General features: G+C 37.9%; 1 protein-coding gene across 2 annotated transcripts; it reads right to left on the minus strand.

Moving 5' to 3' along the window:
- Window positions 1–7,210: 7,210 nt before the first annotated feature.
- Window positions 7,211–111,638, minus strand: ALG14 (ALG14 UDP-N-acetylglucosaminyltransferase subunit). 2 transcript variants are annotated; one of them, XM_063106822.1, is made up of 5 exons: window positions 111,503–111,638; window positions 100,227–100,378; window position 99,033; window positions 74,779–74,814; window positions 67,105–67,244 (listed from the first exon to the last, which is right to left on the minus strand). In XM_063106822.1, the coding sequence occupies exons 1-5, from the start codon at window positions 111,636–111,638 to the stop codon at window positions 67,105–67,107; spliced, it is 465 nt and encodes a 154-aa protein (XP_062962892.1). The 2 variants fall into 2 exon arrangements, with proteins under 2 accessions (XP_062962890.1, XP_062962892.1); XM_063106820.1 differs by lacking the exons at window positions 74,779–74,814; window position 99,033 and adding an exon at window positions 7,211–7,719 and having other exon boundaries at window positions 67,113–67,244.
- Window positions 111,639–142,838: the final 31,200 nt, after the last annotated feature.

A 142,838-nucleotide genomic window follows, 5' to 3' on the forward strand; every position in this document is an offset into this window, starting at 1 on the left:
GGAGCATGATGGGTTTATTTAGTGCAGTGATTCCCCATACACCCTTTTCCTTCCCAGCCTCCACATGCGTGGCTAATCCTGCTCCATCTATAAACTCTCCCTCCTTCCCCACCATGGCGATGGATCTCGGACCAAATCTCAGACTTTTTATCCTCTCATCCATAAATACTTTGTTTTCTCTGAGATTCTGATGAAAACATTTAAGCTCTCTCTCCAACTGGCCGCTGTAGACTCAGTTTGTTTGACTAGGTTGTCAATGGACCAAAACACAGGCCTTTCTAGATACCTTGCATGGTTTTTGGTCCAGATAATTCAGGGCAAATCAGTTTGAAAATTGAGCTTCTTTTAATTTGTTTGCCAGACTGGAACTGAATAAGGAAACATTTTGGATTCTTTTTATTCCTTGCTAAATTCCTGCCAATTCTGTATATGGTATTTCCATAGAAGTCCTGTTTTTCTTCCTTTTTCTTTGAAGAATGAAATTTCTTTTCCCTTTTTTTGAGAGGCAAGAAGAAACTGTCATTCCTTGACTGTCATTCCAGATTCCTTCATCCCTCCTTCCACGGCTCAACTTTTCTTCGGTTTGATTGCTGTGCTAGTCTCAGTCTGCATATTCTGGGAGTTGGAAATCCATAAGGGGACCCAGAGATGGGGAGGGTGGCTCTACTTGATGTCATAGAAAAATCATTGCAGTTCAATCACTGGAGCTCCACTGAAAACTTTAAAAAGTTTTCTTTATGGTTACTGAATTTTAAACTTTTATTCTAAAAAGACTGAGGGGGGGGAAAGGATTCCAAGTTAGACAGAAAAAAAATTTCAGATTTCTCTGCCAGAAACATTGTTCTTATTTTCAGTTGAATGGCTTGGGTGTTAGTTAAGGCTTCCTGCTCAGCAGCTATCTCATTTTCTACATTCTTGTTGCTAAGCGTCATATATGTGACACATGACTTCGTTTAAATGCTCAATTTTATTAGAGTGGAAAAAAACCCTCTCAGTTATACAGGAAAGGAAAAGAGATTAGGAATCAAGTCCAACCATTTGCTTATTCATCTGCATATGGTTAAAAGATTGAGAAGAATCCACTGGTTTCTGTTTCACTGCTACATGCAGGCCAAGGAGCAAGGAGAAAAAAAATTCTGTTCCTCTCTATGTGTAAGAAAATGTGGAAATACACCTTCTTACTTTTGCCTTGAGGGCGAGAAATTGCTTCCTCTTCTAATATTAAGCCAAAGTAACCAAACTTTGGAGAAACCAGCTCCTTCTGAAAGGTTATTTTTCTAATCACCTATTTATTGCTTTGTAACAAATTTCCCCAAAACTTAGTGGCGGAAAAGAACCACCATTTAATCGTGCCCATGGACTCTGTGGATCAGCAATTCACAGGGCACATAAGGGAGGGCTTTCTCTTCTCCATTGTGTCTGAGCCTTAGCTGGGAAGACTAGAAAGGCTGGGAGTGACTCAAATGGCAGGGCCAGAATCATGTGGAGGCTTCTCCCCTCACATGTCTGGCACCTGGACTGAGATGACTCAAAGTCTGTACTAAGATGTGACTGTCAACTAGAATGACTGCACATGGTCTCTCCACGTGGCTTGGGATTCTCACAGCATGGTGACTGAGTTCTGAGAGGGGCATCTGTCCAGAGAGTGAGAGTTTCAAGACACCAAGTCAGAATGTCACTTCAGCTGTGTTCTAGTGGTCAAGCAATTTCAGATTCAGGTCAAGTCATTTCTAGTTGAAGGGGAGAGGAATCAAACTCCCCCTAGCTGGAGAAATGGCAAGGTCATAATTGCATAAGAGCATGTAGTAGGCCAACTTTAAAAAATATAATTCACCTCTGTCATCTTGGTTCACAGAGGCAGGAGGGTCTTTGCTGGTGTGAGGCCCTTTAATGAGGCCTCTTTAGTGAAGTGGTGGAGGGAGTTCATGCTGAGACCGTCTTCTTTCAGGCCACACTCACTCAGTGCTTTCTTTCTAGTTCTACTCAGCCCTTCACCTAGAGTTATTCTTTGTCTCAAGCACCTCCACAGTCTTCATTTTGTCCTTGGTCGTGGGCAGAGATGAAATGGAATCATAATAAATAAAAACAGTCCTTCTAGTGCCTTCCTGGCTGCCATACTGGTTTTTGTTTTGTCTTTGTGCATCTATATACACACCCACAAATATATATGGATAGATTACTATTAATGATAGTTTTTTTCCACTGATATAATTTTCATACCATAAAATATACCCAGTGTACAATTCAGTGGTTGTTAGTATATTCAGAGTTGTACAGTTATCACCACTACCTAATTCCAGAACATTTTTATCACCCCAAAAAGAAACCCCATACCCATTAGGAGTTGCCCTTCATTCCCCCCTTTCACTGCCCCTGGCAACCCTAATCTTTCTGTCTATGGATGTGCCTGCTCTGGACATTTCATATGAATAGAGTCACATAATCTGTGGTCTTTTCACTTGGAACGTTTTCAAGGTTCATCCATATTATATCATGCATTAGTACTTCATTCCTTTTTCTGTGACTGAATAATATTCCATCGTATGGATATACCACATTGTTTAACCATTCATTAGTTGGTGGACATTTGGGTTGTTTCCATTTTGGGGTTATTATGAATAATGTTACAAGGACCTGAATTCTGCCAACAACTACCTGAGTAAGTTTGAAAGACGATCCAGAGTTCCAGATCACAAATGAGCCCTGTCTATCACCTTGATTTCAGCCTGTGAGACCCTGAGCAAAGAATCCCATCTGGATTTCTAACCTAAAGAACTGTGAGATAATATGTTGTTTTAAGACACCAAGTTTTTGGCAATTTGTTACAGAGCAATAGAAAACTAATACACAGATCATTGACTGACTAAAAGCTATTAGAGATAAAGTCATTGATGTGACACTACGTAGAGCAGCAGTTCTCAAAATGTGATCCAGGGGTCCCTTGGAGCCCTCAAGACCTTTTCAGAGGTCCATGAGGTCAAAACTATTTTCATAATAATAGTAATACTACGTTATTTGCCTTTTCCCTCTTATTCTCTCATGATTGTACAGTCATTTTCCAGATGCTGCATGTTTGATATCACTGCTCTAACAGCTAATGGAATATGTCCTGGTGTTTCTTGTGTTAAAAATTTCTCTAAAAACAAAAAAAGGAAAAAAAAATTTTAAAAAGAAACAAAAATAAATAAATAAAAATTTCTCTAATTTTGAATGTGGTAAATATTAACAAATATAGCTTATATACACAAAAGCTTGCTGGGGTCTTCACTAATTGTTGAGTGTAATGAGTTCCTGAGACCAAAAAGTTTGAGAACCAGTGGTCTAGATGAAGTATAACTAAAGCAGGGCTAGACAAAGTCTTAAAATGTAAGAATATATTTAGTTAATGCCTGTGTTTTGTCCAGAACTGTGTATCACTAAGAATGAAACAGGGATAGAAAACAAGCATGAGGTATAATCACTGACCTAAGACAAACATAAAGAAATAATTTGTAAAATCATTCATTTGTTCCTTCTAAGGTGTTTCTAAGTACAAGGCACTGCAATATGTAACTCAGTGTTAACCTTTGGTATGGGTGGCTATGTCACAGAGGTGTTTAGAGAAGGAGTTGCTCAAATTGGGCTGTGGGAGACAAGGAGGACTTTGTGGGGGAGGTGAAATCTAAGTTGGAAAGTGAAGTAGGAGGATGACAAATATTTAAGGCATTATCCTTCAGAACTCAGCTAAAATGTCCCCTTTCTTACAGAGGCCTTTCCTGATATCCCTATCTAGAGCACCTACCACCTTATATTCCATCATAACACTGTTTCTTTCCTCTCTAGCACTTTAAAACAAAAACAAAAACAAAAAAACCATAATATAGCCATTAGGGTAAGTCTGGCTGGAGCTAGAGTGCATTACTTCAAATGCCAACTCTGTTGCTTTCTAGTTATATAATCTCTGTGCCTAGGTTCCTCAATAAAATATGCTAATCAAACAAGGAATTTATGTTGAAGAGCTGGTGTAGGTTGTGACTATGGGACTGAAGGGAAGGGGTAACTATGAAGTAGGTCAAAGGCAGAATCACCTGTTGAGTTCAGATGACAATGGAAAGAAACAGTAAAGGCACTTCCAAGGACAGAAGAGTGAATAGGACGAAAAGACATGGGAAAATTCTGTGGATATTTGGGGGGGAAAAAAGGCAACGAGTGATATGTAGATAAGAAAGAGTGAAGAAAGAAAAATGATTCCAAAGTTTGTTGCTTGAGGAATACGACAGAGGTTAACATCAGTTAACTACTTGGGAGGAAAAAGGAGGAGCTACGTCAAATCCATGTTTAAGATGAGTTGGCAACAAAAACATAATTGTAGATAATTTGCTTTTAGAGTGCTTCGAGTGATGGGTCCTAAGAGAAGAACCTTCAGAGCAAATAAAATTTTGGTGTCTGCTCATCATACGTCAGAGCTGAAATCATGGGAAGAAACCTCATAAGGCCCCAACGCTGACCTGTATGGAGGGCAATCTTCTTTAACACTCATGATGACATTCTTATCATTGATAGAAAGTGCTTAATATGTTGCTTTCAGACTCCTTTTGGGGATGGGGATTTTCAGAAAAAATAAAGCACCGATTCCACCTAAGGAACTGCATAGTAAGGATGTGTGTTTCCCAGTTTTAACCTTCCATATATCTTTGGAAGGTAAAATAAGCAATGTGTTTCAAGCTGCTTTTATAAGGGGAAGCTTGGGCCATCTCCCTTCTATCAAGGACCTCTTGCTATTCAGTTCAAAATTATACAACATTCTTCTTGTTGACATGGTTTCATAGCACTCTTGGTTCCAGGCTAAAGCTTCCTGTCATGATTTGGGCGTCTTATCTGAAAGTTAGACCTTCTGACCTGGCAAGTTGCTGAGACCTTTCAGGATAGCTGAACTGTAGATAAAAATCTTCCAGGGAAGTAGGTGTGGGCAGGATGTGTGGTTTCCCTGCCTCTCATTTGAAGACTGATTCAGCTAATTTTTCATGAACAGTTTCCTACAGTAAAAGATGCATTCCAGAGTGTTTTAAGAGAAATTGGAAAGGACAAGGTACCTACTGATCTTTGGTTTCTCACTAGAGCACTACTTTTCTGAATGCCACAGAAATGCAAAGCAGGGCAACTGTGCCCTCTATTATGAGTATAATCTCAAGTCAGCCTCCTCTGCTAGTGTGACCTTGAGGACTCAAATTAGCCATAACAATAACACACAGCAGAGCATGTACTTGTTTACCAAATAATCTGGAACTGAGCAGGAAGACACCATAACATGTGCCTCAGCTTGGCTCTGAATGTGTGACAGCAGCCTGAACCTGGGGAAGATATTTCTAAACTTTAAGTGATATAACACACACAGATTCTTTCTCTGACATTCCAGGCTAACCACTGTCTAAGTTAAGAATCTGCAAAACATCTGGACTATGTTTCTAGAAAAAATTATGGCATATTTTCTACAACTCTCTCTGGCCTGAGCATTGTAAGCTCTGGCCTGACAGGAGCCTCTGCAGCAGGATTAGCTGTGGGGGCCCAGAGAAGCTGCTCTGCAGCACAGACAGGCATTAACTGAACTGAATGAAGCCCACTTTCCCTCAACAACCATTTACTTAGCAACACTTAGGAACAAGGCACAGAGCAGGGAAAGATCTGAACATAAATAAATGCAGATGCTGCTGTCCCTGACAAAATTACTTTCTCTCTAGAAAAGTAGAGGCTTATTTCATCTCAGCTCTGGTTGAACTGTACTAATATACTGTCTGATACTCCATGTCTACAGGTCAGTGGAAAACAGAGCCAGTGCCTGAGATTTGAGGATTAAAATCCAAGTACAATGAACTACCATTTGGCTGCCCCATGGCCACTGAATCCACATGGCCACTGAATCCACATGGCCACATGCCCATGAAACTGGCCCTGCTCTCAAGCCGGGCTGTCTGGATTTGACTCTTGGCTTTGCCACTTATTAGTCATGTGATCTTGGACAAGTCACTTCTAAAATAGGGATACAGTAGTTCCCCCTTATCCACTGGAGATATGTTCCAAGATCCCGGTGGATGCCTGAAACCACGAAAAGTTCCTAATCCTATGTTTTTTCCTATATGAGTAGATAGATACATACCTATGATAAAGTTTAATTTACAAATTAGGCATAGTAAGAGATTAACAACAATAGTAACAAAATAGAACAATTATTAACAATATACTGTAATAAAAGTTATGTGAATGTGGTTTCTCTCTGTCAAAATATCTTATAGTACTGTACGCACCCTTTTTCATCTTGTGATCTGTTGATCTGATAATTGAGACAGCTACTAAATGCCTAATGTGGTGGGGGTGGGTAGCGTAAATGGTGTGGATATGCCAGACAAAGGGATAATTCATGTCCTGGTTGAGATTTCATCTTGCTACTCAGAATGGCGCACAATTTAAAACATAAATTGCTGATTTCTGGAATTTTCTAGTTAATGTTTTCAAATCTTGGTTGATCACAGGTAACTGAAACCAAGGAAAAGCAAAACTGCAGATAAGAGGGCTAATGTAATAATAGTCCCTACCTAATCATTTTAGGATTAAATGAGATAATATTTGAAAAGTGCTTATAAGAATACCTGGCAGATAGCAAGCACCATATAAATATTTAGTAAATACATACTCTATTAAGCCTAAACATTTCAAAATGCCAGAGATAACTATAGTCATGACATTGTGAATTTACAAAAATATTATTTTTTTAATGTTTTGAGAGATTGGATCCTTAATAAATAGAATCATGTTTTTACTACTAAGACAATGGTCAGCTTTTATTTTAACAATTAAACAAGAGATTTTAAAAGATTTTCTGGATTGAGGCCCACTACTCATAAAGCAACACTGAAGAACAGAAGACGACACTGGTTTATGCTCAAGGTTCTGGAAGCCTGTGAAGTGCAAATTGTCATGAAGCCAATTTAATATAACTACTTCCTTTACGCTGGATGGATTCACAGGGGACCTTACTGCTTGCATACAGGAAATAAAGCCTGTTTGTATCTGAACAAAAACTAAGAAATACCTTTCTTTTTCTTTTCTTTTTACAATGCAGAATATTGTAAAAAAAAAAAAAAAAAAAAAAAAACAACTGTAGAACAGGAAATGTTACTAATTATACAAACTCTATATTTAGTTCTAAGAAAAAAATACTACTAAGACAGTCAGAAGATAACTTACACATAGTGATATTTACACTTTCATCTAGAAAATAAATTTGGTGTACTGAGGCATAAATACTTAATGGTTATTGTTATTAATGTTTACTTTATAACAGAAGACTCGGTTTTTCCACTGAGTTATTTGCACATTTTTTACTCCTGGTCATCAATAATTCTCAGGACTTTCAGAAGTCTTTACAATAAACACAAAGGTTTTTTTTTTTTTTTTTTTCAATTATAGTAAATATTGTTGACTACAAAATTATAAAGAAGTAATTTGCCAATGTTAAACAATTCTCCCGAGGTACACAGATTTAGGGTACTTCTCCTTAAGAGCTGGCCACTGAACAATAAAGTAATCTGAGAGATGAAACAGAATCTTTCCGGACAGGGATAAAGTTTCCACGCGGCAGATGCTTTCAACGTAGACAATGATCACCTTCTTTATTCCTAGTATCCCAAGGAGAAGGGCAGATACAACGATAGGAACACATGTTCCTGGTCCATTACACAACACCTTAAAAAAAAAAAAGAAAGTTGAAGGTAAAATTAAAACACAGAATACTAATCTAAAGGAGGCATTTTGCATTAAGAACAGTCTGATCTTAGAGATTTGTTTATTATTCTAATGAGTCTTTCCTTGTCAAGAACCAGGATACAGCAAACAGCAAATATTTAAGCCCATGCACTTAGGAGCCAGGCAGGGCTGTGTTGTCTTGGTTCTCTGGCTTACCAACTGTGTGACTTGGGGCAAATAACTTAACTTCTAACTTCTAATGCGGTGCCCAGTGTTCAGTCAGCACTCATTGGATGGGCATGTGTTGCTCTCTGACTACTTTGTGGATTTTGAATGTCACACAAATATATAAAAAATAGATAAAACGAACTAAGATCCATTCAGTTTTCTTTCACGTACCAATTTGTTATTGATGTAGGAGAAAATGTCTTTAACTGTTTAATTATGAAGAATATTTTTGTGGGATGTGGAATCACTTTAGGGGTTCAATCCAACAAATGGGATATTCAAGATAAGATTACCACATGAATGAGATTGTCCCTTGAGAGGTTTTAATCCACACTTGTAATGCATAAGAGTTTTAATGCTTTGGAATTCTGCTAATTTTTATAGAAAGCACTGGTTAGAAACAATTTAGTTGACTAACCTAACAAGAGAAATAAAAATTCAACTCATAGAGCAACTGCAAAGAATTTTTAAGTCCTTTAAGAAAATGAGAGAAACCTATTTCACAGAATTGTTGGTAAGGTAACTTATTACTATTTTCAGAGGAAAAAGCATTTTACACAACATCTTAATCATATGCTCATGTTGACTGAATTAGTAAAACCTAATAAACACTTTATTCCAGAAACCATAAAACATGAAGTTTGTGGTTATCTACACATGCCTATTGGCCATGATCTACAATATTACATGACCTTACCAGTTCAAGGTCCACAAAACTTAACAGACACCAGACAATCTTAGAGTTGGAAGGGTCCCAGATATATGGTAGAACCATTTGTCACTTCAGGGACTCTCCCTGACAGACAAACATCCTGCCTCCACGTGAACATGGTTAGGGCTGTATGGGTTTGATAATGGTCATCTGGTCTAGGCTCCATCTTTTCTGGAGATGTAATCACATGGAACACCATTCACAGATCTTTGGGAAGAGAGAGGGTAGTCTGTTTCAGGTGGGACCCATCTTTCTTATGTCTTCCTTGAAGCTCTCTACCTACAATCCAAACCCACTTTCTGTCTTTTATGGAAAACTTTCATTCAGACTTTCTTTTTGAATTACCAGAGACTAAGCTGCTCTCCATACTGGTCGTCTTTAATTTCCGTTAAGTTCCCCAATAAGCTTTCCTCATAGTTTCTTAAGGCAGTGTAATTGAAAGAAAATGGGACTGACAGTCAGGAGAACAGTGTTAGACAAGCTGCAAACTAGCTCTGTGACTCTGGGAAGTAGCAGTAATGATAATCACCACCTCAGCCCTCACCACTATCATTTATTGTATAATATTTTAGTTAATCCTCACAGCAATCGTTTGAGGCAAGTTTACTGTCCCTATTTGTAGATGAGGAAACTGAAGCACAGAGTTTGGGCAAGTTGCCTGATTACACGTTTAGGAGGTTAAGGAGTTATTTTGCTTCAAGTCACTTTTTTCCTATGTGACTTAGATCCCTTCTCTAGAAAATGGGGAGACTGGACTGTCAGCTCCAGGATTCTATAATTTTATGATGCTAATTTGCCTCTAGCTTTGTCATAAGATGAAATTACAAACTTTCTTTGAATCCTTTCAGGGTTTAGAATCCTTAAAATCCTACTAATGTAAGGCACTATTGATGTTTTGGAATGGATAACTTTTAATTGTGGGGATCTGTCCTGTGCATCATAGGATGTTTAGCAGCATCCCTGTCCTTTATCCGTAAGATTCCAGTAGTCGACTATCAAGAATGACTCCAAACATTGCCAAATGTCTCCAGTTGACAACCATTGTGTTAATGTACTCCCTAATCCTTGGATTATTTGTGTCGCTTTTCTCAACATTCTTTTCAATAGTACAGAACAAAATAAAAACAAAATAAAAAATAATGCAAGGATTGCTTGTTGGATTTTGAATGTCAAAACAATATTTTCACATTTGTTGCCTTTAAAAAAATGTACATATCGACATGTGTTCATTTCAACATCTGGTGGATACTCCATATAAAGGTTAAGTGTCCACTGATAGAGGTGTCTGTATATGGGAGGGGAAAAGACTGGCCACTGATGGGAGATGCATTAACAACCTGCCAGAGAACAGAAGTAGAGAGACTGTGAAGGTAAAATGGAAATTAAAGGTATTTTGTTTGTTTATCTCTGTTGTATCTCTATATTTTGAGGCACCTTACTACAAAGGTCCTAGGTACAATAAAACCACAAAACCATAAACCAAGGATTGTTTAAAAAAAAAAAAAACAACAACAAACCTAATCTGAACAACATCTAGGCTAAAGAAAGCTACTTTTAATTAGGCACAGGTTATAACTCAGTTTTGTAGCAGCATAGGCAAAATTTTTTTAAAAAAAGTTTGGATTATGGAGTTTTCATTATTCAAGGAAGTGTACCAGAGAGACTTATTCCAAGCACTGAACAAAAAACAGAATTCACTGAGACAGTCTGGGTAAACACGATGTTAAACAATATAAAGGTTGGAGCTATCTTACCCTGCACCTGGAACAAAGGAGGCACTCACTAAATTTAGCTGAAAGGCAGAAGGAAGGAAAGGAAGGAACAAGGGGGTAAGGGATGAGTGAATCCTTCTTTGCCCATCCCACTGGGAGTCAAATTTGCCAGATTTGACCATCACCAGATTTGACCATTTGTAACTCTACCATACACACTTATCACAAACACTTGTGTGGCTGGCTGTCATAGTGGCTGTACCTGACTTTCTTTTTTCTTTTTTTTTCCTTATCATCCCACATCCATTCATCTTTTTCTCAGGGGAACCACTGTATCCCTCACTCTCAATTTAAGTGCTTGAGTAGAGCTAACTCCACACCTAGCTGTAAGTAGAGGACATACGACTCCAGACTGACCAATCGGAACACTGAATTCTTCTGTGAAGGTCATGGTTCAGGAAGAGCACATAATTCAGTCAGAAACCACAAGACTTAGTGGGACACTTGTTGAAGGTGCTGAGAAAGCAGCACCTTCTCTACTATTCTGGAACCTAGCAAGATGTGGACCTGGCACGGTTAACACCTATCTTGCCACCACACAGAGAGCTTGAGAATGAAGCCATCACAAAACAGAGCTGAGAGATGAAGACAGGCCAGGTCCGCAAAGCAGGATTTAAGATCCAGCTATGCCTGAAGGAAACCAGATCTATTCTCAGACTTGCCAGGTATGTGAGAGAATACATTCCATTTTTGCCTAAGTCAGTTTGAATCAGGATTTCTGCCACTGGCAGTAAAAAGCACACTAATTGACATTGTCTAACTCCCTGATGGGTATCTGACCATCCCCACGGCCAACAAGTAGGTGTTCAATGTGTGTCTGTTGGATGAATTTACTAATCAACAAATAATCTTCTCCAAGAGCAGGAAGCCCAAGGGATGTGCTAAAGATTATATAACTTATAGTTCTAGAAAATGGAAAGACCCAGGGCTAATACAAATACTAAGTCATGAGGGTAGATGAGCCAGGTCAAGGGTTAATAATTACAACAGGATTGTTTTTCTGTAGATTTGGGTTATCACAGGTCAAGTCCTGTTGGCTGTGAAAAGATACATGAGGTTACTTCAAATAGTTCTTGGAAAAACAGAATTAAAAGATAATATGAATCTATGAACTTTTTGAAGTACCCTCATATTTAACTTGAGTAGTCTGAACTGTACTCCTAACCCAGTAGGAACTCCCCCCCCCCCCAATATGCACCAAGATCCTTGGAGTCCTGGGTTGGTTTGTAGGTCGGAGACCACAAAGTTGAGGGTGATCCAAGAGAGAACACATGACGGTAAGATTGAAAGCCAGATGGAGACTCCCTAAGGTTTCCACCTTAAGAGACTGCACAGAGAAGGAAAATCCAACTCTGAGACTCTGGTCTGAAAACCAGACTTTCTGACAGCCTCTTGCTGATGGAGTTGTAGGCTGGAGAGAGGACATGAACTGCAGGAACAGAGCTGAAGGTAAGGTATTACTGAGCTCCTCGGGCCATGGATGAAGCTAGAGAACTACAGCCCATTGTCAAAGCTGAGTGGGTAGCCTATATGGAAGTCACAGGTTCTGTCAAAATCAACACTTCCATTTACAGAATATTGGCTCCACTATGTAGATAGGTATATGGGGGAGATAAGGAAGGGAGCAAACTCTGACGTGTACAAATAGTTAGGAGACACAGGAAGAAGAGAAGCTTGTAAGGCTTACCAGACAGCCAAGTCAAGTAAGATGGTTTAAGAATGTTTAGAGAAGTAAGAGGAAAACCACAGGGTTACTTGCCTATCCCTAAAAATGAGTCAAAAATGATGAAATGACCAATAATGTTTCTCAAAGCCTGCAAAGGTACAAAGATAGAGATAGAGAAAAGATCTTCAGATATGGCCAAGAGAAGAGTAATGGAAATCTCAGAGATGGCTATTTTAATGAGTCATTGGGCTAAAATACAGGGCAGGGCAAAAGTGAGCACACTGTGGGAGAGGGAAGCTCAGGCAGGAGCTGGACAAGCTAATCAAGGCTGAGTAAAGGGTTTAGAGAATGGAATGAATGCTCTTTATGTGACCATAAAGATCAGTGGGAACAAACTGAGGTGGGAGGAACTGATTACAGAAAAGGGTGAGTACTTTTGACACCAGGAAGAAAGAGTAAGAATTCAAAGTATTTGATTCATGAGGTTGGTTTGGGAAAAATGTACGTTCTGAGAGCATGATAAAGGATAATAGTGGCACAGGAAGTCTGCCCTCAGTGGAATTTCTTTCAAATATTAATAAGTTTTCAGTTCAATGTGAAAAATACAGAGAAGCATAAAGAAGAAAGTAATCCTTCTAATCTCACCACTGTTGACATTTTGGTATATTCCCTTCTAATTTATATCTTTATACATATATTTAAATTCTAACATATATATTCATAAATATGCACATAATTGTGAGCTTACATATAAATGTTGTAAGTTTCTTTTTATATTTTTGTTTTAAAATACTTTCTAAAAATCCTTGATTTTTAATGACTATATATTTAATCCAACGAATATCCCATAATTCATCTAACCATTTCTTTGTTAAAGGAAATGGTTACTGTTGGAAATTTATTGTTGGAAATTTAGGCTGACTCCTGTTTTTTTATTCTAAATCATGCAGTTATATTATCTTTGTATATAAATCTATGACCCCTAAAGTTTTAATTTGGCACTGAACTATGTTCCAGAATCTTGCTGAGTGAGAGGTTAGAAGAAATAGCTTCAAATATTTAAGGAAGTTGTAGAAAGTTTAATAAAACAATTGTTTTGAATCAGGCCATGTGGTCTTTTGTTTTGTTTTGTACCTGACTAAAATCTGTTTGAGCAATTTCCCACTGTATGGTAGAAGGCAGAGCTCATCTCTTATGGCAGAAGCGAGATACTCCTTTCCATGCCCCCTTTGCAGCTAGTAGATGGACCAATGACTTGGCCAGATGCCTCTGCCTAGATCTGACCAGGAACTAGTGGTGCAGAGAGGCAGGGCTGGAGAAGCTGTTCTGGTGGCAAAGGTGCCACTGGTAGGGTGCAGCATCCTGTGCCAGTGATGTCAGCTGCAGCTTCCACTGTACAGCAGTGGTGGCAGCCATGTCCCCTGAAACCAGCTCTGTGTCCATGGAATTCTGGCCACGGTTCTAGCTGCTCAGTTCCCACTTTGCCTCTCAGTTTCTAAGCCTACTTCATTAGCATTCCTGGTAATTCTGATTTCTCAATAGCCTTTCACTAAATTCTTCTGTTTCAATCAGCCAGAGTGGATGGTTTGCTACCAAGAATCCTAACTAGTATGGGAGGAACAAAGATTCTGAAAGCAGCAAATGCAGAGTCAGAGGGAACGGACCACATCAGAACAGTCATAGGATGTCCTCAGGCAGGGCTAAAAGCACTGGACCATGAGCACAGGAAGCAGACAGGCTGAAACATGGATGAGGGTTACATAATGAAAAGAGACCAGTGAGTGCTCCAGGGTATGGAAAGAATAAGCAAAAGGCCTCTTGGAAGAGAGAAGGAGGGCAAGAGCAGTGGGCCAAAACCTCAGAAAACTCGACAGAGAAGCATCTGAGAGTAATCAAGGGAGTAACGAAGAAAATGTAGTTGGAGGGCCGGTGTTGTATAACACGTAGAGGTTACAATCAGAGGACAGGAAGGCTGGGGGTGAAGCCTGAAGAAGGGCAGTGCTGAATGTCACCGATCAGCGCATGTGGACAGCAGGGAGGAAGAGGATGTGTAGCAGATGGGAATGACGTATGCTCACATTAGAGCACATTGTATTTCTTCTTTCTTATGTATATTTAATCATGGGAGTAGTAACAGTTCAACAGAAACATCTAAATATAAAGACCAACATGAAATAACCAAATAAATCCTAAACGCTTGAACTGGCAACTATTTATGAACCTCAAGTTCTCTTACAATTCTATTGCTGACATAATTTTCAGAGTTGTCATTGTTGTGTATATAGCAGTTAAAAAAATTTACTTTTTAATTCACATGTATTGATTGGATATAGGGTACAGAGTTATATTTCAACACATGTATACAATGTGTGATGATCAAATCAGGGTAACTAGCATATTGATCATCACAAAAATTTATCATTTCTTTGTGATGAGAGTTTTTGAGCTCATTTCTTCTAGCTATTTGAGAACATACAATAAATTACTGTTCATTATAGATGCCTAGCACTGTGTATAGTACTTTGAGGTCTCCTTTTTCACTTATAAAACTATTTCTGCTCCACATTCCTACATAGGCATTAGTTGATCAGTCCATCTAGACACTTTCCTATTTCTCTTTACCAAGGTATAGCTTTCTTCTTCTTTTAAATTATATTGAAAAGGTAAGCTATGAATTGTTTTTATCTAGGCTTATGCACTAATGTTTTAAGGACACTAATTTATTTCTAGTTCCTCAAATATCAGTTACTTAAATTTTACATGGTGACAACTCAAACTTTTTCCAATTTAATCAAATAAATAACTGAGAAGAATAACAAACGTTGGTCCTGTAGAATCTTGCCCAATTGGTAAGTTCCTTATACTGACATCTTACCACTGATTATTTCAGTTAGGCCAGAATATTCCTGCTCGTTGTGCAATCACATCCAAGAGGTTGAATAACATGGTGCTTACGGGCCAGGGCTTTGCCATCATGCAGACTTGGGTTGGCTGCTTAACAGCAATGAGACCCACTCCGTATCTTAGTTTCCCCATTCATGGATGCATTTATTCAAGAAATATTTTATTGATCAAAGATAATATGCCAGATACTTTCTGGGAATTAGGATGTATTAGTAAACAAAAGTCTCTGCCTGCACAAAGTTTACGTCCCAGTGGTAGACAGAAAATAACAGATACATGTAAGAACATATAACATAAAGCAGGATAAGGGAACAGGGTGATACAGAGAACAAAGACCTTTCTGAGAAGGTGACTTCTGAGCTAACATCTGATGAAGTGGTATGGTGTTCTTGGTAGAATCAGATGATTAGAGCCAGAGTCAGGAAAGAGGTTGATACAGATTCTCTGGACTGACTGAGCTACTGAGGGCCAATGAAATGGCTTGGGGATTGGGGAGGAGTGGCAGCTTGAGACAGATTACAGTTAAGCAGAGCTGTTATGCTCAGGTGAAACTGTATCTCAGAGACTTGAACTTCTTATGGTGAAGAATGTAAACAAAGACATAGGGCTAGATGGGGTTGGACCTGCTGGTTCTTAGCGGGAGGGGGATAATCACTTCTGATGTTTTCTCTTCTTGGGAGTCTGCAGTGGTAAAGTAGAGAATGTTAGGCCTGAGGAATGGTAATCTAACCAGAAGCAAATACAACACCAGGAAAACAGTGTCTGCTTAATAATGTTGCTGTGGAGATTAAATAAAGTAAGATATGTAAAGCATTTAACACAGTGCTCGGCCCATGGTAAAGCGTCAATAAATGGTAGCTATTATTATTACCCATCTTAGAGTAAGGTAATGTGTTCGTGGCATTTTTCAAACTTTAAGAGTACTGTATGGAACAAAGGCCGGAGTCTTATGAAATAGAGAGATTACATGGGTTGAGCCAATGTTGTCCTCAAGACCTGCCACTCTGTCACAGGCACAGCACTGACCTGGCATGATTTATCCAACCCTTCAGAGGATACCTGATAACAGTAACCAACCATCCATTTTGGTCTCTTTATCCTTCCAGTCATATTTTTTCACTGCCCCATTCACTCCAAGTGACACTTATATGAAGAAATGATAGAAGGAGACTGATTACCAAGAGCAGTATTTTCTGGATTTCCACAGATGGTGGATGACTGAATGATTCCCGAGCTTTCTCTGCTCTGCCCTGGATCTGTGGTGTCCTTGTAGAGTATTTCTCAGCCTGTGGCCAAATGGCTTTGAAGGTCTGTAGCTATAACATAGTGAACAAACCTGATGATATGATAAATAAGCCTGATCTTGTTCATTTCAAAACAAGAGCTGGCTATTTTGCCCTTGTATGGGAAACTAGACTTCCCAATCTCTTTTTAGGGTTTGGGCTGAGCTACAGGGATGGTAGCTAAATAGGTGATGAAGACATGCAGACATTAGGCTCCAATGTCCCCTCCAGAACCTAGGAATACCCTACTGTGGTTTCCATACATGTTACATTCTACAGATCCAAAGCTTTACAGAGTTTGGAGACTTTAAGTGCAGAGTAGGCACAGGAGCACAGAGGTTGTCAGTGCCCACACTAGGTTGGTATTTCATTTCCTTGCCCTGATGTTCCATTATAAAAAATACATTAATAACAACTTAAAAATTTTTTTTGTCAGAATGGTCAGGCCATGCCTCCTCAGCACCATCACTAAAGATCATTGCCAGGCTAATCAGACATTGTTTTCCCAACCTTCCTGGATGTTCCTATGTTCAGTTAAGGAAACTGAATCTTTTAGTTTTCCTGTTCTCTGGACCAAATGGTCAACGTGACAATTTCCTGCCTTCCTGGTCTTTTTTTGTTTTCATTATATTTTCAACCTTCTGAAATGTTTTCACTGAGGTCTTTGAATGCTACTAATGCAGTATTTTTTCCTTTTGTTTTCCCCACACCCTGTATTATGCAGCTCTCCAAGAAGCACAAATAACTAGAACTAGATGCAGCCTCAGGGAGTCATTTTGTTCAATTCTTTCCCTTCAGCTTGAGGAGGAAGGGAAAGACACTGACATCTACTGGGCATCTACTACTTGCTGGGCATAGAGCTTAAGTGTGACCTTTTGCATAATTACCTCATTTAAACCTTGAAATAGCTGTGTGAAGTAGGTGTTGCTCTCCTTATTTTTTAGACAAGGAGACTAAGGTACAGAGAAGTCAAGTGGCCTATGCCAAGATCACACAGCTAGTTAGTAACTTAACTGAGACCCAAACTCAAGCTTTTTGAAGACTAGTCCAGGGTTCTCCTCTCTAATATACTGGCCCTGTCTTGGGCCTTGCAACCAGTTCCAGCATTAGTTGGAAGTGTGTTTAAGGCAAGGAGACTCCAGGGAAGATTATGACACAGGGAATTTAACTGAAGGTTAAATTCTGATAATTGCTATTAAAATTTTATAGCTTTTGTAGAGAAACCAGTGGCAGACTGTAACATGACATTGGATTAAGAGGGATTGGGGAGGCTATTTAACAGAACAGAGAAAATGGTGAAATGGCTAACATTTTCAAAAGAAAAGGGAGTAACCTTTCTAAACAGGAAAAACTGGCTTAAATTCAAATTATATAACTCCTGACTTCTGTTAAGGCACTCTAAGTACATAAATGATACTTTTCCCATGGCCCTTCCTCAATTTTTATACACGTACCTACATATTAAATTTCTACCTTGCCGAACTGAAAACCGGTTAGCAGTTTTCCTTAGATATTTTATGTGCAGACTATTTTTGTAGTATAAAAAAAAGCTTAAGAATTTTTATAGGGGGTTATCTGATTCCTCAATTCTGAGTCAAAAGGATGCATAAGAATACTTGTTTATGAGATTCTGGTTGTGCGTGCATGTGTGTGTGTGTGTGTGAGAGAGAGAGAGCGAGCACCAGACAGACATGAACATATACTCAAAGACAATGAACAGAGGCAAGAAGATAGAATTTGACAAACTGAGATGCATTAAGTAGTCATACTCTTGGTGTGGTTAAACAACATGGTACTTTGGAGGCAAGTTTGGATTCCACACCTTGAATAAGCTGTTAAGATCCTCCAAAGAAGATGTACTTCACTCTCTGTGCATTCAACCTTCTAAAGTTTGTTCTCCTTTAATTGCCTGTCCATCACACATTTTCCAAAATCATAGCAATGGTGTATATGACCCCATCAGTAACTTGCAGAAGCAGAATGACACTGTTTGTCAAAATCAGGAGTTTATTTTTTTTAAAAAAAATTTTTTTTATTGACTTCAAGTTTAGCTGAGCTATGTTATATATGCTTGGCTGCACTAATGACTCTCTACTACTACAGACTCAAAAGGCAGGAGCATTGGTAGAATCTGAGGGAAGCAATGAGCTTATCCCAGTCCTATTCAGAGAGGACCCTGTTAAAAGCACCAAGTAGAGAAGTGACTCTATGTTAGTGTTTCTCTGCGCCCACATCACAATCATCCAGGGGCACTTATCATAAATGTAAATTCTTTCTAAATCAGAATTCTTAGATCCAAGGCCAAAAAATATACATTTTTTTTTTTTTTTTTACTTATTTTAAATTTTACTTATTTATTTTTTGGTGGCTGGCTGGTATGGGGATCTAAACACTTGGCCTTGGCATTATAACACCACACTCTAACCAAACTGAGCTAATCAGCCAGCCCCCAGTAATATACATTTTAAACAAGCATGCAGGTGATTCTGGTGCACACTAGAGCTTGGAAACCTTTGCTCCATACCACAGGAAGGGGGCTGGTAATCTTCAAGCATGGCATCCCTACCTACATTTTTTCCTGCAAAAGGGGTCTGTCTGTGTAGCGAAAGCAACAGGGAGAAGGAGATGTATGTAGTGGTGATCCAGCAAAGGCCATTCTCTCTCTTATCCTGCTCAAAACCACTTTGGAAGCAAGCAGCCCAGCTAAACTCATCTGGAGGAGCTTTCCAGTGAGCCTGAGGTTACCAATAGCAGAGAGAACTGTCAGATATTGGGGAGCTCCGCCAGAAAATCTCTCCCTCTGTTGGTTAGACTTACACAGTCATCTAGAAAGCAAGTATCCCTGGGAAGATCCCTGAGTTCTATCTTAAGGACTAGAAGTTAGCTCCTTAATTATGTTAATGTTTTAAAAAGGACTAGTTGATAGCATTCTGAGAATAATGGGCAGGATACAGGGAAGGCACCTGAGGCATGGAAGGAAAGAAAGACATTCATAGGGAAGTGGCAGGTGGCAAGGCACAAAATCTCCTGCCACTCAAAGTCATCTTAGCTGCCAAGGTGTCCCATCCCTGCCAAAAGAGCACATGCCTGGCATTACAATCTGGATCTTAAGGGCGGGGACAGCAGGTTTTAATCCAAGAGGTAATCTGGAAACATCTTGCTTGACCAAAAACCAAATTTTATTAAGGAAGAGAGTCTCAGCCACTATGGTGAGAATACTAAATCTCCAGGTTTTCTAATTCATATATGGAGTCCCCTTCTTCTTGAAACAATTGCAAACAAGGTGGGGTATTTGAAGAGTTGAAAGTCCAGGGAAAAGATAGCAGAGATCATACAGCATGAGCTCCAGAGCTAGACTGCCTGGGATCGAATCCTGGATCTACCACTTCCTTTTTGTGTGAACTTAGGCTGGTTATTTTACCTCTCTGTAGCTTATTTTCCTCGTCTGTAAAATGAGGACTCAAATAGTGCTTCTCTCAAGGAGTTATAGTGAGGATTAACTGAAGTAAGGTCTGCAAAGTCTTAGATCATAGCAAGTCCTGTATGTATATTTGCTACTGTTATTATTTAAGAAGAAAAAGAAGACTTTCTCTGCCTAGGGCTGCCTCACAACAAATATCAAAAGATGGTTCTTGGAGCTGAAGAGGGAAGAGAATCTTACAGCATCTACGTGTATCTAATGTTCTTTCAAGATCGATAGTGGCTCCTTTGACTGAATCACAGTCTTCTCTCCTCCCCCAAATCCTGCTGAGGGGATTGCTGGGCCACAGTCCAGGCATCTTCTGTTGGGCAGGAGGTTCTCAGGTTCTCTTTTAAGAACATTTTAAGGGAAAAAGAGGTGGGGATGGCAGAAGAATAAAACCCTATTCTGTGTAGTTTAGTTAAAAAGGCAAATAACTTATACCATGTGATTTACTGGTAAGGCTTCTAAGGGTAAGATTTAAAATAAAATTCTATTAGAGAATTTAGACAATTCATTCTAGGGTGTAAAATGGCATTATCTTAACCAGGATTAAATCACACTTCCTGAGTCTGACAGAGTGTTTCCAGGGAGAGTAAGCACCATGCAGCCTTCAATGCCACTTGCTTATTGTTGTTCATGACTCTTACCTCCACCGGCTGTCTAACACCATTCAGCCTTCCCTGCCAGCCCACCATGGTGCGAGTCTTTGAAACAGAGAGCTGGGTCTGAAAACAAAACCAGGCTCCCTTTGGTTGGGGGAAGTGTTGGCAATGGAAAGCTATGAAAGGGAACTGGGGCAAGGTACTCGTTCCTATGGCATACAGTAACTTTAAATTTGATGTTAATTATAAGCAAGAGTGTTAAAGTCCGTGTTGTAATTCTAATAATTACCACCAGCCCATGGCTCTGGGTTGTCTTATCTACATAATTATATTAAGAAATTTGTTCATGAACTCAAAACTGAGTGGAAGGGCAGCGTAGTACAATGATTCGAGAATGGATGCTGCAGTCTCAGGCTATCTGGGTTGGAATCTTCTCTGTCACTTAGCTATCAGACTTTGGGCAAGTCAATTTTCTTTCTTATTCGTAAAATGGGGATAAAAACGGCAGGCAACTAACTCATAGGGTTGCTGTGAGGATGAAATGAGTTAATATGAGTAAGGTATTATAGAGGTACCTGGTGTTTTTCTTGGCACTGGGACCTAGGAAGATGAGTGAGCCATCAGGGAGCTTACAATCTAGAAATGTGGTACTGCATTCAGCTCCTATCATGTGCTTTACACAAAACAGGTGCACAACAAAGGTCTCAAGGAAGCCTGCAGAAATCGCTCATTCACTGTTGGGTGTCTACGGGTGCTGGCCAGTTTAACATCACAAAATGCATCAGAGAAAACAATGGTTGTATACATTGCCTCTATAAATATGGATAAAATATGTCCTTAGTTAAAAACTCCATGCTCCAATCCTGAGTCTTTAAAAACTATGAAATGGAGGGAAATGCTTTCATGTTTTATCCATATTTGTAGAGGCAATGTATAAAACAATTGTTTTAGGTAGTCACTCTTAAAACGTAAAGTGTATGCTCACTGTTGATATGCCCAATAATGCTCTGCTATGAGGGGCACAGCATGCTAAGTCCAATCAATACAAACTTTTAGATAATATATAGATAGAAAAAGTGAAAAAAGAACATCATGAACAATTCTAAAGCCATAAAATCTTTCCCCTTTTCCTTCCCTTTCCACACTGCAAGAAAGTATTCACCAGTCTTTTCTTATTCACTGTTTTTAGACCCTTGTTTTAAAATCTAAAAGTTCTTATAACATCCATCAAAACATTACAGAGAGTCCATCCCGGGGATCGAATTCTCTCCATCCCAAGCAATTTAAGGCAAAGGAAGAATACAATTTAAAAAACCCGAGGAAAATAAAGATATAGTCCACAATATAAAAAACCTCTAGTTAAATATCCAATTAAGTGCTTTGGTTAGGTCTGTTTTTTGGAATAATTGAAATGGTACTTTATTTGAATGGTTATTTTATTGAATGGTTAGGCATAATGATGCATGAGGCAGGAAAGTCTACAACATCCTGGCATTCCTGAAAGCACACAGCCCCCAGATGTCCCCAACACACTGACTTCTTTTTCTACCCCTCCTTTTTCCCCCTCTCTTTCTCTGTCTCCAGTCAGTGAAAGGTAAACCTCTGTGTTGTACCATACCCTGCAGGTGTAACTGCCATGGGATTCCTTCTCCAGCATCCTCCTGGGGACTGACCCAGCTCTTCTTTTTCTTTATATTTATTTATTTTTTATAAAATATTTTGTTTATTTTTATTTATTTATTCATTCATTCATTCATTCATTTATTTATTTATTTTTTATTTTGTCAGTATACAATGTGGTTGATTATTGTGGCCCATTACCGAAACCTCTCTCCCTCCTCCCTTTCCCCCCTCTCTCCCAACAAACTTCTTTCTGTTTGCTTGTTGTATCATCTTCAAGGAATTGTAATTGTTGTGTCTTCCCCCCACCTCCCTGGTTTTTTGTGTATTTATTTATTTATTTATTTTTAGCTCCCACCAATAAGTGAGAACATGTGATATTTCTCTTTCTGTGCCTGACTTGTTTCACTTAATATAATTCTCTCAAGGTCCATCCATGTTGTTGCAAATGGCAGTATTTCATTCTTTTTTATAGCAGAGTAGTATTCCATTGTGTAGATATACCATGTTTTCCGTATCCACTTATCTGATGATGGACATTTGGGCTGGTTCCAACTCTTGGCTATTGTAAAGAGTGCTGCAATGAACATTGGAGAACAGGTATACCTTCGACTTGATGATTTCCATTCCTCTGGGTATATTCCCAGCCGTGGGATAGCTGTGACCCAGCTCTTCTTACTGGCCAAGTCCATCTCTTCTTTGGTTCCAATTGTCTTTCCTAGGCTGGGTTCTCCATGGTAACCCTCTAATCCTGCTGGAGAAGGGCCTTTGGCAGCACGGTCATTTGAAATCTTATTAACTTTAATTTAGGAAACAGCCCTCCTATCTGACACATTTCTTTCTTTTCCCCTTCTCACCCAAACCCTAAATTCTACTCTGAAAGCCTCTTAAATCTGGTTCCCGCTTTTGATCTCCACTGCCCCTACCTGGTGTGGGCCGTCTCTCTCTCACCTGATTCACACAAGCCTCCTACCTGCTTTCCCACCCTCATCCTCTTCTCCTTCATTTCATTCTCCACAGTGCTGCTACATGACTGTTTTCATAAAATACAAAGCTAGTCATGTCATCATTTATCTTCAGTGCCTTTTTTTTTCTTTTTAATTTTCATTGACTCATAGTTGATTATACATATTTTGGGGGTTCAATGTCGACATATGTTGATCAAATCAATATTACTAGTATATATATTGTTACAAATCGAACTTATTTTTTATGCCCCTTGTCTAATCTCTCCCTAACCCCCTCTCTCCCCGCCCCCCTCTGATAACCCTAGATTTCTTCTCTCCTTTTGAAGAGTAACATTTACTCTGTCGATTTGTTGCCTAAATGATCTGTCCTATGCTGAGAGGTGTATTCAGGTCCCCCAATATTATCAAAGAGCAGATGCTTCTGTCACTCTGGACTGGGCTTTGTGGAGAGAGACATCCTCTTCTGTTCTATGGTCTCTGCTGGTGCCTCTCCTTGTGTCAATGCACTCCAGTGGCTGGCAGACCATTTGCATGGTGGTTGTGGTGTCTAGTCACTTTCGTGGCAGCCATGGTTATTGTGGTGTCTGTGGTGGGCCACCCACATGGAGGTAATGTTTTTGGCATGCTCCTTGGTGCTGGCAGCGTGCCTGGTTGTAGGAGGGGGGTCTGGTCCCCGGCTTGATGCCTCAGGACCCTGGTTGTGCCCCGAGGCGCTGGCAGTGTGCCTGGTTGTGGGAGGAGGGGTCCAGTCCCCGACTGCATACCTCAGATCCCCAGGTGGGCCCCAAGGCACTGATGGTGTGCCTGGTTGTGTGTGTGGGGGTATAGTCCCCGGTTCCATGCCTCAGGCCCCTGGGCAGCCCCGAGGCACTGGCAGTGTGCCTGGTTGTGGGAGGAGGGGGGGGGTCCGGTTGCTGGCTCCATGCCTCAGGCTCCCAGGCAGGACCCATGGCACTGGCGATGCACATAGTAGTGGACAGGATGTCAAGTCCCTGACTCCATGCCTCAGGTCCCTGGGCAGGCCCAAAGGTACTGGCGGTGCGCCTGGTTGTGGGTGGGTGGGTGGGGGGTCCAGACCCCAGCTCCTTACTTCAGGACCCCTAGCAGGCCCTGAGGGGCTGGTGGTGTGCCTGGGCCAAAACTAATTTTTTGTCCTTTGCTTACTTCTAAAACAGGGGGACTTCCTGTGGGAACCAGTACTTGAGCTGTGTGGTTGAGCTAAATTGCTGCTTTGCTGCTTTTTCCCTAGGGAAGGCTTTTTGTGCAGCTCAGGGTTTAATGGTTGACTTTATAGGTAATTCTGGCTCTCTAGAGACCTGGTGGATCTGGGTTGTATAGAAACTCTGATCTGGGCCTGAGTTTTTTCATCAAACTGCACCCCATGCAATTCTATAATTCCTGACCCGTCTCCTCTGAGTGGTCCTGCACTGATTGGGGGGCAGATCAGCTGTCCTTGCTGTGTCCCAGTGTTCCCCCGGTGGGCCTGTCTCCCCAGCCGCCCTTGCTCCAAACACTTCCCATGGGACAGGCCCTGCACTGGTCCCTTGCAATGACTCATCAGCCTCTGAATGGCTCACTTTTTTCAGTTGTTGTGATTCTTTGCTGAGTGGGTCCACAGGAACGCTATTAGTGGTCTTGTTGTCCTGGGAGCCACCAAAGCCCCCTTCTCGCCTGCTGCCTCCAAGCAACTCCATCTGAAGGTAATAGGTGCGGCTTCTGCCAGCTCCTGCTGGCTCCTGCTCCATGAGCTCAGCAGCTCCAGCCTTAAAGCAGCTGGCGCCCAAAATGTTCCAAGCAGTTTTTTCTTTCTCTCTTCATGACTTCTCCTGCCTTCGTGCACTCCATAGGACTCTCCTCCTCTTCCCCTGAGCTCTAGTGGCCCCAGCGTGGCTGTTGTTGCTTTTTTATAGTTGTAAATTGGTTGGTTTGTGGGAGAGAGTGATGCTGGGGACCATCTATTCCACCATCTTGACTGGAAGCCTCTTCAGTGGCTTCTTGATGTCTTCAATATAAAGTCCAAATATACTGGATTAAAATTTCTTTCTTAAAACTCACTATCTATACTGTTGTTCATCATTATTGTGGTTTCAAGGCTCACCTGAATTATTTTCTATAATAACTGAGAAACTGCGTAAGTATCTTCCAGTTAATACAACAAGAAATGTAAGGAATCAAAAAATATACTTCTCATGTAATAATACCCGTTTGTAGACATGTATTGTACTTTGGTGACCATTCAGGTACAACCAGTTTTGTAGTTCTAAAGCAGACTTAATTGTTCCAAATGCTTTCTTTGTCCAAATTAATGAGTTTTGTGATATCTAAGCCAGGATTAACAAAGATTTGGCCAGTGTGAGTTAATTCAACCCATGATTACTGGAAATCAAGATTTAGGACCAGTATTCCCACATTTTTTTAAAAACATGAGTGAGGGTGGGAAAAATGACCAAATTGAGGGTTCAGAAAAAGACGAAAAGAGGGCAACAAAGATATATTAGGCCTGCTGAATGACTAGTTTTACCTCAAGCCAGTCCTGATCAAAGAATGGCAGTTAATACGCAGTCATATTCTTTGTAAATCCTGTCTCATTCTGTATTAGTCTCCACAGCTACAATAGGAGGTAGCTATGATTATTCATATTTTAAGGAATCAGATTAGCAGTACTTATTTTGCTTATTATGGTAATCACTGGTTAAGTACAATGCTTATAGTGTTAGCTGGGAATTCTCAACCCTCCTGTTTCCATAGGGGGAAGGGAATTTCCAGGTTCCAGGAGGGAAGAGTAGTCTCTTCTTTTCAGCCTTCTCACTCTATCCTTCCCTAGGGAGAAAGACTGGGTTGCCTGATGTGAGTTTCGGAGAACAGATTGAGGATGCTCAGCTCAATCAACCCCCATGGGCTTGTTCACTCTTTTTTTTTTTCAGTTTGTCTGTCTTCAACATGCAACCATCCTCTACACCCTGACTGGTGTGCTAAATAGAGAAGAACAGAGGCAAGACTGAAATTTAACCTAGGAGAGTTGACATTAGTAAACCCATGATGGCTGCATATGTAAGTTGCATCCTCCAATCTGGCTATCAGTTGGTAAAGCTAATAATTTGATTTCTATGACTATTTCTCAGTTGGTTGTGAGTATAAGAGAGGATGACAGAGGACTACTAACTGGCTCCCTAAAAGCCAAATACAAGGCACAAATATAGCCATTCAATAAATATTTGTTAAATGAATGAACAAGGCCACGTGGATAATAAGCAACAGAGCAGAGTCTTGAATCCATGTCTGACAGAAAAGCCCACAGTTTTCTAAAATTGCACTTCAGTGCTTCTTGTACGACATTCTATTTCCAGGCTTCAATTGATACTTCAATATGTCTGCCAGCAAATTGGAAAGACTAGTTGGCACAGACATTAACTATCTTAAAAACATATGTATGCCTAAGAACTTTGCTGATAATCTATTTGTCTACAATAGTGATGATGGATGAGTTCAGCATGTCTAATTTTCGTCAGCTACATTATGGGCCAATACTGACTGAGCCCTCTGTGTACATGAGGAGGGACCTGGAAGATGTGGAGAAGAAGCGGAAGTGGCCCTGGCAGCAGCACGTACAGATGGGGGAGGAGAAAGGCAGTCAGCCAAGCACGTAGCTGGATGAGCACAAAAGGGGCAAGCAAGGGACTGAGGACCAAGGAAAGGAGACTGAGGGACCAACAGGGACTTGGGGGTTGGGGGGGTGAGGAGAAGGCAGGTGAAGGAAGAACGAACACAAAAATCTCAGGAGAACAAAAGGCTGAACAGAAAAATATGTCCAAACAAAGAAAATGAAGAGGAGACAGACAAAAGAACAGGAGTAAATCAATCACTATGAAAATAGCCACAAACTGATTTTCCATTTCATGTCAAAATGATAAAAAGCAAGGGCTGACCTGTGTGCCAGTAGCTTTCTGAAACTTAGAAATAAAACACCCTGGTTGAAAATAGTTTGGGGAGCCAGAAGATGCCAAGATTCCTCCTGCAAGCAGAAGTGAAATTAAAGTAATGATAGTATCTACTACCCCTTCCCCAACCCCAGTCACAAAACAGGGGGAAGCTGTTTGGCTGGTAACCAGGTATGAGCTCAGTGGGACCCTGTTCTGACTGGGCTAATACAGTTGCTTTTTAAGAGTATCTGGTAGAACTCAGGACTGTGTGTTCACAAACGCTATAAAAACAGGGTCTTCTTTGCCTTCCAAGCAGTTGTTTTCACTGTTTAAAGGCCGGGCTTAGCCTTTTTTTCCCCTCACTAGAGTGGCACACAAAGAATTCTCTGACACACTGCACTCACAGCAGATGAAACTGCTTAAGTGTAAGTGAAAGCAACAATGTTTAGAGTGACATTTACTAGCTGAAAACAGTGAAATCAGAGCGCTCTAGTTCACGGAGATTAAATGTCAGGCTTTAAACATTTAGCAGAATATTAACTATGGAAGTTTTTAAAATTTAGAATTCAGTTTTATATTGCAAACAGCAGTTAAGACATATAAAAGAAAGACTTTTTAAAGCAAGGAAACAATTGAGCCATTGGCTGAATAAGAATATATATTTTCAACAGAAAGTGACTAAACTGCAGGACTGTTACTGAGTTTAGCTCAACTATACCAGCGGTGCTGACTGTTCTTCACCACCCCAGATTAATAAGAGAAAGGTAACTTGCCTCATGCTTCACATTTTGAATGATACAAGTCAAAATCCAAAACACAGCAATTTCAGCAAGTAATTTTCCACAGTGGACCTGGACATTAAAGAACTAAAGGTTTTTACATTATTGTTTTATGCACCAAAAAAGTTAGAGGGGAAAACACATCATGTTTTTAAAAGAATATTTTCCATTTACTTATGACAAAATTGGCTATAATTTCCAAATATAACATCCATTTTTGTGACTAAATCATAAAATCTTAGAATTTGACAATATTAGCAGTCCTTCCTTTCTTCATTCAAAATCAGCTAGTAAGTACCTTCTCTACTATGCTTATAATGAGGTGTTGGACAGATACAAAGCCAATGACAATGGTTAAAATTTAAAGCTTTGTTTTAAACATCTTATAAGCATTGTATTTAAATCTAAATATTTTTATGAGGTAGTTATATTATTCCCACTTTGTAGATAAGAAAACTGGGGCTATGAGAGATTAAAAACATTGCCCAAGACCACGGGACTACTAAACTATGTGGTATTCAAACTCGGGCCATTGATTACAAAGCCTGAGTAATTAAATTCTTCTCAAGGAAATCCCAGTCTAGCAGAGACAACAGGCTCATGAACAGGCAAAGTTTTAACTCAAGAAATGCCACAACAAGGATATGAATAGAGACATATTGAGTAATTCAGGTCTGGGAGGACCACAGGGGAAGAGACATTTAAATCAGGTTTGATGCATGAAGAGGAGTTTTTCCAGGTGAAAAAGACATGGTTGCTCTAGACATAGGGAGCTAAATGTACCAAAGTTTGGAGACCTTGACCTGTCCATGAAACGTTCACAGTTCAGTGTGTCTTTGACGGGGTGGGGGGTATGCAGTAAAACAAGGCTGTTATGATAGCCCAGGTGAAGATGAACAGGGAGGTGGGAGCAGGGAAATGAAGGAGGCCAGAGTCAGGAAACGTTTCTAAGACAGAAGCAATATGGTCTGGTGATCTACTGGACGTGGGTGGTAAGGGAGGTGAATCCATAGTTGCTAACTTTTTAGATTATTGTTTAGTTTAAGACTGAGAATTAAGGAAGTAAAACAGATTGGGAGTAGGGGTAGGAAACAGGAAGATAATAAGTTTGATTTTGGAAAACTGAGTTTGAAATACTTGAGGGATATCTGGGCATCCTCTCTATGCATTCTGTACTTTAACAAACATTGAGTGCTTCTTGTACCAAACACTAAAGAAATTAAAAGAGGAGCAAAACTGGCCCCACCCTCCTGGAGTTCATATACTATACAGTCTGGTTCTCAATGGTGGCAACATATAGGGGAACTTATAGAAGCGTTTCTGGTTGTTATAGTGACCAAGAGGTGCTATTTGCACTTAGTGGACAGGTGCCAGGGATACTGATATTCTGCAATACTTGAGACTGTTGTTAAAAAGAAAAACCTCGGACCCTGTGTCACCAGAAACGGAGTCACACCAGTTGCTACCCCTAGAGGGAGCTATTCCAAAAATCATAGGCAAGGAGATAAACCAGGTCAAGATGGCGGAAGAGGAGAGCTGCCTGCTGCTTTTCCGCCACCAGTAGAAGCAGCCTGAGGCCCGTGCCAGATGCAGCTGTAGCAGAATTGGCGCAAAGGAACAACTTCGAAAGGGTGTCTTTACCCTGCTGAGAACCAGGAATCTTCCCCCAACCCGCGCGTGCGACCCGCCGGTGCGCCACGGCCCGCGTCCCAGCCGCAGCTGCAGACGAGGAAACATGGAGGCCTGAGCCAGCGTGTGTCACCCCGGGCTGCACTGGTGACCAAGGCTTCTGACCCTCCGCACCCACCCACCGTCCCTGGAGCTAGAAGCGAATCAACCAGCAGCCGAGACAGGGAGACATCCAGCGGGAGAGGCAGAAGCTCTGCAGAGACCACACGCCCTGCAGGCCGCCACTGCCTGATCCAACAGGTAGGCTTCACCCGCCGCCACCGGCTTCATTCCCAGGCCAGCCCAGTGCACACAGAGCGGGGAGACGGGAACTCCACAGAGTCCACGCTGCTGCCGCGCAATCCAGCAGCAGATAGGCTTCACCACGGCCACCCGGCTCCATCCCAAGACCGGCCTAGTGCGCACAGAGCAGGGAGACATCCTGCAGGGGAAGGGGAAGCTCTGCAGAGACCACACGCTCTGTGGTGCCTCGGTGCATCCCAGCAGCCCGGGCCAGAGCGCAGGGAACAGGGAGTCACTGAGGTAGCCATACCAAACTGGCAACCACAGCAACATCTTAGTCAGTCAATAGTGTCAAACCTGTGGACTATGAAACCCCCTGCCACAATGAATAAACATCAAAGAAAAGATACCAGAAATACGAAAAATCAAGAAAGTACACCACCAAAAGATAATAAATCTCAAACTCTAGATCCTATAGAACAAGAAGCCCTTGAAATGACTGACAAGGAATTTCGAGTGATAATTCTAAGGAAACTGAATGAGATACAAGAAAACTCAGCTAGACATCATGATGAAATGAGGAAAAGTATACAGGACCTGAAAGAGGAAATGTACAAGGAAATCAATGTCCTGAAAAAAAATGTAGCACAACTTGCCGAACTGAAGAAGTTATTCAGCGAAATAAAAAATACAACGGAGAGTTTAACCAGCAGGCTTGTCGAAGTTGAAGAGAGAACCTCTGAACTTGAAGATGGGCTGTTTGAAATAACACAAGCAGACAAAAAAAAAAAAAAAAAAAAAAGAATCAAAGGCATTGAAGAAAATCTGAGAGAGATATCAGATAACCTTAAGCGCTCAAATATCCGAGTCATGGGAATTCCAGAAGGGGAGGAAAACGGAGATTGCATTGAAAACATGTTCAACAAAATAGTGGCAGAAAACTTCCCAGGTATAGGAAAAATCACAGATCGTCAGATCCAGGAAGCTCAACGATCTCCAAACGTATTCAACCCAAAAAGGTCTTCTCCAAGACATGTTATAGTCAAATTGGCAAAACTCAGAGACAAAGAGAGAATCTTAAAAGCTGCAAGAGAGAAGCGTCAAATCACCTATAAGGGAGCCCAATCAGGCTAACATCAGACTTTTCATCACAAACCCTAAAAGCCAGAAAGGAATGGGATGATATATTCAAAATACTAAAAGACAGAGGTTGTCAGCCAAGAATACTCTACCCTGCAAGGCTGTCCTTCCGAAATGAAGGGCAAATAGTATATTTCTCAGACAAACAAAAACTGCAGGAGTTCACCACCACATGACCACCCCTACAAGAAATTCTCAAGGGAGTACTGGGTTTGGTTCCTGAAAAAGAACTACCACTGCCATAAAAACCCAAGAAAAATCTAAACCCACTAGTGTAATAAAAATGGCATTCATGAAGAGAAAACAAGCTAACAAAAAGGATATCTACAACCTAAGGAACCGACAAACACAGAAAACAAACAGTAAATCAGAAAGCAAGGAACAAAAGACACCTAAGACAATCAAACAACAATCAATAAAATGCTAGGAATAAATCAACACTTTTCAATAACAACTCTTAATGTAAAAGGCTTAAATTCCCCAATCAAAAGACACAGACTGGCTGACTGGATTAAAAAGGAGGACCCAACTATATGATGCCTTCAAGAGACCCACCTCACCCATAAAGACTCACATAGACTAAGAGTGAAAGGATGGAAAAAGATTTACCATGCAAACAGAAAAGAAAAACGAGCTGGAGTAGCTATTCTTATATCTGACAAAGTAGACTTTAAACTAAAAACCATAAAAAGAGACAACGAGGGACACTACTTAATGATAAAAGGACTAATCCATCAAGAAGACATAACAATCATAAATATGTACGCACCCAATGTTGGAGCAGCCAGATTTATAAAACAAACTCTATTAATCCTAAAGAAGGAAAGAGACACTAATACCATAATAGCAGGGGACCTGAACACCCCACTGTCAATATTGGATAGATCATCTAGACAAAGAATCAGCAGAGAAACACAAAATCTAAACAATACTCTAGACCAATTGGAATTGGCAGATATCTACAGAACATTCCATCCAACAACCTCAGAATATTCATTCTTCTCATCAGCACATGGATCATTCTCCAGGATAGATCACATATTAGGTCACAAATCAAGTCTCAACAAATTAAAAAAAATTGGAATTATCCCATGTATTTTCTCAGACTATAATGGATTAAAACTAGAAATCAATAACAAATGAAATTCTGGAAACTATACAAACACATGGAAATTAAACAGCATTCTACTTAATGACCTATGGGTCCAAGAAGAAATCAAGTAGGAAATCAAAAAATTTATTGAAACTAATGAAAATAATGATACATCATACCAAAACCTGTGGGATACTGCAAAAGCAGTATTAAGGGGGAAATTTATTGCATTATATGCTCACCTCAGAAGAATGGAAAGATGGCAAGTGAACAACCTAACACTTCACCTAAAAGAACTAGAAAAACAAGAGCGATCCAAACCTAAAGTCAGCAGACGGAAAGAAATCATTAATATCAGAGCAGAACTTAATGTAATTGAAACCCAAAAAACAATACAAAAGATCAATGAATCAAAAAGTTGGTTTTTTGAAAAGATAAATAAAATTGACAAACCATTAGCATGGCTAACAAAAAAAAGAAGAGAGAAGATTCAAATAACAAAAATTAGAAATGAAAAAGGTGATATTACAACTGATTCATCTGAATACAAGGAATCATTCGAGACTACTATAAACAACTATACACCAACAAGTTTGAAAATCTGGAGGAAATGGATAAATTTCTGGACACACACAAGCTCCCAAAACTGAGCCATGAAGACGTAGAAAATCTGAACAGACCAATAACAATAAGGGAGATTGAAGCTGTTATCAGAAAGCTCCCAACAAAGAAAAGCCCAGGACCAGATGGATTCACAGCAGAATTTTACCAAACATTCAAAGAGGAATTGACACCGATTCTTTACAAACTATTCCAAAAGATCGAAACGGACGCAAATCTCCCGAACTCTTTCTATGAAGCAAACATCATCCTGATACCAAAACAAGGTAAAGATATAACCAAAAAAGAAAATTACAGGCCGATATCCTTGATGAATATAGATGCAAAAATCCTTACTAAAATACTAGCAAACAATACAGCAACACATACGTAAAATTATTCACCATGATCAAGTGGGATTCATCCCAGGGATGCAAGGTTGGTTCAACATTCGCAAATCAATAAATGTGATACACCATATTAATAAAGTCAAACACAAGGACCATATGATCATCTCTATAGATGCTGAAAAAGCATTTGATAAAATTCAGCACTCATTCATGACAAAGACCCTCTATAAGTTAGGTATAGACGGAAAGTATCTCAACATAATTAAAGCCATATATGACAAACCCACTGCCAATATCATCCTGAATGGGGAAAAGCTGAAAGCTTTTCCTTTAAGAACAGGAACTAGACAAGGATGCCGACTCTCACCACTCCTATTCAACATAGTGTTGGAAGTACTAGCCAGAGCAATCAGAGAAGAGAAGGAAATAAAGGGCATCCAGATTGGAAAAGATGAAGTCAAACTGTCCGTGTTTGCAGATGACATGATCCTATATATCGAACAGCCTAAGGCCTCTACAAAAAAACTCTTGGAGGTGATAAATGACTTCTGCACAGTAGCAGGATACAAAATCAACACACAAAAATCAGTAGCATTTCTATTCTCCAATAGTGAACACGCAGAACGAGAAATCAAGACAGCCTGCCCATTTACAATAGCCACCAGAAAAATAAAATACTTAGGAATTGAGTTAACCAAGGATGTGAAAAATCTCTATAACGAGAACTACAAACCACTGCTGAGAGAAATTAGAGAGGATACAAGAAGATGGAAAGATATCCCATGCTCTTGGATTGGAAGAATCAACATAGTGAAAATGTCCATACTACCCAAAGTGATATACAAATTCAATGCAATCCCCATCAAAATTCCAATGTCATTTTTCTCAGAAATGGAAAGCACTATCCAGACATTTATATGGAATAACAAAAGACCAGGCATAGCCAAAGCAACGCTGAGCAAAAAAAAATAAAGCTGGAGGCATAACACTACCTGACCTTAAACTATACTACAAAGCTATAATAACCAAAACAGTATGGTACTGGCATAAAAACAGACACACTGATCAATGGAATAGAATAGAGAACCCAGAAATCAACCCACACACCTACAGCTATCTGATCTTTGACAAAGGCACTAAGCCCATACACTGGGGAAGAGACTGCCTCTTTAGCAAATGGTGCTGGGAGAACTGGATATCCATATGCAGGATAATGAATCTAGACCCACACCTTTCACCATACACTAAAGTCAACTCAAAATGGATTAAAGAATTAAATATACACCTTGAAACAATAAAACTTCTTAAAGAAAACATAGGAGAGACACTTCAGGAAATAGGACTGGACACAGACTTCATGAATACGACCCCCAAAGCACAGGCAACCAAAGGAAAAATAAACAAATGGGATTATATGAAACTAAAGAGCTTCTGCACAGCAAAAGAAACAATTAACAGAGTTAAAAGACAACCAACAGAGTGGGAGAAAATATTTGCAAAATACACATCTGACAAAGGATTAATATCCAGAATATACAAGGAACTCAAACAACTTTACAAGAAAAAAACAAGAAACCCAATTAAAAAAATGGGCAAAAGAGCTAAGTAGGCATTTCTCTAAGGAAGATATACAAATGGCCAACAGACTTATGAAAAAATGCTCAACATCACTTAGCATCCGGGAAATGCAAATCAAAACTACACTGAGATACCATCTCACCCCAGTTAAGATGGCTAAAACCCAAAAGACTCTGAACGGTAAATGCTGGCGAGGTCGCGGAGAAAAAGGAACTCTCATACATTGTTGGTGGGACTGCAAAATGGTGCAGCCTCTAAGGAAAATGGTATGGAGGTTCCTCAAACAATTGCAGATAGATCTGCCATATGACCCAGCTATCCCACTGCTGGGAATATACCCAGAGGAATGGAAATCATCAAGTCGAAGGTATACCTGTTCCCCAATGTTCATCACAGCACTCTTTACAATAGCCAAGAGTTGGAATCAGCCCAAACGTCCATCATCGGATGAGTGGATATGGAAAATATGGTATATCTACACAATGGAATACTACTCAGCTATAAAAACGAATGAAATACTGCCATTTGCAACAACATGGATGGACCTTGAGAGAATTATATTAAGTGAAACAAGTCAGGCACAGAAAGAGAAATATCACATGTTCTCACTTATTGGTGGGAGCTAAAAATAAATAAATCAACACACACACACACACACACACACACACACACACACACACACACACACACACACACACACACACACACACACACACACACACACACCGGGGGAGGGGGAAGAAGACATAACAACTACAATTCCTTGAAGTTGATACGACAAGGAAACAGAAAGGACATTGTCGGGAGGGAGGGGGGAGATGGAGGAGGGAGGGACATATCGGTAATGGGCCACAATAATCAACCACATTGTATATCGATAAAATAAAATTAAGAAAAAAAAAGATCACATGCAAGGTCAATAAAGTAAGTATGGGATTAAAAAAAAATCCTCGTTTATTTATTCAATAGAAATACAAGCTATGTTTGCATGTTGATCTTATATTTTGCAATTTTCCTGAACTTATTATCTCTGATTATTTTTTATGGATTCTTTAGGATTTTCTATATACAAGGATACTTCAAAAGATTCAAGGAAAAATACAATGAAAAGTATATGAATCTTTTCATGAAGTTTTTGAAGTACACTTATATATGTTCATGCCATCTGTGAACTGGGAAAGTTTACTTTTCTTTTTCCAATTTGGATTTTTAAAAAATTTCTTGTTCTTGCATAATTGCTCTGGATAGGTTTCCAGTACAATGTCTGAATAGAAGTGGCATAGCATATATCATTGTCTTGTTTCTGAGGTTAGGAGAAAGGTTTGGTCCTTCATCCTTAAGTGTATTAACTATGCGTTTATTATAAATGTCCTTATTAGGTTGAGGAAGTTTCCTACTATTCCTAGTAAAAAGAAAAACTTTAGACAAATTAAATTTAACAGAGTTTAACTGAGCAAAGAACAATTCACGAATTGGGCAGTAGCCAGGACTAGAATAGGTTCAGAATATCTCAGGGGATGCAGTATGGTTGGCTAAGACTTATAGACAGAAAAAGGAAAAGTGATGTACAGAAAATGTTAGTGAGGTAGAGAAACAACTGAACTGTTTACAGCTGGGTGTTTGCCTTATTTGAACACAATTTGAACAGTTGGCTGCCTGTAACTGGCTGAGACTTGGCTACTTGTTACAAGAGTAGGTTACAGTCTGTTTATACATCAAGTTAGGTTACAGTTCACTATTTCTGAAGAAACCTTTAGACCAAACAATTTAACATTGTCTAACACAACAAGGCATTGTCCTATATCTCTTGACTTTCAAATGTCACTGAACCTAAAAACTAACGGTTTCACACAGAAAGATAATTTTTTTTTCTAAATGTTTTTCATATACACTGAATTGTTCCAAATAGAACCTCTATGGAAACTTAAGGAAGACTGTACTTTGTTTTGTTTGGAACTTTACCAAGAGCTGTTCATTATTTAAGAAAATTACATCATGGGCAGCAAAGTTCCTCAGTTTTTGAGTTATCAATACAATTGCACCTGGATCACTCTGAATCACAGCGGTCTTACTCATGATGACTCTACATTCAGAATCTGTCTACTTGATTACGTCTCCTGGCATGGTCATGCCTGAGTATTTACATATTGCAAAACATGTAATTTGATTAAAAATTACTTTCCTTTTATTTCTCCTTTTTAATTAGTGCATTATATAGCACTTTTGGAATTATGCGCATAGGTAAATCACATTAACCATGAATTTCATTTCAGGATAGAAAAGGGCATGTTATAAAAAGAATACATTACGTTTAAAGGGTCTGTGAACCACCAGTGAGAGACAGATGGACAAAAACAGGACTGCAGAGCATGATGGATCCCTAACCTTTGTGGTGTCTCTTCCTGAATCTGAAAACTGTAGTTTCTATAATACTTTAATCTTTTCTTCTTTAGGCTAAATCTCCTTACTTCCTCCAACTGTTTCTCCTATAACTTGGTTTCATATTCCCTCACCATCTGGGTCATTTTCCTCTGAACATGCTACAATTTGTCAATGGCCCTTTAAAAGTGTTGTGCCCAGAATCGAATGTGGTTTCCAGAGCTGAAATATACAACTATATTTCCTAATATTTCCCAAAGGGAAAAATGTTTTCCTTCCACACAAATCAGGATGGAGGAGGATCTGTCTTAATAATCACTGTATCTCCAGTATTAAAAAATTCCTTTTTTTGTTTAAGCAAGTTCTATTTGAATTTTTAATTCTTGTAACTAGAGTTCTGACCTCAAGGAGTTTTTTTTTTTTTCCCCTTGCTTGTTTTTGTTTTGTAGATTAAATGAAAAAATGTAGGTATGGCTAACAAATACTAACAATTATTTTTATTTGTTGATAGCATTTGTCAACCAGTATCCTACAGTCATTTCCTGTCTGAAGACACTTTTCACTTAACAGACTCTGCCCTGCCAATGTCTTAAGTCAATTTAACCAAGACTGGCAAGAACACCACCTTCCCAGAGGCTTGGTCTATAACATGTTATTAGTATTTCTGCCTTAAGCTTGAATCTGGTATGTATGTGGAAAGTCCTTGCATTTCTATGTGTCTAGTGAACCTCAGCAAAATTGCATCAAGGCTCCTGATTTTTCACCCCGTTTTGGTCTGAGACTGAAATCCTACAGTAGCTTGACTGGCTCTTGCCAACATGTTGTCCACAGGGACGAAAACAGAACCAGTTCATCTCTTCATTCTACAATGTTAGGGGCCCCTTACACCACAGTGACACAATGCACTGGTCTGAGCCTTTGGAAGCTATAGCAGACCTCTGTATAAGAATGCCACTGTGTTGTGAACACTAGCTTGTTATTCACCTTGAATGCAATGACTTCAACAAGAAGGGGACAGGTCAGCCATGGAAATCTAAGCACGTTATATTATACCTGCTAGCTGCCTAAGTTTCAACATGCTTTCGGAGCTGAACAGATCAGCTCCACGGTAAACTACACGAGAGCAGGTATACTTGTCTGTTTTGTTAGCTGATGTGTCCTTGGCCCTTAGGATAGTGCCTAGCACATAGCAGGCACTCAACAAACATTCACTGAATGAATTAATAAAATTACCTGGTATAGGAGACATCTATCTTTGTTTTTCCCAGCATTCTCTTCTTTTGAGAATCACCTCTTTCCCATTCCATGTTATTCTGGTGGAGATGCCAATCATGAAGGAGAACAAGCTAAAAAATGGTATCATGAGTCTGGGGGCTCTAACCCTTGGTTTCCCTACAGTAAGCAGGTATCTGCACTCTATCCTACTTCTAGAGAATTTGAGGCATAAGTTCAGGAGCTTTGATAATGTGAACAGCATATTCTACAAGTAGATCATTCAGAGGCTAGACTTTATGTGAACATCCATCACACAACCCAAGAAAACAGGATAAAATGAAACTCTAATGAGAATAAGTTTGTTTCTATTACTGACTTTCATAATCAAATACCAGGATTAGAAATATCTTGTTCAAATAAATTAGAGATAAAACTTTTTCAAATTTCTGCTAGATGAAATACAATTTTTATAAAGTCAGCTTTAGTATGATTGATGCTATTTATGGGTTCTCAAAAAAATTTAATCTGTGGAATATGAAAAAAACTGTATCTTAGATTAAAATGATCCAATAAATGGGGTATAGGAGAGATATGGTTGTATAAGGCTTTTCTAAAATAATGGTAAAACATACATAAAATTTGCCCTTTTATCCACTTTTTACGTGTACAATTCAGCAGTGTTAAGTACATTTACAAACTTGCACAACCATCACCACTATCCATTTACAGAATTTTTTCATCATTCCAAAAAGATACTCTGTATGCATTAAACAATAACTTCCCATTCCCCTCCTTTCTCCAGCCCCTGATTACCTCTATTCTACTTTGTCTCTCTGTGAATTTGTCTATTCTGGGTACCTCAAATAAATGGAATCATACAATGTCCTTCTGTCTCTGGTCTATTTCATTTAGCATAATGTTTTCAGAGTTCATCCATGTTGTAGCATGTATCAGAATTTCATTTTTTATGGCTGTACAGTATCATATGGTACATATATACTGCATTTTGTTTATTCACTCATCTGTGGATGAACACTTGAGCTGTTTCCACCTTTTGACTATAGTGAATAATGATGCTATAAACATTGGCATACAAGTATCTCTTTGAGTCCTGCTTTCAATTCTTTTAGGTATATACTTAGAATTACCATGTGACCCAGCAATTTCACTATGTTTAACTTTTTTGAGGAACCTGCATAATGTTTTTAAAGATGACTTATAAGATAAAATTTATTAATTTAGGAGATATATACTGTGAAAATTGTTATTTCTCGCTTGACATTTCACTTATCATTACTAGAGATAGACTGCTATAGTAGGTAGAACAGAGAATATATCATTTTCTTGTGGTGAAGGAGGGAGAAATTTCCAAGTAATGACAGCTCCTCAAGAAAGAAGTCACAATAATTGGGCCCTGCTAAAGTGTAAACACAGGATTTTGACAAACATAAAATATAGACTTCTTTAGAAAACACAAAATTTCATTCAGAATCAAAGTAAGAATTAATCCATTGTTTGATCATACAATTGCAGTCTCTGTATGCAAAATAATTGATCAGCACGCTTCAAAAGTGTAAAAGTCATGAAAGACTGAGGAACTGGCACAGATTGGAAGAGACTAAAGAGACCTGATAGCTAAATGTAATATGGATCTTGGATTGGATACAGAACAGAAAAAGGATAATGGTAGAAAAACTGGAAAAATCTTAATAAAGTCTGTAATTATTATAGCAGCATTAATATCTTGGTTTTGATAACTGTACTATGGTTATACAAAATGGTTAACATTAGTGGAAGCTGGGTAATAGTATACAGAATTCTCTACTATTTTTGCAACTTTTGTGTAAGTTTAAAATCATTTTAAAAAAAGCTAAAAAGAATTACAGTCTCTAGACTTTAATGGGCATCTGAAATTATTAACTCAAATAATTAGAAATAGTAATAATAAATTTGAAGTTATAAGTCTGATCCCTGAATGAGCCTCCAACATTCATTCACTGAGGAAAAATATATGAGACTTTTACGGTTAGTACCCCTAATAATCAATTTCCTTCTGCATCCTCATTGTCACACTGGCCCTGTATTTCTTCCTCCTAGATCCATTCTCCCAACCCTTTCAACTTTATCTTCTAGAACAGACTTCACATAGGAAGGCTTCTCACCACATTTATATCTTCTCAAATAATTATCCTCTTCAACTATTGCCAAATCAATATGTATAGTCCAGATTGCTCTCTGAGTTCTGACAGTACATCTAACGGCCTAGTGGACATCCCTACTTCCAAAAGCAGCTAAAGTTTGACTCATTTACACAACTCAGAAATAAAGGACTCAGCTACACTTTTCCTCAACCACATCTATTCTCTGCTCCCAAGTAGTATCTTGGTCTACATTGTAGTATAAAATCCAATATATTCTATTCACTAAAGTATACAATAAATAAAATCCAATCTATTCCATTCATTAAAGTATAAAATAAAGTTGAAATTCAGCCATTTTTATCAGCAATAGACACAGTGAATATGTTTATCACTGATAAAGATAAAAATCTCATTATGACCTAAAATGCCAAAAGAGATTGTAGAAATTGGTTATAGGTGAATTCAGGACATTTTTAATGGTGAAAATGCCCTGTTTATTTTGTATTAAAAGAGAAACAACAAGCTACTGTATACTGATATTTCCATTAGCCATGTGACTACTTATTTGTGTATTATGAATTTAGAAAATAACACAAAGATGAGTTAGTTCTTTTTGCCATTCCTAAATTCTACAAAAAGAGAGTTCTTGACTGGAAGGAAAAAAATCAGTTATCATTCCATATTTAGTAAAAAGTTCTACAAATTTGAAAGATAAAATTCCAAATCCAAGAGGGCCTAGCAGAAATAAAAACAGGCAAAGGTCTTGATTATATAAACAAAGATATTAAATAAAGTCAGAAGGAATTGTTTAGAAAACTGTGTGTGATCTGGACACACTATGATCAGAAAGGCAACTCAGGAAATAAGGGTTGGAAGGCACCCAGATTAGCCTAGAAACCTGGAGATCCCAATTACTTCCTGCTATGAACTGAACATTTGTGTCCCCCCCAAATTCACGTGTTGAAATCCTAACCTCTGAAGTGATGGTATTAGGAGGTGGCACCTTCGGGAGGTGATTAGGTCATAAGGGCAGAGCCCTCATGAATGTGATTATAAAAGAGACCCCAGAAAGTTCCCCAGAAAGCCTTATAAAAGAGATCCCAAAAAGTTCCCTTGACTCTTACATCACATGAAGTTACAGTGAGAAGATAGTTGTCTATGAACCAGAAAGTGAGCCCTCACCAGACAACAAATCAGCTGGCACTTTGATCTTTAACTTCCAATACTCCAGGACCACGAAAAATACATTTCTGTTGTTTATAAGCATTGTTTATGGTATTTTGTTATAACAGCCTGAATAGACTAAGACACTTCCATTTAAAACAGGATTAACAATCTTGATTATTCTTTATTCTTGAAATCCAGAAACTAAATTTGATTAAGTGTTTTTGTCTACATTTTTTAAGTGAAAATCAAAATATTTAACCAAATTTAATTATAGTTTCATCAAATGAACTTCCATATAAAGATGATTTGGATCTTTTGGTAAATGTCATGGTAACTGGAAATCCCTAGTTTAAGGAAATAATACCATCCAACTCAGAGTTGAGTTGAAATTAATCTTTCTTGAATTATATTTTAGTAGTTTTGTCTTATTAGAGAAGGCTACTGTGTTACTGTAGTGGAACCCAATAAAATTTTGCTGCTCATTAAGTAATAATTAATTTTCCATATGTGCTACTGAGAAATACAAATGCCAGATTTGGTACTTGTGAAGGCTCTGTTACCAGAGTTACGGAAAGTTCTGAGGTACCCCCAATCAGACAACACACTGTAAATTAATAACATACTACATCATCATATGTGGGTCTTCTTTGAGAATATCTATGCTCTATGGTCAATGGGGTCTGTTCTAGGCAGCCCTGCTTTGATGGAATTTCCTAGTACATCACTTTAGATTAAGATCAGTCAAAGTACTTTTGGTGCTGAAAGGAACCTTAAAGATCAAAACCGGTATCACAGGAAAATGTATAATCTGATGACAAGTTATTCAAAAACCTTTCTTGCATTAGTTCTGTTGATGAATAAAATAAAACAAAAAATAAAATAAAATAAAACAAACCATCCAGGAGAATCTTTCCCTCTCATCACAAATATGAGGACTGCTATGTATGTCTAAAGATAGAATTGTCTCATTTTTCCAGAGCATGATAAATAATAGGTCATAACTGAACTTGACCAAAAGCTATTTGTTTATCTACAATTTATCCTAACCTCCCATCTCGTTTGTTGGAAGTAAGTTTACTGCTCTTTATAATAAAAATACAGCAAGCAGAACCTGGATATTTACAGTGTTTTGTCAACAAATAAAACAAACAACTCCAAAAATCTGCACTGGCTATGCAAACAAAAAAAGTCAAACAATTACTTCAGAGTCACAAAACTAATTTATTGGCCTAGTGAGGACTAGACTCCAACATGGATATTTTACTGTTCTTAGGTCCCCAGTAAGATAAAATCCTTCAGCATATAGTTTTAGTCATGCGTTATTTTTATTTTATTAGCACTGCCTTTAAATCACTCTTTCTTAAGGAAAACAAAAAACAAGAAAACCCTCTAGCATTTCCAAATTTATGATTCTCTAATTGAATTATGCAACTCCATTATAGCAATGGTTTATAGCTCACTTTACTTTTTACCCAACTTTTATCATTTTGTGTTTAGAACTATTCTCAGAAATACAAATTGGCTGATTACTGAACAAGTTCTAATTACCCTCCAGAGACTGTGGGAGCCTGGGCTTTCAGTATTGTTCACTGTTTGGCTGTGATACAGGCTTCCTCTTCTGGTGCCTGATCTGTTATTGATTTAAAAACTGACCTAAGGGCTATTTGTTCTGGGCCTTTTGAAGTGCATTTGCTGTTCCTGACTTCTAGAACTATTCTGTCAGACATCTTGAAGCCTCTATGCCATATTCTTTACTATGTAGTTAATGCAGCCTAGGACAATAGCTCATTAACCTTCTCTCACCTCAAAAGGGGGCCTATGATTTAAAGCACCTCCAAAGAATTGCACTAATGTTTCAGTTTGGAACCTTGAGGCAGGTTAGTTCTGTTCCCAGTCCACATCACCAGTGCTCAGCTCAGGTCTCAGCTCACAGCAATTCCTCAATGCAAAATAAAAACAAATTTATAAATATTCTTTATAATTTTTTGTAAACTTATTTATAAATAATTACAATTATTAGTACAAATCATTACTAGTACAAATCATTATTTTTAAATAATGAAAAGTTTATAAAATAGTAATTTCAGGAATAAATAACTTCAAAGGATAGCTTTGATATCTAGATCTTATGATCCTAGAGAAATGGCATCAGAAAGCAATTCTACATTGATAGTTTCTGGCTATCTTAAAGAAAATGTTATTCATTGAATTACTTTTTTTTTTTTTTCTCAGCACCACACTCTCCCGAGTGAGCCACGGGCCGGCCCACTTTTTTTTTTTTTTTTTTTTTTTTTTAAGAATTAAGTGGGCATTTTGGTGGAATGGCAGCTGTTTCATATCTGAGTTCCCAAGGCTTGGTTATGCTTCCTAATCCTTTTCAATCTGAAGAGAGATTTACACAGTTTTAAACTTGTCATGGCACTCAGAAAAGGGGAGGCCTGAGTCCCAACTCTTTGATAACAAAGAGGGCACACACACCTGGCTATGTGGAGGAAGTAAGAGTAATACAGGTGATCTAGGAGGCAGCTCAAGGGTCACCTGAACTCCATTCACCTCTCAGTGGAATCCAAGAGGGATCAGAGAGTGTTAGCTGGGGAGGAGATATTTAACTGCGAGAGAAGGAACGCTCTGGAGGGAGCTGGGACCATGCGCTGTTCATTTCTGTCAGGGCGTGGTCCAGTTCCTTACAATTCAGTTATTAATCAAAGACCTCTCTAAGCACCCAGCACACCACTAAGCTCCATAAGGGACAATAATAAAGCCAGAAGACTTGGTTTTTGGTCCTTAAAGTGCTCACAATCTAATTTGGGGAGGGAGAAAATTAACAGAAGTTAAATGACCAAGGAATAATTAAATGCTAAGCTATAAGTTCAAGAGGAGTTCACCAGAGGAAAAGATCTGGATGGAGTAGTGGTGCAAGACAAAGCCTCAAGAAAACGAGCCTGAATTGTGGAACTAAGGCTGATTGTGACTCAGGGGTCTGTCGATGAGCCTCTCTGAAGACAGGAAGGTTCAGAAGCATGTCCTTGAATGGTGGCTCAGCAGGAGACAGCTGGGATGCATTGGTAAATCCTGACACACTTCGTTTGGAAGGACTGGAGTCTGTGATGAAAACACAACACGAGGGCCAAAAAAGAAAGAACAGAGAAGCAAATAATCCTTGGTTGTTTTCATGCCTGAAGGGGCTCACTATGGCATGAAAATCAACATGAAAACAGTCAGACATACCACATCATTCAAGCTGGGCACTGTGCAGACATTCCTTGGTCTAAGTTTTAAAATATTTATTAACTCCTTGTTAGCCTCTCAATATATAACTTAATAACAAAGGGAGGGAAAAGACCCAGGAACCTACCAGGGAGTCTCCTTATGCACATAAAGTTATATTTATACAAGACTATGAAATGGATGTCATGATCCCCATTCTACAGATGAGGAAAAGGAAGTTTATGAAGATTAAACTTAGATTAAACAAGATAGCTCATCTAAGCTTGTCCAAATATTAGAATGGCAGACCTAGATTTTGAACCCTGGTATGCATGCTGCTGAAGCCCATTGCTTTGTTCTACATAGAGAGTGTGCACTTGATTACCCTTAGAGAGGAGAAGAACCTATGACACTTCACTTGTAGTGTGGTCTAGTGCTCAGCATGGAGCTAGGAGTGAAAAGTGGTTTTTCATCCATGTTTTGCTACTAGTTTTAAGACTCTAGACAAGGGTTTCCCTCTCTTGGTTCTATGATTTAAACCTCAAAAAGAAGGCACGGAATTAAATAACTGCTAAGTTATCATCTGTATAAGTTTATGATTTTATGGACAAATGGATTCTCCATCAGGGAATGATCTAATATGACTTCTAATAAAAAGAAGAAGGGGAATATGAGGATACACACAAATTTTATATCTAAAAATCCACCAAGATATAAATAACCTAATAAATATTAACCACTCTGCCACAACAACAGTGTCAGCTCCAGGACTTTAAAGAAGGGCTCAGTAACAGAGGTTTGTTGTGCAACTGTGTACAAGAAGCCTGCTGCCTTCACCTACATGGCATGCATTTAGTCCCCCATAACTTCTATCAGGTCTCCAAGCTATACCTTTGCACTGCTACCGCCCATTAAGGTCCTCAGAAAAAGGCTTGAGGCGGGACATAAACAAGGTCCAGTCAAGGAACTTACATAAATGAAACAACCAGAGGTAAGAGACCACAGAGAGAGTATATCCCAGACAGGACAGTCCCTACTCAGCTCTGGCTAATATCACCCTGCAGTCACCAGCCCTTCCAATTTTGCAAAAGAAGCCAGAAATATGAGTTTTTGTGTAGTGTGAAATACCTTCACCAATTATGTGGCCAAATACTGACTAACTATGTGAATCAGACAAAACATGTCTGGATGTCCACTGTGGCCCAAAGATCATCAGTTTGTTTCAGAACTGGCTGATAAAAAAGAGAAGGCAGAAGCCCTAATCAGTGCTGTCTTAGAAATAAAAAAGTGCTTACCGAAGACAAGGAAAAAGAATTGAGAAAAATCTTGTGCAATTCACACTTGAATAGTTTATCAATAATCCATAAGCTGCCTTACATCTAACTCTCATAATGATAACAATCTTTGTCAACACCTATCTGCTTCCTACAGCCTACAGTAAGAAAACCCTTAGAACAAAGAGTTGGTGTGCTAGAAAAACAAAAATGTAAAAGTAAGTTTATTTCCCAGCAGACCTAAGCGAAACAGAATTCCTGCAGTGGAAACTGATCAAGGCAGCTGGAAAGGGGTGGAGGTAAACAGGCCAAACACTAGGTCTTTTGAAGAAAACAGGTGGGAGAGGATGTCAAACAGATGAAAGCAGGGGCTGCAACATGAATCCCAATGGGAAGGCAGAGGTGAGAGCGCAGAGTGGAAGAAAGAGAAAGAATGGTCAAATATGAAGAGAGGCAGAAGAGAGAAGGCGGCCACGGAGCATGTGCAGGGCAGGGCAGCAGAAGGGCAACCAGCTCCCCAGTGCCACTTAGTATGGGTATGGGTGGTAAGTGCTCCTTAAGTAAACCATGAGGAACTCCAGAAGAACTCTGAGCTAAGTCACCATCATAATTCAAGCAAATATATATACACACACACACACACACACATATATATATATACATATATATTTTTTTTACATCTACAAATACCTAGCATACTCAAGATGAGGTGCAGGAGCTCCAAGGAGTGTAAATCATTCCGGCAAGAGGTGAGTGGAAATCAGCTGTTTTGAATATCAGGAAATCATCTTCCCAGATGAGAGTGTACCCTGTTTAAAAGCAAGTTGATCTGACATCTGTGCTCCTTCTACTGTAGCTTCTTATTATGGCCATTTGATGGAGAGAAGAAGCTAAGCTCAGATCAGCTAATTATTAGCAAAACTGAGAGTAAAAACCAAAACTTGATGATTCCCAGGATGGCATTTTTTTTCACCTGCATCACAGTTGAGGTATAATGTATGCAAACCAGAGAAAAAATTAGTTTGGAAATAATAAGAAAAAATATGAAGCAAATACTTGGGGTGAATTCTCAGTGATACCTATATAACAAAGATGGGGGATTCTTCTATGACCTGAAGACTAGAAGTTTGCCTTATATAGCCTTACCAGGTTCCCATATAGAGAAAAGGGAAATTCACCTACCTACTACCAATCCCCACCCTGTCCTAATTCTGTTCTTCAATAGGAGTGAGCAGTAAGGAATTTTTTTCTCCCTGTGTGACTTCACAGAGATGAATCATGGCTCCTTGAAAAACTGAAATAGGAAAGTTGGCTCAGGAATAATAAACAGCAACTCAGACCAAGTCCCCTGAGTTCTAGGTAGGGCCTCCATGAACAAGACTTATCTACAAAATACTGTATTGTGTAAGCAAATCTTTTGAAAAATAGCATCTGGGGCTTTGAAGATGTGGACACAACCAGCTTAAGCATGTGACACCTGTCTTTAGAGATAAGTGATTATTTAGTTCACAAAAGCAAAACTGTTTTCACAAAGTGTCAGCTGTAAACATATTTTAAAAATTGCTTGTGTCAAAGATTTGAATAAGTGGCTTAAATGTGAATTCAGGAAGACCAAGAATGCAAAATGGTATTTTGTTAACAAATGGAATTTGCTGCCCTTCGCAGTTCTACAGCTGATTCCACTGCAGGATTTCATTCTTGATGGCAGAATATGGAAATATGACTTATAAATCTGGTATCCACATTTATTAAAAGGAATGATCAGTCACAACATGTTCTTTCTGTAATTAAAACATCTTATCAGTAAGTCAGTTCTTGCTATTTTTAAGAGTGTGCAATACCAGTTCAAGATTTCTAATCTGTTTCTAATCAGACCTTTTTTCACCACTCTAAACAATAATGCTAACATTTCTTCTGCAAGCCACAACAATGTTTGAAATTGGTAAGGTGTTTACTCATTCTTCTTAATCTATGATAATCATACTTTTCTCATTTTTGATTTTATGATTTAAAAAAAAATATTTTTATAATTATTTACCCATGTATCTTAGGGAAAATCAGTTTACCCTTTTGACTATGTGGAAAAGGCTCCATGAAGGTGAGAAGCAGCTTGGCTTACATCTCCTATAAAATGCTGTCCTGGTATAAGTGGAATCTTGAATCTTGTGCTAACAGGTAGAGAAGTGACAAGCTTTCTGTAGATTTAACTTCATATACGTTTTATACCAGAAAAAGAAATCTATTACCAGCAGGCTTCACTGTATACATGCTACAAAAGATTAAACAATTATACCAGGAGGCCAGGAGAAAAAGAAGTCAACAAACAGCAAACTATCAAAGAATAAATGCTAACCTAAAATAGTATATTTTACCCAATGATTTGTGGGGAGGGAAACAGAAATTATAAAGAAAGGTTATGAAGAAGATGGCCTTTGATTTCCAGAGGCTGTTAGAAAACACTGTCTGGGTTTCAATCCCTTTTTTTTTTTTAATGAAGTAAAAAACCCTAAGTGGTTCTACCATACTAAGACATTAAACTAATGCAATTGTTGATGAAAATGTTTTGGTGGTTGTACAACATTGTGAATGTACTAAATACCACTAAATGGTACACTTTAAAATGGTTAATTTTACGTTATGTGAATTTCACCTCAATAAAAAAAGATGAAGCTACTCTACTCTGTTTAAGATGAATGAGAAACTTTTGCCATTTCCTTTGGATTGCTTTGACAAAGAGAATATTTAGCACTTCAGAAATGTGTTATCAAAAAAAATCCTTAGGTGACTTCCAGGGATTAATTCAGAGGTAACAAAAGTTAACCAAGGAGCAGTTATGCAATGATTTTTTTTTTCCCTATTCTATTATTTTCCACCCCACCTGAAAACTGTAAGCAGTCAACACTAAGTTTTAACAGCCTCTTTGACTCCTGCCTACCTATCTCCCTCCTACCCAACTTCTCTCCATTATTTACTGAACTTCTACATGCCGCAAGCACTTTCGTGGATGCTAGGGTTGCCAAGATGAGTAATAAACCTTACCTTTCCTTAAGGAGTTCACTGTCTGTACTCAAATTTTTAAAACTTCCCATGCTACTTCCATACCAACTTTAGTTATAACGACTCCAAATCTTTAACAATCCCATTTAACTTGGACTATAGCAGCCTTTCCCTAAACTCTCCCATTACATACTTATGCTGTTTGTGCCCTCTTTTCTTTATTCCTCAGATTGAAGGAAGATTTTAGAAATTTTAATTTAAAAAATCACTTTATTGATTTTCAAATGCTATACAAATAGAGTTACTGCTTCACATGAACTGAAAGTCTGAAAAGCTGGGACTGGTTTTAGGAATTACTTAGACATTAAAGGCGATTTCAAAGACTTCCTTTCTCTTTACCTCTTTCTCTGTTCTCACCTAGCCACCAGCACCTCCCACCACCCTCGTCCATAAGGCCAGGTCTCCACAATGTGCTGCCTCTGACCATACGTCAGCTGCTTCTTTGTTTCTGATGTGCCTCTCTATTCTTATCCTCTCAACCAAATTCCTTTTCCTTCAGCTTTCATTTTTGTTTTTGCTATAGCCACACTGCTATCCTTAGGAAAACACACTGGCTTTCAACTTGAAAGGAAGAGGCCCCACAAAGCCCAGATCTAATATTTGCCTGTGATGGGCTGTAACAGTGACCACTCAGAGAATGACGCAGGCAAAGTGAAATGAGAGAGCACAAATGGTAAGCAAAGCCACACTGCTTCTGCAGAGAGGAAAAACATAATGTTTGCCAAGTGGAAAGAGGAGCAACTTAGAAAGAAAAATCATTTTCAAGCTTCTGTGAGTACCCCCAATTGGAGAAGAATAAAAACAACTCAAAGCAATCTAACTGATAAAACCAGCCTAATTTTGACTCAGATTTTGTTCTGAGCTCACACAAAATGTGTAAGAGAAGCCATAACATTTAAATTAAATACCTCATTTGTGGATGGAAAGCAGCTACAGGTTGTCACCCAGCCAATGTGTCAGTGGCACAGCTGGTAACTTCACTGTGCAGCTGGGAAAAGCAGTTTGTCAATCATAAGAAACCAGACACTTGGGAGGATTTTCACATCAAATTACTTCTCACAGTAGACTCTGACCATCATCAGACTTGTTAAATGTACGTACAATACAGAGTCAGTTCTTCTGTATCTTTATGAAGGTCGCTAAATTTACGGTGCATTTAAGGAAGGAAAACAGCTGGGAAAGAGTAATACCGGCATTATTTTAATGCATTATGGAGACTAGGCAACAGAGGAACAGAGACTGAAGAAACCTACACAAATGGCTCCCAAGGATGATTTTATTAATCTTGGAAAACATGACGCAGTAGAAGCGAGGTCTAATTGTTTCTCATTTAGCTTGGCTTGAAAAACCTAATTCTCACTTAACTCCATTCATTTACAGATAGGCATCTTGGGACAGCTGGCATTTTGTTTGTCTAACTAAGCTTCCTTTGAACATGTTACAAAGGTTTTGATCACCAAAAAATATAATATCAGATGAAGGTCATTATACTTGAACAAAGAGAATCAAACCAACAACAGTTAAGGGGAAATACAAAGTTCCTGTAAAGGTTCTGGCATATGAACAAGAAGTTAATTTACTTTTCTTAATGTTTTGAACACATGTTACTTAGTAGGCCAATAAAAATTTTATATACTATGCAAACAGTGATAACCTCGGTGCCACCTAGTTTGTACCCACCATAGAAAACACCTAATTAAAAAAAAAAAAATCGCAGTATCCTACGTACGGACAATAACCCACTATCCATGTCATCAGCTTGCTACTGCTATGAACCTAGATATTTCATAGCTCAAACTGGATATGGAATATGAAAAAAAAATGACTAAGTAAAATAATGGCCTTCTTTCACACAAAGCCTAAGTGTAGATGTAATAAATACATCTAGACTTGTCATGGTGAATTAAATCAGCTTCAGCTTCAGGCAAAGAGGCAGAGTATTAGGCTGAAATGGTCCATTTCTCTCCAATTTGTTATACATGGAAAATATGAAATTTATCTTTTACTTGATTAAAAATTAAATTAGGTTTAATTTTTATATGCAGAGCTCTTTCCTTGAATATTTCATTTAACAATGGCCGGCCTGGAATGAAGCCAGTAATCAAACACTAAAGATTTTAGAAACCCTACTGGTTTCTCAGACTTTAATAAAGCGTAAGAAGAGCATCAGTTTAGGGAGTGGGTGTCTTTGTTTTTGTGATGACTCACACCATTCTTTATTCATTCATTTATTTTTAAGTCATTCCACAAATATGTGGAAGCACTTTTCTAGGAACAGACCATGGGAAATGCAAAAATCCCTGGCCTTTACCCTAAAGAACTTTACAGATCTTCCTTCCCCCACCCCCAAATAAGGAGTCCTCCTACTTTTGTTTAATGAATGGTAACCTTGCAGATTAAACTGTTTCTCCCTCTCCTTGAAACTAATTTTCCTTTAGGAGTATATTTTCAAGAGAATATCAGATCAGCCTACTCACTCAAAGACTTACTCAAAGATGCCTACTTATAGGAGAAACTAAAGAAGATGATAGTGAAGAAATTTTTGGGCTCTGAGATACAAAACAGTAGACTCATATGGAGTATTTAAAATCCATTTTGATGTGGGATCAATGTGTACATTACATTAAGGGAAAAAGAACACAGAAGGGATTCTGAAGGGCAGAGATCAATAAGACTATTTAAACTTGGTTTTAAAAGAGCTAACAGAATTTTCCATGCTTCTCTCAGCAATCAACAGAACTAAATCAGCAAAGATAAAGAATTTATAACATCATCAACCAACACTATCTAACAGACAATTATAGAACACTCCGCACAACAGCGGAGTACACATTCTTTTCAAATGCCCATGGAATATTCAAGAAGACAGACCATATCCTTCTCCTATGACGATCATAAAACAAACCTCTATACATTTAAAAACAGAATATGTTTCCTGATCATAATGGAATTGAACTAGAAATCAGTAACAGAAAGATAATAGGAAAAATCTCCCAACACTTGGAAATTAAACAAAACTTTCTAATCAATGGGTCAAAGATGAAGTCTCAAAAGACATAAAAAATATTTAGGACTGAATAAAAATTAAATACAACATATCAACATTTGTAGGATGAAGTTAAAACACTGCTGAGAGGAAAATTTACAGCAGTAAATGCTTACATTAGAGAGAGGAAAGATTTTTAATCAATAATCTAAGTTCCTATCTTAAGAAACTAGAAAAAGAGCAAAATAAACCCAAAGAACCAGAAAGAAGAAAATAATAAAAATAAGAGCAAAGAAAATCAATGAAATAAAAAGTGGATTCTTTAAACGATAAAATTGATGTCTTAGCAAGACTGACAAACACAAAAATGACAGAAATTGCCAACATCAGGAATAAAACAGAAGATATAACTACAGATCCTAAAATTGTAGAAAAGGATAATAACAGCATACTATAAACAACTCTATACAACTCTATAAATTTGACAATGTAAATTAAATGGAACAATTGCTCCAAAACAACAAACTATGAAAATTCACTATGAGACAGATAATCTGAATAATCCTATGACTATTAAAGAAACTTAATCCACAACTAAATAGCTTTTGAAAAAGATATCTCCAGAACCAGATGCTTTCACGGGAGAATTTTACCAAACATTTAAAGGAGAATTAACATCGATTATAAACAATCTCTTCCAGAAAATGAGAAGGAAAGAAACACTTCCCAACTCATTTTACAAGGCCAGTATTTTATCTCAATATCAAAACCAAACCAAAAAAGCTAAAGACCAACATCCCTCATAAATACTGTCATAAAAATCCTCAATAAATTACTAGTAAATCAAATCCATCAACATAAAAAAATAATTGTACACCATGACCAGGTGAGATTTATTCCAGGAATTCAAGGTTGTTTTAATATTTGAAAATCAATCACTGAAATACACAATAACAACATACTAAAGATGAAAAATAACATGATCATTAACAACTGATGCAAAAAATTATTTGACAAAATTCAACACTCCTTCATGATAAAAAATCTCAGCAAATTAGGAATAGAGGTGTGATGGTTAATTTTATGTGTCAATTTGACTGGGTAATGGGGTTCCCTGATATCTGGTCAAATATTATTCTGGATATGTAAGTAAGGATGTTTCTGGATGAGATTAACATCTAAATTGGTAGACTGAGTAAAACAGATTGCCCTTCCTAATGTGGGTGGGCCTTGTCCAATCAACTGAAGATCTAAATAGGACAAAAAAGCTGAGTAAAAAGGAATTTCTGTGCCTTACTAGTGAGCTGGGACATCAGTCTCTTCCTGCCTTTGTACTTGAACTGAAAAATTGGCTCCTCCTGGGTCTCAGGACCGCCAGCTTTTAGACTGGAACTTATACCATTGGCTCTCCTGAGTCTCCAGCTTGCTAAGTGCGGATCTTGGGACTTAGTCTCCATAGTCACATGAGCCAATTCCTTATAATAAACCACTCTCTCTCTCAATCTCTCTGTACATATATATATATATATATGTGTATATATATATATATATGTATATGTACATATATATGTATATGTATATATATCATATGTACATATATGTATCTATGTATGTATCTATCTATCCTATAATAAATATATACCCTATTGGTTCTGTTTCACTGGAGAACCCTGACTAATAAACAGGGTGAATCTACTTAACTTTACAAAGAACATCTATTGAAAACCTACAGCTAAGATCTTACTCAGTGGTGAAATAATAAATGCTTTTATCCTTGGAAACAAGCCAAAGATGTCTGCTCTCATCACTTTTATTCAACATAACACTAAAAGTCCTAGCTAGTGCAATAAGGCAAGAAAAGGAAGCAAATGATATATTGGTTAGAAAGAAATAAAACTCTATTTGCAGAGGACATGATTGGCTACTTAGAAAATCCCAAGGAATCTATTTACAAGGTTCATAGATTTAGTAAGTATGTACATATATATGTATGGGACTTTTAGACCAAGGAGGCTCAAAGATCCCCAGATTCAATTCAAACAGTTCTTCTCCAAGACACATTACAGTCAAACTGGAAAAGCTCAAAGACAAAGAGAGAATCCTAAAAACAGCAAGAGAAAAATGTCAGGTCAGACCAGAAGAAAATGGGATGATATATTCAAAATACTAAAAAGAAAAAAAGCAAAAAACAAAAAACTGCCAGCCAAGAATACTATACCTAGCAAAGCTATCCTTCAGAAATGAGGGAGAAATAGTGTACTTCCCAGACAAAAACTGTAGGAGTTCACCACCACATGACCAGCCCTGCAAGAAATTCTCAATGGAGTCCTGCATCTCACATCTGAAAAATGATAATCACTACCACGAATACATAAGAAAGAACAAAACGCACTGGTAGAACAAAAATGCAAAAGAGAAAGAGAAAGAAACTAGATCTTACCACCTCAAAAAACCAACATCAAAGACAAACAATAAAAGAGGAAGAAAGGAACAAAGATATTTAAAGCATCCAAACAAAACTCAATAAAATGTCAGGAGAAAGACAATACCTGTCAATAACAAACCTAAATTTAAATGGATTAAACACCCCATTCAAAAGACACAGACTGACTCACTGGATTAAAAAGCTAGACCCAACTACATACTGTCTTTCAAGAGGCTCACCTCACCTGTAAAGAAACACACAGACTAACAGTGAAGGGATGGAAAAAGATAGATAATGCAAATGGAAAGCAAAAGCAATCAGGAATAGCTATTCTTACATCCGATATAATAGACTTTAAACCAAAAACCATAAAAAGAGACGAAGAAGGCCACTATATAATGATAAAGGGATCTATCCAGCAAGAAGACAACTATCATAAATAAATATGGACCTAACACTGGAGCACCCAGATATATAAAGCAAATACTATTAGGCCTAAAGAAAGAGAGAGACCCCAACACAATAATAGAAGGGGAATTGGAACACCCATCTCTCAGCACTGGACAGATCACTTAGGCAACAAATCAACAGAGAAACAGAAGATTTAAACTACACATTAGACCAACTGCAGCTGGCAGATAGCTACAGAACATTTAATCCAACAAGTACAGAATATACAATGCTTATCATCAGCACATGGAATATTCTCCAGGATAGACCATGTTAGGTCACAAATCAAGTCACAACAAATTGTAAAAAATTTGAAATCATTTCGAGTATCTTTTCACACCTAACATATTAAAACTAGAAATCAGTAACAAGCAAAACTCTGGAAACTATACAAACACAAGGAACGATCTATGGGTCCAAAAAAAAATTAAACAGGAAATCAAAAAATTTATGGACTCTGCTCTCTCTGCTTCCACCATCTTGCAATGTGAGATGCCTGGGTCACTGTTTCCACCACCAGATGGACTTTGGACTTGCCAGCCTCAGAAACTGTCACTGTCACCACTACCAGATGGACTTTGGACTTCCCAGCCTCAGAAACTAATTGGCCGGAGATTGAGATGATAAGTAACCCACAATCTAAAAGGAGCCGAAAGCAACTGGGGGCCAGGAACCTCATCAGAGCAGATGGCGAAAGAGGAGAGCTGCCTGCCGCTTTTCCGCCAGAGGTAGAAGCAGCCTGAGGCCCGCGCCAGATGCAGCTGTAGCAGAATCGGCGCAAAGGAACGGCTTTGAAAGGGTGTCTTTACCCTGCTGAGAACCGGGAATCTTCCCCCAACCCGTGCGCGCGACCCGCCGGTGCACCGCAGCCCGCGTCGCAGCTGCAGCCTCAGAGGTGGAAACATGGAGGCCTGAGCTGGCGTGTGACACCCCGGGCTGCAGCGGTGACCACGGCTTCTGACCCCCGCCCCCACCCGCCCGTCCCTGGAGCTGGAAGCGAATCAACCCGTGGCCCAGACGGGGGGACGTCCAGCGGGAGAGGCAGAAGTCCCATGGAGACCACACACCCTGCGGGCCACCACTGTGTGATCCAACAGGTAGGCCTCGCTGCCACCACGCGGCTTCATTCCCAGCCCAGCCCAGTGCACACAGAGCGGGAAGACGTCCGGCAGGGGAGGCGGGAACTCCACAGAGTCCACGCTGCTGCCGCGCAATCCAGCAATAGGTAGGCTTCACCACCGCCACCGGGCTCCATCCCAAGCCCAGCCTAGCGCGCACAGAGCAGGGAGACATCCTGCAGGGGAAGGGGAAGCTCTGCAGAGACCACACGCTCTGTGGTGCCTCGGCGCATCACAGCAGCCTGGACCAGAGTGCACGGAACAGGGAGTCACTGAGGTAGCGATACCAAATTGGCAACCACAGCAACATCTTAGTCAGTCAATAGTATCAAAACTGTGGACTGTGAAAATCCCTGCCACAATGAATAAACATCAAAGAAAAGATACCAGAAATACGAAAAATCAAGAAAGTACACAACCAAAAGATAATAAATCTCAAGCTCTAGATCCTATGGAACAAGAAGCCCTTGAAATGACTGACAAGGAATTTCGAGTGATAATTCTAAGGAAACTGAATGAGATACAAGAAAACTCAGCTAGACATCATGATGAAACGAGGAAAAGTATACAGGATCTGAAAGAGGAAATGTACAAGGAAATCAATGCCCTGAAAAAAAATGTAGCAGAACTTGCTGAACTGAAGAAGTTATTCAGCGAAATAAAAAACACAACGGAGAGTTTAACCAGCAGGCTTGTCGAGCTTGTCGAAGTTGAAGAGAGAACCTCTGAACTTGAAGATGGGCTGTTTGAAATAACAGAAGCAGACAAAAAAAAAAAAAAAAGAAAGAAAAAAGAATCAAAGGCATTGAAGAAAAACTGAGAGAGATATCAGATAACCTTAAGCGCTCAAATATCCAAGTCATGGGTATTCCAGAAGGGGAGGAAAAAGGAGATTGCATTGAAAACATATTCAACAAAATAGTGGCAGAAAACTTCCCAGGTATAGGAAAAATCACAGATCATCAGATCCAGGAAGTGCAACGATCTCCAAATGTATTCAACCCAAAAAGGTCTTTTCCAAGACATGTTATACTCAAATTGGCAAAACTCAAAGATAAAGGGAGAATCTTAAAAGCTGCAAGAGAGAAGCGTCAAATCACCTATAAGGGAGCACAATACAGCAACACATACGTAAAATTATTCACCATGATCAAGTGGGATTCATCCCAGGGATGCAAGGTTGGTTCAACATTCGCAAATCAATAAATGTGATACACCATATTAATAAAGTCAAACACAAGGACCATATGATCATCTCTATAGATGCTGAAAAAGCATTTGATAAAATTCAGCACTCATTCATGACAAAGACCCTCTATAAGTTAGGTATAGACGGAAAGTATCTCAACATAATTAAAGCCATATATGACAAACCCACTGCCAATATCATCCTGAATGGGGAAAAGCTGAAAGCTTTTCCTTTAAGAACAGGAACTAGACAAGGATGCCCACTCTCACCACTCTTATTCAACATAGTGTTGGAAGTACTAGCCAGAGCAATCAGAGAAGAGAAGGAAATAAAGGGCATCCAGATTGGAAAAGATGAAGTCAAACTGTCCGTGTTTGCAGATGACATGATCCTATATATCGAACAGCCTAAGGCCTCTACAAAAAAACTCTCGGAGGTGATAAATGACTTCAGCACAGTAGCAGGATACAAAATCAACACACAAAAATCAGTAGCATTTCTTTTCTCCAATAGTGAACATGCAGAACGAGAAATCAAGAAAGCCTGCCCATTTACAATAGCCACCAGAAAAATAAAATACTTAGGAATTGAGTTAACCAAGGATGTGAAAAATCTCTATAACGAGAACTACAAACCACTGCTGAGAGAAATTAGAGAGGATACAAGAAGATGGAAAGATATCCCATGCTCTTGGATTGGAAGAATCAACATAGTGAAAAAGTCCATACTACCCAAAGTGATATACAAATTTAATGCAATCCCCATCAAAATTCCAATGACATTTTTCTCAGAAATGGAAAGAACTATCCAGACATTTATATGGAATAACAAAAGACCACGCATAGCCAAAGCAACGCTGAGCAAAAAAAATAAAGCTGGAGGCATAACACTACCTGACTTTAAACTATACTACAAAGCTATAATAACCAAAACAGTATGGTACTGGCATAAAAACAGACACACTGATCAATGGAATAGAATAGAGAATCCAGAAATCAACCCACACACCTACAGCTATCTGATCTTTGACAAAGGCACCAAGCCTATACACTGGGGAAGAGACTGCCTCTTTAGCAAATGGTGCTGGGAGAACTGGATATCAATATGTAGGAGAATGAAACTAGACCCATACCTTTCACCATACACTAAAGTCAACTCAAAATGGATTAAAGAATTAAATATACACCCTGAAACAATAAAACTTCTTAAAGAAAACATAGGAGAGACACTTCAGGAAATAGGACTGGACACAGACTTCATGAATACGACCCCAAAAGCACGGGCAACCAAAGGAAAAATAAACAATTGGGATTATATCAAACTAAAAAGCTTCTGCACAGCAAAAGAAACAATTAACAGAGTTAAAAGACAACCAACAGAGTGGGAGAAAATATTTGCAAAATATACATCTGACAAAGGATTAATATCCAGAATATACAAGGAACTCAAACAACTTTACAAGAAAAAAACAAGCAACCCAATTAAAAAAATGGGCAAAAGAGCTAAGTAGGCATTTCTCTAAGGAAGATATACAAATGGCTAACAGACATATGAAAAAATGCTCAACATCACTCAGCATCTGGGAAATGCAAATCAAAACTACACTGAGATACCATCTCACCCCAGTTAGGATGGCTAAAATCCAAAAGACTCTGAACGGTAAATGCTGGCGAGGTTGCGGAGAAAAAGGAACTCTCATACATTGTTGGTGGGACTGCAAAATGGTGCAGCCTCTATGGAAAATGGTATGGAGGTTCCTCAAACAATTGCAGATAGATCTGCCATATAACCCAGTATCCCACTGCTGGGAATATACGCAGAGGAATTGAAGTCATCAAATCGAAGGTATACCTGTTCCCCAATGTTCATCGCAGCACTCTTTACAATAGCCAAGAGTTGGAATCAGCCCAAATGTCCATCATCGGATGAGTGGATATGGAAAATGTGGTATATCTACACAATGGAATACTACTCAGCTATAAAAATGAATGAAATACTGCCATTTGCAACAACATGGATGGACCTTGAGAGAATTATATTAAGTGAAACAAGTCAGGCACGGAAAGAGAAATATCACATGTTCTCACTTATTGGTGGGAGCTAAAAATAAATAAATAAATTCACACACACACACACACAAAAAAACCAGGGAGGGGGGGGGGAAGAAGACATAGCAACCACAATTACTTGAAGTTGATACGACAAGCAAACAGAAAGGACATTGTTGGGAGGGAGGAGGTAGAGGGAGTAAGGAGTGAGGTTTCGGTAATGGGCCACAATAATCAACCACATTGTATATCGACAAAATGAAATTAAGAAAAAAAATAAAAATAAAAAACAAAAAACAAAAAATAAAAAATTAAAATTGAAAAAAAAATTTATGGACTAATGAAAATAAAGACACATTATACCAAAGCCTGTGGGACACTGCAAAAACAGTTCTAAGAGGCAAGTTTTTTTTGCAATAAACACCTACATCAACAGAACAGAAAGATTTCAAATAATCTAATGCTACAACTCAAAGAACTAGGAAAACAAGAAAAATCCAATCCCAAAATTAGTAGACAGAAATAATTAAGATCAGAGCAGAACTAAATGAAATAGAAACACCCCCCCCAAATGATATAAAAGATCAATGAAACAAAAAGTTGTTTTTTTTTTGAGAAGATAAACAAAATAGAAAAATTAATAGGTAGGCTAACTAAAAAAAGAAGTGAGAACATCCAAATAACAAAAATCAGAAATGAAAAAGGAGACATTACAGTCGATACACAGAAATACAAAGAATCATTAGAGACTATTATAACCAACACTGTGACAACAAATTTGAAAACTTAGAGGAAGTGGATAAATTTTTTGACACATACAAACCACCAAAACTGAACTAAGAAGAAATGGAAAACTGGAAAACACCAATAATAAGCAATGAGACTGAAGCAGTAATCAGTAGTCTCCCAATAACAACAAAAAAAGCCCAGGACTGGATGGCTTTACTGTTGAATTCTACAAAACATTTAAAGAGGAATTAATACCAATTCTCTTCAAATTATTCTAGGAAATTGAAACAGAGGCCACTCTCCCAAATTCATTCTATGAGGCCAGCATCATCCTGATACCAAAACCAGACAAAGATACAACAAAAAAAGAAGACTACAAGCCAATATCTTTGATGAACACAGATGTGAAAATCCTCAACAAAATATTAGCAAATGGAATACAGCAACACATCAAAACGTTATACACCACGATCAAGTGGGATTCATCCCAGAGACGCAAAATTGTTCAACACATGCAAGTCAATAAATGTGATACACCACATCAACAAAATTGAGGCAAAACCATATGATTATCTCAATAGATACAGAAAAAGCAATTGACAAAATTCAACATCCCTTCATGATACTCTCAGCAAATTAGGTATAGAAGGAAAGTATCTCAACACAATAAAAGCCATATATGATAAACCCACTGCCAATATCATCCTGAATGGGGAAAAGCTGAAAGTTTTCCCTTTAAGAATGGGAACAAGACAAGGATGCCCACTCTCATTAATCCTATTTAGCATAGTATTAGAAGAACTAGCCAGAGCAATCAGGCAAGGGAAAGAAATAAAGTGCATCCAGACTGGAAAAGACAAAGTCAAACTGTCCCTGTTTGCAGATGACATGATCCTATATGTAGAAAAACCTTACTATACCAAAAAACTCTTGTAGCTAATAAATGATTTTAGTAAAGTTGTAGAATACAAAATCAACGCACAAAAATCAGTAGCGTTTTTATATTGCAATTATGAACTAGCAGAAAATCAAGAAAGCAAGCCAATTTACAATAGTAACCCCCCCAAAAAACAACAACCTAGGAATCAATTTAACCAAGGAGGCAAAAAATCACTACAAAGAGAACTACAAATCACTGTTGAAAGAAATTAAACAGGACACAAAAAGACAGAAAGACATTCCATGCTCTTGGATTGGAAGAACTAACATTGTGAAAATGCCCATACTACCCAAAGCCATCTACTGAATCAATGCAAACCCCATCAAAATACTAATGACATTCTTCACAGAAAGAGAAAAAACATCCTAATATTCATATGGAAAACAAAGACCCCAAATAGCCAAAGCAATCCCGAACAATAACAACAAAAAATCCAGAGGCACTGCACTACCTGACTTCAAATTATATTGCAAAGCTGTAGTAACCAAAGCAGCATGGTACTGGCATAAAAACAGACACTTGGACCAATGGAACAGAATGGAGAATCTAGAAATCAATCCACATACTTACAGCCAACTGATACTTGACAAGGGCAACAGGAGCATACATTGGGGAAAGGAATGCCTGTTCAATAAGTAGTGCTGGGAAAAGTGGACATCCACACATAGAAGAATCAAACTAGACCTGTACCTGTTGCCATATACCAAAATCAACTCAAAGGGGATTAAAGAATTATATATAAGACCTGAAACCATAAAACTCCTAGAAGAAAACATAAGGGAAACACTTCATCAATTAGGACTGGGAAAAGACTTTATGAATAAGACCCCAAAAGCATAGGCAACAAAAGAAAAGAAATAAACAAATGGGATTATATCATACTAAAATGCTTTTGCACAGCAAAAGACATAGTTAACAGAGCAAAAAGACAATCTACAGAATGGGAGATAATATTCACAAGCTATGCATCTGTCAAGGGATTAATATCCAGAATATGCAAGGAACTCAAACAACTTAACAGTAAAAAAACAAGTAACTCAATTAAAAAATGGGCAAAGGAGCTGAATAGGCATTTCTCAAAGGAAGATATACAAATAGCCAACAGACACATGAAAAAATGTTCAACTTCACTAAGGAAATGCAAATTAAAACCACACTGAGATATCATTTCGTGCCAGTGAGACTGGCCATCATCAAAAAACTGGTGCAGGGCAGGCATAAGGGAGGGATTGGTAAAGGGCCACAAAAAATGATTACATTGTTTAACATTGAATATACAAATTATCCTGACTTAAGCATCACATATTGCATACAGGTAATCATATTCAACTCTGTACCCCACAGAAAGGTACAATAAACTATATTACAATAAAAAAAAAAAGACAATAACAAATGCTGGTGCAGATAGAGAAAAAGGGGAACCCTCCTATACTGTTGGTGGGAGTATAAATTGGTGCAGCCATTATGGAAAACAGTACGGAGGTTCCTCAAACAACTACAGGTAGAACTGCCATATGACCTAGCAATTCCACTGCTGGGATACCCAAGGAATGGAAATATACCCAAAGGAATGGAAACTGTTATGTTGAAGGGATACTTACACTCCCATGTTCACAGCAGCTCTATTTACTATAAGTAAGAGGTAGAACCAACCTAAATGTCCATCGATGGACAGCTAGATAAGGAAAATGTGGTATATATACTCAGTAGAATACTACTTTGCCATGAAAAGGGAAGAAATCCTGCCATTCGCAGCAACATGGATGAACTTAGAGAAAATTATGTTAAGTGAAATTAGCCAGGTACAGAAAGAGAAATATTGCATGTCTTCACTCACAGTGGGAGCTAAAAAAAACAAAAACAAAACAAAAAAAGAAAGAAAGATACAACAATCACAATAATTTGTTGAACTTTCAAAAAGAGAGAAAGGAACTGAGGCCGCCAGAGTTGGGAAGGGAAGGGTGGATTAGCAAGAAATTGGAAAAGGGCCACAAAAAATGATTACACTATGTAACGATAAATATAGTAATTTTCCTGATTTGAGGATCACGTATTGCACATAGGTGTGGAAATTCAATGCTGTACCCCACGAATATGTACAATCAATTATGTTTCAATTAAAAATACATAAAAAATTATAAATTAAAGAAAAAATAAATGCAAGGTAATATGATGGATTATTTTAGTCTAATTTGTAATATATTTAATGACAATTAGGGTTATGGAGGGAAGGGATAGAAAAAAATAAAATAAAATGGGAATAAAAGAAAAAAAAAAAAGAAATTCTCCAGATACACCAGTTTGATGTCAGTTTATTTTTCTACATTTTTATGTTATTCAAAATAAATAGTTTTCTAATGAGATTGCAATTTATAAGCAAAAATTAGTGCCTTAAAAAAAAAGAAATGACAAGATACCTCAGTTCATTTGATGAAATATGTCATTTTTAGCGGCTACTGATGTTCTCTGACCCAGATTTTTAATACAAAGATGCCGAATTTTATGTCAGTAATTTTAGACAAGTTCAGTTAATTTACTAAGTTACTTTCACTCAAAGATAGTTAAATGCCACATACAAGGCTACTGAGAGGCAAAAGCTTTGATGCTTTTGGCAATGATACACGTTTTAATCCACTTTATCTGTTTTTTATAATTATAAAATTATATAATTTTTTAAAAAGTTTATATTATATATAAAAAGTTGATTAAAATACAACTTACACAACACAAAAAATTTATCCTTTTCAGTGTACAGATCCAAGTTTTGACAACCACATACAATCAAGTAACCACTACCATAATCAAGATATAGAACAGTTTCTCACACCAAAAAATTCCTTCGTTTTGTAGTCAACCCCTCCTCACCCACCCCCAGACCCTGGCAACCAGTGATCTGTTTTTTGTCCCATTATCTTCTTAAACTGAAGCATAATCTTAAGGATTTATGACTTTTCTTCACAGATGCCTGGCAAAGCCCTATAAAAATAAAACTTTCTTGAAAAATATGATGTGTGAAATATTAGAACCACCTAAATAGTATTTAGTATCCTTGTAAAAGAAGAAATCATCCATTCCAATCATTGTTAAGGATTAGATTCAGGTCTCCAAAACAGGGCTCATAATTTTTCTCTAAGAAAAGTTCTTCATCTAGTAACTGGCTTGGACAAAATAAGCATGACTTTTAATATACAGATTTATATACTTTTTCCTCAAAATGACCTCAGGTTTTATGTTACCATCTCATCCAAAAAGTCAATTAAGACAAAAAACAACACATTTGCTCACAATGGTTTTTACATATGACTTTCTATAATAGGAAACTGGTAAACTTGAATTCAATTAATTTTCCAAGTCAATTTCATTTGTAGAATTTGATAATGATATTTCTTTAATAATTTTTTAATAATACTATTCTCTCACATTTTTATTATCCACTTTGAATTTTAAAAATATTTTATTTTGACAAATATACACGACATTTACTTTTGAAACCTGTACTATTATTATTCAAGTAAGTCAGTTTTGTTAAATCTATGATGAAAGCAAATACTTAACTTGAGTTGCTGGGATATATTTTCATTTTATACTATTATTTGCAAGCAGTTTACATTTTGGTTTAATTTATCAAAAAAGTAATTTATTGATTGATTCTGAATTGGTCTGAACAAATGAACACATCTTCCATGGGTTTTGGAATCAGAAAAACCTGGATTCTAGTTCCAGCTATGTTATTTATTGATTGATTGTGTAAACTCTGAGCAAGTAAATCCATGTCTTATAGCCTCAGTTCCCTCATGAATTAAATGTGAACAGCAGTACTGCCTATCTCTTACAGTGTGAATACAAAGTGCTTAGTACCAGATTTGGCACATATAAGTGCTCAATAAATGTTAGCTATTATGTACCAGATAGGATTTCCATTTCAAAACCATTAAAATGTTCTATTATTCAGCACTCACTCTGGAACAATAAGTGTCTTTATTTACATTTTATTGATGACAAAGTGAGGGACTGAGACAGTTGAATGGATCAGGTCTTATCAACTCAGGTGCACACAGTTAAAGAGAAGCAGAAAAGCACCTGGCTATTCAGATAACACCTATAATGTTTGATGTTGCTATCCTTTCTAAGAGTGGGTTTTTCTTTCACTTTTTTAAAGAAGTAAAGAAGAAATAGTGCCTTGTAATAAGACATTAAAAAAAAAGCCAAGGATGATATCTTAGTCCATTTGAGCTGCTATAACAAAATATCATAAACTGGGTGTGGCTTATAAACAACAAATATTTATTCCTCACAGTTCTGGAGCCTGGGAAGTTCAAGATCAAGGCACTCATCAATTTGGTTTTTGGTAAGGGCCTGCTTCCTCATAGACAAACTTCTTCTCACTGTATTACAAGGTAAAAAGGGAAAGGGAACTTTTTGGTGTATATTCTAAAAGGGCATTAATCCCATTCATGAGGGCGCTTCCCTTTATGACCTACTCACCTTCCAAAGGCCCACAGCTCCTGATACTTATCACCTTGGGGGTTAGAATTTCAACATATGAATTTTGGGGACACAGAAACATTCAGTCCACTGCAGATGAATACAAGAGAGATTTGAATTTTGTAGTTTCTCTTTCAGTGCAATAAAATAAAGCCTCCTAACCATCAACTTCTCTGTAAAAGGGGATTTCATTAAATGAGAGCTCATTTAGTGAAGCCAACCAAATCAAAGTAGTTGATCAGATAATGTTTAGGTTTGAAATATTTTAACTAACTCAGTTTAAAATGAAAATAAGTATTTTATATTTATCTTTCTTTCTCCTCTTATTCCATAGAAACATCATAATCTTTTTCTTTCCTTCCACTTTTTACAAGCAAACTTATGACGCTCATAAATTTTAGACAAGTTACAAGGAAACTGAAAGGATACCTAGTCCAATATTTTCGTTTTAAAGTAAAGAATGAGGCCCAGAAGGGAAATGACTAAAATAAAAGCCAAAGTATGCCTGGAACCAAGTGTCTGTGCCCCATGTGGTGTCCCAGTTGCATGAGATGTCCTACTACAAGGGTATTGAATACTTAGCCCAGGCAGCCACCAGAGCTCCTCTTCATCCACAGCAGACATCATTCATCAGGTCACCATTTCCTTCTGAGTCTTAACCCCTTAGGGTCCTAACATCACTGCACTCAAACAAACTGTTACCAGTGAGAGGGGCCATCCCTCTCTAGTGATTTAGTAAATATGAATCTAAAATTTTCAGTTTAAAATGCTAAGGTCATTTTCCCCTTCCCATTTGTCTTTTGAGTTTTAGAAATAAATGAAAACTTTCAGGGCAATAGTAATCTTTTAGGAAAACATTTGAATTCCACACAGTAAAAATGTGGTTGGAGACTGTAAGATAAACTGATTTCATCAAAAATTTAAAAAGAAATATAAGCGAAATTAATCTATGGTGACAGAAATCAGAACAGTGGTTGCTTGGGGGCAGGGACTGACTGGGAAAAGGCAAGACAAAACTTTCTGAGGTGATGAAAATGTTCTATATCTTGACAGGGATATGGTTAAACTATATACTTAAGATCTCTGCATTTCAATGTATATAAATTATATATTTTAAAAACAATTTCAATACTACTCACATAGAAAATTTAGATTTTAAAAAACTCTTGTCCAAAAGAGGGACTTGAACTGCAATCCAGCTGATGAAAGGCAATCACCAAACTGACAGAGACCTTTCAAAATCATTATAGCTAAACTCACTTGTTCAGCCACTCATGAGAATAATGTACACCATGCCAGAATACATGTACGTGGAAATCAAGTAAAGAGCTTCCTTTCAGACTATGCTATTTAATGAATTCTGCCTTCCATAGGAATGACAGTATTCCTTAAGAACAGTGTACACTACTGTGATAACATATCCACTGATCCGCATCATCCACTGAGGAACATTTGGAATTCTACGTAGAGAGAACTTAAGACTTTCATAGATAGGGAAGGTAAGGTTGAACACAGGGTATACTAATTACATTTTCATCCGTCTATTTTCTGTACTACTTTCCTGTAAAAACCTGAGTGTGTATGACATTCTGCCCACTGAATACCACATTTGATAACAGAGTCTTAACAAAAATAAAAAAGACTATTGAAGAGGTGTAAAAAATTGGCTCTTCTGTGGCTGACAATCACATGATGTCAGCCAGGAACTACCAGTGGATAGTGAGAAAACTGGCTAAAGATACTGCTTTCCTAGTGGTTATCACCATGAGACAAGGAGGCTAGAGTTCAAGTTACAGCTAGATAAGGAAGGCAAATTAATAAATAAGTGCAAAGTGCATTTAAATGATAAATTTTAGCATATATTAGTAAAGGGGCTTGTACACTACCTGACACACTGATAAATGGTAGCTGTTTAAGAAAACAATATATACTATTCCTAACGAAGGATTCACAGGAGAGTTATCTTCCCTCTCTTCAGTGATGGTCTTACATACCAAATCTGGTTTCACCCGGTGAATCAGGGGAAAGGAGAGCCACATGGAACGCAGGGTGGTAATCACTGTGGAGAGCCAGGACTGCTGAACCTCTCGGCTTCTTGGAATTTGGTGAATGTAGTATTTGGTATACTGGAAGGAAATAGTAGAAATCCACATCAACTGGGTCACTGATGCCAAAGTTAAACATAGAAACAGCTAACATTTGTAGAAATAGGAAATGCTTGTTTATTTTTAATTTTCATTCTAGCCATTTTAAAATTAGAGTTGTAAAGCCACTCACATCATTGAACTATGACAGAAAAGTTCCTAAATATGATTAAAAAAAAATGTTAAAGTCAGTTTTGACAATAAAGTTGGGGGAAATTTTCTATAAAATATGTTTTAGTTAAAGAGCTTAACATACTGATATACAAAGAGTTCTTACAAATTGATGTTTAAAAGAAATACCTAGTAACAAGATGGGTAAATAAGATGGATAGATAATTACAAACAATACATACAAATAACCGATAAATAACATGAAAAGATGGCTAACAATTAAGCACAAAAGAAAACAGTCATTTTTCACCTACCTGACTGGCAACAATTACAGATATCCAGTGTTGTTGAGGGTTTAGGGAAACAGACATATTCATAGCCTGGGAAAATACACTGGTGTAACTTTTTGGGAGGGCAGTCTGGAAATATCTATCAGAATTTTAAATATGTCTACATTTGATCCAGCATTTCCACTTCCAGAAGTATACCCCACAGAGTTACCAACATGTTCATCCATTACCACTGTTTTTACTTGTGGAAATTGGAAATAGAACAAATATCCTCCAAAAGGGAATAAAGAAGTTTATAAAATAAAATATATGGAGATACATTAACAAATGGCATAGATCCATAAGAAATTATATGGAAGAAATCCCAAGACACATTAAGTGAATCAACGCAAACTGTAGGACAATATGTTTAATATGTTTGGTGTCTATTAACAAAACACTCACACGCACGTGTTTGTATACACTTATGTACACACATTAGTATTTGCATGGAGAAAATCTGGAACTACATGCCACAAACTACAAACTGGATAATACTATAGGAAATTTTCATTTTCCAGGTCATAAATATCTATGTTTGAAATTCACAACAAGAATGTACTATTATTTTCTTAGAGATACCAATATACTTTCCTTGAATCAAAGTTCCAGGTATATTGGTTATCTATTACTGTGTAACAAATTATCCCAAAACTTAGCAGCTTAAAATAAGTACTTATTTGCTTCTCTCAGTTTCTGTGAATCACGAATCCAGCAGCAATTTAACTGGGTTATTCTAACTTGCAGTGCCTCATAAACCTGAAGTCAAGTTGTTGGCTGGGACTGCAGTCATCAGAAATCTTGACTGGGGCTGGGAATCTACTTCCAAGGAGGCTTGCTCACATGTCTGGCAATTTAGTGCTTGTTGCTGGCTGGTGGCCTTAGTTCCTTGCCAAATGCATCTTTACATAGGGCTACTTGAGTGTTCTCATTACACAACAGCTAGCTTCCCAGAAGTAAGTACTCCAAGAGAGGGCACAGCAAAACCGCGTCCTTTATGACCTAACCTCAGAAGTAAACTTTGTCACATCTGCAAAATCTCATTGGGTACACAGGTCAGTCAACCTTATTCCATATGGAAGGGACTACACAAGGGCATGACTACTAGGAGGTGAGAATCACTGGAGGCTTTCTTGGAGCCTGGCTACCACACAGTTAAATCAGAGTAAAGAACTAAATATTTAATATATTCTCCCTCCCCGACTTGGCCTTGAGGAACTATATGTTCCCTGGAAAAAGAACAGAAAGCCTTCTTCTAAATTAGTGGAAAACACATAACTACTAGTTATGTGTTATGCTTTTCTGCATTCAGGAAAAGGTATAAAAGTGTGTTCAGAAACTTCTGTATACTCCAAGAGGGCATGAATGCAGTTCTTACATACTTAGTACTATAGACTATACAGAAAACAGTAACCAAGTAAGGACAAACTTTTTTGAGGTCTGTGCTTGTCTAGTTTGTGGAGATTATTAATTGAAAACACGTAATAGGCCAAGAAATATCATAGAGCCAAAATCCCTTCTCAGAATTCTTTTGGGTCAGAAATGTCTGGACAGGTAATGTGGTGCAAATAACATAATATCCTCCACTGGAGTTTGGGGAAGTAATCAAACATATTAATATTTCTGCAGTAAAACATGAATATTCACAATAAATGCGATAAAGGCTATAAGCCTCACAGCAGTTCAAATTAGGTTTTGATGTTAAGCTTGTGGCAAACTTGGAATTTTTTTTTCTCTAGTTTTCAGAACTTTTTAGGATTTTAGATAAGGGACTATGGACCTGCACTACAAAATACATTTGAACCAAGAAGATGTCATGTCGTTGTTATTATTATAATAAAAATAACCTAGTAGCTTTCCAAGTATGTGATGTTATGAAAACAAACAAAAACCTAGTAGGGTCCTATTATATAAAAGTTGTTTTTGTGGTCTGATGTCAGTATCTGTAATATTTTCTTCAAAAAAGCATGTGTTTATTATGTTCCTTTAATTTTTAAAATCTGTGAGCACATAACTTTGTAAAGAAGCAATGAATAATATTTCTGGATTACAACTGAACAGCAGCATCCTGAGGGACTGGAAGGATGATAAATTTGATTCTGGCTCCTCTAATTCTATCTTAGCTGCTAGGAGGCAAAAATCCAAGCCTGGTAAGGCCTATGCAAGGGTTTCTAGAGCTGGAGATAGCTTTCCTAGATCTGAACATGGAAAGAGTCTACATCTTATCCCTAGCAGCAGTGTGAAAGAGGCAAGAAAATGGGGTAGGAAGTCCTGGTCCATGATCAGAAAAATGGAAACTACTGTAGGCATGTTCTGGGATGGGAACTGAGGGACCTCCAAGACATAAACTGGAAAAACAGGCCTGAGAATAAGACAACAAGACTAACTAAAGTTTGATGACTTCTCTTTTGATTTCTGGATGCACCATACAAGGAGTCAACCTTTCAGCCTCTAGACCAGATGCTTTGTTGGGGCGGGGAGTCTTGGTTCCACTTGTGTGCTGGAGCTAAGTGGGTCAATGACCACAGTCTACAGTGACCAATCATCCAGTTTGCAGAGGATGGTCCCAGTTTATACCTGTGTCTCAGCATACTTATTAACAGTGCCCTATTCTGCTCTCAGAAATATCCCAATTTAATCCAATGAGTAGCTTCTTCCAAGTCAGAGGGAAAGATATTTACTCAGAACAGCCTGCAGGGTCAATGTGATGAGGAAATCCTCATTAAAGTCAAGGATGAGAGTTTAAATGGTAGCTTGGAAGAGAGCCAAGCTAAAAGTCCTAACAGTGAGATAAACGTGACTGGCAAAAGACAGGAGAGTCCATATGGTGCCACTCTCTGGTTTACAGCTCTACTCTAGAGAAGCCTCCACCTACAAATCCCATCCAAATCTTCACATTATTAATTTTGATAATAAGTTCAGGTAACCGGAAATCCTACTAATAAGAGAGCGCTCTCTAACTTCATGTCTCTGCCCAAGTGTCCCCCACCATTATGGCATATCAGTTCCCCTCAGAGGCACCCTTCCTGACTAGCCTTTTTAAAACAATCCTCTTCTCCCCACTCCACCCCTCACCAACCACCCACATGTACACATACTCTTCCCGCCCTATCACCAAAAAAAAAAAAAATCATTTACTGTACTGGCATATTATATATTTATTTGTTTACTGTCTGTCTCTTCCATTAGAATGCAACTTAGGGGCCGGCCCCGTGGTGCACTTGGGAGAGTGCAGCACTTGGGAGCGCAGCGGCGCTCCTGCCGCGGGTTCGGATTCTATATAGGAATGGCTGGTGCGCTCACTGGCTGAGCACGGTGCGAGCGACACCAAGCCAAGGGTTGCAATCCCCTTACCGGTCACAAAAAGACAAAAAAAAAAAAAAAAAAAAAGAATGCAACTTAGCCAAGTGGACCAGGGAACTTCAATCACTGCAATCTCACTTCTTATAAGAGTATTTGGTTGTTGTTGGTGCTCAATAAATATTTACTAAATAAGTGATTCAATATACCATTGCACATTAATATAAATTCATTCAATCTTGCTATCATCTAGATGAGATGTACTTAGAGAATATAGAAAGGAAACATAGGAGTTTATTTGAGAGTGCATACTTAGGGCCTTATTTGCAAGGACCACTCAATAAATAGGCTGAACTGAATGGAATTCCTGGGGCTAGATAAAGAAGGCTCCAGCAGAGCAGGGAATTTGGAGTTTATAAATAGCCAGAGGTACCAAGCCCTAAGGGCCTGGAGGAAAGTAGGAAAGAGGGAGAGGAAGGGACCAAAGACAAATGCCCTCACTTCCCTAACAGTCTTGAACTCTCTGTAAAACTCAGCATTCACAAGGGCCTCAGGGAACTTCCCTCAGTCTTTGTGGGTCCTCTCTCCAGTGAGCTAACTGGCCAACCCTATATGGGATCCGAACCCATGGCCTTGATGTTATCAGCACCACACTCTCCCAAGTGAGCCACAGGCCGGCCCCCCAAAACTATCATTATCCCAACAGATGCAGAAAAAGCATTTGACAAAATTCAGCACTACTTCATGATAAGTACTCTCAACAAATTTGGTACAGAAGGAAAGTATCTTAACACAATAAAACCCATATATAACAAATCTACTGGCAACATCATCCTGAATGGGGAAAAGCTGAAAGCTTTCCCTTTAAGAAGAGGAACAAGACAAGGATGCCCATTCTCACCACTCCTACTCAACATAGTATTATAAGTGTTAGCTATGGCAACTAGGCAAGAAAAAGAAATAAAAGATCTAAATCAGAAAAGATGAAGTCAAATTGTCTCTGTTGACAGATGACATGATCCCATATATAGAAAAACATAAAAACTCTACTAAAAAACTCCTAGAGCTAATAAACAAATTCAGTAAAGTTGCAGGACTCAAAATCAATACACAAAAATCAGTGGTGTTTTTATACACCAACAATAAACAAGCAGACAAAGAAATCAAAAGCAAGCCCATATATAATATCTACCAAAAGAATAAAATACCTAGAAATAAATTTAACCCAGGAAATGAAAGATCTCTACAAAACACTACTGAAAGAAATTAAAGAAGACACCAAAATATGGAAAGACACTTCATGTTTATGGATTGGAAGAATTATTGTAAAAATATCCATGCTATACAAAGTGATCTACAGATTCAATGCAATCCCCATCAAAATACCAATGACATTCTTCACAGAAAGAGAAAAAACAATCCTAACATTTATATGGAACTACAAAAGACCCTGAATAGCCAAAGCAATCCTGATAAAAAATAATAAAGCTGGAGGCATTACACTACCTGACTTCAAATTATAATACAAAGCTATAGCAACCAAAACAGCATGGTACTGGCATAAAAACAGACACTCAGAAAAATGGAACAGAATAGAGAACACAGAACTCAACCCACATACTTACACCTAAGTGATCTTTGACAAAGGCACCAAGAACATGTATTGGGGAAAGGACAGCCTCTTCAGCAAATGATTCTGGGAAAACTGGATGTCCATGTGAGAAGAATGAAACTAGATCCACACATCTTGCCATATACCAAAATCAACTCAAAATGTATTAATGATCTGATACCACAAAATTCCTAGAAGAAAACACAGGGAAAGCACTTCAGGATGTAGGACTGGGCAGACTTTATGAATAAAACCTGAAAAGCATAGGCAACAAAAGGAAAAATAAACAGATGGGATTATATCAAACTAAAAAGCTCCTGCACAGCGAAGGAAACAATCAACAGAATGAAAAGACAACCTACAGAATGGGAGAAAATATGTGCAAACTATACATCCAACAAGGGACAAATTATACATCTGACAGAATATACAAGAACTCGAACAACTTAACAGTAAAGAAATGAACTATCCAATTAAAAAATTAGCAAGGAAACAAAATACAGTTCTCAAAAAAAGACATACAAATGGCCAACAAGTATGTGAAAAAATGCTCAACATCACTAATCATCAGAGAAATGCCAACCCAAACCACACTAAGATATCATCTCATCCCAATTAGACTGGCTATTATCAAAAAGACAGATAATAACAAATGTTTGTGAGGATACAGAGAAAGGGGAACTCTTTTACACTGTTGGTGGAACTGTGAATTAGTATAGTCATTATGGAAAATGGTATAGAGGTTTCTCAAACAACTACAGACAGAACTACCATACAATCCAGCAATCCAACTTCTGGGTATATACCCAAAGGAATGGAATTTATCATGTTGAAGGAATACATGCATTCTCGTGCTTACTGCAGCTCTACTTACAATAGCCAAGATATGGAACCAACCTAAATGTCCATCAATGGATGACTGGATTAGGAAAAAGTGATGTGTGTGTGTCACACACACACACACACACACACACACACACAAAATGGAATACTATTCAGCCATAAAAAAGAATGAAATTCTGCCATTTGCAGCTACATGGATGAGCTTGAGGAAAATTAAGTGAAACAAGCCAGGCACAGAAAGAGAAATATTGTTACGTCCTTACTCGTAAGTGAGAGACAAGAAAAGAAAGGAAGGAACGAAGGCAAAAAGGAAAGAAGGAAGGAAGGAAGAATCACAATAACATGTTTACTTTTCAGAAGGAGAGAACAGAACTGTGGTTACTAGAAGTGGGAGGGGAGGGGTTTATGGAGAAATTGGTTAATGGACACAAGGAATGTTTACATTTTGTAATGATGAACATGCTAATTATCCTGATTTGATCATCACACATTGTACACAGGTGCTGATATTCAACTGTGTACCCCACAAATATTTTATTCAATTATTTTTTAATTAAAAGAAAAAAAATCTTCAGACTTTTCTGTTGAACCTGAGGCCCCAAGTCTCTTCTGGCAAGTTCTGCTGTTTTCCTATTGCTGCTCCTACCTGGCAGCCAACTCGATTACATGTGCTCCTAGAAAAGATGTTTTAGTTGAGTCCTTTCTGTGTAGTTCAATGTGTATATCCTGCAACATGTACATATCTTACAGCATGATAGCTCCTTTCACATAATCATTCAAAAAAGTAATACTTTTTCTTTCTTGCTTTTTACCCACCATATAGAAAAAGAAATATCTCAGTGAAACATCCTTTCTGTCCGTCTAGATGAGTTTCCTAATTAAGGAGGGCAGGGGCCATACCCTACAGTACTCTGTACTCCCATGCTCCCTACAAATACTTGACTGATGTACAAACATATGGCGGGCAAGACAGACAGGGAAAGTAGAATGCTTAAGAGCAAAAAAATAAAGTGGAAGAAAAAAAAGTGGAGAAATTAATTTTTTTCAGGCTTCTAGTTTAAAATTACATGAAATACTGAGTTAAATACTAATAGTACATGACAACTTGTAACTTTCAAAGTGTGTTCCAGAATTACCTCACTGTTAAAAACCACAAACATATCTGTCTTTATATTTGTGAAAACTAAATAGAAGTTTACAGTGATTTAGATGGAAATAATTCCACCAAAGAATCCAGATGGCATCATAAACCACAACAGAGAAGATCAAGTGGTCTATGAAGTCATTCTTTGCTGTTACCACACACTGAAAAGTACAATACATTTATTATTTAATGAATGCCATATTATTGAAGAATCTTGGAAAAAAGACATAACTGAAATGGTAAAATTTCATTCAATCGAAAATGATTTCAGCTTCCTTTTTAACTTTTTAAAAATAATGCCTTATACATATATTTTAAAATATATGTTGGGTGGTTCAATCAATCATTCTGAGATCAAGAATCAAAATGACCATAATTTACCAAAAAAAAAGTTTTTATATGCATGTCTTTCAAGTAGCTGGAAAATGCCCACTTCACGGCCATGAAGTGACATACAAATGAGGGAGCTTTGGGTTCCAGACAGGATCCTGCTGATAACCAGCCCTTGGGAGAATCTACCTCTCTGAACTTGTCTCCCACTGTGAAACAGAAGGCCTGGCTGAGATCAGGACCCTCAGCTAGCCACGGTGATCCCACAACTGGCTCTCGAGTCTGACTTCTCAAAGACAATCGAAGCTGTCACTTCAGGTCTACTTCAAGGCTATAGCCACTCCTCACTTTACCTTGAGAAGCCCCTCCTTGTATGGTGGCCTCAGGCTCCAGGGAAATAAAGCAGTTTGTTTCTGAAACAATAATAGGATTCTGACCCAAAGGTTTTTACAGCCCTTCATAAGGAACATTTGTTGTCTTCTTCCCAGCCTTTATTGACACCTTCTTTTCAATACTCCTTTTTTCTTTTGGGTTACTCATTCCTCTCACATTCTCAGCCAGATAATTTTGGTGGTTTTCACCCTGTCTACTTCACCCCAACCCCAACTCCAAGAGCAGGCCTAGAACGGCTTAAGCAACACGGAATAACCCTCACTCCTAGAAAAAAGATAGGCTGAAAGGTGGGTATATAACTCAACTGGAGACCAAGACATTTGCTGGGGCTCTGAGAAAAAGAGGCTTCATCTCTCTTTCCCATAGGCTGTAGGAGACCCTCTCTTCTTCAGACAGTCTAGTAAAAAAGATATAAAGCCAGGAGGTGCTACACATTTTTGCTACCCTGACAGGAGAGCTTGGAGCTGCTGGAGGCAGAACTGTGGGGAGCCCAATGGAGCTGCCACTGTAGTAGACAGAGCAGATACACGGACTGTTGTTAATGATATCTTTGGGCTGCTGGACCAAGTCTTCCCAGAAACAAGACTGAATTTTTCCTGTTTCATAAACTGACAAATTCCCTTTATTGTTCAAGCCAGTTTTGAGTTTAGTTTTATGTCACTTGCAATTGAAACAGCTTTCCTCTGGCTTTAAAATGGTATGAATTTAAGACTGCTTTCTTTTTCTTAAAGAAGAAAATACAATAAATATCATTTGAAACAACTGTTTATGACACTGGATTTCAGAGCTGTACTCTTCATTATGAAGATGGACTCATTTGCTCATTCATTCATTCATTGAACACCCAATGAGCACCTATCAAGAGACAAGAACTGGGCTAGGAACACAAAGGTGAAGAGGGTATTCACAAGGAACCCACTGCAGCATGACACGGCAACACAGGAAAACTGATCATTGCAATCAAAGAGATGAAGACAATGAGAGACATACTTATTAAATATAATGTTAGCACCAAATACGAAATGATTAACTACACTTTGATAAGCTAAGTTGGGTTTCATGGATGAGACATCTGATCTGACTTGTGAGAGAGATGAAATTTACCAAATATAATGGGGGTAAGGGTAGGTGGGGTGGAGGAGGGTCTTCCAGGCAGAGGACGCAGCATGTTCAGAGCAGAGAGGCATGAAATAGCATGGATTATTCAGGGAACTATACTTTGGCATGCAATAAGTAAGGTAAAGAGCCATAGAAAAAGGAGTTGGAGAGGTTAGGCCTTCAAAGCATGCTAGAGAATGCACTTGAATGTAAAGGCAATGAGGAATCACTGATGAATGTTAAAAATGTGACCAGATCTGCATTCAAGAAATACCACTCTGGCAATTATGAGAAGAATGAACAGAAGGGGTCGGAATACGGCTAAAGAGAAATCATTTGGGAGGTCACTGAAATACATCAGGAGAATGCTGTTGAAGGCCAAAAAGACAGCTGCAGCACTAAGGTGGAGGAATGGAGAGGACAAATGGTGGGGAGGAGTGATTTAAGGAGGCTGGAGAATTTGGGGCAACTCTCAGGTTTCTAGCTGGGGTGAATGGTATTGTCATGCCCTAGGGAGAGAATGCAAAAGGGGAAACAGGCTGAGAGTATATCATTATGTATTGCGGTCTGGTTTTGAACGTAATTTTCTGAGTCAGTAAAACACTCTCTAAGTATAAAATATCTCAGTGTTCAAAAACATATACAGGTAATTTTCAGGTTGAAATGGGGCAGACAGGGGGTTGGTACCTGCAACTGAGTTGACCTGGCAGGTGGGTACACAGAGCAAGACAACTGGGAATCTAGGAAGACAGCATTCAGAAATCTGGGTTCTACGCAGATGCTGGCAGGCCCTGGAACGGCAGCTGCACTTACCTTCGACAAGTCAGACTTGAGAGCCAGTTGTGGCATCAGCGTGGCTAGATGAGGATCCCTATTCTCAGTCAGGCCTCCTTGTTTCACAGTGGGAGACTGAGGTCCAGAGAGGTTGATTTGCCCAAGGTAACAGGGCTGGTTATCAGCAGGACCCAGTCTGGAACCCAAAGCTCCCTCACTTGTATGTCACTTCATGGCACTTCATCAGCTGCCATGAAGAGGGCTTCTACCAGGTATCTGAAGGACAAGTGAGCATCTCTCTGCACCCATTGATTGTTTCTCTTTCACCTCCTTGCCATGCTCGGTTCCTTGGTCAATCCCGAATAAAAGTGGAAATGCACTATCAGTCATAGCCTCACCAGTTGTAGGGCTTAGAATTATTCTGTCCCTGGCATGACTGTAACTACCAGGCTCCATAATTATTTCCTGGGGCCTAACGGCTGCCAGAGACCAAAGAGCCTCCATCTGTGCAAAAGGAAGGACACAGAGAATTCTAAAACAGGCTACACTCTGATTTTATAACAACAAAGAAATTGTGTGTTTGTACCTGTAATATAAGTATCAATATTTTACAAAAATTGTGCTATATATATGTTTAAATCCAAACATTGGTTATTAGAATGTCATTAATTTGTTTTAAAATGGAGAAACAAGAGCACCATATTGTAAAATACTACTGCTCTGTGTGTTGTAAGAATCTCACTCAAATTTAACTGGCACAGGGAAATTGTTTAAATTACCAGAAGGTTGAAATAACTTCAATATGTTATTCAGTTATTTTAATTCCATAAATCCAGAATCTGATCAAAGAGTTTAACCTAAACTTGCCTTAGTTCTAGATATAGAGCATGGGATAACTAAGATTTAGGGAGGAATTTAAGAGATTAAGCTATTAAAATACTTTAGAGGCATGTATACATCTATCTGATACGCTATTTCAAAAATAACCATCTATTTACCGAAACAGCCACATCTGGATCTCTATTTGCAATAAATTACAAATATTTTCTTATTCAGGTATTTTACTCATTTAAGACTGGCCCTCTTCCAAATTGCAGGTATTTTTGCCTTTATCTATGACTGAATATAGTTAAGGTCCTTTAGAATGAGGAAAAGTGCATATATACACTAGTCACACTCTAAAAATGTAACTATGTTAAACTATGAGGTGTAACATATAGTCTACAAACTGAAATAAAACCCCACAATGGCAATTATGTAATTTACAAACATTACTTTTAGAACTGCTTCTTGGGAAACGTGAAAGACAGGCATCAAATGTATTAAATTTAGAAGTCTCAGCAAGTTGTACACAGTGTCAGCCCACTGTGTGAAGTTAGCACCCCACCTTGTGGAAAACAGTAGATTGGTGTTAAGTGGGAGTATGTCATTTTCATTTTAGAGGTGCCAATTAATAAATCCTGTAACCACCAAACTGCCACTGATTCATATACAAACATGCAAAAAAAAAAAAAAAAAAAAAAAAAGGCAAACCAAAAGAATCCTTATTTACTATAGTAATAGCAAAACTTTTGTGCTTCCATAATACAAGTATACTAGGCTCAAAATATTGGTGCTTATGGTATGTGTTTGGGTTATTTCTTTAGAAAATAAATATTTCATATCAATATGTTACTACTTCCATTGGGGCTTTTATCTTGTATTAGCTTTGTTTCTAAAAAATAGCTGTTTTCTCATTGTAACCTTGGAAAATACAGAAAAATGTTCAAAGACAAAAATGAAAATCAACAAATCCACAACTCAGAGATGATCAAATATCAGTCTACTTAAATTTTTCCTACAATTGAAAATATTCTAAGAAAATCTCAGGTTTCTAAAACTGAAATAATTTCTTCTCTTGTAATTTAACAACTTCTTTCCCAATTTCCTGTCATGATTCTCATCAAAACACACCGTCCATTTGTCTGAAAATGTCTCATACTTGTAGAATATACTAAAAAGCATATGTACTTCACAGGGCCCAGTTTTCCAAAGCCTTGCAGTTTCAAATATTGACTTTGCAAGGACAGGAAATTTTCCCTAGGCTAGTGAGTCTTTGTTGCAAGATAAGAATTGTGGCACAGCAGGTTGCTGGCTCAAAGAAAGACTAGTTACTGATTGTTATGTAAAGACACTGAGAAACTGCTAGAGGGAGAAGGAATGTTTGCTAAGATCAAGCTTGTGTTGATAAGACCACTTAATTGCCTTACTGGAATGTCATCTGGCTTGTTTCACTGAAAGTTACCAGCCTATATTGTTAAACTATAACCCCACCTTTATTCTCTTGCTGTAACTTCCTGGTCTGGAAAATAAATGCAGGAAGAGAACCCCAATTTGGCGTTAATTTCCCAAACGGAAGGGATGCCTCTTGCTGGAGGGTCCCAGGGAAGTTAACCACTTCAGGGCTTCTCACTGCTCAGAAGAGATGGGCTTTGAGTAATCCTTTGTGTCTCTGTTCCCCAGGGGAAGTGGGGTGACAAATCCATGGCGGGTGAAGCAACACATCCTTTCCAATTTCTTCACTTTTTTTTGCCAGGCTGTCCTTCCTGCTTCAAATCTCCCTACTCCTCTGGAGAAGCCCCCACTCCCACCCCAACCCTCTAGTGCACAGAGATGTCTCTCTCTCCTACATTCAAAGCACTTACTGTCCTTTGTGTTTGTTTTTGGTTTTTTAAATCAAAGTTTTATATGTGTGTGTGTGTGTGTGTGTGTTTTATATATACACATATGTACAGTGTACCCACATATACACACATACACGCACACATGGTTTTAAAGTTCCAGATAGTCCTTTCAGTTTGGTCAAATCCCTGAGGTAATTTATCAACTCCATTTCTTTCCTGGTGCCATTTCTCCTGGAGTTCTCTGCTGCACCCCCCCCCCCCCAAGTTGCTCATGAGGTAGGCTTATGAGGTCTTCGCACTGGCACTCCCTTCACTGCCATCCTGAGAACTCCCTTTGCCTCTCTCCTGAATTGGGGCCCATATCCCCGTAGCTGAGTTTCCCTCTCTGGTTCCCCTTGTTTTAGTGGGCATAACGTCTTTGAAGGGGTATACAGGGAATCAGTTTGAGACATTGTTCCACTGTTATTCTAAATGCCATTTGGACACCCAATGTGACTCCTTTTCTTGTTCTTTCTGAAAATTTTTGGTATCTTCTCTTTATCACTAGTTCCAAAGTTGTTGATGATATATCACGTTGTGGCTACAGTTTAATTGGGCTGGAGACAGTCCTTTTAGTTTGAAGTCCTTCTAGCTCTGGGAATTTTCCCTGGGTCATCGTTTTGTTTTCAACTTTTCCCATTTCCTTGTTCTTTCTGGATAATGAACCTCCAATGTCCAGTTTGTTTAATTTTCTTGCTTTTCTCTGTTGTTTTTATCTTCTTATAATTTATAGCAGAGCTCTTCAATGTGATCATCCTATCTTTATTGATTTTTTTCATTCCTGCAATCAAAATTTTAATAGCCAAGGGTTTTTCTTATTCTGAGCTTTTAAAAAAATAGATCTTATTATTTTTTTTAAAGGATACGATGTCTTCTGATTTCTCTGAAAATTGTTTTCTTTTAAACTTACCCCCTCAACTCCTTCTTTCCCTGATACTTTTTCTCCAAATTCCTTTTATTGTTAGTTTTGGTTTCTCTTATTTTAGAGGCTTTCCTCAAATGTCTGATAGTCTGTGGATGCTGGTTCAAACCAGTGATTCTCAAGGGGGAATGGACAGGGAGATCTCCACTACCCCCACCACCACTTGGCAAGGTCTCGAACAATTCTGGGTTGTCATGACTGGAAGTGGTGGTTGGGGAGAGTGCTATTAGCATCTAGTGGCTAGAAGCCAGGAATGCTGCTAAACATCCTAAAATACACAGGAGATTCCTCCACAACAAAGATTTACCTGGCCCCAAATGTCAGCAGTGATGAGATTGAGAAGCCCAGGGTCATATGAAAAATGAGGCATTAAAAGGCAGACTGGAAGCTGTGATGTGCTGGGTGGTGCTGGTTGACTGAAGTGTGAAAAATGGTCAGGACCCGACCCAAGTGTTGGAAATCTGTTCTGTTCTCTTGGGCAAATTGGTTTCTTTTCATTTTTTTTTAATTCAAATGATTGTACATATCTGTGGGGTACAGCATTGAATATCAACACCTGTGTGCAATGTGTGATGCTCAAATCAGGATAACTACTATATTTATCATTATACAATGTAATCATTTATTGTGGCCCTTCACCAATTTCTTACTAATCCCCTCTTCCCCTCCCTCCTTTCCCACCTCTGTTGGCCTCAGTTTCATTCTCTCCTTCTCAAAGTTCAATGAATTACTGTGATTGTTGTATCTTTCTTTTTTCAAATTGGTTTCTTTAAAACTAATCTTCAATATCCTGCATGGAAGATATAAATGTAGCATTTTGGGAACTGACCCAGAAAGGGGACCTAAGTGGTACATGTTGGGGGACAGGGCAGGTATTCACTCTTCTGAAGCCCCCTGTTTTCAGGGCAGTAATTCACCCCAATCCTCAACTTGGCTTGGTGTTCCTCAAACTAAAACCTATTCATCTCGATCTCTCCAGCAGTTAAAGCTCTAGTTTTCTACTTGCATAAGGCAGAGAATCTGGGAGTCTAGCTGCTCTGTAGGCTTCAACTAAGAAGCCTGTTTTCAGCCCTACACTGCACCCAGGCTTCAGAGGTACCTAATGCCTTTATTATCTTTTATTCATTAGCAATGCCCAGTGATGCTTTTGTTCACTAACTCTAAAGGTTTCTAGTATTTATGCTCTTTTACCTCCAACTGTATCCAAAACTTCTTGGGCGAAAGAGACACTTCCTTTCCTTACTTGTATTCCTCATAAAACTTGGTATAAATTTTGTACACAAAAACTGCTCCTTGTCCACTTTTGGTTTTTAAGAAGGATTTTACTTTTGAGAAGGAAAATCTTCTAGTGAGCTGTTCTACCTATCTCAGATAAAGAAAAGCATCTGAAACAAATAAAACAGTACTGCAACCTCAGCAAGGTATGTAGCAAATAGTCTTTAAATAAAAACATTCTCCCAGTGGAAAGACTGCTCCAAAGTCATATAAAGCCTTTCCTAATTCAAGAAAGGAAAATCATCCCTAGTAATAACATTTGATGCTCTCCCCAAAAGAAGTGGACACAACTTCTCCCCATCTACCTCATGCCAGATTAGTCTGTAATATATACCAGAAATCTCCACTCTATCAGCCATTCTAAATACAGTTCAGCCCTCTACAGCCTCTAACGTAGTAGTGCAGGTCTCACAGCATAATGTTCAGCAGTGCACTGCCACCTGGTGGCAGCATGAGGGGATGACATTGACATGGACTGGGAAGCCTCCGTGGAAAGTACAATACAAATCCTCACGGAGGGACTCTGCAGGACCATTTCTGAAGCTTGAAGGACTTTTTTGAGAGGGAGAGAGGGGGAAGAGGAGGGGAGACAGGAGAAAGAGAGGAGAGAGATGGAGAGAGGAAGAAAGGGAGAAGAAGAGTAGAGAGAAAAGAGGCAGAGAGAGAGAGAAAGTACACTGGACTTTTAGGAAATGGTTTTGAATCAGTGCAAAGGAGGGCCTGGGAAGTCCTTTTGAATCCCTGGGAGTTTTCAGGTTCCTCCAGTCATGGCAGAGGCTGTTGATACATTTGGGTGGTACAAAACATTATGAAGACACTTGGAGACAAGGACGCTCCGCTTACAGACTTCCTAGCGTCGGTGACGGCAACTCCATTCTTAAAATTACGCAGGTCAAGAGCTCTGAAGTTGTGCTCAACTCCTCTCTTTTCTTCACATCCCATATCCAATTTGCGAAGAAATTCTGTTAAATCTACGTAAAACAAATATCCAGAATCCAACTATTTCTTCCTACTCCTACCCTTACTGATGCAAGCCACACTATCTCTTGCTTAGATTGTCACAAGTCTCCGAATTGTTTTTATCGTTGATATATTTTGAACACAGTAACCAGAGCCTCTGAGCCAAGCTTTCCAATAGCTCCCTATAGTCCCCAGAGTAAGAAAGTTCTTACAATGGCCTACAAGGCCCTATATCATCTTGATCCCTGCTCCACCCTCCCATCTCCTCTCCAGTGTCTCTCCATCCACTCATTCTGTTCTAGGCACCAGGACTACCTGTTATCCCCCAACATCCAGGAATGCCCCACTCTAAGGCTTTTCCAGAATCTATCCCCTCTGCCTGAAACATTCTTCCCCCAGGTATTCCCATCTTCTTCAAGGCCTTATGAGCAATAGCAACTTTTTCCACCCTATCAGAATTTCCAGTCCCCTAACAAAAAGAAAAGAACAAAAAACAAAACAAAAACACAAAACGAAAAGAATTCCTACTCCTCTTATCCCTATGCAATCTCCCCAGAGAACAGATCACCTTCTAACAAGCTTTAAGCTTTTCTTATTCACTATGTCTGGAATTATTGTCTCCTTATCCAGCTCAAGTTGAGTAAGCTCCATATCATGGCAGGGAATTCTTTTAGTCCACTTTGTTCACTGGCATATCTCTACTGCTTATAATAATGCCTGGCAAATGGAATGCAAATGTTTATTATTGAATAAATTAAAAAAAAAAAAAAGCCCTAGAATTCTGACTGCTTATTGCATTAAAAATTTGGGAAAACTGAAAATCTTTATAAGTTTTTAAACATCAGGAACATGCCTTTGTTTTCACTTACACAAAATTTAATGTCTCAATAAGATTTTGCTAGTGTCCACATTCAGCATTTCCTTGTATTATCCTTTACCAGTGTTTAATATTTAAGGTATCATTTTTCATTATTTTTTCTAATACTTAAAGCTAGCATATAAGAATGTAATGAGTTCTGCATATTCAGCTTGCATCTAACACTTTTCTGAACTTCCATTACTTGATAGTCTTTAGTTGATATTTTTGTTTCTAGATATAATTATCTACAGAATATGACTTTATTTCTTTGTTTTGAATATTTATACTTATTTCATCTTAAGTGGAGGATCAAAATGAAAAATACTATAATAGCAGATATTCTTAATTTTGGCTCTGATCTTAGAGAAAAAGAATGGCTGTAAAGAACACTGGCTTTTGGCTCCAAATACACTTTTTCATATTAAGGAAACCATTGAAAATGTTAAAATAATGGGTTATTTGTGCAATGCAGTATTTTAGGAAGCTAAATGTGGGCAGCCATGGAAATTAATGTGATGGAGATAAGACTAGAATCTAAAGTAACACAGCTGGCTGGTTGGCTCAGTTGGTTAGAGCCCGGTGTTGACAACAAAGGTCAAGGGTTTGGATCCCAGTACCAGCCAGCTGCCAGAAAAAAAAAAAAAAAAGTCCTCAAAGTAACACAGGACTTACAGGGTTTGTATACAATAGGCCACTCGATATTGCTGGCTCAAGAAAATTACTGAAAAATATGAACAGAGAGCACTGGTTTTATTTACTGGCCAGATTAACAGTTTAGGATACCTGTTACATTGGTGTCTCACCCATATACTCTTTCAGAATTTCTATGTGTATTTCTTTTTTTTTTCTTCAGTGAATTAAATCAAATTCTTTTTTTTTTTTTTTGGCCACAAAATAAGTCTCAATACATTTTAAAAGACTAAGATCATAGAAAACATGTTCTCTGATCACAATAACTGAAGGAAATTTAGAAAATTCACAGATGTATGGAAATTAAACAACAGTCTCCTAAATAAACAATGGGTAAAAAGAAAAATCACAGCGAAATTCGAGAATACTTTGAGATAAAAATCAAACTGCAACGTATCAAAATTTATAGGATACAGGGCTCATGCAGTGCTCAGAGGAAAATTTATACTTGTAAACTATATTAAAAATAAGAAAAATCTCAAATCAGTAATGTAAACTTCTACCTTAAGAAAATAGAAAAAGAGCAACCTAAACCAAAAGCAAATATAAGTAGTAAATAACAAAGATTACAACAGAAATATATGAAATAGGGAATTAAAAAACAATAGAGAAAATCCACAAAAGCAAAAGTTAATTCTTTAAAAAGATCAACAAAATTTACATACCTTTATCTAGATTGACCAAGAAAAAAAGAGAGAAGACAAAATTACTAAAATCAGAAAAAAAGCAGGGGCATTATTACATTGTCATTATGGTTTTTTGTGGTGGTAAGATTTAGTTTCTTTCTCTTGTTTGCACTTTTGTTCTACCAGTGGGTTTTGTTCTTTCTTGTGTATTTGTGGTAGTAGTAATTATTATTTTTTCGATTCCAGATGCAGGACTTCCTTAAGGATTTCTTGTAGGGCTGGCTGTGTGGTGGTGAATTTCTTCAGTTTGTGTTTGTCTGGAAAATAAACTGTTTTCCCCTCCTTTCTGAAGGACAGCCTTGCTGAGTATAGTAAATATTCTTGGCTGGCAGGGTTTTTTTCTCTTAGTATTTTGAATATATCATCCCATTGTCTTCTGGCCTGTAGAGTTTCTGTTGAGAAGACTGCTGTAGGTCTGATGGGGTTTCCCTTATAGGGGACTTGATGCTTTTCTATTGCTTCTTTTAAGATACTCTCTTTGTCTTTCAGCTTTGCCAGTTTGACTATAACGTGTCTTGGAGGGGATCTTTTTGAGTTGAATCTGTTTGGGGATCTTTAAGCTTCCTGGATTTGAAGGTCCATGTCTCTCCCTATAACTGAGAAGTTTTCCATTATTATTTCATTGAATAGGTTTTCCATGCTTTTTCCTTTCTCCTCCCCTTCAGGACCACCCATGATTCGAATGTTTGTGAGCTTAAGGTTGTCTGTTAGCTCTCTTACATTTTCTCCATCTTTAAAAATTCTTTCCTTTTTTTTGCTCACCTGGGTTATTTTGAAAAGACTATCTTCAAGATCAGAAATTCCTCCTTTGACTTGTTCTACCTGTGGCTTAAGTTCTTGGTTATGTTTTTTATCTTGTTGAGTGAATCTTTCAGTTCCATGAGTTCTGCAACATTATTTTTTAAGGTATTAATCTCCTTGTAAATTTCCTCCTTCATATCCTGGATTTTTTTCCTTGTTTCATTATGTTGTCTAACTAAGTCTTCTTGCATATCAGATTAGTGAGTTTTCTTAAGATTGTTGCTCAGAATTCCTTTTCAGTCATTTCAAGGGTTTCCTGTTCCACAGGGTCTGATATTCGAGAATTATTATATTCCTTTGGTGGTGCCAGACTTTCTGATTTTCGTATTTCTAGTATCTCTATGCTGATGTCTGGTTTCTGGTAGAGCAGTTCTTTCTTCTGTTACTCTGGAGTGGGCTTTGAGAAGAGAGATGTCCTCTTCTTTTTCCAGTCTCTGTGGGTGGCTCTCCTCATGTCAATGCAGTTGAGTGTCTGGCAGACTGCCTGCACAGTGGCTGTGGCTACTGCTGTGGATCAAGCCACTCTTTTAGCAGCCGTGGCTGTGGTGGTCGCTGTGGCAGGCCACCCACGTGGGAGTGGTGTTTTTGGCATGCTCTCTTGCCTGCTTCTGGCTGAAGAGTGCCACCCTCAGCTCCTGCCTAGGACCCCAGGCGTGTTCTCTTGTCAGCTTGCGGGCGGAGGGGGCTGCCCTTTCAATATGTATTTCAAAACAAGAATTCAATCAACAATCTGGTAAAATGATATAGTAGGAAAGGAGTGGCATACCCTTTAATGTAGGCAAATTATTTAACTTGGGCTTCTTTGTCTTTTAACTTTTTTCCTAATCACAGTTACACCCAAACTTATTGTAGAAAATTTTGAAAGTTATAAGAATACTTGGAGAATGTGTATAAGTACAAAGATGTTCACTGAAGTATTTAGTGAAAACTGAAAACAACAGTAAGAAAATGGTACATCAAACTACAGATTACAATGCAATCATTAAAAAATACAAGAGAGACCTATATGTACCAACATGGAAAGCTATCAAAGAATAGTTAAATGAAAAAAAAAGTTATAGACAATACATAGGGTGTGATTTATAAACTAGTCATACTCTGCTCCCTCTAAAAACCCCCACACTGTTTTTTTGTTGTTGTTGTTTTGCAGCTGGCCAGTACATGGATCCGAACCCTTGGCCTTGTTGTTAAAACACTGTGTTCTAACCAACTGAACTAACCGACTAGCATCTCCCTGCTGCCCCCAACACTGTTTATGTGGTTACACATAAGTGGTATGCATAATTCATAATATTTGGTTACATGTACATACATAACAGGAGGAAAAAGCACCAGCAGAATATAACTCATGCTGGTACAGTGGTTACTCTAGAGAGTGGGATTAGGGTAGTGACAAAGAAATTCCACTTTTTATTTTATATACTTCTTTTGTGGCTGGGTGGGGGGGCAGTTGGCCGATATGGGGATCTGAACCCATTATATACTTCTCTACTGTTCAAAAAGATTTTAAAGAAATAAAAAACAACAAAAACAAAATTTGGAAAAAAAACAGAAAAGAGAAAGAAACAGAAGTATAACTACTTACAACCCTGCCAAAGTTAATTCTGGGGCATTTTCAATACGGATTTGATGAAATATCCACTATGCTTAGAGTTTTGTACAGAATCAGCACTCATTAAACATTTTTTGAATGAACAAACAAATAACCTTTCTTGGGAAAACATTATCAGCCTGATTACAGAGTAGTGGGAAATCTAACTAAGTGGCCTGAAGAAAGTGGCCTGAAAGTGAAGAAGCTTGGCTCCACTTTTTGACCCTTTAAATTGATTCTCAGAAACTTCTATTGTTCTATATATGAAAAAAGTCCACTCTATAATTATTAAATGTAGTTTAAAAAATGTTTTATTTAGGTTTCACTGAGCTTTTTTTTCTTCAGTGGTGTGATCTAAAGGGACAAACTCATGCTCTAACGGAAGTTACGAAGAGTAACGGTTGTAAAGGGAGGCAGTTAAGAGACAAGGCTCAGATTTGGAGTAAATAAAAGGATGAACCAAAATCCACAGTGAGCCTCATTCCCTTCCACACCTTGCAGGGGTGGATGTCCCTGCTGAAACACTGCCTAACAAAACTACTGCTCTCCAGGAAGAAAGCTCTGGTTTGAGTTTTCATTTACCATCATATAGGTCTGGTAATTGGTTCTACTTGGGAAGGTTACTGTCTGATTTTTACTGAAAGATATTACTTTAGTTACTCTTTACTTTAGAAATAATCCCAGTGGAAATTACTTTTTCTTTGGAACTCTTTTCAAGATATTTTTTCATACAAAGTAATTTCACATCCAAACATTTCTTTCTGTTTTTTTTTTTTTTTTTTTTTTTTTTTTGCTTAGTGCTCTTCTGCTCTTCACCTTTCTAATCTCAGTTGCTGTTAGTCAAGGGAAACCTGTTTCTCATAAAATGCTGAACTACTCAGAGAAACAGGTTGAATAGCAAGTTAAAAAGTGTTCCAGGAATAATTATTTTTCTTTACTCTTAAATACCATTAAAAAAAATACATTGAATCAAAGGAATCAGGAGAAATTTGAATGAAGTTTCTGTAACAAAAGTAGGCCACCTCTAACATTTAATTTAAAACATTATTATTTTAAAATTTAGCTTAAATATCTGCTATATATTTATATCTAGCACAAACAGGCAAATACTGACACTAAAATTTTTTCTACAAACTAGCAAAAATATTTAAAGATCTACTGAATGACTCCATATCAGAATAAGTTATAAGCCAAATAACACACAATCCCTATGTTACTTGGGTAACTCTATGTGATTAATATTGGTAATTTATATCTTCTGATTTTGGAGAGTGGTCTTCTTTATGTTTTTGGAAGAGAAAGCCTGTGCTGAAAATGTGGGTTTTTGGCTTTTCACCAGAACCAAGTGTGAACTGATACACTTTTATTCCTGAAACGCTCTGAGTGATATGCATGAGACTATGCCCAAGCACAAAGTGCAGTTACTGTTAATGCTTTAAAATGGTACAGATTTTCTGGTTCACTTAAGATGTCTGAAAAAAATTAAATTATAAAGAGAGAGTTCAAGGCTTATAACCACAGGAATATTATGTATAGCTAGGAAATTGCAGCTGGTGTAGTTACATCAAGAAAAAAAAATGGTGAGGAAAATTGGGATAGAGAGGGGTACTATTTACACAAATGGTGCAGAACAAGCATCCACATGTAGGGTGCATCAAAACTCTGACTTTAATTATAAAATGAACCTGACTTTGGTTCTGACAATATAAACTAACTTTAAAAACCCTCCTACAAATAGATGAAAATGCCGCAAGAAACATAACAAAATATTATTTTATCTGAACTGGGAAAAAGGAAAGGGAAATCCTTACTTGCCAGAAACAAGAAAATGAAAAAGAAGCAGATGGCATGTGACACTTAGGTTTGAGAAGGAAGACATAATTATACCACAGACATAGAGACTGGGGTTTCAGTGCCCCTGAAGGTTGGGGAGGAGAGGTCTACAAAGCAACAACAAATTGGTAGTTGATATTTCCATGACAATAATAGCTACCCAACATCTAAAAGTTCGAGTGCCCCAGGGCCTAGTTTTTAGTCCTGTTCTGTTTTTTCTATCAATCAATGGGTAATCTTACCCAATTTCTTGTTTTAAGTACCATCATCTAAATACAGATGATCCTAAAATTTATATTCTCCAGACCAGACCTCCGTCCTCAACTTCAGACTCATTGATCCAATTGCATACACTACATCTTCACTTGTATGTTTACGGACATCCCACACTTAGCTCTGCTGCTCCCCCCTGTTCTCTCCCCAATGTAAGTAAATGGCAACTACTCTTCCAGTGGCTCGGGCCAAAAACTTGGGTGTCATCTTCTACTCTTTTTTCTCTCACATCCCACATTTTATCTGCCAGCAAATCCTATTAGCTCTGCCTTCAAAATATATCCAGAATCTGACTACTTCTCATCATACCCACTGTTGCTATGCTGGTCCAAGTCACTGATCTCTCAAATGAGTCACTCCAGCGAAAGTTGGTTATACCAATTGGGCCATTCTTGTCATAACTAAACCAAAATTGGAGTCAAGGGGCCAAAGAGGGAAAACCACTTGGGGCACACAGCACCTGCTCCAAGAAGAATTTTCTACATACCGAAATGTTGAAACAGCCTGCTGTAACCCTAAGAGTAGTTTTTACCTAGTAGCTGCTGAAATAACCTGCCGTGACTCTAAGACTAATCTTACCTACCATGGCCACTCAACAATCAAAGCCTGACAGCTCCCAAAAACTTTGCTAGTGCCAATGAGCTTTCTTTCAAAACAATAAGTAACATTCTTCTCACTAATAAACTCCCAGACTTTTCTTTGTTCTCTGGAAGCTACCCCATCTGTGTGTGAGCACCCCAAATTGCAATCCTGTTTTCCCAAATAAAATGTTCTCTTAGCAATTTGTCTCTCTGTATATTTCTTGACTTTAACACTCCTTTCCCTGTTTCTGTCCTTCTTCCCTTTAGTTTATCCAGCAGCCAAAGCAATCCTGTTAAAATATAAGTTAGATCATGTCACTCCTCTACCTAAAATCACTGAATGGTTCCCCATTTCACTCACTGGGGAAAAATCTCAGCCTAAAAATGGACCACAGGTCTTAAAAGATCTGACTCAAACATCTTCACCCTTACCTCTATGACCTCATATCCTACTTAGGTCTCCTTTGCCTCCTTTGCTTTGGCCACACTGACCTCCCTGCTTTTTCACAAACATGCCAGTCACAGCCCCACCTCAGGGCCTTCTTTGCAGTTATTGCTTGTGCTCCAAGAAATCTCTTTCCACATACGGCTTAACAGTCTTTATTCAACGCCGCCTTTCCTGGCCACTCTACCTAAAATTGCAAACTCTCTTTTACCAAACCCCCCCATTCCCTTTCCTTGCTCTATTCTTCTCCTTAACAGATTTTCACTACCACGTTATAAATTTTACTTAATTATTTTGTTTATTATCCACCCCATTAGAATGTAGGCACCATGACAGCAGAGATTTTTCTGTTTTGTTTCACTACTGTATTGCTAGTACCTAGGTGATATCCAATAAATATTTGTTAAATAAGTGAATAAATGCTAAATTCATGGTTATGAAGGAAAAAAATTCAAATTAGGATTCTAAATGCTGCATGCAATCAAAGGAAAGGCAAGACCTAGACATATTTTCAGGCAAACAGATAAAAAACATGAAAGAATTCATCACTTACACACCTTCCACGAAATATTAATAAAAGATATATTTCTGAAAAATACTAAATCCAAAAGGAAGTAGCAGGATACAAGGAGCAAGAATAAACAAAGAAAATACTATATACATATAAATATAAATAAGCATTGACTATATAGAGCAATAATAATGATAACTAATTTGGTTGCTATGGGTTAAATGTGTCCCCCAAAATTTCATGTATTGGAAACTTGACACCCATTGTTAAGAGGCTGGGAAATTCAATTATCGTATTTGAAAGGTGGGGTCTTTGAAAAGTGATTGGATCCATGAGGACAGGACCATGACCTACTGAATGGACTTATCCATTCATGGAGTAAGGGTTGATAGTTTAAATGGGTGGTAATGGTGTGGTTCTGATGGCTTTAAAAGGAGAGCAAGTATGAAGTTTAGCTCTCTCTTGCTCAGCCCATTCTCACCATGTGATACCCTGAGTGGCTGTAGAGAGCCACCACCTAGAATGAGGTCCTTACCAGATGTGTTCCCTGGACTTAGGACTTCCCAGCCTCTGAAACTTTAAGAAATAAACTTCATTCCTTTGCAAATTACCCAGTTTCAGGTATTTTGTTGTAAGTAATAGAAATGGACTAATGTAGCAGTGTAAAAACAAGGTAGAACCAAAATACTAAACAATAATATGTGAGACGGAAGGGGGGGTGCTAACAATTAAAACATTCTAAAAGCCTTGTTTTTCAGGAGGAGGAGATATTAATTTTTTCACTCTAAGTCAGGTATTCATGTCAATAATTTAGGCATTTCTAAGAGAACAATAATTTTCATTCCAGAAGGGAAAAGGGGAGGACAAAGAAATCTCAATCCAAACAGAAGACATCCAAAGAAGAAAAACAAAAGAATTCAAAAAAAAAAAAAAAAAAAAAAAGGATGGTAAGTAGAAAAGACAAAATTAAATAGTAGAAATAAAAGAAATTTAATAAATAAATTTAATACACTAGTAATCACAATAAATGTACATGTACCAGATCATTCTCAGTTTTGAATTTTTATTTTATTTTATTTTTGGGCAGCCAGCCAGTAAGGGGATCTGAACACTTGACCTTGGTGTTATCAGCACCATTCTCCAACCCACTAAACTAACCAGCCAGCCCCTCAGTTTTGAATTTTAAAAGTTTTGCTATATGTCATTTATAAAAGACACACCTAAAATACAATGACATACAAAAAAGTGAAAATAAAGAGACAGAAAAAGGTATACCATATAAATATTAACCAAAAGGAAGCTGACATTGCTAAATTAATATCAGATAAAAGAGATTTTAAGGAAAAAAGCATTATTAAGGATAAAATGAGTCACTTCATAATGATCAAATAAATCACTAGATCAAATTTGAACTAGAACGCAAAAATAGATACAGAAAACTGACAAATACAAAGAAAAAAAGAAATCCACAATCACAATTTTCACATACGTTTCTCAGTAATGAATAGATGATGCAGTCAAAAAAATTAATAATGATTTAGAAGATGACTTGAACAACATAATGAATAATGTTATGGGTATATAAAAAGTTTTGCAACAGATAGTAGGGAATACACTTTTGTTCAGGCACATGAGATTTACTCAAACAAACTATATCCTAGGCTACAGTTGTCCTTCGGTTATCTGTGGGGGATCGGTTCTAAGACTCCCTGCAGATACCAAAATCTGCAGATGCTCAAGTCCCTTATATAAAATGATGTAGTATTTGCATATTACCTATGCACATCCTCCCATATAGTTTAAATCATGTGTAGATTACTTATAATATCTAATACAATGTGAATGCTATGTAAACAGTTGTTATACTGTATTGTTTTTTATTTGTATTACTTTTTATTGTTGTATTTTTTTTCTCCAAATAGTATTTTCTATCTGTCGTTGGTTGAATACGCAGATGCAGAATCCAAGGATACAGGAGGCTGACTGTACCAGGAAACTTTTGTTTTTTTTACAAGAACACATTCTCTGTCCATAACGTCAGATAGAAATTTTTTAAAAAATCCAGCTACATGTTACTTATAGAAGACACATCCAAAACATAAAAGAACATAAAGGTACCAAGTATAAGAAGAACAGAAAGCTAGGTCAGCCATATTGATATCAGAGAAAAATATACTTTAAGAAAAAGCATTTTAAGGATAAAATGGGTCGCTTAAATCAATAACAAAAAGTTCAACTTACTAGCAGGGTATAACAATTCTAAACCTAAATGCATGCTATAAAATAGTCTCAAAATGCACAATGCAAATATTGACACAACTACAAAAAATTAAACCTACCATCACAAATTCAACATATCTCTTTCGGTAATAGATAAGTCAAGCATGTAAATATGTTAGCAAGGTCTCAGTAGATTTGAACAACACAATTAATAAGCTTTATTTAACGATCATATTTAATAGACCCAATAATTAGAGAATATACATTTTTCTCAGGGAGACACGGAACAATTAACCATGTATAAGAACATTAAGTAAATTTCAAGACCATGAAGACAATTTCAGCAATTAAAAAAAATTGGGCCTCATAAAGGCCAATTTTACTGACTGTACTGGAACAAAATAATAAATTTTACTGATTATACTGGAACAAAATAATAAATCAATTTTAAAAAGATAATTATGTTTAGAAATTTAAAAACACTTTCAAATAATTAAAGGGTCAAAGAATAATTCATAATGGGAACTTTTTGGCAACTAAATAAATAATAATAAAAATGTTACAGACTGAAAGTTATGAGATGTTGCTAAACTGTTACCTAAAAAGCAATTTACAGTCATAAATTCTTACATTCGAAGATAAGAAAAGGCTGAAAATTAATGAGCTAAAGGTTCAACTTAAAATATTTGAAAAAGAACAGAATAAACATATAAAATCAGAGGCTCAAAGAAGATTATAAAAATAAAAGGAGAAATTAAAGAAATAGAAAATAAGATACAACAGTGAAATAAAAAAGCTAAAAACATGGCTAAATATTAAAGTTGCCAAATGTCTGGCTTCAAGTAAGCAAAAAAAGGGAACAAGCTGTGGCTACATACAGATAACAAAAATAATGAGAATCTTATAAAATATTTATGCCAATACATCTACAAATTTACACAAAGTGGATACATTCCTATGAAAATATCTTAGCAACACTGATTTAAGAAGAAACAAAAAGCTTGAAGAGTCCTATAACCATAACAAAAAGAACACATCAGGCCCACGTAGTTTCATTTTTCCCCCATGTTTCTGATCTGGGCACTTAGAATTCTTGAGCAGAAGGGCAAACAATTTTTTATTTTGTTAAATTGTATTCCAGAAAAGTATAACACTGCACATTTATACCAACAATGCACAAGGCTGCCCTTTTCCACACATCCAAATATGATTTAAATAAAACTCTTGGCATATTTTTAAAATAATGAAAGAACACAAGGATGACCACTACACTGCTTCTATTTGTTACTGTTCTGGAAGTTCTAACAACAAAATAAAATGAACAAAAGAAATAAAGAGTAAGGATTAGAAAGAATCAGAATTGTTGCTATTTGCAGATGATGAGATTATCTTCACAGAGAACAAAAGTTTACAAACAAATTATCAGGATTAATTAGAGTGTAGCAAGGTACTTCTTATGACATCATTTTACAAAAATCAACTGTATTTCTATATACTACAACACAGGAAATGTCATTAAAAAACATATTATGTACAGTAGGAATAAGACAATACAAGGTACCTAAAAATAAACACAATAAAAGATATGCAAGACTCTTATGCAGACAATTAGAAAATGTTACTGAAGAGCATTAAAGGAGATCTAAATGGAGAGACAGATGAAGTTTCAGGATAGGAAGACATCATCATACAGATGTAAGTTCTTCCCAAACTGACATATTCAATTTAATTCAAATAAAAATACCAACAAGGTTCATCGTGAATTTCTTAAAGCTAATTCAAAAAACTTATGTAAAAATGAAAGAACAACTAAAACACTTCTGTAGAATAAGACTAAGGAGACCTTGCTATTGGCTCGGGGATAGACAAATAAGCCAGTTAAAAGAATAGAGAGCTAAGATACAGATCTATGCACACACAGAAAGACACAGACATATGCATACACTTGATACAATAGCAGTGGCACTGCAGATCAGTAAGAAAAGGGATGTTCAGTGGTGCTGGGCTGGGACACCTGTTTTACCATATGGAAATTAGATCCCTTTCAAACATTATACAGAAAAATCAGTTCCAGACAGATTTAAAGACAGATGTGGAAAGCAAAATGTTAAAACTTTTAGAAAATAACACATGAGTATAACTCTAGCACCTTGGAGCACTAAGAGAAAATATAAATTTGCAGGCCTAAACGAAAATAAAAATATTAAAATCTAAAACTTGTATTTGCTATAAAACAGTAAAAGAATAAACAGGAAGAAAACATATACAGCAATATATACTTATGTGACATATAAAAATATATACATAAAATATGACAAAGAATTAGAACACAGAATAGACAAATAGAAAAAAATAGGAGAGAAAAAAAAAAAAAAAAGAAAAAAGTCAAACTGAAAAAAGATCATAAGAGTTCACTGAATTCCAGAAAGACTGAAGGAGAAAACAGACATGCAGACATGCATGGCCTAGTTAAATTTCAGAATTCTAAGGAAAGAGAATCAAATTGACATCAAACATCTTTTTGGAACTTTAACTGCTAAAAGAGAGTGAAACAGTATTTATAGACTTCTAAGGAAAAAAAATGTGGCATTACAATTAGAATTATACATCAAGCCAAACAACTACTGGGGTATAATGTCACAACAAAGATATTTTCAGATACGGAAAGACTCTGTAAATATGCTGCCCATGTAAATTTTCTAGGAAAAAAAAAAAAAAAAAACTCAAGGAAATATTTGAGCCAAATAGAAGAGAAAATGAATTCAAAAGACATTGTACATAAGAAACAGTTGTGAGTTGAGACTATTCAATTATTGATGACATTATGAGATTTAATTAAATTAAATTAAAATAATTGAGATAGGAGAAAGGTAATGAAATCTATTTTAGACTTTAAAAATTTTATTTTCTCTCATTCCTCATACTTCATGATTCTCTTCCCTCGTACTTTGCCTTTTTGCCAGGATAATTCCTTTAGCCTGACTTCTGATCTACTAATAGTTTTCAGCTATATTTAATTTGATAATTATTGCCTCAGAATTTTTAATTTTGATAACTGTTTTGTTTTGACTTCCAAGAAATCTTTCTTGTTTCAAGATTGCTTCTTTTATAAGAGACTATTGTGTAATTAATGGAATATCTCCTTAAATTTCAAGGATAATATGAAATTTTTTAAAAGTTATTTTGTGTTTCTTTATTAACTGTTCTGGCAGAGGCCTTCTGCTTTGAACCTGTTGATTCTCTTCATAATGTCTGATCACATTTCAGTTTCAGCTTATAATTATAAATAAAAGTCTAGATCAGTGTCATCAGAACTTTCTGCAATGGTAAAAAATTCTGCACTGTCCAATGGTAGCCACTAGCCATATGTGGCTACTGAGCATTAAAAATGTGGCTAGTGTAATTGAGGGACCAAATTTTAGATTTTATTTAAGTTTAATTAATTTAAATTGAAATATAAACAGACACATGTGGCTGGGGGCTACTATACTGGACAGTGCAGGTCTAGATTGTTCAGTATTCTTAGCTAATATGGGCTCTTCCAGCAAATGTATTGAGCACTATGGATTTCTTCAGCAAGACCCCTCTTCTTCCTACTCTGGTGACTTCCATGGACGGTACAGAAGATAGCTGCCAGGGGCTGCAGGTGCCTGGTCCCCTAAACTACAGGACAGAAAGAGACTAGTGGGTGAACCCATCCTTTTAGCAGGGCTTGCTGAGAAGGTGTCTATCTCTCTGTCTTTTTCTGTCGTCTCCCCACCACAACTAATGCTCCTCCTTACACACACACACACACACACACACACAGTGACACACAGGGGTGGCCAGCAGAAAGGATAACAGGTGTGTTCATGTTACCACCCTGCATGCTCTCTTCTGCATCTCTGCAGAACTCTTCCCAGCTTCAGATTCATGAGTAGAGACCCTTTCAGAAATAGACAGAATTTTTTCTCTAACAGTGGTTGCACTGCCCCAGCAGGAAATTAATTGACAGAGGAAGGAAGTCAAATAAAGATACTCAGTCCTAAATTACGGCACTACTTTGATAATAAAAAAAAATGGCACTTAAAAAATCCAAAACCTTTGGCTTTCTTATCAATGTGAATCAAACTCAACTTACTGGGTTCTAAAACATTGTGATCCACATATTTTTCCTATGTTTTACTATACCATGAAATAATTCAGCAAATAAACAATATATACGGTGATAAACCCAGAGGGAAACATTCAATATGTATGTTAAATTAAAACTAGAACCTCCAAATTGGATGCACCTTCAGAAAGAATACACACACACACTAACTGGGTAAAACCAAAGATACCTGTCCCTTATGTTTAAAAAAAAAAACAGTAAAAGAAGATATAACAACCACAATTACTTGAAGTTGATACGACAAGCAAACAGAAAGGACATTGTTGGGGGAGAGGGGGGGAGGGAGAAGGGAGGGAGGTTTTGGTGATAGGGAGCAATAATCAGCCACAATGTATATCGACAAAATAAAATTTAAAAAATAAAAAATAAAATAAAATAAAAAATAAAATAAAATAAATAAAAAAAACAGTAAAAATTTTGTGATTATTTTGACATTTATGTATTTTTTAAGTGCTCTAAACCACTGGTAAATTATAATACTCTTTACATTCTTTTCGTGTGAAAAATCACCATCACTTTCTCAAATTATCCACTAACTCTAGAGTATATCCAATATACTCTAATATAAATGCTTAAATGACATTTTTAGTCTTTGATGCCTTAGATGAGAATTCACAGGGCATCTTTTCTCACTGAGTTTTTTGAATTGGAAAAGAATACACAAAAGGGGCAGAGTGGCTATTCTGGAGAAGACACACATAGGTGTGAAACACATACTTGGTAGGACCCTGGTTGAATTATTTATGCCTCTGAGCCTTGATTTTCTCATTTGTAAAATGAGGATACTATTACCTGTCTGACAATCATTGCAAGGACCAATTACTGCCATACTCGATTGCCTTTACTACTTTCTCATTTCATAGTTTCTAAAAGGAAAAAGTTTGTTTTGCTTTGTCAGTCAAATAGGCTTTCCTGAAATAGTTCAGTATACATATTTGGATTGGGTTGAATAATGTCCCTCAAAAACTCATGTCCATCTGGAACCTGTGAATTTGACCTTATTTGGAAATAGGGTCTTTGCACATGAAATCAAGTTAAGATGAGGTCATTCTGGATTAGCATGGGCCCTAAATCTAAACAACTGGTGTGCTCATAATGGCATGTGAAGACAGAGACACAGAAAAGGCCATGTGTGGATGGAGGCAGAGACTTGAGTGATGCAGCTGCAAGCCAAGGGAGGCCAAGGATTGCTGGCAACCATCAGAAGCCAGGAAGAGGCAAGGAAAGATTCTTCTCTAGAACATTAAGAGGGAGCATGGCTCTGTGACACCTTGATTTCGGACTCCTAGCCTACAGACCTGTGAAAAAAATACATCTCTTTTGTTTTATTCCACCCTGTTTATGGTATTTTGTTACATCAGCCCTGGGAAACTTATTCAGTATTGATTCCAAAAATAGAAATGGAAGCGTTCTGGCTCATCTTCCACACAGAAAAAAAGTACCATGCATTTTGTTATGGCTGAATGATATAGCAAGCAGATTCATATTTCAATCTTGTTTGATGTGTATTTTCTAAGGACACATTTTAACAGTGTGTTAGTTACAAATCATGTTTATAAGTGACCAAAAATCAACTTGAACAGGCTTAAAAAAAAATGTGTTTGTGTGTGAGAGGGGGTATATTAGTGGATCCTGATTTCCAAAGAAAAGAAGAACCATTAAGCCAGAACCAAAACAGGAGCAGCAAGGCCAATGGAGCCACTGAAGGCAGGACTCGCCATCTGGTTTCTTATATTATTGTTCCTGTGTATTATATTCATTCTTCTGTCTACAGACTATCTATATCTGCCGGGTGAAAACATGACTGCCAGCAGCTCCCACAAGTTTTTCTTTTACAGAGCTTGCCTCTGGAGAGAGACTGATTCTGTTCTCTGGGTCTCCAAGTCCAAAAGGCCCAAAGAAAGATTTTGATTGACCTGAGCTGGGTCAGCTGTCCATTCCTGAACTACTTGATGCAGCCTTATGGCCAGGTAGTTCCCAGAGAGAGAGATGGATGAAGACAATCTACACAATCTCTAGTTTCCTTTCTTAATAAAGAAGTAGTTTCACTTTTTAAAAAAACTCAATTCTGACTAAAATGCTAAAATTAAGTGAATAATCAGGCACAGAGAAGTAATTTTCAACGCAGACACAAATACAATTTGGAGAATAAGAAGCAGCCATACGTAAATTGAATTATTATTAAATGCCATACACTGATAAAGAATTTTAATGAACAGCCAATGAGCACATGAACTGGATGCTTTATGTAAGTGTAAATAAAACAATTTAAACAGTTGGAATTAAATGAAAAACTGTTTTCTGTATTTAAAAGAATAAAAGAGAATATAGAAAATTAAGCAACCACTTTAATTAGAAGATTTACAGAAATTCTTATCTTTTGGTAGTAAAGAAATATACTTCATCAGCAGTAAACATTTGACTGCCTATTGTGGGTAGAGTACTGAAGTACCATGAAATTATTTCCAGAGACAATTAAACTCAATGTACAACTTGCAACTTTCTTAGAAATAGAAACTAGTACTTACCATAGTGCTAGGGTCTCTATCAGCTCGATCTAGTTCAAAAGAATTAATTTTTTTGGCACTCATTTCATCAGTGTCAGCAATGATATAATGTCTCGGTGAGTAAGCACTGGACAAGCTCCCAAGCAGCCTCAGGATCTCAGTGGTATGCCCACCTGGAAAAAATATTGGAAGAAAAAAAAAAGAAGAAGAAAAAATAAACAAAACAAAAGAAAAAAATATTGGAAGGCCTAAGATTAAGAAACCCACAATAGACATATACATACGACCATGTTATACCAATGTCATATCTTTGGGGGGAGAAGGACCACAGTAACTGCATATTTCTCAAAAGACACAAAGAACATTTGGAAACAATGATCTATGCCCATGTGTAAGTAGTACTTTTATATGGGGGAGAAGACAATAAATGCATAAAAACAAAATCGACACAAGCAGTAGGTACTGAGGAAGGCACTCTAAGACACTATAAGACATGGCTCTTGTTATCAAGAAGACTGGTGGGAAAAGGGCAAGACACACATATATAAAGAGGATGTAAGACAGCAAGAAAAATGAAACTGGGGGGCGGGAACAAGCAAATGGTTATGAAAAATCAATGCACTAAGAGTAGGGAACATCCCTGGTAAGGCTGAGATGACTTGAAAGGCAGTGATAATGGACAAATAGGAGTAGGAAGGCCACTGCGCAGGGGTGAGAATTGTTAGGGCATGACATGGCAAGATCTGAGATACGTGTTCAAAAGGTGGTAGAAACACTGGGAAGAAGGGTGAGGGTGAAGTAAGGTCAGGAAAGTAGAATGAGAAATGGGAAGACAGTCACTGGATGTCTCTGGGTAGAGAAGTAAACTAAGAGAAGCATGAGCACTGATCGGTAGGGCTTGGTGTCCCTAATAAAGACTTGTTCACCAATCTAACCCCAGCTCCTAACAGAGGTCTCAGCACACTGCAGGTCTTCAAATATTTACCAGCTTCACCAAGCAAGTCTATGTTCAGTTTTTGAAGTCATACAATTTCTAAACTTTTAATGTTAATTTCAAAAGTGTAAATTTAAAAATCAACTATGTTCATTGAGGTTCCCTTCATACAAACAACAAAAGAACCTCTACCTATTCTACAAACCATTTGAAATAAATTACTTATTAAGGAGCCCTACCATACCTATTTCAGTTCATTTCACAAGCTCTGTGCCTCAGCTAGGTGTCTTTAACATTCTCTGCATTCATCTTTTTTGTTATCTGTTCCTTGCCTCTGGTCATACTGTTCTCTACCTAGAAAGCTTTCTCCAGTCCACCTCCCTTAGTATTGTAAGAAAGAGCTTTTAATAGTGATACACGAACACAGGAAGATAATTAAGCAAATTAAGCATTTGTTTCCCCCAACACATTTTTTATAGTAGAAAACAAATTTTTTTTTTCTAAATTCCAGAAGGAATTACATATAGAAAGAAATCTGCTTCAGATTTAGCGTAAATTTCAGCAACTAAAATCATACATTAACTTTATAACTTGTCACCCATCTTCTTGATGAGGGCATGTAATTTACACATCTGGTTCATACTCATTTTAGTATTTTTATTTTTAGAACTGAAAAAGTGTGTTGGTTTGCAAAGGAAGTACTTGTTTTCACAGCTGGAGCTATTGAGGCTAAAAGCTAATATCCACAACATCTTCAACTGCAATTAAAACTTCCTTATACCTGCTTTAATAGTCTTCCCCACTCGCCATGTTTTAGAAAGGACACCCTCACTGAATACATTCATTGAAAATTTAACCTTGTTAGTGAATAAAGTCATTAAAATGATGAACTGTCTTGATTTTACTCGTGTTAAGATATATTTTGGGAGAATAAAATCCTCTCAGTTCTACCTTAAAATGTATCAAGCATCCAATCACTTCTTACCACCTCCTTTGCCACCACCCTGCTTCAAGCTACTATCACTTCTCCCACGGATTATGAGCATAGCTTCCTGGTCTGTTCCTCCTCTGTTCTCAACACATCATCCAGTGTGATCTAATTAAAAAGAGTTGATCAAATTATTCACCTCTGCTCAAACCCTCCAATGGCTTCACATCTCACACGGAATAGAAGGCTTCTTGTACTCTGACCCCCAACTCTGTCACCTCTTGAACCTCATCTTCTGCTTCCTCCCCCCTTCCTCAGTCTATTCCACTCACTCTGGCCTCCTTAGTGTCATGTCCCAGGGAGGCTTTCCCTCACAATTCTTTTAAAAATGCAATCCTTTTTCTCAGTGTCATAGTATTTATCGCTATATAATTTACAATTTATTTATATAATTTACTAAGAATTCTATTTATTTCTTTTGTTTTTTAATCTCCCCCCACCCCTGTGCCACCAGAAGGCAAGCACCTTCTAGAAAGGCAGGAATTTTTGTTCATTTTGTTACTGCTATACCTCCCGTGCCTAGAAAATAGTAGGCCCTCCTATCGTTGAATGAATGAATGAGAGTTTGACATTAAATCTAAAATTTGCCTAGGGAGACCATATTGTGTTTCAGAGAAAAGTAATACTTTTGATAGATATGCTCTGAATATAAGTAGTCAACTAATATTTTATGGTATCTAAAGATTAAATGTTGCTTGGTGTTCAAGGTAAACAATGAAAACGCCTTCTGTCTCCTCCAAAATTTCATGCACAAACTACTAAACTGTTTATTTGATTACAAGTCTTTCTTTGACTTGCATGATTCTTGACCCCTCCCTACCCTGAATTATTTGATTGACAGAGGGCACCACTTGCCAGATGAATTTTCAATTTTAATTTTGGTTTCTACTCCACCAAATCTAACATAGTCATGTATCGCTTAATGAAGGTGATGTTCTGAGAAATGCGTTGAAAGGAAGACAAAAAATAATTTCTTTTCTCTGCTCTCATAAGTTTTTAGCTGAAACATGTCTGTAACAAAGAAACAGACTGATTAGAGAAAAACAAACATTTTATTTTTAGCACCTCCTACCAATCACACAAGAGAGGCCTCAGTTCAAAAGTATTTCTCTCTTAAAGCAATGGCTTGGAGCTCTGTCTCGAATACTATTTTAATGAAAAGCCATATAATCTTAGAAGTGACAGGACAAAGAAGAGAGCAGTTTCAGACTTCCAAAGGGCAGGAAACTTTGGGAAGGTAAAGTTTATAGAAAGAGTAAAGTCTGCTCCTAGATTCTCCTAGCTCTGCTGGCACCAGACTCTGAGCTGATAAGAGCTCAAATTAGGGCCTGTGATCCTAACCACTACATGGTGGAGAGCAGTGGAGTAGCAGCAATAACTCTATAAAGCAGTTTAAAACACCTTTTAGTATCTCGACTCAGCCTACCTCCCCACATTAAACTTTGTGCGATAGTGCTCTCTCACCGCTGGCCATTTCAATTGCTTTCACCTTTTTTTCACACCCTCCCAGCCCTCAAAGTCCCAGCTCCTTCTTGTCTGCTACTTTGTGGTTATCTTTCAAGTCTCAGTCTAGCATCACTTCTTCCAAGTTTTCTGTCCCAAGTTCAGGTGCCCTTCCTGAAGACTGCCATAGCAGTTTGTATTTCTTACATTATTATCATAAGATTATAGCACTTATCTCATTGTGGCAAGTACCCATTTTGCTTTCTGTTAGTTTTTTTTATATTCTACATTTCACTCACTGCTGTATCCTCGCACCTTTCACAGTGCCTGGCACATAGCACTCCACGGCAAGTAATATTAGTCAGTTTCGTTATGTCCAGAGGTTAGCTTAGTGCCTGGCCTTTCTTATGGCTCAAAATACGTTAAGTGAATGAAATAATGACTTTTACTTGAAAGTAAGTTTAATGCATTTGCTCATACTATAAATATTATCCTATCTAGGTGCAATCTCTTGGCATTTCAAAATGTACACACTGTGTGTGCATATGTGCATGTGTATATGTGCATATATATAGTGTGTGTGTGTGTGTGTGTGTGTGTGTGTAGATATATACCTGTCAAAACAGTTCATTTAAAATTGTAAGCGCCTACAGAGCTGGTGGATTTAGACTGTACTCGCATTACCGGGTAAGATGTTGCTCATGCTCTACGACCTGTGTGTATTGTTCTACGATTTGTAGATAACTGTTTTTATCTTCGTGGATTTTGTATATTTATAAATGTGACAATTCACTCTGCCTCATTTATCATGTAGACGTCGTGTTTCCTAAACACAAAATGACTCAATTAATAATGGACAACAAGGTGGTTTTTCAAGATGGCGGCGGCTGCGGCGGCTGGCGCGGAGTAGCTGAGGTGGAAAAGGTGGCCACTGGGCCTCAGGCAGCCGGGAATCTTGTGGACCTTCCTCTCGCCATCTCTTAAGGGAGGACTGCTGCTGCTGACCGGTCGTGGGGGGTGACCGCCACTTTGCCCCCGGCCGGAAAGGCTGCCTCATTTACAGACAACAGCTTTGAAGTGTGGAGCAGGAAAAGAACTGTTTCTTAGCTGCAAAAGCGAGTCTCGAAACAGGGAACACGGCGCCAGGGCTGCTGTGGATGCAGCCAGGATCCCGGAGGCCGGGGCCGCGCTGAAGGCGGCCAGCTGCCCTATTCAGGATTTGAGGTTTCAGACCGGCATTAAAGAAGATTCCTGGGAGTGCCCGAGCGCCGCGACTGAACAGCCCGAGGCGGCAGCGGCCGAGAACTGGGAAAGGCGGCAAACCAGAGACAGAGAGCGAGCACCCGACCTGGCACAGCACTGTGAGTGATCCCTGGCACAGCTCTGTTCGGGGGGTGGATGCCCACGCGGCTCCCGCCTGCACCACCAGGCCACTCACCACCCGGTGCTGCCTCCATTTTCCCAGGTGCGGGCAGCTCCGCCCTGCTCGGCCATCACTGAGCCCTCCCACTTGCTTGGCCTGGCGCGGGGGCCTCCGCTCCCACTCCCTCCGCGGTTCTCTGGCGGGGCTGGTGGAGGGGGTGTCCCGGGCCAGTGTCGGGACGGCAAGGAAGTACGGGCGGGCCGACTGTCACTCCACCATACCCTGGACTCCGGCCCCAGGTAAACTCCCTGTTACTGGGAGGCAGATACCATCTCTGCGGCCACCAGTTTGGAAAAAAGCCTAACGAATGTCTGGTTGGGAATAGTGTGGTAGGAGAGTTCCCAGGTCCGCTTGAACCTGCCGGAGACCAGGCTGCAGGTGGGCGCTAGACTCGGTTTATACTGGGGGGATACAAAGGTGAACAAGACCCGAGAAAGGTCTACATAGTGCTACAAAGGCACCCAGAGAGACCAGTCGTCTGTGCCCAGCAGAAACCTGGTAGACTTCCTGGGCGAGGCGGTGCCGAGCAGGGTCTTGAAGGCCCAGCTGATAGACGAGGGGTGCAGAAGACACGCCCCAGCCCAGCACAGTGCGCACAGAGTGGGGAAGACGTGCGGCCAGGGAGGGGGAGACTCGACAGAAACCACACACCCGGTGGGGTCGCCACTGCACGATCTAACAGCCTGGGCCAGAGCACACGGAACAGGGAGAAGTCCTGCACAAGAAGTGAAAGCTCAACAGAGATCACACACCCTGTGGTACGTGATCCACCAGCCCTGCAGAGTCCAAGCTGACCAGAAAGGTGGCTCCCCGGAGAAGCCCAAGACCCGAGACAACCACACACACAAGGCACTAGAGGCCAACTGAGCAGTCACGGAGGGAGCCATACGAAATTGGCAACCACAGCAACATCCTAGTTAGTCATTAGTCTCAAACCGGTGAACTGTGAAACCCCTGGCCACAATGAATAAACACCAAAAAAAAGATACCAGAAATACAAAAAATCAAGAAAGTACACCACCAAAAGTTAATAAATCTCAAACTCTAGATCCTATAAAACAAGAAGCCCTTGAAATGACTGACAAGGAATTTCGAGTGATAATTCTAAGGAAACTGAATGAGATACAAGAAAACTCAGCTAGACATCATGATGAAATGAGGAAAAGTATACAGGATCTGAAAGAGGAAGTGTACAAGGAAATCGATGTCCTGAAAAAAGATGTAGCAGAACTTGCTGAACTGAAGAAGTTATTCAACGAAATAAAAAACACAACAGAGAGTTTAACCAGCAGGCTTGTCGAAGTTGAAGAGAGAACCTCTGAACTTGAAGATGGGCTGTTTGAAATAACACAAGCAGACAAAAAGAAAGAAAAAAGAATCAAGGACACTGAAGAAAATCTGAGAGAAATATCAGACAACCATAAGCGATCAAATATCCGAGTCATGGGTATTCCAGAAGGGGAGGAAAATGGAGATTCCATTGAAAACATATTCAACAAAATAGTGGCAGAAAACTTCCCAGGTTTAGGAAAAATCACAGATCTTCAGATCCAGGAAGCTCAACGATCTCCAAATGTATTCAACCCAAAAAGACCTTCTCCAAGACATGTCATAGTCAAATTGGCAAAACTCAGAGATAAGGAGAGAATCTTAAAAGCTGCAAGAGAGAAGCGTCAAATCACCTATAAGGGAGCCCCAATCAGGTTAACATCAGACTTTTCATCACAAACCCTAAAAGCTAGAAAGGAATGGGATGATATTTTCAAAATACTAAAAGACAAAGATTGCCAGCCAAGAATACTCTACCCTGCAAGGCTATCCTTCCGAAATGAGGGGCAAATAGTATATTTCTCAGACAAACAAAAACTGCGGGAGTTCACTACCACAAGACCACCCTTACAAGAAATCCTCAAGTGAGTACTGGGTTTGGTTCCTGAAAAAGAACTACCACTGCCATAAAAACCCAAGAAAAATCTAAACCCACTAGTATAATAAAAATGGCATTCATGAAGAGAAAACAAGCTAACAAAAACACTATCTACAACCTAAGGAACCAACAAACACAGAAAACAAACAGTAAATCAGAAAGCAAGGAACAAAAGACACCTAAGACAACAAAACAACCAATAAAATGCTAGGAATAAATCAACACCTTTCAATAACAACTCTTAATGTAAAAGGCTTAAATTCCCCAATTAAAAGACACAGACTGGCTGACTGGATCAAAAAGGAAGACCCAACTATATGCTGCCTACAAGAGACCCACCTCACCCATAACGATTCACACAGACTAAGAGTGAAAGGATGGAAAAAGATTTACCATGCAAACAGAAAAGAAAAACGAGCTGGAGTAGCTATTCTTATATCTGACAAAGTAGACTTTAAACTAAAAACCATAAAAAGAGACAATGAGGGACACTACTTAATGATAAAAGGACTGATCCATCAAGAAGACATAACAATCATAAATATGTACGCACCCAATGTTGGAGCAGCCAGATTTATAAAACAAACTCTATTAGACCTAAAGAAGGAAATAGACACTAATACCATAATAGCAGGGGACCTGAACACCCCACTGTCAATATTAGACAGATCATCTAGGCAAAGAATCAGTAGAGAAACACAAGATCTAAACAATACTCTAGACCAATTGGAATTGGCAGATATCTACAGAACATTCCACCCAACAACCTCAGAATATTCATTCTTCTCAGCAGCACATGGATCATTCTCCAGGATAGATCACATATTAGGTCACAAATCAAGTCTCAATAAATTCAAAAAAATTGCAATTATCCCATGTATCTTCTCAGACCACAATGGATTAAAACTAGAAATTAATAACAAACGAACCTCTGGAAACTATACAAACACATGGAAATTAAACAGCATTCTACTTAATGACATATGGGTCCAAGAAGAAATCAAGCAGGAAATCAAAAAATTTATTGAAACTAATGAAAACAATGATACATCATACCAAAACCTGTGGGATACTGCAAAAGCAGTATTGAGGGGAAAATTTATTGCATTAAACGCTCACTTCAGAAGAATAGAAAGATGACAAGTGAACAACCTAACACTTCACCTTAAAGAACTAGAAAAACAAGAACAATCCAAACCTAAAGTTAGCAGACGGAAAGAAATCATTAAGATCAGAGCAGAACTGAATGAAATTGAAAACCAAAAAACAATTCAAAAGATCAACGAATCAAAAAGTTGGTTTTTTGAAAAGATAAATAAAATTGACAAACCATTAGCATGGCTAACAAAAAAAAGAAGAGAGAAGACTCAAATAACAAAAATTAGAAATGAAAAAGGCGATAGTACAACTGATTCATCTGAAATACAAGGAATCATTCGAGACTACTATAAACAACTATACGCCAACAAATTTGAAAATCTGGAGGAAATGGATAAATTTCTGGACACACACAAGCTCCCAAAACTGAACCGTGAAGACGTAGAAAATTTGAACAGACCAATAACAATAAAGGAGATTGAAGCTGTTATCAGAAGGCTCCCAACAAAGAAAAGCCCAGGACCAGATGGATTCACAGCAGAATTTTACCAAACATTCAAACAGGAATTGACACCGATTCTTTACAAACTATTCCAAAAGATTGAAACAGACGCAAATCTCCCAAACTCATTCTATGAAGCAAATATCATCCTGATACCAAAACCAGGTAAAGATATAACCAAAAAAGAAAACTACAGGCCGATATCCTTGATGAATATAGATGCAAAAATCCTCACTAAATTACTAGCAAACAGAATACAGCAACACATACGTAAAATTATTCATCACGATCAAGTGGGATTCATCCCAGGGATGCAAGGTTGGTTCAACATACGCAAATCAATAAATGTGATACACCATATTAATAAACTCAAACACAAGGACCATATGATCATCTCTATAGATGCTGAAAAAGCATTTGATAAAGTTCAGCACTCATTCATGACAAAGGCCCTCTATAAGTTAGGTATAGAGGGAAAGTATCTCAACATAATTAAAGCCATATATGCCAAACCCACTGCCAATATCATCCTGAATGGGGAAAAGCTGAAAGCTTTTCCTTTAAGAACAGGAACTAGACAAGGATGCCCACTCTCACCACTCCTATTCAACATAGTGTTGGAAGTACTAGACAGAGCAATCAGAGAAGAGAAGGAAATAAAGGGCATTCAGATTGGAAAAGATGAAGTTAAAGTGTCCCTGTTTGCAGATGACATGATCCTATATATCGAACAGCCTAAAACCTCTACAAAAAAACTGCTGGAATTGATAAATGATTTCAGCACAGTAGCAGGATACAAAATCAACACACAAAAATCAGTAGCATTTCTTTTCTCCAATAGTGAACATGCAGAAAGAGAAATCAGGAAAGCCTGCCCATTTACAATAGCCACCAAAAAAATAAAATACTTAGGAATTGAGTTAACCAAGGAGGTGAAAAATCTCTATAATGAGAACTACAAACCACTGCTGAGAGAAATTAGAGAGGATACAAGCAGATGGAAAGATATCCCATGCTCTTGGATTGGAAGAATCAACATAATGAAAATGTCCATACTACCCAAAGTGATATACAAATTCAATGCAATCCCCATCAAAATTCCAAAGACATTTTTCTCAGAAATGGAAAAAACTATCCAGACATTTATATGGAACAATAAAAGACAACGCATAGCCAAAGCAATGCTGAGCAAAAAAAATAAAGCTGGAGGCATAACACTACCTGACTTTAAGCTATAGTACAAAGCTATAATAACCAAAACAGTATGGTACTGGCATAAAAACAGACACACTGACCAATGGAATAGAATAGAGAATCCAGAAATCAACCCACACACTTACTGTCAGCTGATCTTTGACAAAGGCACCAAGCCTATTCAGTGGCGAAGGGACTGCCTCTTCAGCAAATGGTGCTGGGATAACTGGATATCCATATGCAGGAGAATGAAACTAGATCCATACCTCTCGCCGTATACTAAAATCAACTCAAAATGGATTAAGGATTTAAATATACACCCTGAAACAATAAAACTTCTTAAAGAAAACATAGGAGAAACACTTCAGGAAATAGGACTGGGCACAGACTTCATGAATACGACCCCAAAAGCACGGGCAACCAAAGGAAAAATAAACAAATGGGATTATATCAAACTAAAAAGCTTCTGCACAGCAAAAGAAACAATTAACAGAGTTAAAAGACAACCAACAGAGTGGGAGAAAATATTTGCAAAATATACATCTGACAAAGGATTAATATCCAGAATATATAAGGAACTCAAACAACTGTACAAGAAGAAAACAAGCAACCCAATTAAAAAATGGGCAAAAGAGCTAAGTAGGCATTTCTCTAAGGAAGATATACAAATGGCTAACAGACATATGAAAAAGTGCTCAACATCACTCAGCATCCGGGAAATGCAAATCAAAACTACATTGAGATACCATCTAACCCCAGTTCGGATGGCTAAAATCCAAAAGACTATGAACGATAAATGCTGACGAGGCTGTGGAGAAAAAGGAACTCTCATACATTGTTGGTGGGACTGCAAAATGGTGCAGCCTCTATGGAAAATGGTATGGAGGTTCCTCAAACAATTGCAGATAGATCTACCATACGACCCAGCTATCCCACTGTTGGGAATATACCCAGAGGAATGGAAATCATCAAGTCGAAGGTATACCTGTTTCCCAATGTTTATCGCAGCACTCTTTACAATAGCCATGAGTTGGAACCAGCCCAAATGCCCATCATCGGATGAGTGGATACGGAAAATGTGGTACATCTACACAATGGAATACTACTCAGCTATAAAAACAAATGAAATACTGCCGTTTGCAACAACATGGATGGACCTTGAGAGAATTATATTAAGTGAAACAAGTCAGGCACAGAAAGAGAAATACCACGTTCTCACTTATTGGTGGGAGCTAAAAATTAATATATAAATTCACACACACACACACACACACACAAACGGGGGGGGGGGAGAAGATATAACAACTACAATTATTTGAAGTTGATACGACAAGCAAACAGAAAGGACATTGTTGGGGGGGAGGGGGGAGGGAGGAGGGAGGGAGGTTTTGGTGATGGGGAGCAATAATCAGCCACAATGTACATCGACAAAATAAAATTAAAAAAATAAATAAATAAAAATAATGGACAACAACCACACAGAAGAGTGCACGTTAGCATCAAAAGGCTTCTGCATTCTGTGTTCAGTAATTATTTCTTAGAAAAACAGGCGCTTCAAAGACACTTAATAACAGACCAATGTAAGTTACTGAACTTATTAAAAGACGCCCGGGCCGCGTCAGCAAGCCAGCATTTCGCCCTGGTTGGGCAGACCGCTTTCGCTAGTACAGAGAAACTACAAACCTCAGCATGCATTGCCGCAAGAAGTGCTAAAGAGACCAGAGAAGAGCGCCGCGGTGAACTCTGGGGTTTGTAGTGACCCATCCAAGCCCTACAGTCGACACTTACCGGACCCAGCCACCACCAACAGACTGAGAGATTCCCGGGGCGTAACGCCCTGGGAATGAAGCACTATCCATAGTCGCAGGACTAGGCACACCGCCACAGCTCCTGCCGCTGCAGCCAAAAGGAGAACACAGCCCATGCCAAGAAACGGCGCATGCGCACTGCTCCCTGGCGCCAGCCGGGGACCAGCGGTCAAAGTTCACAACTACGGGCGCTGAGGAGACTCAAACATGGAGCGACGCGTCCCCTTGGTGGGCTGGGCTGCCCTGGCTAGGAGGAGTTAAAGGGCGGAGGGAGAGGCCGCGGTCCTGCGTTCGTTTGTGGCTGCGCTACCGGATTCTGCGCGGCTGCGGCCCAAACATCAGCTGTAGTTCGGCAAGTTAGGGGCTGGAGAATTTTGATTTCCGCCCGTGACGACGTCGGGCCACCTGTGCGCCCTACAGACCCTGAAGCTCCCAAGTAGGAGGTGTTCCAGCTCTACCCACTTTGTGAATTCTACCTGAGGCCAATGGCGTCATCGCTTTTTTTCCCCTTTCTTCCTTTTTTTAATGAGAAGGGAAATATTTCTGTTGCACACACAGGCATTACTGAAAGTGTTTGCCAGTAGAAGGTACCCTGGGGCGGGGAACTGAATTTAGGGCCCTCATCCAAACTCTTTCTTTCTTAACACTGATGTTTTTAACTTTTCTAGGCGGTTTCACAGTTCTCAGAGTGACTAGTGAGGGAGATCACCTCAAGTTATGATACGTTCCTGAAAGGAGTGGAAGCCCAGTGGCTCAAGGTAGCAGGATAGAGAAGACATAGATAGTCCTACAATTCATGTTCAGCTAATTTCCCTTGTTTATTCCTTTCATCCTCAGCCAAAATGATAATCTGTCAACACCTCCTCTAATCCCAGTTTTGCTTGTTTTTATGTCTATTTAATACACACTACAGCAACATAAAAATACTAACGTCAGAGAAGCCCCTTCATCCCAAACGTAATTTGCCTTCTGTCCCCCATAGACCTGTAGGTTACATAGGACAAATATATAGATGAGTAAATAGGTTCAGAAAGGTACAACGGCTTGCCCAAGAATAGTGTCAGATTTTGAATTAGAAACCAGAAATCCTAACTCCTTCCGTATATGAGGACTACATTATATATTCCTTTGCTAAATTCAGACTTAGCTGATCATCACATTTACCTGGAACCTAGAATGTGTTTTTAAAAGTGCAGACTCCCAGGATCCACTAGGGAGCCACTGAATCAGAATCTCCGGAGGATGTGCCTGGGATCAGCTTATATGATCAATTTCTATCAACAGGGAAGTTTGGTAGATTTTGTGGGTACATCGTTTTCTGTCTTGTGGATATCACAGCACTTTTCATATTCAGTATTTATTCTGTCAAATCCTTTTAATTCTATATCTTCACAATAAAGCCATAAAGTGGATATTATTCTTCTCTTTACAGATGAGGAAGTAGATTCCATAAAAGTTAAATAATTTGCCTAAGGTTACTTAGCTTGTAAGTGGCGGGAAGGTTTATAATTGTGGACTTAGAAGTTAGTGTCTCTCAAATTTTGATGGAATTAGAATCTGATAGGCTTACAAATGCATAACTGGAAGTTTAGAGGTAGGGCGTCTGGAGTAGTATGAAAAACAGCTCAAAAATTCTTTCATCTGGCCACTCTCAATTGCCAGCAATGGCTTCAACCTAAGACGCCCCCTTATACTTAAAGAAGACATTATTGGGCCAGAAATCACATCCACACAGGGCAATTTCCAAAGCCAAAAAAGAGGTTATCTTGACATCGGGTCTGCTTTTTAAGAGCAAAGAAACCTTTTCTAGAACTCCTCACAGCAGACTTTCTTTCACTCCTTTTGGCAATATTTGTATCACTTGCAAAAAGAAAAAGATCCCAAAGCTGGCAAGGTAGGAAAAGGAGAGACCCCAAAGCTGGCAAGGTAGGAGTGGAAGATGACATACAACTCACCTGTAGTATATAGCCTTGGTTGGAGGTTGGGTACTGTGGGTACTGAACAAAATGGGTATTCTCTTGAAGAAGAGGAAGTTGAAAGAGGGAGCGTTGTTGGGTAGGCAAACAATAATGTCTAGATTGCTATGAATTTAATATGTCTGAGGTGGCTTTGTAAACTGACACATGCAATGCAGATGTCTGGCATATAATAATTATTTGGCTCCAGCTCTCAAGCTCCATAAAAGGGAAGATTTAATAGTCAGAAGACACCCTTGCATTTCTCATTATCCCATCTGCTCACTACTGTAATTACCTATATCTTTAGGAAAAGTCAGTTTGACCACACTTGCAATGAATGGGGCAGTCAAGCATCGGGGGCTGTCAGTAAATTCAGAGAATCAAAGGGGTGGAGTAGCAGCCATTGGAGTTTTTGGTTAAATTATTCTGAGTTAGGGTGAGGGTCAAACTGTTCAGTTTTCCCGTCAAGGAAGCTGAGGACTGCAGGGAGGAGCTAGGTGGCAAGCAGGCAGGGACAGGAACAAAGTTGAGAATTCCTGAACAAAAATGTCTACCGGGTAAGCTGAGTCCTGGGCTGAGACAACCACAAAATGGATATATAATCAAGGGGCCAAGAAGCTGTAGTGGACTAATCAGGAAAGTTAAGGCTGAGTGAGAAGAAACAACGGTCAAAATTTCTCTTGGGAAGGTGAGTTGCACTGACAATGCAGAAAACAGAATCATGGAGGTAAATTGTAGTACTGCACAAAGCATAAAAAACATGTTAATAGTTCACAAAATGGCCTTGTAACACCAAGGTCAAGGCTTCAGTTCCCCATACCAGAAACAAAAACAAACAAAAAGTTCACAAAATGAGTAATGAAATGTGATCCATAACCAACCATAAGGAAAGTCTGTCTGGGAGGTAATTTTTATCATCATAAATCCATTTCCAAAATTTCTATGGCAAATATCTATTATTCATATATATTTTTAAGTTTATTAAAAGTTCAGATTATTTTGGACCATTCTGTAGGTTTGTACATGTTAATGTATTCTAAATGCTTAATGAGTATCTGCTATGTGCTAGACACTGTTTTAGATACAGGGAATATCATATAAGTAGGACAGTAGTCCAGGCAAGAACCTTGGACTGACAGTAGAGGCAGAAGAGGGCAGATATGAGATATATTTTATGGGCAGAGTCAATAAAACTTGTGGATGGATTAGATATTGGGGATGAAGAAAAAGGAGAAATCAAGATGACTCCTAGATTTTTGGCTTCAAAACCGGTTAGGTGGTGTCGTTTGCTAAGAATATATGGACTGGAGGAGCAAGAAGCTTTTGTTGGTCAGGGAAGGAGAGGAGAGAATGAAAATGCAGTGCTCTGTTTTGAACCTTAGTTTGAATAGCCTGTTATGCAGCCAAGTGGTTATGTCAAATAGCAGTTTTACATACAGATCTGAAGCTTGGGTCAGATCTAGAGGTACAAATTTAGAATTTATTAGCATATAGATGATATTTAAAGCCATGGGACTGGGTGTGATCACCTAAGGGGGGAGTTTAGGTCAGTGTTTTCCAATAGAACTTTCTGTGATGATGAAAATGTTTTATATGTGTGTTGTATACTATCCACATGTAACTCTTGAGCATTTGAAATATGGCTAGTGTGACTGCAGAACTGAATTTTAATTTTATTTCATTTAAAATATTTAAATCTAAATAGACACATGTGGCTCATGGCCAGTGTATTGGACAGCACAGCAAAGAGAAGAGTCTGGAGTTGCTAGTAATGAGGGGTCTAATAGAGGAGATTGATCCAGCAAAGAAGACAGAGAAGGAAAAGTTAGGAAGATAAGAAAATCAGGGAAGAATGGTGTTCACAAGAACCAAGAAGGAAAATGATTCAAGAATGAGCGTGCAGTCAGCTATGTCATATGCTGCTGAGGTGACTTGGGAATAGGTGAGTCATTGGGGATCTAAACAAGAGCAGCATTCTGTGGAATGGTGGTGATGGAAGGCAGATGGAAATGAGCAGAAGAGAGAAAGGGAGATGAAGAAAAGCAGTTTCTATAGACAATCATTTCAAGTTTTTCTTTGAAGAGGAATGGATAAATTGGATGGGATATGGAGGAGAATTTAGAATCAAGGAAACCTATTTTTTAAGGAGGTAGTTACTTGACATATTTGTTGGTGTTAAGAAGATCTAATAGAGGAACAAACTTCTTTCACAAAGATGAAAGGTGTTGAAATCCAGAGCACAAGTGGAGAGGGCAGAGTGTTGTAGGAGGGGTGACCCTTATTCCAGGTAGTGGGATGGAGGATAGGGATATGGATGTAGATGCAGGGAGGTTTGTAGGATTAGTGGTGAGTGGATGAAGGTGTGGGGTCTGGGGGTACAGAGTGTGGGAGGCTTAAAGAGAGAGAAGGTATAAAATAATCATCTTGAAGAGTAATTGGTACTCTCACCAGAACCAGTGTAGGATTTCTGAGATTAAAATGCCACTTGAAGCTTGTGATAACACATAGAGAAGACATTCAGCATAATTTTATGTATTTTAATCCCCACTGAAAAAGGCAGATAGTTGGCTTTTATCAGAGTTCAAGTTTTGACAAGTAAATACAACAGAGAGAGAAGGCTCTTTTTGATGGAGTGAGGTCCATGAAATTTCCTGTGGTCATAGTGGAAAGTGAAGACAGGAGAGTAGAGGTGAGAGAGTAGATGAATAGTGGAAGAGTGGTAAGATCAGTGGATTGGAGGCCTTAAGAAGGCTGAAAAATTGTAGTGAAAGAACTAGAGTAAGTGAACTATAGAGATAGAGGTGGTGGTCAGGGAGGGGAATGTTTAAAGTCAATATTGTGCTATTACTGGTGGTAGTATTTAGGGTATGACTATGGGAATGGATGAAAAAGATCCTTGAGGCTGGCTGGTTAGCTCAGTTGGTTAGAGTGCAGTGTTAATAACACCAAAGTCAAGGATCCTGCACTGGCCAGCTGCCAAAGGAAAAAAAAAAAGAAAATCACTGGGGGCCACCCACATGAATGCTTAAGTCACTGATGGGTGGAGAGGAAGACAATGATGTGAATCAAAGATTAAGGGGTTGGAAGATGACAGCAACCAATAAAAGCATTGGATATGAGCTGGATATCTTCCATTTGTCCCTCCAGATCCATTCCTTATGCTTCTCCACCCCACTCAGTGCCGTGTTAACTGAAGCCTTTGGACTAAATCAACAGGTTTTCTTGCTCTTTGGTTCTGGTTGGGCTTTAGCCAATGGGGGTCTTCAGCAGAAGATGTGATGGAGGGAAGGCCGTGTCCCTGAACTGAAGGTCTCTGACATGTTCATGGCCTTCTCTATACATCTCTCTCCTTCTGAGTGCTCCCTTACCTTGTTTCTTCAGGCCTAGGGGTGGTACCATCTCCACTGTTACTAGCCCTGAGTTACTGAACTATCCCTTGAGTTTTCCCAACCTCACTCACACCTTTGTAAATAGTCTTTTTATTAAATCATCTTCAAATTAGCCTGATGTGAATGTGCCATCTGTATCCTATTGGGGACACTAACTTATAGAGGGTGGTATAGCTACATGACAAGAATTTCAAAGGAACTGGAGTTTTTGAAAGGAGGATAAATGGTATGGAAGCAGCAATAAAGAGGAAGAGGGATGCCTTCTCCACCTCCTGTGGGGGTGTGAGAAACAAATGGCTCTGTTTGAGAGACATAGTGAGGAAATATGGGAGAGCAAGGCATCCATTTAAGCAGGGAAGTGGAGAAGACATTCAAAGAGAGGTTTAAGATATAGAAGAAGTTTGCAGGTTACAACTCAGGAGATCCAAAGTGTACAGTGAGGGCTGGCCAGTTAGTTCACTTGGTTAGAGCATGGTGCTGATAACACCGAGGTCAAGGGTTTGGATCCCCTTACTGGCCAGCCACCAAAAAAAAAGAAAAAGAAAAAGGGTACAGTGAAGTGTTTGAAGGCTGGTAAAGAACAGGGGTTGGATCAGATTGGGGGATTTGCAAGAACTATGGAGAAAAGAATCAAAATGATAATGGATGATCAGGGAGGCTTCTGGTAACTGACATAAATAGCGATGTGGGTAGGCTCTCAATTAATTTTAGTTCAGTTCTACTAGTACCTGTTGTGTGCTGCACACTAGGCTAGACACTGGGGGTACAGTGGTAAAGTAATAATAGTTAACACCCAAGCAGTGACTTAACAATGAGCCTGACTGTCTGAACTTCATGCCTCTCAACAGGTCCTCCTAGAGAAAAGCCCAACCAACCCATGGGCTGCCTGGGAATACGGGCTGCTAAGGATCCTGGAAGCTAGGCTTCTTCCCATCGAAATTCAACCATCTTCAATCATAATAAGGGTAGAAACATATAGATAAAGAAGACTGAAGCTTTTTCTGCAAGAACCAGGGATACCACTTTGGTCATCATTATGCTTGCCCATGACAAGGTAGGATAACACTAGAAGGTTATCTTAGTTTGGGTCAGAGATAGAACTGGGGCCATGTAACCATCAGGGGTGATGACTGTACATCTTAGTTATAACCAAGACTTTTATTTTTTTGTTATATACACTAATATATGTTTGATTCACAACTTTTTCCTGGGTGAAACCACTACCTATGACTCCTTGAATGCTAATCTTTGAAGACTAAGACAATTATTTAATACTTATAATAATTGGCATTCATTGTGTGCTTACTGTATGCCAGGCACTCAGAATATGGATTAACTAATTCTCACAACAACCCTATGAGGTAGACACTACTATGATCCCCATATTATAAATGAGGACACTGAGGTACAGAGAACTCATGTAATTTGCTCTGGGTCACAAAACCAGGAATTCGTAGAGTCAGGATTCAATCCTAGTTAGTCTGACTCTATAACCCACACTTAATCTTCTACACTATCGTTAAAACTATTTATTGTATATTTACACTAGCTACTGTGCTGTATATTAAACAAAGCAAGATAGAAATATGGTATTATTTACTATGTCTGACTTTTCATTTTAAAAATTAAAGTTAAATAAGAGGAAAAAGATTTTTTTAAGGTGGCTTATAACATTCAGTCAATAATTGCTTTTTCCTTTTCTAGCTTTTTCTCCAAGTGTGTTAAAAAAGGATACCATCTCTCTCTCTCTCTGTGTGTGTGTGTACATAGTGTACATACATAAAATCTTGATTCAAGCCTTGTTTATGGTGAACTTTCAGTGAAATTAATAAGATAATTCTCTCTTTTTCTCACTGTATGTCCATTTATCTCAGATACATCTTTCCAGATATGTTTATAAATTTCTTACCCCAGCCCTGTATACCCAAAATGCCTCATCAGTTCCAAATTTAAAAAGACATCAAAATCTTTGTTCAAAATTCTTTCCTAGACTACTATGGAAAGTATTATACCACGTTATACTGTTTATTAACAACAATCATAACAATAGTAGCTTCTTTAATTTTCAGTTACCATATTTTCAGTTTTTGACCTATAAATAAAATAAGAATTATATTTATGTATGGTCTTTTATTTAGTTAGTTATTTTTGGCGTTGGCCAGTACAGGGATCCAAACCCCTGACCTTGGTGTTATAACACCGAGCTCTAATCAACTTAGCTAACCAACCAGCTCAGAATTGTATTTTTTCACTAAATACTGCTTGTTTTTGAAATTGTTGTATTAATTTTCTCCTTATCTCTTCTTCTCTCCCTAAAGCCTCTGCCTGGCATCTCCATTGAGTCCTTTTCTCCTTCATTGTACACACTGCCCTTTCCTCTATATCTTTATCAGATTCTTTTCTGCTGCCACAGAGTTTTTTGTCCTTGTTAGGAACACACAAATTGTGTCTTCATTCTTATTGAACAATTCATTATTCCTTAACTTTGTATGAAGAAAAAGCATGGCAAACCTTCTGTGAAATTCATATGCATAATAATACATGCTGTGTGCCATTTAGTAAACATGCGTGTACTCTCTCAACTACATTTCACAACCATCCTATCACTTTAAGAACTATTATTATCCCCATTTTGTAGATAATGAACCACTGCCGGTATTTTGATTTGACTTCCTGTGGATGTACTGTGGCCATCTAGTGGCTTCAGGAATATAGTGATGTTACTTAGGGAAGTTACTTAATGCAGAAAATGTTTTACAATAAGAAGAAAGAGATTTAAAAAATGGTATTTACAGATGTGCTGCTTAAAGGTTAGTGTTATTTTCTCTTGGGGGTTTTGTGTAAATAATCAACAACTGCACTTTACAACAGTGGATAGATAGCTCTTACTGTGCCCTTTAACTTGGTTTCTTTTCAGCATCTCCATGACTTAATATTGTATTCATCTTTTGTCAACATTAGGTGCCCTATTCATTGTGAATCCCTTCTCAATTTGTTACAAAACGGGCTTGTTAATTTACTGACAAACTTTTTTGATGTAAATCTCAGGTGATTGAGCTATTTCCCAAACTTCAGATTCCCTACTCCTCCACGCCAGTACTCCAGTGGGCTCTTTGCTGATCATATTTGTTTTGGATAAGTTAAAAGGTAGCTTAAATGAACCTGGGAAATCCTTAACAATTTGTAATACTTGATTATTTGCCTGTGAAACTGTGGAATAATCGTTTTAACTTAGATAGACATTTAGAAGAATCTCTAAATTTCCCTTTCTAAAAAGATGCTATAAACTAAACAAAACCTTTTATTGTTAATTTCCTCCATCAATTATGCTCTCTTTCCTGAATCTTGAATCACTGACTCTCATTTTTACCTTTAGCCTATAAAACAAGCTCAAGTCTCTCCCATTAAAAAATAAAAGCAAAATCAATAAAACCCTCCTTCAATCTGTCTGGCTCAGCATACCTCCTTTAAACTACCTGTCAGGTATAGCCCAACCGCATTAAAATGGCAGTCCAGTCTTTGACCACACTTTTTATCACTTTTCCAGAGTGCTTTTCTACTCCCAGTCTATTTTTATGCAGTTGGACTATGTCGTGGAACTGAAGCCTTCTGCTGAGCACAGAGCAAAGTTATATTTCAGATGTTGAGAGGTGGTCATGCTGAACATGTAGCCAGGCAGCCTATTCTTGGTGGACAATATGGGGGTTCCTGTCAGCATATGGAGGAAACATGGCCCCCTCACTGACACAGAAGTCAGTTATTGACATAGGTCCTGCCCTAGAACACTGTTCTGTGCATACTGGATACCTGTATAATATACTGACCCAAAGAGTATCCAAGTGTCTGAGAGCTTGGTTGAATACAAATGGAAACAGATTCTTCTTTGATAGAGCTTGCAAACAAATGGGGCATATTAGGGTTGCCCCATCTTGGCCAAACTTTCCTGTCAGCCAACACCATGTGGCTCCCTAGTGTCCTTTCTAAAAGGGCTGACAAACCACCCAAGAGAGAGGCCTTTCAGATTTAGACATCGCAAGGAGAACATTCCCTTTCCTCCCTGATGCTTCTTCCCCGTCCCTACATTTATTTCTTCCCACCTCTCAATCCGGTGGCCTTGTTTTCCTCCTTCAGAAATATTCAACCACTTCCCACCAAAGGAGGTTTCTTCATCCCTTGGTTCATTCTTCCATATCACAGTGCCTCAGACTTCATCAGAATGACTAATCAGTCACCAAGGGTTCCAGAGGATAAGGGGCTCAAATACCATGAATAAGGTTGAAGGCAAATCTCCCAGTGGTGGTTCAATCCTCCTACCAATGCGAGCTATGTCACCCAGAATGTAAGAATATATTGCATGCTTATATGCAATATAAGGTTATATATGTAGCATATAAGCATTCACTTTGCTCAGGGGCTGGCCGATTAGCTCAGCTGGTTAGAGTATAGCCTTATAACAACTTGCTCAGATATTACACACAACCTAATCCTTTCTCTATGAAATGATATTTTTTATCTTAAAGGAATTTTGGCTTTATCATATAAGAATAAGAGATTTCTGTTTTCTCTGCCACTTTGGAGAAATACCACCAACTTTAATTAGAATTTGCTGACTCTGGGTCTCTTCTTATAGGAAGGAGTTTGGAACAGGGGTGGTGGTGGTGTCATATTTCCAGTTTAGTCTGGCAAACAAAGGTGCTTGAAGTTTATAAGTTTTACTGTTGCTGATTCATATGCCTCTTATGCATTCAGATTTATTGATTTATTGTACTCCCCTCCCCAGTTATATTCCAAAGGGGTGGAGTCCAAACTCCCACTGTAGCTAAGATGTTTCTGGTCCTTCTTCACCTGCACACGCAGTTTGGATCCCCTGACTCTCCAGGGAACAAGCCATCTATCTCATGCAGAAATGGCAATTACTGACTATGAGAATGGAGACCGAGACAGTCTCTGGAGGCCCCAGGATCGCATTACTGTAGCATTGAGCCACCACATCCAAGAGAAGTTCTGATCTTTGGGAAACTTTACCAGCCTAAGGTGCAGAGCACTCTGTTCCTCCAGTTGTTCAAGATGCACGTTATATATATATGCTGCACAGCTAGAACTATGGACCATCCTAGTCTTCATGCCCCACTATCCCAACTCAGTCCCCTGCAGGTAGTACTCATCTTAGTCCACATGCAAGTGGAATTAGTCATAAGTAGTTAACATCTTATCTTTCTTTCTTTGAAAGTAAGTGTTCTTAAAAAAGATTCGTCTGTGCTTGCTCTCATTTTTCTTTGCTCATTTTCACATCTCAATTCACTGAAATTTAGCCTCTACCATAATTATTTTTCAGTAACCTCTGGATTTTCAAGTCCAAAGAACATTTCCTTTTTTTACCTTTCTTATCTTCTCTTAGGCAATTGAAAAAACCTTTTTATTTTGAAATATTTTTCTTTCATTGACGTTTGTTACTCCATTTTCTTCTGATTTGCCTCATATCACTATTGTTCTATCTTGATATTCTTCTCGGGTCTTTTTTTCCTATCTACTTTCCTTGAAAAAAAATTTTTTTAAACCCTTTTATTTATAAAATGTATACAGAAAAGTACCAGAAATAATAAAATGGAAACTTGTGTACCCACCAGCTAGATTTTGTCGTATGTTTCTTTCAGACTCTTATTCTCATTCCTTCTGAGAAACAAACTCCTTATTTATTCCCTTTTGGTCTTTGTATTTCTATGGATTTTTAACCTTGGGTATCTTTCCTTCTTACTTGTGGCTGACTAGTAGTTGTCACTCTAAAATTCATTCTCCTCTTCTTGAGGATCACATGTCCACTCAGCGAGAGACTAAATTTTTTTAATCCTCCTTTGAGTTGGGTGTGGTTTTGTGGGTAAGTTCCTGTCAACGGAATATAACTGAAGCAATGCGTACAATTTTTGACTTACTTTTTAAAGGAAGAAGGCTTGCCTTGGACAGCTTTCTTTCTTTATGGACATGTCTGTGACCAGTTGTGACCATGAAGATGAGGAAGACATCCTATGAGAGGGAAAAGAATTCATATGTTCTTTATGTCACTAAATTTTAGGGTCTCTTTATTATAGTAACAGCCCTTATGCTAACTAATATCAAAATAGATACCTGGAAATGGAGGACTTCTGACAAAATCTGAAACCATGTAGCATTACCTATGCAACCAGACAATTGGTAGTGAAGAACCATCTATCAGGCTGGGAAACTGGTGATCCTTGTTATGCCATGGCAAAATATTTGGTAAAAATTTTACCTACTTAACTTGGAAGGCTAACAATGTTTCTTTTACGGCTGAACTCTAAGAAAAACATTTGCAAAGAACCAGACTATAAATGTTTAGTGGTTTCTCTTTGCTGTGTTTAGCAAGGTTTTTCAAGAAAGAAATGAGCTCATATAAGAAATGATTGGTTTGCAAGCAGAGATGGAGGAAGTAAGGAATGCACAGAAAATCCAGGCCTTATATAGTTGGAAAATCTGACTATTACTGTAGTTCAAACCAGAGATAAGACTCTTGTTCAGCGGCTTTTTTTTTTTGACATCTGGCTAGTATGGGAATCTGAAGCCTAGACATTGGTGTTACAAGGATGTGCTCTAACCCAGTGAACTAACTGGCCAGTCCCCATCCAGAGACTTTCTTAAAGCCTACCCATTAAGATTCTTCAGCCAAAGAAAGATATCTAGTCTTGAAGCAAAGATCACATTAACGGTGTTGCCTTCATTTTTTAAAAGATTATCTCAAAATAGCTACCATTAAAAAAATGGGAAGAAGAATGAGTAGACCATAGAAACTAGAGAAAAAGCAAATTTAAGGTGTAGGTCCAGAAAAGAACTTTGGATGTGGTACTTGGAACATGTAGTGGATTGGAGACAAATAGCATAGAAGCCTACAGTAGTTTCCTCCTTATCTGCCCTTTTGCTTTCTGTAGTTTTAGTTAACCATGGTTTGTTACCCATGGTCAACTGTGGTCCAAAAATATTAAATGGAAAATTCTAGAAATAAACAATTATAAGTTTTAAATTGCATTCTATTGTAGCATGATGAAATTTTGCACTGTCCTGCTTCATCTTGCCTGAGACATGAATCACCCTTTAGTCCAGCATATCCACACTGTATATGTGCATCCTGGCCATTAGTCACTGAGTAGCTCTCAAGGTTATCAGATAAACTTTGGCAGTATCACAGTGCTTGTGTTGAAGTAGCTCTTATTTTAATTAATAATGCCCCCAAAATGGACGAGTAGTATGCTGGGTTAGCTCAGCTGGTTAGCATGTGGTGGTGAAAACACCAAGGTCCAGTGTTCGATCCATGTGCTGGCCAGCTGCCAAAAAATAAAAAAGTAGTATTCTGGCAATTCACATATACCAAATAGAACCTGTAAAGTGCTTCCTTTGCTTCCTTTAAGTGAAAAGGTGAAAGTTCTCAATTTAATAAGGAAAGAAAAAAAATCATATGCTGAGGTTGCTATGATCCACAGTAAAAATGAATCTTCTATTGGTGAAATTGTGAAGAAGGAAAAAGAAATTTATGCTTGTTTTGCTGCTGTACCTCAAACTGCAAAAGTTAAAGCCACAATACGTGGTAATTGCTTAGTTAAGATGGAAAAGGCATTAAATTTGTGGGTAGAAGACATGAACAGAAATGTGTTCAATTGATGGCAATCAGGTTTGGTATTGTCCATCATTTCAGATATCCACTGGGGGTCTTGGAATGTATCCCCCGGGGATAAGGGGAGACTACTGTACTAAGTTTTTGAGAAACTTGTATTGCAGAAGAAACCACAAATGTGACCTGAAAAAGCCAGTCATCTTTCATGTCCCAAAGCAATATCCAGGAAAACATACTCTCTAACATCCACTTCAATTTGAATCTGGAGAATTACAGACAAGGAAGAACCTCCCAGAGGATAAATCCAGGGCTCTGAGACCATAACAAAAGGCATCCAGTTGGATTAATCGAGGAACTTCTTCCTTGGCCAGGAGAAGGATTTCTGCCTACACACACAGAGAGAAAACAAAACAAAACTATTAAGGATTACTGATTGCTGCAAGTTTCCCATTCTTTTCTTTTTCAGATGGAAGGTTTTTGTTTGTTTTTGCTTTTTTTGTTGTTTTTTGTTTTGTTTTTTTAGTTGACAATCTCAATTTGCTTTATTGAGATACTAGGATTCTAGAATCAGGCAACATATTATTCCATAAATAGAATAGGTGTTCCAATAAGCCAAGCAGAGGACGTTGGTTTTATACACAGAAAAAGGCTGGAAAACAACTTTACATTTATATAAATATTGTCATCTTGCTACATAACCAAGGTCCAAAATATCAAATAACCACGGGAAAAGAGAAATGCATGCCAAGAAAAAAACTGTGTCTTTTAAAAATCTTTTAGAGCCCACATGGTTTTAGGTCTCAACATGGCTTTAGTCCTGCTCACTCCAACATAAGTAGCCATATCCTGGCATGTAATTCCAACAGAAAGGGCTGTAATTCCCCCAGAGATACTGGACCTTGTTATTTCCTTTTTCCTTAAACACATACCTCCTCTGTAGTAGATTGCTATAAATGGTCACAAATTTGTCCTATCCATTTATACATGCCCCTTTGCAATGTGACTTTTCTGTTCTACCCATCAAGAGGTGGACTCCAAATCTCTACCTCCTTGTATCTGTGACTGGCTTTGACCAATAAAATGCAGCAGAAGTGATGGTATGGGAATTCTGAGCCTAGATCTTAGGAAGCCTTGCTCTCATTCTGTTGGAAAGCTCCTGTCATCATGTGAAGAAACCTGGGCTAGACTCTTTGAGGATGAGAGGTTACATGGAGAAACACGCCTAGTTGACATCCAGCACCAACGGCCAGCAGGACTGGCAACATAATTTGTGACCCCCAGTGTGGCCACTTGTTCCACAATTATTAAGCATTTCAAGATGGCAACAGCAGAACAGTAAACATTACTAAGTGGGGGCCCTGTGCAGCTGCACAGTTCAAACACCCATGAAATAGTTTTGACTGCCAGGGAGACCATCTTGGACCATCAAGCCCCCACCAAGCCACCAGCTGACTGTCACCATGTGAGTGAGCCCAGGTGAAACCAGCAGAAGAACTTCCTAGCTAAGTCCAGCCCAAATTCTGAGCCATGGAATTGTTAGCTAATAAATGATTGTTGTTTTAAGCCAGTAAGTTTTGTGATAGTTTGTTAGGCATCAATAAATAACTAAGACATACTCCCTTAACTCCTATTCTGGATAAGTAAAGCCTAAATTATTTATCTTCACCCATCCTAGGAGGCCTGAGGAATTCTTTAGGCTTTCTATTACCCTGTGTATTCTCTTCTCACCCATGATTGTGGAATCAGACTGCAGGGGTTTAAATTCTAGCTCCTCTCATTACTAATTGTATGACCTTGAACATATTATTTTACCTTATTGTGCCTCTATTTTCTCATCTGTAAAAAGGAGATAACTTTATCTTCTCTGTTGGGGTCTGTGTAGGTTAAATGAGGTAGCACATGAACAGCACGTAGCACAGTAACTGTGATCAATATTGTTATGATTGCCTTGGATTCAACCAATCTCATTCAACCATGAGATTCAGGATGAAACTTACAGGAGTACTACGGAAGACTTCTGGGGTTGTACAGGAGCCATATTCAGAGAGTTAAAAAGCAGACATGGTCCTAGAGAAACTGTAAGTAGTGTGAAGTTACATGCCCTGGAGTCAGACTTTCTTCCTTCACATATCAGCGCTGCCACTTGTGTTTCTTTGGCGTATTACTTAGCCTCTTTAGGTCTTAATTTTGCCAACTGTAAAATAGGAATAATGAAAGGAAATCTCTCATAGTGTTATTGTGAGAATTTAGTGAGGACTAAATGACTAAATCCGTATGCCCACTACGTGTTATTTGAAATATGAGTATTGGTCAGAAAGGCAAGCCAGGATCAATTTGAAAGGAAAGTTACCAAATGCAAAGTACAAGGTATACAAGACTGTAAACAGGATATGAGGTATGAGACCAAGAGCCAAAGAGAGGATGAAAAGATTAAGCTTGGAGATCAAGGCAGAAGTGAAACCATTCAAGACTTCAGTCACTTCATCAGAAAGTCTGAGAGAGATATTTCCTCAACTTCCCTGCAAGCTACAACAGCAAGGCCAGAAGGGCTGTAGCAGCACACTTTGGATTAGAGGGAACAGAACACGCAATCCCAGTTTATTCTCCATCAGTTAGTCTTTGAGGAGCCCTTCTATTTTTAGGTTGGCTCTTGTCTTTTCATTACTGTGATAGTTAATTCTAGGCATCAGCTTGATAGGATTAAGGAATACCTAGAAACCTGGTAAAGCTATCTTTTTGGGTGTATACATAAGGGCATTTCTAGAAGAGATTAGCATGTGGGCCTGAGTGGACTGGGTGGGAAAGATCTGCCCTTAATATGGGCAGGAACCAACGGACCTTCAGGGAGCTTGGAAAGAACAAAAACATAGGGAAAAGATGAATTTCTCTCTCTATCTGCTGGAGCTGGGATACAGTCTGCTCTCCTGTCTGTGGACATCAGAACTCTAGACTCTTCATCTTTTGAGTTCCAGGACTTACACCAATGGCACCATCAGCTTCCCAGGTTTTGAGGCCTTTTGACTTGTACTGAGCCATGCTACCGGCATCCAGTTTATAGACGGCCTATCACGGGACTCCTCGTCCTTCGCAGTCACATGAGCCAATTCCCCTGATAAATCCCTTCCCATATATTTATATTACATATCCTATTGGTTCTGTCTCTCTGGAGAACCCTAATACAATTACTCATAAGTCAAGAATCCAAGATTTATTCACCATTTATTGAGCTCTTTGTAATTCAACAGTGAGTGACAGTTTCCTGTCCTCACCGAGCTGCAGACTAATAGGAGATTCAGGCAATTAAACTAGTAACCTCAACACTTTGTGAGAACTTAGGGGATCAGGGAAAGCTTCTTTGAGGAAGTTATGTTTAATGTGAGACTTGAAATATAGATGTTTGGCATCAACTAAGCTGGGGGTGGAGGAAGAGAATATTCTAAGCCAAAAGAATAGTATATGTCATGTGTCAGGTACTTAGGGAAATTAAAGTATTTCAGTATTGCTGAAAAATTTAGTTAGAAGCCAGAAGTGGCTAGAGAGGAGACTAATGGGATGAAATCTATTCACCTAGTTAAGGACTTTGAACTTTATCCTAAGGACAATGGGAAGACATTCAAGTGTTTAATTAAGCAGAGGACTGACATTTAGAAAGAGTACCCTCCCTACAATGTGGAGAACGAAAGGAGCAGGACAGAGGACTATCACCTGTTTTTGTAAATAAAGTTTTATTGGAACACAACCATACCCATTTATTTATGTATTGTCTACAGCTGTTTCCAGGCCATAAGTGTAGAGTAGAGTAACCTAAGACCATCTGGCCTACAAAGCCTAACCTATTTCCTGTCTGGCCCTTTAAGAAAATGTTTGCTGATCCCAGGGATACTGTTGTAGCAACCTGGGGTAAGACAATGGTGGCCAGCTTTGGGGAAGGGACAGTAGGAATTTTAGAAAGGCAGACCTATGGGGTTGTTCCAAATCATCAGAGACTCTGAGGAAATCATGACCCAGATATCAGTTGGAATCATCTGTTTTGTCTTCTTAACTAGATAAGATTGGCTCAAGCCCCTATTATACAACTCTTATAAAGTATAGCACTCCCTGAAGTATTTTCCAGTCATTTGATTTTAGCATTACCTCGGGTCCTCAGTGATGGGTTCGGTCTCATTTTTGGGGTGTGCTGTCTCCATTCTGCTCCTTTTTGATCTAGCAGCACAACTTGGCTCCATTCTATGATTTCTTCACTTAACTCACCACCAACTCTATTTACACCGTGTATGTGTTGTGGGAAGGGGTGGGAATTTAGGGGTAGTCGAAATCTTACTGAAGATTTGGGAGAAGTGAGGGGAGTTAAAGAAGGACAAATAACTTAGAATGTTATACATTTTAAAAAGTATTTTAGGCACATCATGAAGTTACTTTGCCTTCTATCTCTTTTCTCTCTTTTTCTTCTCTCTTCTTCTCTTGTCCTTTCAAACCCCAAAGTTAATTTCTAATGTAGAACAGGCTCTCTTTAGTTATCCTATGTCTTACTAACCCAATTCTCAAGGGACACCATCTACATGTAATAAATCATCAAGATGTTTTCCTTTGAGAAAATTTCTAATACCGGCTGTTGAGGGAATTGGTTTAACTTCACTATAGAAGCAAGGCATCATGGAACCAGGATAGAATACTGAGAGTAGGTTTGGATCAGACAAGTTGTAATCTGACCCATCCAGCTGAAGTAGCCGGGGAAGGAGGTTGTCAAGATGGGGTTACTGAAGTAGGGAAACTACGATCACATCCACAGGAGTTATATAAATATCAAAGAAGTGAGTGTGAGGTTGTAAGTAAGAGAGGCAGCCAAGGATCGGGAACAAAGGAAATCAATCAAAAGAACCGTATTGTGGACTCTTGACCCCTTGTGAAAGGAGACTGTGTTTTAACTATATTTATATGTGTACCACTTAATACAGTGTTAAACACAGTAGGGACATAAATATTTGATAAACTGAACCCTTAACCCCATGCCATTCCTGAAATCTGGTTCCATTTATGCTCCCGAGACTTTGCTATTTTGATACAAATCAATCTACTGTGCCTGAATAAATCAAGCAGCATTGGTTTTATTTCTAAACAACCTAATCAAAAGAGCATTAGTAAGTGTATTTAATATATCATTCCTTCAAAAACACCTAAACCAGGTCTCAATATATTTGTATCACAAGAATAATAGCAATAAACAATATTACCACCATCACCTATTGAATGCCTACTACTTCAGTACAGTATCAGCTCTAGAGCACAGAGGACTATGTTCTTTCATTTAAGCCTCATAATAATCTTATATTCATTTGACAGATGAGGAGACTCTGGATCAAAGAGGTTCTCTTTCCTAAGGTCACGATAAATGGCAGTTTGTCTGATTTCAAAACTCTTGATCTCAGCAACACTAGCTCTTACTGCCTCATAACTGGTTGCCCTGCCTCTATTTATAAACCTTTGATCTCCTCATTCCCTTGCTTAAACTCTTTCATTGCTTTCTTATCTCCTCCTGAGCAGAGACTACATAATTCAGTGTGGCATAATTTTTCATAATCTCTTATTACTTTAGTGGCCTTAGCTTCTGCTGCTGTTTCAATAAATGCATATTGAGTTCCAGACATTTGTGTTTCCTGGGGACGTGCCAGGTGCCTCCATGCTTCCATGGTTTTGCATGTTCTTCCTCTTTCTGGGGTACTTTTCATTCCCATCTGCCTGAACTTTAAAAACAGACACCTAAATTCTAATCAGTCTCTCCTGGGAGATCTCTTAATCTCTCTGGATTTTAATTGTCTTATTAGAAAAATTGAGATTGTATTTTCTCAGTTAGGAAAGAGGAATAAATCGTGGCCTTGCCACTCAGGAAAACTGCTTGGTTTCTCTAAGCCTCAGGTTTTTGGTTTTTTTTTTCTTCTTTATAAAATAGGATAATGATGGTGCTTTAGAACAGTACCTGACACATAGTAAGTACTCAATTAGAATGAAATATTACTATACTACTCTCGTATATTAAATAACATATGTAATTATCTAGCATAGTAATTGCTAGCACACTGTGCTGCCTTAGTGATTCCAGTTCACCCTTTAAGATTTAGCTCATTTTGTTGTTCCATATGAATATTAGTATTGCTTTCTGTACTTCTATGAAGAATGTCATTGGTATTTTAATGGGGATTGCATTGAATCTGTAGATCACTTTGGGTAGAATGGACATTTTCATGAATGTTGCTTCTTCCCATCCAAGAGCATGGTATGTCTTTCCACCTTTTTGTGTCCTCTTTAATTTCTTTCAGTAGTGTTTTGTAGTTCTCATTATAGAGATCTTTCACCTCCTTGGTTAAATTGATTCCTAGGTGTTTTTTTTTTTGTCGTCGACTATTGTAAATGGGCTTGCTTTCTTGATTTCTTTTTCTCCTAGTTCGTTACTGGAGTATAAGAATGCTATTGATTTTGGGTGTTGATTTTGTATCCTGTAGCATTACTGAAATTGTTAATCACCTCACAGTTTTTTTGGTACAATCTACAGATTTTTCTATATATAAGATCATGTCATCTGCAAACAAGGACAGTTTGACTTTGTCCTTTCCAATCAGGATGCCCCTTTTTCCTTTCTCTTGCCTAATTACTCTGGCTAGTACTTCCAATACTATGTTAAATAGGAGTGGTGAGATTGGGCGCATCCTTGTTCCTGCTCTTAAGGGAAATTTTCCCCATTCAGGATGATATTGGTGATTGGTTTGTTGTAAATGGCTTTTATTGTTTTGAGATAATTTCCTTTTATACCTAATTTGCTGAGAGTCTTCATCATGAAGAGATGTTGAATTTTGTTGAATGCTTTCCATTATTAAAAAGACTGGGAATAACAAATGCTGGTGAGGATACGGGGAAAGGGGGATTCTTCTACATTGTTGGTGGGATTGTCAATTAGCATAGCCATGATGGAAAATAGTATGGAGGTTCCTCAAGCAACTGTATATAGAACTACCATATGATCCAGCAATCCCATTACTGGATATATATCCAAAGGAATGGAAATCATCATGTTGAAGGGATACCTGCATTCCCATGTTCATTGCAGCTGTATTTACAATAGCCAAAATATGGAACTGACCTAAGTGTCCATTGACAGACAACTGGATAAGGAAAATGTGGTATATATACACAATGGAATACTACTCAGCCATAAAAAGGAATGAAATTCTGCCATTTGCAGCAACATGAATGTGTCTGGAGAAAGTTTTGTTAAGTGAAATAAGCCAGACAAGGAAAGAGAAATATGGCATGAGAAATACCTCACTCATAACTGGGTGCTAAGAAAGAAAGAAAGAAAGAATAATGAAAGAAAAGACCACAACTATGTGTTGAACTTTCAGAAAGAGAGAACAAACCTAAGGATACTAGAGATGGGGTGTAGGGAGGGAGGGGGTTTGGGGAGTGATAGGTCAGGTAAAGGGCATAAAGAAAAATCATGTCTTGTAATAATGAATATGCTGATAATAAATAATAAAAATTTTAAAAATTAATAAAATTAAAAAAGATTTAGCTCAAAAAAAAGAAAAAAGGAATAACAACTATAAAAACAAAAACAAAAGAAAAAAAACCCCACAAGATTTAGCTCAAATTCACCTTTATAATGCCTTTCTGTAAGCATTCTATACATTCTACATATGGTTAGCCATTTTGTCAATTGTGCTTACATACCTCTCTTTTTACTTATTGTATCCCATGTAATTATTTGTTTAAGTTCTCATCTCCTCTGCTAGTTCGGACTCCTTGAGAACAGGGACTATTTAACTATTCACCCAAACCTAGCATAAATAGGTATTTAACACACACTGGTTGATTGAATGAACATATTCATTGATAAATATATTCGTTGATAAATGAGTCTCAAGGGACTTATATTTAATAAAACTACTACTTCTAGTATTACTACTACTGGGTAATGCTTATTGAGCATAATTTGCTATACATTGCCCTAAACTCTTGGCACTCATTAACTCATTTAATTCTCACAATAACTCTATCAGGTAAGTATTATCCCCATGAAAGCTTTCTTAAAATTATGAAATATTATTATCACCATTTTACAGATAAAGTAAGTGAGCCTCAGAGAAGTTAGGTGACATACTCGAAGTTACACAGCTACTAAGAGGTGTAAAAAAATTTTGTGTTTCAATAGAAAACTCTGTATTGCCTATAAGACTTTTTCCAGGTCATCTGATTGGTGTGTTTAATTGTCTTTGAGCCATTTTATGACTCTGTATAAGTGTGTCTTCTTCAGATTCTCTTTAAAACAGGTTAGGATCTGCCTGATTCTGTTACTGAATGAGTTAAATAAAAATCTTTAACATTTTTTTTTTCTGTCTGTATCAGAGTCTTATTTTAGCTTTCCTGAACATTATCTGTTTTTGAAAAATTTTTGTTTGTTTGTTTGGTTTTGGCCAGCATGGAAATCTGAACCCTTGACTTTGGTGTTATCAGTACCACCTGAACGTTATGTTTTAGCAGAGATGTAACTAAAATGCAATTTCCATTCTGACTAACTTCAAGGCCCATTTTTCCAACTTAAAGATCTCCAGTTTCACTGTGCGTTTTACTGGGGGGCTTGTATTTAAAGTACAGAGTTCTGAGTTCTACCTCAAGAGACTTTGATTTAGTAGGGTTTTTGTTTTGTTTTTTAACAAGACTTTATTCTGTTGCAGATGGTCTGCAAAACACTGCTTTGAACAACTCTATAATACTGCTTTCCTAATAAGGGAAATAAAATACTTGTACAAAGCAAGTTATAAACTTGCTCAAGCTCTTAGAGAAGAAAAAAGGAAGAGAGAAATTCCATCTGGAAGAATCTGTAAGTTTCAAGAAGAAAGTGGCATTTGATTTGTGTCTTAATAACTAGGAAAGCTTTTGACAAAGAGGAGGAAAAGACATTCTGTATGTTGGGGGCATCATGAGCAAAGGTGTGTAGGAAAATACACAGCATTTTAAGGGGATGACTAGTAGTTGGATTTGGCTAGACTGAGTAAAGAACTGAGTAAAGAGTATGAAGGATAAGACTGCAAAGGTAGGTTGGAGCTAGAATAGAGAACTGTAATGCTGTGCATTTATTTGATAGGCAGTAAAACACAATAGGAGGCTTTTGAAATAAAAAAAAAAAAGAAGATAACCAAAGGCAGGTCAGAAGAATTCTGAAAGGCATGAAGTTGAGAGAGAGAGAGGCGATTTATGGATGACAAGGCAATTTATGAATGACAAGGAAAGATATGAGGTCCCAAGGATTTGAAGTCTCTTCTATAATTAATGAATATTTATTGAGGGCCTGTTGTGTGTGAAACATGTGGTACTAAGCACTGGGAGAAGATGGGAAGGAAATTATTATTCTGGTATAACACAAGGGTGACATCGGAGGTGAACGATGATGTGTGAGCCTGCACTTGGTGAGTGAAAGAGGAAGAGTAGAAGAGGTAAATAAATGAAAGATACTTAGGGAGTAGATGACAGAATTTGGTGTGTATTTGGATACCGAGGGCTAAGAGGGAGGAGTCTGTGAAAACAGGTTTCTGGATTGGGTGATTAGACGCACGATGACACCATAAACAGAGAAAGAAGAGTATAGAGAGAAGGAGGTCTGGAAATGAGTTATATATTTTATTGTATTCGAAGGACCTGGGAAAACATAGTAGCATCTTGGGAATATAGACCTGGAGTTGAGAGAGAGTTTTAGACAGATATTGTATAAGTGGAGTTGATATCAGATATACCTCGGTGGATTGGGGAAACAGAGAGGATAGGGTTAAGCCATGGCTGAGATAGGGTCCAAATTGTGTGAGGCAATTACCTGGGGTAGTTGGAAGTGAACTGAGCAAAAGGTTAGTTGCAAAATTTAGATCTAAGAATCAAAGCAAAAAAGCCCACATGCATTGTCATGTCCAAGGAATCATCAGAACTTTGAGATGAAAAGCTCAAGGGATGGGGAAATGCGACAAGATCATATTGAGAAATGAGAGCCAAGGCAGTGGAATAAGTTGAAGGATTTTTTTTTTTTTTTTTTTGCAGAACTTCTTTTAGGGAGAGCGCTGTATTTGTTTGGAACTGCTTTAGGTAGGCAGTGAAACTCCAAGGGGTTTAAGCAACAGAAGTTGGTCATTCATCTCCTCTGTAAGGAAGAAGAGAGTGGAGCATAGTGTTAGTGGGAGGACTGCACAACTACTCAGGAACCCCTTAATGTTATGTAAAGTTAGGGCGAATTATGAAATGCTTGGAGATAATTTCATATAGAAGCTAGAGGAAGGGCCGAATTCCGTGTTCAGGATGATGAAGCAATAACAGGGATGTCAGTGAGTTAACTCTTGTTACTTTTATGTTGATTTCTTTAAAGTCAAAGAATGATTGGTCTTTCCCGTTCTAATGGTTATTACAAACCAAAGGAGATCGTTACAAAAACCACAACTAAATTATTTAGGAATCATGTGGCTTTGAACTTTAGATCTACTTGTTTGTTCATCCCCCCCCCCCCCCCCCCCCGCAAATCAATATGACAAATGTTGAATCTCGACAGTGGGTGTTTTTAGCTATTGGTTATAGTTACTTATAGTTACTTATTTTCCAAGAATTTCTTGTATGGCCAGCAACCAGAATTTTTGCAGCTGTTTTCATAGTTTCCTGGGGTGCACTTACATTGTGCATTCTTTGTTGAAAATTAATAATTTGGATTAAGACAAAGTGAATTGAAATTGAGTTTCTTTCACCGCTGTGTTGGTACATTAAGGGGACTACTTTCGCTTTCTGCACTACTAGAATACTGTGTACATAAAATCTTGTTAAAAGCCAAATCCTGATAGTTTTTAACATGTCATCTGGTACAGGACTTCACGTACAAACCAGAAAAAATCCAGGTGTGTTTAGTGATTTAACTCTCAGAACACAGTTATGGGACAATTATTGCTTTGACTCTAATGTACCATCATAATGTTGCCTCTTCTATGGCTGGTAGGTTTTGATAATTAGGCACTTGTCTAAAAAGCTGGATTTTGGATGAATGCATGATTTCATTTATTTCTAAAATCAGAAAATATTTTTTTCTTATTGGTGGCAGCAATAGAGGCTAATGAGAAAGGGTGATTGTGGGAACAAGACTGAGCAAAGGAGACTAGTTTGGAGGCAGTTACTCTAATGCAGACACCACATGCTTTTCTGGGACAGGAAGGAGTCCAGTGTGACTACCAGGTCTTGTTAGTGGCATAGTGAATCTTGTGGCCATGTGGAGAGATAGAGAACCGCTGCAAATAATCCATTTGAAAACTGGTTATTGCCAAAGATCTAAATTCTGAAGACCTCAACTTCTGTCTATAAATGGTAGGAGCTAAAATGAATTTCTTACTGCTATTAAAAAATAATTTCTAAGCTTAAAAAAATTCTGACATTCATCTCTTTCGTTTTAGTTTGGTATATTGTTGGTGAAATTCCTTATTTGTGTTTGATTGGAGGAAGAATTAACAGATTAAGTTAAATTTACTCATCCTGATGGTCTTTTCATTAATGATATTATAGTTTCTATTTTGTTATACATAAATAGTACAAATATTTAAAATTTTTCCTTACTCCACAATCCATTTTTCCCTACTTTTTGGCTATTAAGTATTGTTAGCATTTTGGGATACTACACAGTTTATTAAGGAATATATTTGACAAAGTTTGAAGATACTTAATTTTAACAGTCCTCAAAAATGATTTTTTACTAGTGTTTTCTACCAAGGAGAATTTAAAATCCGAGACTAGAACCATACCTTTCCTTGTGGAAAATAAATCCCCATAAAATGATATCTTTTCTTTAAAACCAGATTGTCTTCTTTTCAAAATTAAAAAAATTCTGCGCTGGCTGGTTAGAGTGTGGTGCTATAACACCAAGGTCAGGGGTTTGGATCCCTGTACTGGCCAGCCACCCAAAACAAAACAAAACAAAACAAATTCTTAGTATATTGCAAAATATAGCAAAAATATTTTGAAAAGGGATGACAGTGAGTTATTTTTCAAAACTGTTAGTTGCTGGAGGGCAAAATGTTTTGTTTTTACTAAAATATACAAAATACAGGCCCCAAAATGAAATGAGAGATCTGAATGCAGCATATGCATTTTCTATATAAATAATGACTTTCTCATATAGAGTGTCTAAAACATGGACTTCAGTTAGTGATGAACATGATTCAAATGTATGGGGTAGGTTGATTGTAGTAATACTATTGCACGAATAATAGTTGTAATGACTTGAGGAGATCAATTTGATTGGGAGATAACTTTACAAGGGAGATAATATGTTTGTATATTAAAAACATACTGCCATAAAAATTGCTCTTTTTTCTTTTTAATTATTTTTAGAATAATTTCCTATCTATATGACCAGTGAAGTAGTTGATCGATAGCACTACAAAAATTTGATTCTTTTGTAATTGAATATACTTAGCAGAGATGGGTGTGGTGCAGGGGATGTTTAAATTAAGGGAATATTTCTAAATTCTAAAATTGTATTTAGCAATAAGGACTATAAAAACTACTTATGAATAGTTCAACTATCAACTGTATTTTTAATTGCTGTCTCTTGTGTTTTTTTGGCGGCTGGCTGGTAGGGGGATCTGAACCCTTGACCTTGGTGTTATAACGCCGCACTCTAAAGTCAACTTTATTTTTTCAAAAATATATTTGTTCATAGGATAGGGAACATATTCATTCTGATTTTCATCATATTGATGTATGGGTTCTTTATGTTTTAAAATAGTAAGCATGAATTTTATATGTTGATAAACAATGATACTTTAATATTATCCAGTCAAGGTCTATTTGCTTTGTTAACAAGATATTTTGAATCTAGAATTAAAAAAAAAAAAAAGACAGAGCTTCATAAATTTTCTACTTTCTCAAAAAACAATAGTGGGTAGAGCCAATCTAAAGAGGCTGTAGTGAGAGATAGTTGGTTTTAATTTGCATGTCTTTTATGAATAAGGGCCATTTAAACTGTAGATGGGTCATTTATATTTCTTTTTCTGTGATGTCTGTTAATGTCCTCTATTTTTCTCTTGAATGGCTGACCTTTATCTTTTTGATTTCTAGAAGCTTCTTATATATTAAGGAGGTTTGCCCTTTATCTACGATTTAAATATCAGATTTTTTTCCCAGTTTGTAATTTGTGTTTTAACTTTGCTTATGGTACTGTTATTTTTTGCCATGTAGTAGTTTTTAATTCTTAATTAGTTAGATTTATTAATCTTTTGTGGCTTCTGGATTTTGAGTCACAGTTAGAAAGGCCTTCCCATTCCAAGTAAGAAGGGAATTCACCCATAATTTCTTGTTGTGCATTTGTGCATTTGTATTTTACATTTAAATTTTTGAACCATTTGGAATTTACCCTAGTGTAGAGTATTAGATATAGATTTAACTTTACTTTTTCTGGATGCTATCCACTTATTAAAAAGTCCATCTTATCCCACTGATTTGACATGCTGCTTATTTGGGCCTATTTCTGGACATTCTATTCAATTCTATTAGTCTATCTATTCCTGTGAAAATACCAAAGTGTTTAATTATTGAGGTTCTGTAGTATTTTTTAACTTATAGAAGGTTATTCCTTCCTCATTGACCTTAAGTTTTTCTGGTTATTCTTGCTTATTTTTCCATATGAACTTTAGAATCAGCTTATCCTATTCCTGAAAATAGCCTTTTGGTATTTTCATTGAGATTGCAATAACTTCAGAAATTAAAATTTAAGGAGAATTGACATACATTGAACTTTCTCAACCAAGAACACAGTCTGACTTTTCATTAGTTCAGGTCTGCTGTTGGATCCTGCAGAAGTGTTTTAAAGTTTTCCTTGTATAAGTTTTGCATATTTCTCGTTAAATTTATTCCTAGATACTTTTTGTTGCAGTTGTAAATGAGGCCTTTTCTTTCTTTATTTTGTAATGGAATAGTGTGTGTAGTGTGTGTGTGTGTGTGTGTGTGTGTGGGTGGGTACAACACACATATATCTGTGTGTGAATATATATGTAAATTTATTTTATATCCTGCTCACTTAATTTTTATTGTTTATATACATTTTTTCACTTGATTTTCTTGTATCTATACATGTGTTTAAAATACATGTGTGTATATATATATATATACTGACAATTTTATACTCTTTTTTCCAGTAGTTGTATCTTTACCTTCTCTCTTTTATCTAGTTCCTTTGACAGATATTTCCACTACCATTTTAGTTAGTAGTGGAAGGATGGGCATTCCTTCTGTCCTTTTCTTGACTTCAGTAGAAATCCTCCAATGTTTCCCCATTAAATTTGAAGCTGGCTTTGAATTTTAAAGTTAATATCTGGTCAGAATTACCTCTTTGCTTTATCTGAAAACTGAAAATTTGGTCCAGCAATAAGATACCTAAATGTCCAACGCTAAGGGATTGGTTAAATATGTTATGGTACATGCATTGAATAGAACAGTCAAAGCAGTTACAAAATAATATGTATTGCTTTAATCCATTTTGTTGTTAAATAAAACCTAAAGTATACACAAGAATTCATGAAAAGGTATCCGGAGGGATATTCCACAAGCTGATCTAAAAGTTATAAACTGGTGATTGGTAACATCAATTTCAACTAATTTATAAAATTTTAAAAACATGATAACATTTTGGCATGATTAAAAAATATGTTAGAAATTCAAGAAAAATAGATTCCCCTCTTTGTTCTAGATATGTTTCTGTCATTGTTTAATTTTTTTCCACAATACAAAGTAAGACTCTTCCGTTTAAACGTTGTGGAATGACCACAAGTGTTTATCACTTATTCTTTGCAAAATGACACTAAAATGATTGTGTCGAAAGGGGTTTACAAGACATAAGCCACAAGGAAAAAGAGACAGGAGAAACCTCCACAGTACATGAGACATTTGAAAAATTTTGGAAGCCAGAAGTTGGATGGAGTAGTAATAATTGACTTCGAAAGTGGAAGGAGGGCTAACCTGAATGCTTGGAAGAGACTTTGCACTTGGAGGTGCAGTGTACTGTGGAAGGCAGTGGTGGGGCTAAGGCTAAAAGAGAATTGCCCTGAAGTTGTTCACTGAGCTCTTGGACCACTGGGTCCCTTCCCCACCTCATACAGTCATCTTGCACTCATGGGTACCCTAATATTTACCACCACTAATGTAACTCCTCTGAAATTTTAATGAAAGGTCAGAAGTTTCTTCTCTGGAGAAAGGAGTTTATACTTTGATAGAGAGTTCCCATAACAAAAGGGCTAACCAAAGAATGGGAAAGAGCGCTTGGAAATGAAAAATATGTTTGAAATAGAAATTTTAGTAGAAGCTTAGAAAGTAAAGTTAAGAAATTCTCCTGGCCCAGGATTTCTCAATCTTGGCACAGTTGACATTTGGGCCTGGAAATGCTTTGTTGTGGGAGGCTGCTCTGTGCATTGTAAGAGGGTTAGTAGCATCCCTGTCTTCTACTAATTAGATACCAGTGCACCCCCTCTTCCCGGTGGTGAGGACCAAAAATATTTCCAGAGATTATCATATGTTCCCTGAGAGGGGGAATCAACCCTTTCCCCCCGGACACTCTTTAAGAGCCTCTGTCTTAGATAATAGAAAAGAAAGATGCAGAGATATCAATAGGCTAAAAGGACAATAAATTTAGAGAATAATATAAATGTTCCAATATTCTACTAACAAGAGTTCACAAAAAGAGAACAGAGAAAATGGAAGGGGGTAAATTAGCAAAGAAATAATAAAAGAAAAAATTTGCAGATAATATTAAAAGGACCCCTAGTGTCCAGCACAATCAATGAAAAAAAGACCCATTCCAAGGCACATTATTATGAAATTTCAGACTAGGGATAATGGGGAAGTTTCTAGGAAGAAAAACAGGTCAGATACAGAGGAGTGGGAACTAGAAAGGTATTAGGCATTTCAGTGGAAACACCGGAAGTAAAAGACAGTGGAACAAAGCTTTTAAAATGCTGAGAGAAAACTATTTTTAACCTATTTAAATGATCAGTCAGGAAGAAGAATAGAATAAAGACATTTTCAAATATACTGTAACATACTCTAAAAATATATCCCCTATGTACTCCCTATGAGTAAGCTTCTGCAGTCTGTGCTTCAGCAGAATAAGAGAGTAAGCTAAATTCATGTGTTTGTGTACTGGAAGATATTATTGATAAACATTTGATAGGTATGTTGAAGGATCTGATAAAATTCAACATAGATACATTTTTTTAAAATGTGAAAAAGCAAGGCAATTATTAACTCCAGGAAGAACAGGAAATTTTCAAGAAAAGTGTTAGCATGGCACATTGCTTGGTTCGACAATGCATTATATTTACATTGTCAGGATGAGGTAAACCATAATTATTGATTTGAGTAAAGTCATGAGGTGGCTCTTATGGAAGGAAGGATGAGGGCAAAGTGGTAGTGGTGGTGGTATGTAAAAGAACTAAATCCTCAAATACCATGACAAGATGTCAATAAATAATGTCTAAAACTGAAAATCAAGAAATATTGATGTAAAGATATAATTTAGGAAATGAAGAACACACAACAGGGTCGTGTGGAATGTGGGGTGAAGATAGGTGGGGAGAAATGGGGCAGGAGACTGATGGGACTCACTGGATGTTTTTTGTTAGCCTTTCAGAACAATTTGAACTTTCACTTATGTGTATTACTTTCATTAAATATAAAAATACAAACAAAGCAATACACATACATTACAGGAAAAAAAATCACAGGCAAAAAGAACACAAAAGATGTCCACAATCTCATCCACCCAGAGATAACTATTGTTAATATCCTGAAATAGTTTCTTCTAGAAAAATTCTGAAAAACAGATGAAAATACTTTTAAATACTCATAAAACCTTACAAAAAATTCTTGATACACTAAAACTACTAATACAGGAAAAAGTAGTTCCTGAAGTTGTTCATTTTTGACTAATTCAACCTTTCTGATCAAAATGTTTGGTGTCATTTAGGTTATATCTTCACTAACAGAGCAGAGTGGAGAATTGAGGGAGTTTTCCAAAAACACTTTTGCTTTAATTATCTTGTTATTTTAAAAAGAAGCAGTTTTTAGTCTCAGTTTTCAAAACAATTGGCTTTATTTAGAAGTTTAAAAATTTTGGGAAGCAGAAATTCATCAGGAAAATTTGCTTAATTTAAAATAATTTTTGCGTTTTAAAAATCTTTTTAAGTGTGGGTGACTATTTTCATTTCTTTTTTTTTTAAACAGTTTTATTATTTTTCATTTTATTTATTTATTTATTTATTTTGTCTTTTTCGTGACCGGTACTCAGCCAGTGAGTGCACCGGCCATTCCTATATAGGATCCGAACCCGAGGCGGGAGTGTTGCCGCGCTCCCAGCACTGCACCCTCCCGAGTGCGCCACGAGCTAGGCCCGGCTATTTTCATTTCTCTGAACTGTTTCTTTGAACTATTTCAATGAATTAAATATAAAAAGTGCAATTCAGCCTGATACTTCACATTTAAAATGCAGAAAAATTTCATATAGTAAATACAAAATTTTGAGGAAGTATCCTTGTAAAGGGAATATTGGTAAAACAAAATTAAAAGTAATTAAAGATTTAAATGTGAACAATGAAATGGATATTTTTAAAGAAATTAAACTGCATTAAACATTTCAAGAAAAAAGTATAGTTGATGTATTTTTCTACCTTTTAAGGTCACTGAGTTTTGATTAATTTAAGTTTCAACTAATTTCAATTCTGAGACTTTGTCCTTCATATATTCACTTACATATTCTGTAAAATCTCAAAATAATCTCGTAGATTTGGTGATGTATTTGTAGAGGCCTAACATGAAGGAGTATAGGGATATTGAGTATAGTGGGTTTCTGTGAGTTTACTTGGCCTTGGTTACTGCTGTTGGTGTTAAAGAATTATGCATACCAAAGATAATGATGGTGCATTTATCAGGAAAGAACAGAGCAACTGTCAGCCACTAGAGACAAGCATGGGAGAGTGTCCGTAGGCGGTAGTATTGATACAGAGTCCTGGGATCACACTGTGAAATCTGTACTTTCAGGGCTGACCCCACAGATGTCCACATACAACCATCTTTCCACAGAGAATTATGAAATAGCTACATGTGTACATAAGCTGGCTATGGGGCAAAGCAAAGTTGTCCTGTACTACACACATTGTGAACCAATTATGATGGTACAGGTTGTGGTCAGTACCCTGGTATGTCCTGAGAGTTTGGGTGAGAAAAAGGGGAACATACACTTGGGGGCCTGCAGGATCATCCTTCCTGCTTGACTGCAGGGCAGGTTTTTTGTTT

The sequence above is a fragment of the Cynocephalus volans genome, chromosome 8 (genome assembly GCF_027409185.1).
Source record: "Cynocephalus volans isolate mCynVol1 chromosome 8, mCynVol1.pri, whole genome shotgun sequence".
Lineage (NCBI taxonomy): Eukaryota > Metazoa > Chordata > Mammalia > Dermoptera > Cynocephalidae > Cynocephalus > Cynocephalus volans.

Excerpts from the sequence above, each read along its gene's own strand:
- ALG14 (XM_063106820.1), bottom strand. The coding sequence starts at position 111,638 with ATGGGCTGTGTTCTCCTTTTGGCTGCAGCGGCAGGAGCTGTGGCGGTG. Across the intron at positions 100,379-111,502 it reads GTTGGTGGTGGCTGGGTCCG|GTGGGCATACCACTGAGATC; the intron begins GTAAGTGTCGAC and ends TATTTTTTCCAG. Across the intron at positions 67,245-100,226 it reads ATAGAGACCCTAGCACTATG|TATACCAAATACTACATTCA; the intron begins GTAAGTACTAGT and ends ATTTCCTTCCAG.